Genomic DNA, 144,179 nt, shown 5'->3' with positions numbered 1-144,179 from the left:
AATTTTTCACCGTTTTGCGAATTTAGTGCAAAATTCGCTAATTTTTTGGCGAAGTGAAATGGCGCAAATTCGCCCATCGCTACTGTTGAGGCTTGGAAACCCTAGAGCTACCTCCACTCTCAACATGGTGGTAGTTTCAAGGTCCCTATAGTAGAATCCATCAATAAACGCATCAGAATAGAATTGCACATTAATGTTGTTTTAAATGGAAAATGACGTAATCCCTGCTACCACAACTTTGACAACATTTTACATCCGCATCGGAATAAAATGCAATTGCAGCATTGGGTGGGATTGTACTGCCCACAAATCAGCACAGCCGCAAAAATGTAACCTGCGCGTGTACACCGAGCCTGGTAAGTAAATGATTAAAGGGATATTGTCATCGGAAAACATGTTTTTTTCAAAACGCATCAGTTAATAGTGCTACTCCAGCAGAATTCTGCACTGAAATCCATTTCTCAAAAGAGCAAAAAGATTTTTTTATATTCAATTTTAAATCTGATATGGGGCTAGACATTTTGTCAATTTCCCAGCTGCCTCTGGTCATGTGACTTGTGCCTGCACTTTAGGAGAGAAATGCTTTCTGGCAGGCTGCTGTTTTTCCTTCTCAATGTAACTGAATGTGTCTCAGTGGGACATGGGTTTTTACTATTGAGTGTTGTTCTTAGATCTACCAGGCAGCTGTTATCTTGTGTTAGGGAGCTGCTATCTGGTTACCTTCCCATTGTTCTTTTGTTTGGCTGCTGGGGGGAAAAGGGAGGGGGTGATATCACTCCAACTTGCAGTACAGCAGTAAAGAATGATTGAAGTTTATCAGAGCACAAGTCACATGACTTGGGGCAGCTGGGAAATTAACAATATGTCTAGCCCCATGTCAGATTTCAAAATTGAATATAAAAAAATCTGTTTGCTCTTTTGAGAAATGGATTTCAGTGCAGAATTCTGCTGGAGCAGCACTATTAACTGATTCATTTTGAAAAAAAATTTTTTTCCCATGACAGTATCCCTTTAATAGTGTTTGTTATTCTTAATCATTTATTATTAGCGATGAGTGAATCTGTCCAGTTTTTCCTTTTTTATTTTTTAAGGTGAAATTTCTACAATAGAAAACAAAGTAAATCTGGGAAAGAAAAGAGAGAAAGATGTTATGCTAAGCATTATAACAGCAAAGTGGACCAAAACACACTGCTAACACTGCACACATGTACATCGTTGCATGTAGCCTTGAGCATATGTGTTTACTTTTGAACTTGTGAACAGAAATTGATTCAAGCTGATGACTTTGCAATCAACCGTGATTGATGGAGCGGAGTTGGGAGGAAGACAAGGAAATATCAGTTCTGCTTTTGCTAGCTAAAAAAAATGTTTTTGCACTTAACGGTGCATTTTTCTGAGATCTATTATATGGCAATAAGAAAAATAAAGTCAACTGTATTCTTTAACTTTGTATTAAAGCAGATGTTTCCAAATTGGAGCTTCAAAGAAAAGCAAGTGTTAAAGCAGAGCTGTCGGCTGTTAGAGCGCGAGGGTTCGAAGACTAAGAGCAGATCAAATGTTAAACTATTACAGTGATTAAGGGAATAATAGCTCTGAAATTAGTTCCTAGAAATAAAAAAAATAAAGGGAGCATGGGATAATTAGAAGGGAAACGTGCCTGAATCTTATCATTTCAAAGCATGGATGTTTTTGGAAGTGGATGTTGGCTGGCTGAAAAATCTTTCACCATTTTGCTCCTTTTTTCAACCCTTCCTAGGATATAAGGCAAATTTCCAATTTCCTATCATTTGGAAGGGTTCGTTTGTCCTTTCCTATTGATTGGAACAAATTGAATTAGAGGAAGAAAGCAAGATTCTTTCGATCGAGGTACAGAACCTGCTTTCTTGACCTGCCAGATATCTGGCCAACAGACCTGGCTAATTATATCTTTTACTGAATTTATGCAACAAAGTTCAATATATGCAAAGAGAACAAATCTGGAGATAAGCCTCCAATTCTTCTTCAAATATCTACACTGTGCAAAATAATGAGATCATTAAGCTATTGGTCACTTGCAAGGTGGGCACCCAATCACTATACTGATGACATCAATGACCTCATCCGTCTCCTCCACCTGCAACTGAACATGCCCAATATTGATCCAGGAACTGGTCCCATTGCCATCTTGGAGGTAGATTTATCAAAGAGTGAAGTTAGAGATCTCGGAGTGAAATACCGCCTCTCTCCATTAATTTCTGTGGGATTTTTAAAGGCATATTTATCAAAGGGTGAAAGTGAAAGTGAAAGAAATACTCCTTTAGAAAATCCCATAAAAGTGAATGGAGAGAGGCAATATTTCACTCTGTGGACTGTGGAGATCTCTAACTTCACTCTTTGATTAATCTATCCCTTGAAGTCAGGAAGGACCCCCCCCCCAAGACAAATTAAAAAGGCTCTAGATTGCATCTTTTTAATTTTTTTTTATTATTGTTTTGCCTTCCTCTGGATCAATGTGCAGGTTTTATATGAGTATTGAAAGTTGAGCTTGATGGACATGTGTATTTTTTGTCAGCAAGTTGTATCTCAGACCATTTGAACCAGGACACGTATCAACATGATCTCATATTCTACAGTAGATAGGGCAAGTAATTTCTTGTTTTTACACATAAAAAAATAAAATAGTTGATTATTTATATATCGTTATGATTTTATGATCTGTATTAACTGTTATGAAAAATTATATCTGGAACAGTCTAAATCCTAAGACGGACGAATGGCTAGTGTCAGAGGGTTGATAGTTGTCATCCCCGCCCTCTATGACGCCATAACGCTATAGGGCCCAAGGCAGGATGGACTATAAGGGTTAATGGTCTACTGTGGACAATGGTCACTCATATAGCTTATACTAGGCCATACAAATAAAGATCACCACTCTGTTACTTAAATTCCAGAGTGCCAGCATAGTGTCAGACTGTCTTGTGGGGCCCCTTTTTGCATAAGTGTTGCTCAAACTTACTGGAAATACCACAATGGCCATGTTTAGCTAATAGCTGATTGCGAGGCTGCGGACCATTGGAACTAAGAACAATATGTTGCAATATTGTCTGTAAAACTTGTAAGACTAAGCAAATTATCTAGACATTAATTGTACAAGGAGGAGTCAGACTATGTATGGTATTGGCATACCCCCATTTGTTATCACCCCCATCTATGACATCAAGATGGGTATATAAACTTATGTTATGTGGGAGTATCTTTGGGGAAAGCACTCGGGTACCACCCAGGTGACACACGACTGTTTCCCCAGGCAAAACCTATTGTCTTGTATTTTAGACACAATAAACTACCTCATTGTATTTGAACTTGCACTATTTCGTGGTTTTGCTTTACGTACGAGGTCATAGAGGTACAAATATAACAACATAACATATGTTGTTTTTGGGAGGCCAGGCAAGAAATTGCTGCATTTAATTTGCTTATGATGTAGATATATTGTAGGTTTCAGACCATCATATTTGGCAACACTGCTGAGATATGTTAAGGGTATATATTTCAAACCCGTTTCACTTTTAAAGCCTCAGTGTCATTGAGACTGTTTAGATGGGTTTATTGCAAACAGGCTCATTTTATTGAAGAGGGGGTCCCCCGAGAAACACAGGAAGGTTGACGAACCATGTGATGGGGTGGAATGAATAACATAAATCAGGGATGTACAACCTGGGCCTCTCCAGCTGTTATTAAACTACATCTTCTAACATCCCCCCAACAACCATAATGGGCACCTTGACCCTGATCATATAGAGTGGTTCAAGAGCCTTGCAGTAGGGATGCTACACCAGGGGCAGATTTATCAAGGGTTGAATTTTGGGTAGTTTCTAAAAACTCCCATCAACTACCATAAACTCAAAATCTAAAACAGGTGAATAGGATCGAGCTGCAAACTCGAATTAAATTCAAATCAAATTCGATTCGAGTTTTTTCACAAAACAAAAAATTGTAAAAATATATTCACCAAAACTAATCCAAATTGATTGTAGGAGGTCTGCCATAGGCTAAAACACCAATTTGGGACCTTCCCCATAAGCTTTCTAAGCTTTTTGTGATCGAAGGAAAATCCTTCGATCGATGGATTAAAATCCTTCGAATCGTTAATTAACTCTCGATATTCGACCCTTAGTAAATGTGCCCCTTAGTGTTCACAATCAATTGCAGACCAGATGCAGAAATGCAGAAGACTTTATCCTTGTGCCCTTATTTTAATACTTTGGTATCAGGCAGATAAGGGAACAATAGAAGAAGACATTGCAATCAATGATGCAATTTCATGCTGAAGATTTCCTCACCTCACTTCAAGAATAAATTCGGTTTTGTGAAGGCTTTGCTACCATTGTGCTGGGCACATATCCTATAGGCCGGTGCAGAGGTGGAGAATTTGGTGGAGTTAGGATGCATTTGAATTACATAGTAACATAGTAAGTAAGGTTGAAAAAAGACACACGTCCATCAAGTTCAACCTTTTAACTTTTTTTAACCTGCCTAACTGCCAGTTGATCCAGAGGAAGACAAAAAAAAAAACCTCTCCAATTTGCCTCAGAGGGGAAAAAAACCCTTCCTGACTCCGAGATGGCAATGGGACTAGTCCCTGGATCAACTTGTACTATGAGCTATCTCCCATAACCCTGTATTCCCTCACTTGCTAAACACCATCCAACCCCTTCTTAAAGCTATCTAATGTATCAGCCTGTACCACTGATTCAGGGAGAGAATTCCACATCTTCACAGGTCTCACTGTAACAAACCCTTCCAAATATTTAGGCGGAACCTCTTTTCTTCTAACCAGAATGGGTGACCTTGTGTCAGATGGAAAGACCTACTGGTAAATAAATCATCAGAGAGATTATTATATGATCCCCTTATATATTTATACATAGTTATCATATCACCCCTTAAGCGCCTCTTCTCCAGCGTGAACATCCCCAATTTGGCCAGTCTTTCCTCATAGCTAAGATTTTCCATACCTTTTACCAGCTTAGTTGCCCTTCTCTGTACCCTCTCTAATACAATAATGTCCTGTTTGAGTGATGGAGACCAAAACTGTACGGCATATTCTAGACGGGGCCTTACACGTGCTCTATACAGTAGAAGAATGACCCCCTCCTCCCGTGACTCTCTGCCCCTTTTAATACAGCTCAAGACCTTATTTGCCCTTGATGCTGCTGACTGGCATTGCTTGCTACAGCCAAGTTTATCATCTAAAAGGACTCCAAGGTCCTTTTCCATAATGGATTTGCCTAGTGCAGTCACATTAAGGGTATAAGTGGATATTTTTACATCCCAGGTGCCTGACTTTATATTTATCAACATTGAATCTCATTTGCCACTTAGCTGCCCAGATTGCCAGTTTGTCAAGATCCTGTTGCAAGTGCCACATCCTGGATGGAATTAATTGGGCTGGATAATTTTGTGTCATCTGCAAACACTGATACATTGCACCCCACACAGGCATATTCAATAATTATAATTTAAAGGGCCTGGGGCTTTACACATGAATATAACACAGACATCTATAGGCACTTGCACTGTGACTTGACAAATATGTGTGTATATATATATATGCTCTTAAATGATAAACTCCTCTTTTTATTTCTTGCTGATGCATTTTTCACTCTTTACTGTAAATGTGTGTGTTTTATTTTCACTTTGCATTTGCACAGTGATGTTCACCCTGGCTCACAGTTGCTAACACTGGGAACACTTGCCCTGTGCCGTTATCTGCAACAACCAATCAAAGACTTATTTTCATTTTTATACCCGCACTAAACAGATGAAAGTCGACTGCTGATTGGTTGCTATAGATTACAGCACGGTTAGCAAGTGCTCTCCCGCTGTGTTATATAACTATGTTTAAATCCCCTTATGTATATGCAGTGTCATAGATTCCACATTCTACCAATGAATACACATAACACTGACTAGACGCATGGAATTATTTATTTTCTAAATCAGATACTTAATATAAGTTTTGTGTGTCTCAGAAAAGATAAGACGTACAGTTATAGAGACAAAGCCCTTGAACATCTTATTTCCTCCCCATCTTTCTCTTCCTCTCTTCTTTGTATCTGTTCGTTTCTTTTCCACATAAGGCAGGAGCACCAATTGATTATTTGCTGGGTGCAGTCAGTAGGCTGGTTGAGGTCAGCAGAGCTATTTCTCCGCACAGCATTAGAGCAAAAGTTGCAGAGCCAAATGCTCTTTTTTTCCAGCAGTCTGGCTCCACGGCTGTTCACGGGAGATGCTGCATAAACAAGAAGGCACCTTTGCTTAGAAAAGACACTAATTGCAGATTGTCTTCACATAGCACTTCTTTTTAGCTCAGTTCCCTTTGTAGTGGGAGTCATTTTCATTTTTCATCCAAATGACTACATTTCTTTTAAGTAAATGTGTATTAAAAAGCAAAAGTATATGATGGAATGGAGAATATTTACATCCCTTTTCAATATAAAATAAAAATAAACAAACAGGGTTTGTATGAAAAATATGTTCTGCCTATCAGTTTAATATTTTCCACAAAGCACAGTAGCGCTCATTTACAACCACAGAGGCACAAAAATGGATGCAGTAGTTAGAGCATTGACTAACTAACTGGATCTTGTACTTCCCCTTAATTGCACTCAACCACAGTTGCATTGTAAGGAGGCAAAATGTGAATTGTTAAATAGTTAATTTATAATTAGTTTGGCCACTAGGTGCTTCCTAAGTTGAACTGTGAAAGTTGTTGGTACTGAAAAGTGAATAAAGCAAACAGGAACAGGAAATACAGTGGCCATTCTGGCAGTGATAGAGGAAGGGACAGCAGTCTTTGTTAGGGAGAGGTGAGGCGAAAAGGTTGTGCCGCTGTCTGCCTGTTATGAAGGAGTCACAGCAATAAACTTCAACTGTTTAAGAGAAAGTCTTCTATACCTCGTGTCTTCAGTTTAAATGCCTCTGACCTCCAGCAAGTGCAAGGGAACCCTGGGGCTACCGCCACTCTCAGTCTGGCAGTGATTTCCAGGTTCTGTCTGTAGACTCTTAAATAGTGATGGGTGAATTTGTCCCATTTTGGTTAGCCTTTTCCTGCGAAATTCGCAAAACAGCGAAGAATTTGCGAAACACAAATTTTGACGCCCATGTCAATTTCAAAGTTCTGTCTGCAGGCTCATAAATAGTGATTGGTGAATTTGTCCCGTTTCACACAAAAAACACAAATTTAGTCACCCATGCCAATTTTGACGCCCTCGTCAATTCTGTCAATTTTGACACTGGAGTTAAAGTCAATGGGCATCCGAATAATGTTAATGTGCAACGGTTTTGAAGCGAGTGACTTTTCCGCAGCACGTTCAAGATTTTTTGATGCCGGCGAATTTTCGTGCAGTTGTGCAAATTTATTCGCCAGTGCAAATACGCGCCTGCCGAATTTATTCGCCCATCACTACACATTAATAGGAAATCATTAATAGGCAAAGCAAATTGTCACCCATTGAATAACATAAAAACATCATATTAACACCCAATGCTGAAAATGAAACAATCCGCCCTCGGAATGCAACTACGCTGATTTTTCAAAATTAAAGGCTATAATGATGCTGCAATAGTGGGGAAAATTCAGCACTGTGAGATTATGTTCTGCATTATATATTCCTTTCGCATAGTTCCTTTCAATTTCTAGCTTGGTGAGCAAGGGATGAAATACCAGGAATTACTGCCCATTCATTTATGTGGCCGTCACCTGTACCCGTGTGGGCCCTATCACATACAAAACACCCCCCACACTAAAACAAAAATGCTTATTAATCAATGTGATGTGGATGATTTGGATGTGCCATAACTTATCTAACTACGTATTGCACAGAAGAAAGAAAGTTCTCTAGTAACTCTAGGAGCTTAAAGTTACTCCTTAATTGGCTTTATTCCCTATGGGCAAGTGAAACACTATGAGGATACCAGAGCTGGATAATATATCCCTACAGGTTGCTTTAACATTAGAAGAACAAACTGGCAACCTTCAAATTCCCTGGACCCTTGAACTTATTAGCTCTTTACAGATCAATATTGAGTTATTTTAAAATAAGTTAATAACCCATTAACTAATTGCTCTGAAGGATATATATAGTGAATAAAGTACCCCCTTTTGTAAAATATAGGGATATTATAAGTTACCGAGGAGTTTCATGACCATATAAAAACACGAGGCCGAATGCCGAGTGTTTTTATACAGGTCATGGAACTCCGAGGTAACTTCTAATATCCTCATATTTTACAACTGGGGGTACTTTATTTATTATAATATACAAATTTCAATGAGCCATGTGACAGAAATTACATCAGAACTCACTGTTTATAACTGATGACATCAGAACTCACCGTTTATAAGGATATAATTTACAGGATATTCATGGCTTTTGTGTATTATATAGTGAATAAAGTATCCCCTCTTGTAAAATATAAGGATATTATAAGTTACCGAGGAGTTTCATGACCATATAAAAACACGAGGCCGAAGGCCGAGTGTTTTTATACAGGTCATGGAACTCCGAGGTAACTTCTAATATCCTCATATTTTACAACTGGGGGTACTTTATTTATTATAATACACAAAATTTAGTGAGTCATGTGACAGAAATGACATCACTACTCACCGTTTATAACTGATGACATCACTACTCACCGTTTATAAGGATATAATTTACAGGATATTCATGGCTTTTGTGTATTATATATATATATTGTCAAATACAAGGCATTTTTCAGTAGCAGTATGCACAAAATGTCTCTGTCTTAAATATATTGATAATGGGTTGAATGCAGAGGACTCTTGTATTTGACTATATGTATTTTGTGGTCACAGCCTCATTGCACCCCCGCCTAATGGTTTTAAAAATTAGTGGTGAGCACAACTTTCCCTTGTTTGTTATAGTTATACAGGAGCAGTGACCAGCTCCATGTTGTAGCTCCCACCCTTCCCAGCTATAGTCAGGTGATCCCACTGGTGTCTAATAAAAGGGCAGCCAAGTTTGGGAGTTTTACTTTGAAAGCAGCAAGTAAGTTGCAGGTAAAACTTAGTCGTCCCTTTTATAAAATGTATAATGAAGCAATAGAATTCTTAATAAATCAGATAAAATTGAGTATAGGACTGGCCAGATATGGGATGACTTTGACGTAGTTGTTCAGCTTAAATATATTGCAATATATGGACAAACAATCCCTGTTTTGTTTAAAGGGTAAGGCATTTTTCAGTAGCAGTATGCACAAAATGTCTCTGTCTTAAATATATTGATAATGGGTTGAGTGCAGAGGACTCTTGTATTTGTCTATATGTATTTTGTGGTCACAGCCTCATTGCACCCCCAACTAATGGTTTTAAAAATTAGTGGTGAGCACAACTTTCCCTTGTTTGTTTTATATAGTGTGTGTACTAATGGGCAGGTATTAAAACACAAGGGTGAAAGTATATAATACTATGGCTGAGGAGCGGATGGCACGTTGTTAGTGAGACTGTAGGCAGACATCCTCCTGACAAGCTGCAATTAACATGTCACTGCATGTAATATTAATGAAGAAGCAGTCTATGGGCCTACTCTTTTAGAAGAATCCCACACAGCTCTGGATACAAACCCCCAGCTCAAGGTCTTTTCATTCACAAAATCCATGAATGAATGAATGAACAGAGGAATGATTTAGCAGGGGAGAAAGGAGATTATTTCCATTTACTGTTTGGCAGATTGATTGATAGAGGCGCTTGACTGTCAGCCTCAGTGGGTCCTGTTTCATTGATATCCTGTAGCAGGGCTAATATTCAAATACTAATAGCTCAATTACATTAGCTAAAGGTGGTTATACAGGGGCAGATCTGTGAGGTTGTCAGACAATTGGATTTGAGCTTGATTTGGCCACCCATACTCTGGACCAAATGTGGTTAATAGAATAGTTTGACCTAGATCATCCATTGGAGCCTATAAAGACCTATCGGATGAGGACTGCACGTATGTGAGCTTTGTCAACATTATTTTCAAACCTGCTCAATTGATATATAGATGATTTTCATCCAGATATCAGTCAGGCCCATCAGATAAGCTGCCAACTCAGTGTGAAGGGGCTGTAAAATGTAATGGCGGATGGAAGATGTGTTTTGCCTTTATGGTTTTCAGTGGTTTTGGGCTGTTTGGGCTGGTTTTCATTTGAATACTCAAAAAAAAATTTCAGGCAACAATTCGAAAAAGTTCCATGATTTGAATTATTGCACGATTTTGTCAAGACTTTTTTCCGCATGTACAATTTTCGTTCTGATTTTTTTATAAATTAAGCGGAATTGTCGATGGGAATTAAGTCAAATTTTTATTTTAAAATAATGATAACATTTTGAGCTTTATAGAAATATAATTATTTATAGAAATATAAATATCCCCCTAAAACTTTGGGATCGGTAATTGCTTTTCTTTATTTCAATTGGTTTTCTAGATCAGTCCTACCGGCCCTACTATCCCAGTGTCTGAAAATTCAGCAGCCGTGTTTCTTTTGTGATGAGCGTTATAGATCACTGAACAAGAAAATGAAAGCAAGTCACTTAACAGTTCTGTCCAAGTAACACTTTGTTGGAAAAATAGAAACTCTGAGCTGGTCTCATTGAACAATGAAAAAAGCAACTTTTTTACTCTTTTGAATTTACCAAGTGAGGGGTCTGTAGGGTAAATATTTTGCGATATTCTTTTACAAAATAAAAGCCAATTATTTTTTAATAATAAAGCATCAGAAAAGTGGAACAACTCAAAACAGAAGTATTTTCTGCATTTGTGTCTCCATGGTTTTCCTGATACAACCCCACCTCTCAGTGACAGTGTCGGACTGGCCCACTGGGATACCTGGAAAACTCCCGGTGGGCCCAGGTGTAAGTGAGACTCTTGCTTCTAACCATTTGGCCTATTTCATGGTCATTCCCTATTTATTTATGGGGCTCAATAATAGAAGAATAGAGTATAGTATGTAGAGATAAAAGACTAGGAGAAAAACGTTGAATGAGGAGAGGAGGAATAATAGTTTGTAAAGTGGGACCACGGCCTAAGGGTTTCTGTTGGGCCCCTGGCATCCCAGTCCGACACTGCTCAGTAAGCATTCTTCAAATTAAGACCTAAGTCTCCAGCATTGACCCCCTAACAACAACCCTAACGACAATAACAACAAATCACAAGTGCTACAATACTTGCAGATACTGCTGAACAATGGAAAGATCAAATGCATTGTCAGGACTAGGAACTGGTAGTCCATGGGATGTTTTGTAAGTGTCTCCTTAGAAAACCACATAGTTTGAGGGGCCCATTCACTAAGTTTGAGTGAAGGAATAGAGGAAAAATAGTTCGAATTTCGAATGTTTTTTTTTGGCTACTTCGACTATCGAATTGGCTACTTCGACTTCGAATCGAACGTTTCAAACTAAAAATCGTTTGAATATTCGACCATTGCTAATCGAAGTACTGTCTCTTTAAAAATTTCTTCGACCCCCTAGTTCGCCACCTAAAACCTACCGAGGCCAATCGTTCGATTCGAAGGATTTAATTGTTCGATCGAACGATTATTCCTTCGATCGTTCGAACGAACGAATTGCGCAAAATCCTTCGACTTTGATATTCGAAGTCGAAGGATTTTAATTCGGCAGTCGAATATTGAGGGTTAATTAACCTTCGATATTTGACCCTTGATACATCTGCCCCTAAGGGTCTGAGAAAGATATTGAACCAATTATAATATAGAAAGTTGATCTGGAAGTAACATTAGTATTAAGCTGGCCATAGATGCAAAGATCCGATCGTTGGAATCCTCGGACTTATCAGACTTCCCCATCTCCCGACCTGCCATTAACCATTCAGATCAAATAAAGTAGTAGAACAGATCAGCCAATGTTCTTCTCCTGACAGCGATCATACGAAAGTTATGTCCGACAAAGCTAGTGACAGTCTCCCACTGAAAATCGGCAGATCAGCAATACATGCAGAGATATTATCGGCAGCCAACAGAAATCTATTAACCTGTCCGATCGACCGATCGGTATGACATGACAGATGTCGGGACACTCCACACACGATCCGAAAAACGTACGAAGATCGGATCTTTGCGTCTATGACCAGCTTTAGACAGAGGAGGGTGTTAGAGGAATGGCTAGTGAATTACTTGGAGGGCAATTAAAATAATATTAACCTTACATACACTCATTATTATTCCTACTTATTAATTGTCCTTTAAAGGTTCAACTGTTGGCATATTCATTTTGCTTTTGTCTTTGAAAACAGATGAAAATATGATATTCCTGTTGCAAGGCTACGTTTCCTTATATAAAGGTATCTCTATGCCTGTCTACATCTGATACTACTGATTTCTTTGTCCTATAGTGTCACTAACAGAGAGGGGTTAAAAAATATAAAACTAGTTTAAGTCATTCTCAGATTTTCATAGGGGACATAGGTGGAGAATAAAGTTTTAGGAAGGCCTTGCCTCCCCTAAAAGAGGCCAACTACCAGGTATAATATACTGTTATAAGGACTACATTTGAAGCCATCTATTGGTAGCTTCCAGAAAACACAACTATCATCCTCCTTCCCTGATAGTGGTTGACTATACTTCTCAGAATATTCCTGGTGTCCCTGATGAACCTGCCAACAATGGCAACTCCTTTCTGGTTCTGCATTCCTTTAAAATAGAAATGTTAGTTGATAGGAAGGGAACTTTACCATCTAATTATTTTTCACTGACTGGAGACTGGATCAAAGACTGGATCATATGGGGGTACCATGTTATGCTACATCATCTACAGCTACATTTTTATGATCCTTAGCCAACGGCATTCCTTCTCAGTGAACCCAGATTAGATACAGATCAGGTAGAAGATGCTTCAGCGCACAAATATGGACCAAATAGTCAAAAGACTATTGAGAGAAACTGAGTCATCAGCAAATAGGGGCACTTTTAGTTTATTTGTTACAGCCAAGATAAGAAAAAGCAATATACAAGTATGGGACTTGTTATCCAGAATGCTTGGGACCTGGGGTTTTCCAGATAATGGATTTTTCCATAATTTGGATCTTCATACCTTAAATCTGCTATACTGTAAATCAATTAAACATTAAATAAACCCAATAGGCTGGTTTTGCCTCCAATAAGGATTAATTATATCTTAATTGGGATCAAAGACAAGGTACTGTTTTATTATTACAGAGAAAAAGTAAATAATTTTTAAAAATCTGGATCATTTGGATAAAAATAGAATCTATGGGGCAGATTATTTAAGGAGCGAAGTGAGCACCCGCAGGGACATCGCCAATTTACTAACAGGCGCAGGCGCCAATTCGCTAGTGAAACAGACCGACGCTAGCGGTCATTCACACTCTATCGCCAGGTGACTTTTCGCTCTGGCAAACGGACGTTATTCCTCAAATTCATTAAAATGCGGATTTTACTGAATGTTACCTCTTTCGCCAGAGTTGCCTTCGCCACCTCAGACCAAGTGAAGTGCTATAAAGCAGCTAGATCTTCCTCAACCGCAATACATCATATCCTGTGAGTCGAAAATGTATCAAAGTTCAAAAAACTCTGGCGACTTTTCCTTTTTTTTAAGCAGGACTGGCTGCAAAAGTCCAAACTTACTTTTTTGGGTTTTCTCAACAAATTTTATAAAATATGGAACATTAATTTTACAGTGGGCTCATGTGTAGGGCATTATATTAACTCTCTTGTCTTTATTAAGGTTCCCTGGACTGGTATATAAACCGGTAACTTAAACCATTTGCAACAACTTTTATAATAAAGACGTCCATAGAAATTTAAATTTCCCGCTCTATGCAAATTGACCTAAGCGAAAGATCACTAGCGAAGTTTCGCTAGCCATAAATGAATGCTAGTGCATCTTCGCTATGAAATGCTCGCACAGCCAACGTAACGCTAGCGAAAAGTCGTCAGCGTTCAAGGCCCGGGACGTAACTTTGCATTCCAGTGAATTAGCATATTTGTAACGCATTTGCACCTGGCAAAGTGGTGCGATGGGTGTGAAGCTGACGCTGGCGAAAATTCGCCCGTTATTGAATCTGCCCTTATAGAAGATGGCCTTTCCATTGTTCAGGGCTTTCTGGATAATGAGTTTCCGGGGTTACAATCTTCGTACAGAGGGAAGTTATGGAAAATAGTGAGAATATACTGTATCAATTCTCTAGTTTGTGTTTACAAATTCTACCTCCTTTAATATCTGAATTCCAGAATCGTGAATCATCTGTAGACATCTGGAATATTATACCTGGTAATAAAGCTGCCAGGCCTCTTTCAGTGGAAAAACAGCTTTGTGGTATAGCGATGTCTACGAGTCAAACCCAGTCATTTATCCCCTATTTGGGAAGGCAGTAAAAAGTGATCGATTAATAGACTTTATCAAGTGAAACAAGGTAAAAAAGTCATGAAAGTTTCCCAACTCTGGAGAGCAATTGTTCTCTAAATGATGACACTACGCCACGTCAAGTAGTTCAACAATGACTATTATTTATTTGTTCATCTTAGATGAGAACCACGAGTCATTGGAAATCATATAATTTAATAAATCAACAATTGACACACTAATGTCTTATAAAAGCTCTTCAATCTCAAAATTAAATAGCAGATTGAACTAAAACAACAAGACCGCTGAATATCTGTCAGCTGATATATGTCAGCACTTCTTTTAATAATCCCAGAATGACTGTGTCTATTGAAAAACCAGAGCCCGGCATGAGAGTGCCCTTCATATAGATCATTCAGCACGATCCGTAAACTGAGAGCAATATTAGAGATAAAAATAGAAGCAAATACAACCTCTTTTTTATCCTTATAATCTTACCTCCTCTGGTAGCAATTTAACCATTAGAGCTGTCACTTGTCATTTTCAGCTCATTACGAGGGATTTTATACATTTTATCTACAGTTGGAAGATGTAATAAGCAGCAGGAATTGAGAAGGTCAGATATTAAGAGCGCCATCATCGTCCCTCATCACTTTCAATGAGAAATTCTTCCATAATTGTTCAAATGTTGTGAGATTATTTCAAAAGGGGCTGTAGGAATCTTCCATATTTCGTTAACCCCCTGTGTGCTGACCGCGGCATTTGATGTTGGTTGTCTGAAACGAATGCACACGTGAAGGAGGAGTTGAATTCATTTGCGAGAAGCATATTTCGATTTTTTAAATATATAATTTTAAAATCAAATAATTACTAAAATAAATATGATGCTAATCAAAATGGCAAATTATTATTATTTTTGCGTGTTAGTTTAAATATAAAATCAAACTGTTAGGGCCCTCTTCACTTTCCTCTAATATTATTTGTAATTGGTGATCATTTTCTTTTATAGAACTTACTAGAGAACACACATAGACAATCTGAGGGTTTTTTAATAAAAAGGCAACCAGTCAATAGAGTGCATTTGGTTGCCCTTGTAAAAGTCAAAATTCTATTCATTGCTATGGGTATCTGAAGCTGGGCAAACTTTGTACCTTTTGTTACATTACTCCAAATTTAAGTTAAACTTCACAAACTGATAAGGTTGACTAGGGCCAGTGTCAGACTGGGGTGCCAAGGACCCACCAGAAAACCTTAGACCATGGGCCCACTCTCCAAACTATTTCTCCTCTTCCTTTCCTCATTCAACTTCTATTCACCATGTCTCTTTTCTTTGTCGCCAAATAAGCAGATCTCTCCCCGATATGCCCACATTGAAGTGGGCGATATCGGGCTGATCCGATCGCGGGTCCTAGGGCCCAAAGCTCTGATCATAATGCATCCGATATGGGCGGTCGAATTGCGGGACCGCATACACACACAGATGTGGCTGTGATTCAACGGGATTTTTTAAACTGCCTGATCGGCCAGAAATCAATCGGGAAAGCCCGTCGGATGGCCCCACACACGTGCCAATAAGCTGCCAACTTGGTCTGTCAGCAGTTTATATCAGCCCGTGTATGGGGGCCTTAAAGGGATCCTGTCATCAGAAAACATGTTTTTTTCAAAACGCATCAGTTAATAGTGCTGCTCCAGCAAACTTCTGCACTGAAATCCATTTCTCAAAAGAGCAAACAGATTTTTTTATATTCAATTTTGAAATCTGACATGGGGCTAGACATTTTGTCAATTTCCCAGCTGCCCCTGGTCATGTGACTTGTGCCTGCACTTTAGGAGAGAAATGCTTTCTGGCAGGCTGCTGTTTTTCCTTCTCAATGTAACTGAATGTGTCTCAGTGGGACATGGGTTTTTACTATTGAGTGCTGTTCTTAGATCTACCAGGCAGCTGTTATCTTGTGTTAGGGAGCTGTTATCTGGTTACCTTCCCATTGTTCTTTTGTTTGGCTGCTGGGGGGGGAAGGGAGGGGTTGATATCACTCCAACTTGCAGTACAGCAGTAAAGAGTGACTGAAGTTTATCAGAGCACAAGTCACATGACTTGGGGCAGCTGGGAAATTGACAAAATGTCTGGCCCCATGTCAGATTTCAAAATTGAATATAAAAAAATCTGTTTGCTCTTTTGAGAAATGAATTTCAGTGCAGAATTATGCTGGATCAGCACTATTAACTGATTCATTTTGAAAAAATATTTTTTTCCCATGACAGTATCCCTTTAAGTCTGAGCCTTGTAGGTGGACAATTTCCTTTTTTTACTAAAAGGATGTATCCCTCCAGCTTTTTGATATTAGTTGCTTTGTAGCTATGGGGGTATGGAATACTAGTTTCCTGTGGTTGTGGCACTTTCCGATCCATTCCCTTATCTTCCAGCACTGGCTTCATGTTTGTCCTTATTATCCTTGTAAGAATATGGTTTAAGACTGATGAATATAAGGAATATTCCACCAGATTTCTTGCATTTATTATGTAAATTGAGTATAGTACACCCATCTTTCACCTGCTAACATGTATGTGTGGCAGCTTTGTATGACTTCTAGCTAATAGAGGGCAAGTGGTGGATGTTTGTGTGTTATTGATGCCATTAGTGCAATTTTCTATAAAGAGGGACATCTCCATAACTTTGAGGTAGTTCTCGTGTAAGCAGGAGATACCTTGATGTTGCTGTCATTACAAAAATCACAATGTCAATGCAAAAAGTTTTGTTTTATGGCAGATAGAATAGACAGTTGGAGATTTTCATAGAAAATGGATAGACACCCTTTTTTTAATACTAAAAACCTCATGCTATTATTTAAGCTTAATTTCTGATTGGAGGATTAGGCCAAGTGACAATATGGGGACAAGAGAGATCTTTTCTTACCCTTTCTGAGACAAACTGGTGATTCAGAGACAATTGGTAGACATGTTCAAGGGCACAGGAGGGGATAAAAAAACCAGAATGAAAGACGATATTCACTAACTGCCAAGGAGTTTACTTGAAATGACTTTCATCCTGAAGTTTATGTGCTTCCTTCTAACCCCTGCCACTTTAATACATGGACCAAAAAATCAACAGGTTACGTCCCAATCAAATACTTTCTTTGTTTGGAGAAATTTAATTAAAAGCAGATAAAAATCAAGGAGAATATTTCTTGCATTCTTTTCAAAATGGAACAAAATGTGCTTACGATTGTGGCTGAAAAAGGACTTGTCTTTCTGTTTGCTAAAGGAAAACTGAAGATGTATTGTATAGTATTATCTCTATCTAACCCATCTGTCATATAATACTGTTAGAAACTGGGACGCTATTTCATCTTGAGAATTTTCCAACAAAAAGTCACTATCTTGCACATAATGCTGCCAGCAGGTTATCATAGCGCTTTTTATAGTTTCTGTAATTGAAGAATACATCAATAAACTGCTGCGGGGAAGAACGGCTGATGCGATTTTGTCATGGAAAGCCGGTGATATCATGGTTAAAACATCTTCAGGCAAAACCTGTTCCATTTAAAAAAAAAGAAAAAGAAGAAAAAACATCAACCCTGAGCAAAGTATGAAACATAAACAGGTGAAATAAAATATGAAGAGGAATAAATTGTTCATTACGGGCCTTCTGTAAACACGATACAACAATCCAGCAGAGATGGAATACCTGACACCAAACACATCTGACGTTGGCTGTGGAACCTAAAAAACTAAAATATCATAAATCTTTTCAGACAAGCGAATAAAGGCAAACTAAAATAATGCGCTCTTGGAGATCTTACCTTTCCTGCATCTGAAGTTACTTGTTCTACACTTCCCTTCACAATGACTGGTGGGTATTTGATCCAGAGGAACATTGCTTCCAGCTGTAACACAAGCCTCACTAGCAAGTCATATACTTAACAAAAGATTAGTAAGTGCAAGAAAGGCTGACAGAGCTTTGGCAAGTGATTTATTTGTTCACCTGATGAAAAATATAAAATGTGCTAAAATGTTGCAATATATATTAATTTTTTTTTCGCTCCTAATGACAGATGATACCTCGTCGACTTAAAAATATATGAAAGAGAGGTCTGACAGGTTTGTAACTTGATGCAGATATTCTAGCTCTCATAGTATCACCTTTTAATGTATTTATTTTTAAACTTAACCAGTTTTTGCATAGGGAGGTGGATACTTAGACAACTTCTAAAGTGGCTAAACTGGGTCTTGTCTTTGGTTAGGGAGTGTAGAAGGCAAAACACAAATGAAAACTTCTATAAACAAATAACTACTTAAAGGAGAACTAAACCCTAATAATAAATGAGGCTAAAAATACCATATTTTATATAGTGAACTTATTGCACAAGGCTAAAGTTTGAGCTTGTCAATAGCAGCAATGATCCAGGACTTCAAACTTGTCACAGGGGGGTCACCATCTTGGAAAGTGTCTGTGACACTCACATGCTCAGTGGGCTCTGATTGGCTGTTGAGAAGCTAAGCTTAGGGCTCGTCACTAATTATCCAGCAGAAAATGAGCTTCCCCTGTAATATAAGCTGATGCTACAGGTTTGCTGATTATTAAATTCTGATGCTAATTGCACTGGTTTCTGTGCTGCCATGTAGTAATTATCTGTATTAATTACTAATCAGCCTTATATTGTCAAGCCTGGATTTGTGGAAAGGCCACCTAGGCCCGGGCTTAGGGCAGCAGGATTTTAGGGGGCGGCATGCTGCCCAACCACACCCACATTGGTCCAGATGATGAAAATTTGCACCAAAAAAGGGGAGGGGACAGGGGTGACAAACGGCAGTGGGCCTAGGTGCTCCCACTATGTAAATGCGGCCCTGTATATTGTGACATTTCTATTCTATGTGTACTGTATATTGTGAGTGGGTCCCTAAGCTCAGTAAGTGACAGCAACACAGATCAATTGCAGTGAATCAGCAGAAAAGAAGATGGGGAACTACTGGGGCATCTTTGGAGACACAGATCTTTACTGCTAAAGGGCTTTGGTTCCCTTCAGCTGGTACAGAAGCACAAAACATAATGTACAACCCACTTCTTTAGTTCTCCTTTAAGGCTACTGCACATATTTGGGCCCTACTTTTCTACTTCGACCCTTGTCTGCCTAAAAATTCAGTTAGGTTCCCCATAGACAGTGTCGGACTGGGCCACAGGGATACCAGGAAAAGTCCCGGTGGGCCAAGGTGTCAGTGGGCCCTCCTGCTCCTAGACATTTGGCCTATTTCATGGCCATTCCCTATTTCTATGAGAACAAAGTGGCTAAATAGATGAAATAATAGATTATAGTATGTAAAGAAAAGGAGAATAGATAAGTGAGGAAAGGAGAATAGTACTAAGAGTGGGCCCCTGGTCTAAGATTAATTGGTGGGCACCTAGTCAAAGGTTTTTGGGTGGGCCCCTGGTGTCCCAGTCTGACACTGCCCATAAACCACTTCATGCAACCTTCTGTCCAAACAAAGACAAACAAGAAATTTCCAGTGATCTTGTACTTGACCTTTCTTTTCTCCAACCTGTAGTCAGGGACTTCTAAATCTTTGATCCTGCTGATGTTACTCACACCTCCAGTAGCCTGTAGATTTAGTGGGCCACAAATGATATCCATAAAGATATATAAATCCATAAATTATACTGAAGAAATGATGGTCGGTTTATTACACATCTTCCCTTGCCCAGCATTCATGGGTGGATTTCATTAGGGCCAGGTGTTCCATCAAGCTGATGCTAATCTGTAAACCCCAGAGAATGGAAGGATGCTGCCAGTCATATAATAAAACAGCACTACTATATCAAGGTTCTCTTTAGTATACACATTATATATTATTCCTCATGGGATGTCTCTTAATGATATACAATACTATACACAACAATATATAAAGAAGAGAACCATATATATATAAATACAGTATATGTATACTTCCGCAAGTGTGGAACAGCATTTTATATAAATCTTTCTTCCAACACAATGCTACTCCAGTGTCTGAAAGACATTTCTTTTTTTTCTGTGTGTTAAGATTAATGGGCGATATTATATTATTACTAGAAGTTTTAGCCTGTTGTCATTTTGTTTCATTTTAAAAAAGAGAGGAAATACAATTTTAAATGCAAAATCTGTTGTGAGAACAAAGGTTTGAAGGCAATTAATACCTTTTATCCATATTACTTAAGTTGGCTTCATGAATTGTTTTATAAAGCATGTCATCCTGGTATGGAATATGTGTTCTGTCTATTACACCTTATTACAGAGGTTCCTCTATTGTGGGGATTGGAATCTCCAGTTAGTGCATCAAAAGGTCTGTTATCCTCCAAAGGACACCAATGTCTAAAACCCCTGCTTTATAACAAAATCTGCACATTTAGGATGTGTATGGGCTTATACAAAAAAGCATCATCAGTTTCAGTATTGGCTATTTATCGGACAACTTGGAGCCAAAGAATAAAATGGCTACCTTTGTGTTCATTTCGTTTTGTTCCACATTAGTGCATGACGTTATTCTTTTGTAATGCAATGATGGGATTCGGTTTAACAAGGTATTATTGTTGTTATTACTAGCACATGGAATATGAGGAGTATAATGCAAAAGCAGGAAATAAAGTATCAGATGAAATGAATTCAATGGATTTCATTTCATTTAAGAGAACCAAAGGACTAGTAATGTTAAGCAAATGCCAAGAAAGCATCTTTGAAAAATGATACAAGTCGTAAGTATTATATGAATGGCCAGAATTAAAGGATGTTTTGTCCCAAAGCAAACATGCTAGGGGGAACGGAAATCGGGGTAGGAGCTTATAGAAAAATGGTGGTAGGAATAGAAAATCATGATAATCAGGATAATTTAGGACGCATGTTATGGAATTAAGATACATTGGAAGAAAGACTTGAAGGGGGGGGGGGGGAAGGAGAAGGTGAGATACAGGAAGAAACAGAATGAAATTCCTTAATTCATTGACTTAAAGTGAACTAAGTTCTGAACGTCCGTGATCATACAAAGGTGTCAAGTTTTAGACCAGGGGTCTCCAAACTTTTTTACCCACGAGTCACATTCAAATGTAAAATGAGTTGGGCAGCAACACAAACATAAAAAAAGTTCCTAGTTATGCCAAATAAGGCCAGTGATCGGCTGTTTAGTAGCCTCTACATGGACTGGCAGCCTACAGAAGTTTCTGTTTGGCAGTACACCTGCTTTTGTGCAGCCAAAACTTGCCTGGAATTAAAAAAATAAGCTCCTGTTTTAAGACCGCTGAGCACAAGAGCCTGAAAGTTGGCCAGTAACGTGTTGCTTGTGAGCCAGCAGTTGGGGATCACTGCCTTAGACTGACTACTTCTAAGCAGGACATAGAATTTCTCACTGAATCCTTGTACTGTTGTATTATGCCTTATCATTAATTTGATTTTAAGGGTGTAGTTATTGTTTGAAGAGTCAGAAGGAGACGATGGTGGCCAGTTTTAGTAAACTTTCTCACCCCTTACGTTTGCAGAATCGGAGAGGGTATTGGGGCACATCACTAGTGCACGAGTCTACTAATAACCAGAATTTTGGCTCCTAAAGTTTCCAGGAGTGACTTTTTGCCACCCCTGGTAACTTGCAAGGTGCTGCCACATGAGGCAAGGTTTTTATGGCAAGACATGGATGCCTTTCCTCATTTCAGGATATAAGGGCTCTACATAGGCTTGAACCTATATTATGGGTAACAATAATAACAGGTGTCATGAGAAGTGTGCTGAAAAGGGAGACATGAGAACCTGCTTATGTATAGACAGAAGCAGGATTCAGTATACAGGTCAAGGTCAAGACCAAGAAGCCATCAATACACAGGAACCAAGCAAGTTACTCAGGAACTAGGTGGTGTATCGGAAACATGAGCACAGAAGAATTATCTAATAGAAAAGTTTGATTTTCTTCAGCATTTTCTATATACTGTATAAAACACGAATTCTGGTAAATGGTTGCTTGTAGAGGTAATACGAAATCAATACGGCAGAAATTTAATTTAGCATTTTCATTATAGTCATTTTTATTATTCTTCACATTTATCATTTCTTGCATCAATTTTATTTAGTCTGAAGATGCACAAGAAAAATTTTATGCAGTTGTGCAATGTTCCCCTAAACTCTCAATTTGGGTTGAATTCAAACCTATTTTGATCTGCCCATTGGCTTTAATGAATCTCAGACTAGTGATGGGCAAATCTAACCTATTTCCCTTTGCTGAAATTTCACAAAAGGGCAAAAAAATATTTCACCCATTGGATTCTATAGGCGTCTTTTTCACATCTAAACCTGGTAAAAAAAATCCTACTCAGGACCTCTGAGCTCTACAATTATTTTGTTAAGGTGTTGCAGTGACAAATTCTGATGAATATCTAAAAATATTGATGCAAGAAATACTTTTTTCTTTTAGTAGTGATCAATGAGAAATAGTGATGGGTAAATTTGCGCGAAACGGCGCCTGCGTCTCGTTTTTTATGCCAGCTTCTGTTTTTTTGGACGCCGGCCTCATTTTTTCATGAATTTATTCGCTGGCGGTGAATCTCGCAAATTCGCCCGAATTCGCGCCTGGCGAATACATTCGCCCATCACTAATGAGAAATCTTGACCCCTGATAGATCTTCCCATAAAGTAATGGGCACAAAAGATGGTATAGTTGAGTACAAAATATAGCTGGAACAGAAAATAAAGAAATAAAATAAAGATGTGCATCATTAGAGTAGAGCTGTCATATCAGTGTTTGATTGTTTGTTTATTTGTTTTTCAAAACATACATTCTATTTTAAGTGAAACAACTGATTTAATTGATAAATAAAAACAAACAAAACATATTGTTAGCAATGTTGCAGACCACATCAGTCATAACATTAAGGATAGTGGGCAATACATGAAAATAACAGCTTAACTAATTTATATTCCCAATTGAAGAAAATCAATGGAGTTTGTAATGGGTTCAAGGCTTAATAGCAACAGGGCAGCCACCAGGATTGTCATTAACATTGTTTTGGCCATTATTAAATTATGTTTTTGCCTTTCATTGAAAAATCTATATAAACTGCAGTCATAAGGGAACACCTTTGTATTCTCTTGCCTTTTACAAGTACTTAAATTATTTAGTTTCATTAATGAATTTATATCGTTGTAAGAACAACATAGTCTAGACATTTTAGCAGTAGAACAGCAAACCAAAGCGGAATCAACTTGCTCAATGTTTAGAAGGAACCCTATTGCAATACAAATAAATATATATATATGACTTTAAGGTTTTATATGCAGTAATCATGAAGCTTCTCCAGAAATAGCTGAACTTTAACTCAGATACTGGCAGTTGTCATTGACCAACATACAGAATGTCAGGGACAAGTCACATGACCAGGGGCAGCAGGGAAATTGACAAAATGCCTAGCCCCATGTCAGATTTCAAAATTGAATATAAAAAAATCTGTTTGCTCTTTTGAGAAATGGATTTCAGTGCAAAATTCTGCTGGATTCAGAATCTGAATTTTAGTCCAAAGTGAAACCAACACCATATATTATTCATAATTACCTACAGGATTGGAAGATTTTTTAGTTATGTTTCCTTTAAGACCTTTAAGGCCTATACAGCCCTGTGACAAAAGTGCCAATTCAAGACACTTTAAGGGTTTTACCACACATTTTCACAAATGTGGGAGTTCGAATTCATTGGCCGCCTTAGATGATTTTTCATCTAAGGCCATAAACATCTTGATTTGCTAATATCACTATATCAGGGCATGTGATGTTCTGATTGGGTAGGGGAAACCCTATTTATAAAGGCTATCAAGAACTTTACTATACATTAAAACCTTTATGACTCTATAACAGTGATCCTCAACCAGTGGCTCCTGAGCAACATGTTGTACACCAACCCCGTGGATGTTGCCCCCAGTGGCCTCAAAGTAGGTGATTATTTTTGAATTCCTGGTTTGGAGGCAAGTTTTGGTTGGATAAAACCATGTGTACTTCCAAACAGTCTACTGTAGTCTGCCAGTCCACACAGAGCCTACCAAATAGCCAACCACAGCCCTTTTGGCACCCCCCCCCGGAACTATTATATTATATTTTATATAATAAAAATATAGGTAAAACTGCAGAAGTGAAAAGCTGGGGCCCAATTTTGAGATGACAAGTGTCATTTAATAATCCTTCAGAATAAAAAATCTTGTATATTACACAGGTATTGTACCTGTTATCCAGAAGGTTCAGGACCTGTGAGTTTCCGTGTTAACTGATCTTTCCGTAATTTGGATCTTCATACCTTAAGTCTACTTGAAAATCAATAAACATGAAATAAACCCAATAGGCTGGTTTTGCTTCCAATAAGGATTAATTATATCTTAGTTGGGATCAAGTACAAGCTATTGTTTTATTATTACAGAGAAAATGGAAATTCATTTTAAAAATCTGGATTATTTGATTAAAATGGAGCCTTTCCATAATTCAGAGCTTTCTGGATAACGGGTTTCCATGCCTGTATATTGGTATTTGCCAAGCTATTGATGTTTTTGGTGGTAGAGATGTTTTGGTTTCTATAATTATGGACCACAAAACATAATTATTGTCTAACTAGTGTGATGGCTTTGTCTATGAACGAAAAGGAGGAAAGCTCCAGGGCCATGTCATACATAAGGGCATATGTACATCCACCAGCTCTGATTGTATTTTGCAGTCAGCAAAGTACAGTTTCAAGCACAATCGCCATGTTTTTTTTCCCACAGTGCAGAATATCATAGAATTTTCCCTAGAAGTTTGTTGTCATTGGGTTTGCAAAGGAGCTATGCACTTGATTGTGCCTAATGCAATTGTGCTTGAAAATTAAAGCAACGGGGGGGGCTTGTTTAGAGTTTTTCAGAGTATTTTAATAAATAAAGTCAGACAAAACTAGAATCCACAATTGGACCTTATTTATTATTAAAAATTCATGATTTAGTAGGATCAGGGACAAACACTTAAAAATCTAGCAAAAATCCGGATCGGAGGATTTTTTCTGAGTTTTTTCCAGAATTTTTTCAGGCTTTTCCCCACGAAAAGCACAAATTTTTCAGATTTTTGCCCAAAAATCCGAAATAGTGTGATTTTCTGCCTAATTTCAGCGTAGACCACAGAAAATTTAAAATAGGATAGGGACCTCTTTCAATGACTTATATACATCCTCGGCAGGTCTGAGATGCCAGATTTTCAGATTTGTGCATCTTTGGGGTATAGTAAATCTCAAAAAATTCAAGTTTTTTTCACTAAAAATTCAGATTTTATAGTAAAAAAAGAACTCAAAATTTCACCCCCTGTGTCTCCTTCTTCACTAATCAGTGCAGTTGCTGCAAAAAGTTCTAAAAGTCTGCCAGGCATTATTTCCGGTGCCCACTGGATGGACATGTCCATCCTATTGTTCAGTTTGTGATAGTGATGAGGGAATCCTGTAGCTACTGCCTGGTCAGGAGGAGGCGCTAGCTGCAGGTTCCCCTAAATCAATAGGCACAGCAGTGGTCAATTCGGAAAGGAATTCCCCTTTAGGGAAAGGGTACACGCTAAAATTTGGGAATTTGGCGAAAATTCGCCTCTTCTGTGGGCGACTAATCTCCCCGAAAAGCCGGGGATGGTACTCGAAGAGATTAGTGTTCCGAAGTTGCCTCACGAGGAAACCGACTGACTTCGGAAAATGGAGCACTTTGAGTTCCATCCAGCCAGTGATTTAGATTCTAGCTTTTTGGGGCGATTAGTCACCCAAAGAGGCGTTTTCTCGCAGTACACTAAACACCCCAAATCTTCGCATGTATCTCTGCCCTAATCTAGCCATATATATGCAGATGTATCTCTTGTACGATGAACGATCGTTTATTTTAATGTAACAATCTACAATTAATCATTCAGATTAAATAAGTAGGAAAAACCCCAAATCAGACAATGTTCTGGCCATTAACTGACAGACAGCAATCGTACGAAAATTATGTCCGATAAATAATAGCGATAGTCTATTGTCAGATAAGCAATACATGCAGAGATATTATTGTTAGCTGACAGAAATGTTCTATCCTGTCCCATCCGACTATACAACCAGTCAACATGGTACAAAAATGTTGGGACTATTATTCTGAGCCCACAGAGAGTCCGAAATTGTTTTACATCTTTGCGTCTATGGCCAGCTTGAGTCTTTTGTGTGGTTCATATTTAGGATTGCAACTGCACTTTGAGAAGACCAATTAATCCTTTTATTACCTAATTGTTCATTCAATTCCTAGCATGTGCTGTCACAATAAATAACTTCAATATCCAAGCAATTACCGGAGGCTAATGTTACACTCCCATTAAATATCTGTAACTGTTAATTCACATTATTGCATTTTAAACAGTATATGTCATACACATGTATAGTTGCGTAAAAGGGGCTTGTACTTTCCAAATTGCAATATATTTTGGGGTTAACATTTGATCACTTGCTTGGTCACCATTGGTACCAGATTCTTCCAAAAACATCTTCTTATAACTTGAAAACATAGGAGCAAATTTACTAAAGTGGCTGACGCTAAAACTTCAACAAAAAGACAATCCGCAGGGACATCGCCAATTTACTAACAGGCATAGAGGACAATTTGCTAGCGAAAGAGCTCAGCACTAACGTTTTTGCATCCTTTTGCCAGGAGAATTTTTGCTCAGACGAACTAATGTTAGAACTTTCCATTACGTTACTCCTTTTGCCAGAGTTTCCTTTGCCAGCTTAGACCTGGGGAACTAATAAGATGAAGCTACATCCTCCTCAATCTTATGTCAGTGACATCATATCCTGTATGCCAAAAAAGTCATAAAAAAAAGACAAAACACTGGCGTTGTTTCATGTTTTAAAGTGGGATTGTATTTAAAAGTTTTAACTGTTAAATATATTTTTAATAAAAAATTTTAACCATTTGAGGGGTATTCCACATTTGATTTTGGGTGGGCTCATGTCTAGGACAATAAAGAATCTCTTTTGCCTGACTCCTGCCAGGGTTGTGGTTGGAAATTCATATCCTCATGTTAATGATGGCCGGTTTTCGGGTGACAACCCACTATTCTATGTATCCCCTAGATCGGATCCGGTTCAGGTGGGAGTGTTCTTATATTTAAATTTGAAACTTTCTGGCTGTTTGTGCCATGGCTGGCTTCTTATGCTGCAGGCAGTGCCAGTCATTACTTAAATGTCGCGAGAAATGCGTTGTGACATCACACGTCACTGAATTTCTCTTGTTGTCTCTCTTTCTTTCAGGCGCGCTGGGCGGGCAGTGCCATTTTATTCCAGGTCGGAGTCTCAGGACCAGCATGCGTCCGTGTGCTCGCATCAATCATCAGCAATAGTGATGGGCGAATTTGCGCCATTTCGCTTTGTCGAAAAATCCGCAACACGTCGCCGGCGTCTCGTTTTTGATGCCGTCGTCCGTTTTCGTCGCTGTCATCCATTTTTTCCAGAAATTTTTTTGACGCTGGCAAATTTTCACCAGCAAATTCGCCGCGAATTTGCGCCTGGCCAATAAATTCGCCCATCACTAATCAGCACATCTTGTAGCCAGAAGCCACCAAATGCAGGTCAAATTGCAGGTTGCTGGTTTGGGTCCAGGAAGCAAATGAACGGGTCAGGTGCTAGTAGCGAGAACATGCAGGTCAAATTGTGGGTTTGGGTTGCGGGTACAGGTCGGGTACAGGTTTCAAAAAATTAACCCACGCACGACTCTGCCTGGGGATCCCTCAACCTCTTCTAGGAAAACACTTTACTCCTCACTTAAAACCTCCAACTTTCCGTTCCTTTTCTTCTCAGAATCCTCTTCCAACCTCTTACAGCCCCATGAGACCTGTTGTATCACAGCGGAGTCTAGAGTTCCCCCCAACTGCCCATCTCCCTTTCTTTCCTTTTCAGAAGCCCCCGACTTCTTTCTCTCTGCTTTCCTCTCTCTCTCCAACCTGTTGAGTTCCTCTTCCTCCTGTTCCACCATCTCCCCCCGACCTTTACTGCTGAATAAAGCAAATCTATTGGAGGTCTCAGCAGCTGGGGAAGGAAGAACGTGCTTGTTAAGCATCACATTCTATAGTGTTGAATGGTTCCAGTAAATGCTAAGTGATTTAAAAAGACCTGACAGGCTAGAACAGCAGCCCTGGAGTCATGTAAAATGCAAAAGAAATACCACTTTATAAATGCTTTTTATGGCGTTTGAAATAAAAATAGCAATCGGTTGGAAACCAATAGAACTGATTCCTTTTAGTCTCCGAATTCTAAGTATAAATGACATAGGAAGTGAAAAAATCAATGGACTTTAAACAGTTTTCCTATACCTAATCAGGCAATGAAGGTATTTTAGAGAAGAATGTGATTTATATAATTGTAACCATTATAATATAAAATGCTGTATAGAAATGTGAAAACGGCTGATATAGTTTGTGCTTTTATCTGTAGATAAAGTCATGAAATTTATCCATACAAATATTGGTTAAATAATTTGTAACAGTTGCTTGGTGATGTCACTTGTGTCACATGACATGACCCATTGCTACTTATTTCAAGCTGATATGTTCTGAAAGCTTGCTGTGATTATGTTAAACCAATAAAGATATTCCCTTTATACCACTTTTGTTATTTTTTATTTCAAAAGCGTTGCCCTGTAACATTTTTACTGGCTAAGTAAAACAACAAGTACAGCAACTTTACCTGCAATTACTTATTTCAAGAAACAATGGCTGCTCTATTTAAAGGAAAACTATACCCCCAAAATTAATACTTAAGCAACATACAGTTTGTATCAAATTAAGTGGCATATTAAAGAATCTTACAAAGCTGGTAAATTGTAAATATTGCCGTTTTACATCTCTTGCCTTTCGCCCCTATTTGGTGATGGTCTGTGTGCTGCCTCAGAGATCACCTGACCAGAAATACTGCAGCTCTAACTGTAACAGGAAGAAGTGTCGAAGCAAAAGACAGAACTCTGTCTGTTAATTGGCTCATGTAACCTAACATGTTTGGTTTGTTTGTGTGCACTGCGAATCATAGGATCCCAGGGGTGGCCCTTAATTTCTAAAATGGCAATTTTCTATTTCAGTTTACCCAATGGCACATACTACTAAAAAAGTATATTTTTATGAAAATGGTTTATGTACATGAAGCAGGGTTTTACATATGAGCTGTTTTATTCAATATAATTTGTTGGGGTGTATCATTTTCCTAAAAAGTATAAAGAAATAGCCAATTCTAAGCAACTTTTCAAATGGGGTCATTGACCCTCATCTGAAAACAAATGCTGATCTTTCTGTTCAGGCCTCTCCTATTCATATTCCAGTCTCAAATCAATTCATGATTGCTGGGGTATTTGTTGAATCTACAAACTGGAGAGCTGCTGAATAAAAAGCTAAATAACTCAAAAACCTCAAATAATAAAAAATTAAAACCTATTGAATATTGTCGCAATATATTGTACAGGTACATCACACTAAAAGCTCATTTAAACGTGAATAAGCTCTGTAAGATTTAGTTTTACTTTAGTATAGGTATCTCAGAACTGTTGTTGGTATATATATTGTTCCATTGTTCAAAATAGAGACAAACAATGAGTTCAAAATGAGTTCAGAGTTTGCTGTATAATGGGTTTCTGGATAGTGTGTATATATATATATATATATATATATATATATATATATATATATATATATAGATAGATAATGGTTTTATCAAGATATAAGGGTCTTAGATCAGGACCGAAACATAGATCCATATGTCATTTTTTGAAAATAATTAAGTGACTCCAGTGTGTGTTGCTTACAATGGGGCATTTGAAGGGGTTGAACTTGATGGACTATTGTCTTCTTTCCAACTTGCTTTGTTTTTTTTTTCTAATATAGTGATAATATATTTGCCCATTTTTTGCTGACAGTCTTGATAAATTACCCCATAAATGTCTGACTTTATTGTGCAGCTTGGAAGTAATGCTGGAAGTGAAATAGAATAAAATTCTGTGTATGCAGATTCCCCCATGAAACCCACTGATTGGGATGGATTCTGTTCTCAAGCTAGCCTTGGTCACTAGTATCTTGGTCTTGAGGACAGAGCCACCTGCTTGGCTGGAAGAGCAATCCTTTGTGTTTATAAGTTTATATAAGCTCAGCAAAGTTAATGATGATAGACAGACAGTCTACAGGAGCCGGATTTAATTTATTGCAACTTGACTTCAGCCGAACAATTGACTAAGCCAAGGTGATATAGTATCTGTGACTTATAGAAACTCTTGATGGAGGCAAACAAAGAATAAAGTAAATACAAACAGATACTACATAGAAAATATATTTTATTAATATAAGTGTTTATGGCACATGATTGAGATAGATCAAGACTAAACAACTTATTTTACATTAATGGATAAATTGGGTTTTAACAATATAAAGGGGATGTGAACCCACATGCCATTGTTATAATCCTGCATTGTATCGCTTGAGAGTAGGGATGCACCGAATCAACTATTTGGGATTCCGCCGAATTCCTGAATCCTTGGTGAAAGATTCAGCCAAATACTGAACAGAATCCGAATCCTAATTTGCATAAAAAAATATTAGGGTCAGGAAAGAAATCTTGTTTTGACATGATTTCCCTACCGCCCCTAATTTACATATGCAAATTAAGAGTCAGATTTGGTTCGGCTGAATCCTGCTGAAAAAGGCTGAATCCTGGCCGAATCCTGGATTCCGTGCATCCCTACTTGAGAGTATCCCTTTAAATATACCTTTCTTTGTAGCAAGTGTCAGTGCATGCTAACTACAAAGCTATAGTCTGCCCTAACAGGAATAGGTTAAAAAAGGCAGCGGACCATAGTTAATTCTTCTCCTAACATAAATGTATGACTTGTTGCATTCGACTTTTAAAAAGTGCAATTGTTTGCACAACTCACCAAATCCAGGGTAATTAGACATTTCAATCAAGAAAGTGTTCAATTTCTAATGGCAAATAACAAGTAATTACAGTCCATCCGAGAGCTGGATCCTCACTGGAGACCTGCCATCGCTGATTTAATTGCTTTCCAAGGAAACAAAGGTATTTCTGTTCAGCCATTACCCTTTGATTTTCTAAAATATGAATGACTGCAGCGGATCATACATTACATTTTCCTCAAAATTCAATTCAGCTTCTTAGAATAAAATCTTTATAACACAGAGAAGCAACTTTTATTGAAAAAAAAAAACCAATTTCGAGCTATTTTTTGTGTGCTTCAACTAGGGAATATTCCAAATTTGATTCTAATTTGAAAAAAATTCAAAAGTTAGAATATTGAAATTTATCATATACTCTCTCTTTAAAAATTTGACTTTGACCATTCGCCATCTAAAACCTGCCGAATTGCTGTTTTAGCCTATGGGGAACCTTCTAGAACCTATTTGGAGTCAATTGGTGGACTTTGAAAAATCTAAGTTTTTTTGGGGAAAAACTTCGAATCAAATTTGATTGCATGCGCTATTCCTTCGAATCGTATGATTCTAATTCAGCCAAATACGGACCTAATCGTTTGAAAACGCGACCTACTCGACCAAAAAAAAAAATTTCAGTTGGTCTTTTTGAATTCGAATTTCAAAGTTTTTTCAGTTTGAAATTCGACCCTTGATAAATATGCCCCTACGTGAAATATAGAGAGAAGTATCTACAACCAAACTGATATAATAGTTAGATACAATAAACATATTTCTATTTGTGTCACCGTAACTGCTTGCATTTTTCTCTAATAAAGTGCATTTTTAATTCAAATTATAATTTAAAAAATGTAACATGCAGTAAAAAAGCGGAATGTTCTTTCTCATTTGAACAATCCATTTCAGCACTGAGTTGAATTTTTCTATAATGAAATCTATCTCATATTTGATGCGAAATAGTTTTGATACAGAATTTAATGGGTATGAATATAATGGATAAATATATTTAAAGTGATGCATTTAACCTCTTCTTTTAGATAATCTGACATGAAGATGTTCATGGTTAATGTGTTGGCTGCAATTCATTTGGACATCTTGGTATCTCCCAGGAAATGCATAGCTAATTGCTTGAAACTAATTGGCTGGTTCCAATGACAGTTCAGATAAAAGAACCCCCTCCATATTATGTCAAGGTGCTATAGAAGTCAAAGGGAGCTGCTCTGATCTTATTGGACTACTCTAAATCAATTTAGGCTTTTAGAGGCTTATTTTTTAAAGGTCAGATTTTAGTGGTTTTATAGGTTTTTGAAGCCACATTCTAAAAAGCCAACTCTAAAACCATGACTGTCATTGCATTTATTAAAAGTTCAGATTATAAATCATATGAACGAAAAACAAGAAGTGCTGAACGATGCGCTAAAAAATCAGAATACCTCGAAAACTTCTAAAAATTAAAATTTTTCAGACAGTTCCTAGTGGGAAAAAAAATCAGAAAACTTGTCCAATAGCATCAGCGCTCATCCCATTGACTTGTCAAGCATCTCTACAACAATGACAACGTTTGGCAAGAAAGGCTTTCATGGATTTTTCACTTGATAAATCTCTGATATTAAAAGCTTTTTCTAAAAACTGAGAAAACAACACACTTTCATGGAATAATTCAAAATTCGATGTTAGTAAATGGGCCCTGAAAGGTCAATAGGCATTTTTTTCTTATTTTTGTCAATTTTTTTTTGTATTTTTTTGCAGTTTTTTTCTGCAAATTTTTTTTGCTGCAGTTTCACAAAAAAACAATTTGCAGATGGCGAATTCATGCCTGGCGAATACATTCGCTCATCCCTATAAATAAGCCTCCATGTGTATATAAATATGCAAGCATAATAAACACATGGCAAATTCTTTTTTTCAATGTGATGGTCAGTTGACAAAAGGACATCAAGATAGACTGTACGAAGGGAAGATTGTCTTTACTGTAATGGCAGTTGGACTATGATATTCCTTTCTAAGGAAAAAAGCCAAATATAATTATGTTGAATCATTAGTAATTATTGAATAGAGTAATTCTATCACCACTTTAAGGTCATAAATGATTTTTCCCCTCTGTGAGACTAAATTGACCGCTGTCCTAATGACGATCTCCAGATCAATTTGAAGACTATTTAGTAAGAGATGAACTAAATGCATAAATGCGCATTCCTCTGTTTCTATTTTAATTAAACCAGTTTACTTTGAGGCAGAATATATCAAGCTGGCCATAGATGTTGAGATTTTTAAAAGATCAGATCCTGATCGTGAGACCACGATCTTCTCAGAACGATCATACGAATTTCCCATCAACTAAAAAGACCAATTTGCCAGGAAAACAAAGGAGCTGCCTGCTTGGCCCTGCAAACATAGATACATTGCACTGGGACCGACAAAGATTTTTTGACCTGGCCGATCAATTTCCTGACAGATGTCGCCCGAAAAATCGTAAGATGTACGATCGTTAGAATCCCACTAAACGCACGATAATTTCGAAGGATTGGTCGGACTTCCCTAAAATCGGTCGTTCGGCAAGAAGAATCGTGGCGTCTATGGGGAGCTTTAGAATTTCCTGCAGATATTGTACAATGCATATTATCATAAAGGAATAAGAAACCATTGAATAGATTTATGTGACCATATTTCATATGTACGTACTACAAATGAATAGTAAAGAAAATATTTCTTCACTCTAGAAATTCAACACATTGCACAACTGCTTTAGGCTGCTTTAGGCTAAGGGGCACATTTACCTAGGGTCGAATATCGAGGGTTAATTAACCCTCGATATTCGACTGCCGAATTGAAATCCTTTGACTTTGAATATCGATCGAACAATCAAAGGAATAATCGTTCGATCGAACGATTAAATCCTTAGAATCGAACGATTTGAAGGATTTTAATCCATCGATCGAAGGATATTCCTTCGATCAGAAAATTGTTAGGAAGCCTATGGGGACCTTCCCCTAGGCTAACATTGGCCTCGGTAGGTTTTAGGTGGCGAACTAGGGGGTCGAAGAATTTTTTAAAGAGACAGTACTTCGACTATCGAATGGTCAAATAGTCGAACGATTTTTAGTTCGAATCGTTCGATTCGAAGTCGAAGTAGTAGTCGAAGGTCGAATTAGCCAATTCGATGGTCGAAGTAGCCATATTCGACCATTCAAAATTCAAAGTATTTTTTCTTCTATTCCTTCACTCGAGCTAAGTAAATGGGCCCCTAACTGTTACCTGAGATAAGGAACACTTTGAAATAAGTAATTGGGCAAACATTTGCTACAGAAATTGACAACTTGGGGGCAGATTTATCAAGGGTCGAATTGAAAATTCGAAGTAAAAAAATTTGAATATCGAAATTTATCATTTATTGTCTCTTTAAAATTTCGACTTTGACCATTTGCCATCTAAAACCTGCATATCGGGGACCTCCGAGAACCTATTTGGAGTCAATTGGTGGACTTTTTTAAACACTACCAAAATCGAATACGATCTTACTTCGATTTGAACGATTCGAATACAGTCCATTCACCCGCAGAAAAAGACTTATATTTTTATAATACATTTCAGCTGGTCTTTTTTTTATTCGAATTTCGAAGTTATGGGAGTTAAAAAAAAATCCATTACTTTGAAATTTGTCCCTTGATAAATTATGTTCATGCAGTTGAAGGAATTTAGCAGTGGTGAATTACAAATAAGCAGAAACTCAAATATAAAACTGCTCCAAGTAAAAGCAGTCAAGACATCATAGAGCTCAATGGGAGCTGCGCTGATCCTGTTGGCCCTTTTTTTTTATTAAGTTCAGACTTATAAAGGGGAATGTAATTAAAATTGCAAGTGTTGATTGATGGCATTTTTGCAAATATTTAGCTCGTACTATAGAATAATTTGCTAGGAAATATTACATTGCTTGTAATTCCTAAGCAATGGTTAGGGGCAAATTTACTTATGGTCAATATCGAGGGTTAATTAACCCTCAATATTCGACTGCCGAATTGAAATCCTTTGACTTCGAATATCGAAGTCGAAAGATTTAGCGCTATTCCTACGATCGAACGATTTTTAATCCATCGATCGAAGGATTATCCTTCAATCAGAAAATTGTTAGGAAGCCTATGGGGACCTTCCCCATAGGCTAACATTGGCCTCAATAGGTTTTAGGTGGCGAACTAGGGGGTCGAAGTATTTTTTAAAGAGACAGTACTTCGACTATGGAATGGTCGAATAGTCGAACGATTTTTAGTTCGAATCGTTCGAATCAAAGTCGAAGGTCGAAGTAGCCCATTCGATGGTCAAAGTAGCCAAAAAAAACATTCGAAATTCGAAGTTTTTTTGCTCTATTCCTTCACTCGAGCTAAGTAAATGGGCCCCCTAGTGTTAACACTTGCTCTGGAGTTTCGTTAAATATTTTGTAGCAAAAAACCTTGAGACTTGCGAAATGTTATTATATACACTGTGCATGTTCGCAAAAGCCATTTGTTCGCTAACTTTGCGAGGAAGTTGTTGAGGTCTGAAATCAGTCAAAAAGGATGCAAACATATTGCATCCCCCCATTAGAGATTTTTGGGTCTTTTGAGTTTTTAGAGATATTCATATTTTTTTTCGTTCAGCACTTTTTTTCCGTTCATACTTATTGTATTGTATTGTATTCAGATATTTCGTGGTTTTAGGGAAATAGAGATTAATCATGGTTTCAAAAAGCTCAAATACCACTAAAATTTGACCTTTACTAAATGGGCCTTTATGTGTCACCAATTGGTAGCTCAAACTTGGTGGTCACAATGTCACAAGTAGAAGTTGCCTGCATATAACAAGCATCTATAAGGCTAGTGATACAGTATGTGCTCTCACTCAGTCATTGGAATGATCTCTCTCTAATGATCAAATAAGAGTTGCAATCCCAAAATTCTTATTGGCAAAAACTTTGGTGAGGTAGAAAACACAACAGCTGTCTTTTTATTTATGAATTCTGAAGATTAACTCTGTTCACTGTCTATAGGAAGAGTGCAAAATGACTAACTATTGAATACAATGTTCCGTTACACCAAAAAATAATATAAATAATGTTATATGCGACTAAAATTATTTTCCATCTCATTGTAACGGGTTACTATTACAGATGAGCACATATTTTCCCCTAATATAGATTAATGGTGAAGTTGTCATTTTTGTGAATATGCTAGAATATTTCCATCAATTTTGCTGAAAAAACTGGGTAAAAGCCACCTATCACATGCACGTGGTGTGATAAAACCATGGATATCCACTGACTCCAAAGCCTTTGGCAAAAAATGTAGCAAAAAAGTGCCCACTGTTACATTTGGGGGCAAATTCACATATGTTCGAAGTTTAATTAACCCTCAATATTCGACTGCCAAATTGACTGTCGAACGATTTTTAGTTCGAATCGTTCGATTTGAAGTCGTAGTCTAAGGTCGAAGTAGCCAATTCGATGGTCGAAGTAGCCAAAAAAAACATTTGAAATTCGAAGTTTTTTTCTTCTATTCCTTCACTCGAGCTAAGAAAATGGGCCCCTTGGTGTCACAAACCCAGAACAAACCCCAAGGTCCCGGATTCATCTCACGTTTCTGCCTATTACAACCTCCTTTCGCTTTGGTATGCCCCCAGGCCTTAATTACATTAATTTGCTGTTTTTGGGTGATAATCCAAAAAAACCTTTTTGGACTTAAATCCGAAAAAATGATACAATTCCATATTATTGAGTCTTTTCCGGTACCAGATTGATAAATACGGTAAAAATGTCTACGTGATTTTAAGAAAATAGTGAGAGTTTTTCGGATTTTAGTAAATAACGCTGCACATTCCATAAAAATGTTTTAATCCAAAATTATACCGCATACAATCGCCAATGTGTTTCAACCCTAGAGAGGGGATTTAGTTATGGAAAAATATAGAAGAGGCAAATAACAGTATGAAATGAAAGATACGTGAAAAATATGACATTTATAAGAAGATGGTTTCATGTGACATACCTTATTTAATATTTCTTGTAACAAGAGGAATTTGGTTTCTCTGTCATGTTCACATGCCTAGAACCACAGTTTTTGTTTCTATATGTATTTATGTCTGAGAAGATATTGAGAGAGATATTAATAACGTCAGAGGTTGCCATGATAAGTAACATCATTGATTGTACCATTGATTCTTTTTTTCAATACTTTATTTGAGAAATTTTAATCTGAATTGGCTTGGATTGTTCTTTGACAGATTGTGGTCATTTATGAAAATGTGTTGCACTCTTTCTTACATTCTTCACAATAAACATGGCATGAAAACTGTCATCGATCCAGACTGAAATACTAACTGGGTCATATACAGCGTCTGAAAGAAAAGAAGAGAAAAGTTCACTGTTGTCGAACGTTTGGGAGTATATTCACCCAACTGTGACAGCCATTGGTGGTTGTTCATTGTGCTGAGCAGCTCCTGATTGATCTGGCTGACTGCATCCCTTCATCCCAAATGAAAGTACAGGACGTGCTAAGGTTAAAGAAATCCGGGTAAATGAAGTATGAACGGACAACAAAGGCTTTTAGGTATAATACCATAGCCACGTTTCCTCAGAAGAAATGAATACCCCAAATGAACCAGGCATATGCATGTTGTAAGGGCTAAAATGTTACCTATGATAAAGAAAATATCTATATTTGATGTTTTTGTATCATAAGGCTATATTTTTTAATTGTAATAATTACTAATTAATCAGCTGTAATCATTGGAATAATATAATAATGTTGTTGAATGTAAAATTATCACCTTACTAGTGATGGGCGAATTTCCGTTGTTTCGCTTCGCCGAAAAATTCACAAATTTCGCGCGAAATTTGCGAAACATCGACGCCCGTTTTTGACGCCGGCGCCCGTTTTTGACACCGGCGTCCGTTTTTTCAAAAAAAAAATTTGACGCTGGCGAATTTTTGCCGCGAATTTCTTTGCTGGCGGCGAATCGGCAAATTCGCCGCAAATTCGCGCCTGGCGAATAAATTCGCCCATCACTACACTTTACTCTTCGGTTTCTCTGCTGAACTTATTTAGGCAGTCCTGGTCAATTTCTTAAAGGTGACTGCAGCTTCTCCAAGGGTATCTGCAATACCTCTTTTGTAGGGATGCGCCAAATCCTGGATTCACTTTGGGATTCAGGCAAATCAGAGCCTTATTTTGCATTATTCAATCCAAGTGCTCACACGCACTGATCCCTAACTTTCATGACTTTAGACCAGAAATAGGAGATATTACTAATTAGGGTTAAAACTCTGTTTGGAATCCATCAGAATCCTCTATGGAGGATTCAATATTTGGTTGAATCCTAAAATTATGGGTTGGTTGATTTGGTTTAGACTTCTTAATTACAGCACATCCTAAAACTATGTTATATTAGTATTAGTGTCCTACCATTCTGGATATTACCTCACAAGATATGGCAGCTTCTCAAAATGCTTGTCTTGATAGCTGTGGTTGAAATGTCTGAACTGTCTGGAACAATATCTATGGTAATAAGTCAAATCAACTGGACTTGCAGTATATATATATTTGTTTTCTTTTTTTTTTAAAGACGTTTCACTAGCCATCCTACTGGCTTTCTCATTTCAGAATTCTGAATTGAGAAAGTCTGTCGGATGACTAGCAAAAAATAAAAAAATAACACTAGCCAAAGATAAGAAAATAGATAACAAAATAGGCAGCAATCCTTCTCCAAAAAGTGGTTCAAAAAGCCGAATGCTTTTTTTTTTGACCACAGCAGTCAGACACGTTTTCAATAAACCAATAAAGGATTGTTTTTAATCCAGGAGAAGTAGTGTGGTCTATTTTCTTTTTATACTTTTTTGGCCCTGTTACAGTAACCTGCATCTGCTCCTAAAATTCTACGTAATACTGAATATAATGCTAAAAATAATGTAAATGTGAATTTAAAAAAGGAGATAATTCTTCGAAAAATCATCAGAATGGGGAATTGCCATATAAAGTCAATTCAACATACAACCCGTGGGCAGTGACCAGCAATTACAGATAGTGGGGAGCAAGCAGCGGAAGGCAGTTAAGTATGGCAATATGGCAGCAATGATGAGAATACAAGAGATAAAGCAAAATACATTTGGGGAATGCAAACACCATGTTTGAGACCAAGGTTTGCACTATTTTTGACTGATTAAAAACCGCAACGATAGTGATGGGCGAATTTATTTGCCAGGCACAAATTCACAGCAAATTTCCGTGCTTCGCCGCCGATGAATAAATTCACAAAATTGCTACGAAAATCGTCAAACTATTTTTTGAATTATTAAATGAAACCAATCCCGGATCAAGATATCTTCATAATGTCAACAGGACATCTGCCATTGACTTCTACATGAAACTGGCAGGTCTGAGTTGGAGTATTTTTTTATTCAGACTTTAAACACCATCGGGGTTTAATAAATTTAGAAAAATTCCAGGGTTTTTTTCCTGGTAGTTTTCCCCTTTAAAACTCCGACCAGAAAAAAACTGACTTTAATAAATAACCCTTAAGTATTCAAGCATTTCATAACAGTGGGATATTAACTTATAAAATATGGGATGTAGCCCATTCCTAGTTCAGTTAATAATATTTAGAAAAACAATCCATTAAATTTTGGTGTGTCCTAGTTTTTTCCACATCAGCTATGAATGTCTATATGTTTTCTTTATTTGTTTGCACAGATTAGCTTTCCATTGTTCTAAATCAATGGTCCACAAACCTTAATATCTTGAACTAGACCTATACTAGTACAAGAGCAAACAGATCAGGTTACTTACTTAGAAGTAGACCAATCTGTGTCGTGTGCAGTGGTCTGTTTCTGTATTGTACAGCGAATGTGTTAATTTGACCAATGTGTGTCACTCTGCTGAAGATATTAGCGATTCATAAATATCCATTTAAAAAAGATTACATTCAGGCTAAGCTTGTGTTGGTCAACAAAGAGAATGAAAATATATAGCCGCATTGGTTATTCTTATAATTAAATATATGAAGTGTATTTATAGATCAGCCCAACCTAATGCATTTTTTCATTCACGCAATAACTGGCCTCCAGTTTCTTACTTGTACATCATGTTCCCCACCCCCTATTTTTTAATATTATATCCAGTCAATAACACTAAAGGAAAAGTTGACCCAGATGTCAACGAATGAATTGGAGTGTATGGAGCTGTCTGGGTGCCATGTGTAGAAGACATTAGCAACAAAAAAAAAACCAGTTGTACAGGTATTGAACGTGTAATCCAGAATGCTCAGGACCTGGGTTTTTTTTCGGATAACTGATCTTTCCGTAATTTGGATCTTCATACCTTAAATCTTCTTGAGGATCATGTCAGTATCAATAAACCCAATAGGCTGGTTTTGCTTCCAATAAGGATTAATTATATCTTGGTTTGAATCAAGTACAAGGTACTGTTTTATTATTACAGAGAAAAAGGAAATCATTTTTAAAAATTTGGATTATTTGGATAAAAGGGAGTCTAAGGGAGATGGTCATTCTATAATTTGGAGCTTTCTGGATAATGGGTTCCCATAACTGTAGCATAATGGAAAGGAGCTTCTCTAGCAAGGTATGGTAATGTCTATGCTACTGCCGAGCTAATAACAACTTAAAGGAGAAACAAACCCTTAATTAAAAAAGACCCTTCCCCCCTACCCTACATAGACGCCCCTCCCTCCTCCCCCTCCAGCCTAGCTGCTACCCTGGGCAAATGCGCCTAATTCTTAACTTACCCCTCCGTACAGATTCTGTCCAGCGGAGTTCACGGCAGCCATCTTCTTCTCTTCGGTAATCTTCGGAATGAGACCAGCAGTTGGAGCCAAAAGCACCAGTCTCATTCCGAAGATTACCAAAACGGCTGAAGATGGTGCCCGTGTACTCTGCTGGACAGAATCTGCATGGAGGGGTAGATAAAGAGTAAGGGGCATTTGCCCGGGGTAGCAGCTAGGCTGGGGGGAGGAGGGAGGGTGGTCTATGTAGGGTAGGGGGGTATGTTTTTTTTAATAAAGGGTTTTTTCTCCTTTAACTGCAATGTAACGTCCTTTCCCATTGACTTCAATGCATTTCAGCAAAATTTTATGGAAGTGCAAAGACCAATAATTTCCTTGGTACTAATTAGAAATGAAGAAATCATTGACTAAGATGATTGTCCTAGCACATTTCTTTTTAGAACATTCAAGTTCCTTTATCAAACTAAAATGTTGAAAAAGCTTCCTTTGATCTCCATCTCAGTTAGCCAATAAAGGTATCACCTTTAAATCCAGCGTTTTTATTTCAAAAAGTTTTACCCTGTAGCATGTCACCGGGTTAACACGGTAGCACTCTTTTCCTTTAGATGCGTAGACCGAAAGAAGAGGCACAAGTAAATAACTGAAAGGTATGAGAGCAGTTAGAAATGATAGCCGTAACAAATATGATTAAGGGGCAGTTAAACGGATTCATTACATATTGTCACTTAAAGACGTGCTGTTATCCCGTTTGCAACAAGAATCTCTTCTAAACTATTCATTGATTTGCCAAAGTAGCCATGAAAAGATTTTTATCACAAACTGCTGAAACAAAGAAATCCATAAACCACAAGTCTCTGTGCTACAAAGTGATATGTATTACTCTTTGGGGTTTCACACTATCAAGTCAATAATCTTCCATTAGTAATGGACAAACTGTCAGGATGACCTGCTGCCCTCTTTTCCCTTCTGTAGCCTGCCCTGCCTAGTCCATATTAATATGAATTCTAGCTCTGTTGTCTGGCGCTATAATTCTCTGTCCATTAGGCTCACATTTCTTTTTTATCAGCTTGTACTATTGATCTTAAAGAATATGTACAGTCAATTTGCACACATACAGTTACAAAGGTCATCTGAGGACACAATTTTTCTCTTTGATATGTCCACAGGGTACCATCTATTAACAAGGCATTTTTGAGCTCTTACACGGAAGAGCAAAAAATCTATTGGATTCAGGAGTATGTTTGTGAAGATTTTGTTGGAAATAGGGAAACAGTTAAATGTATATGTGCTTTGCAACCTATTATTGAAAAACATTTTCATGTGTTTCCTTGGGTATCTTCTTGGGTAGGCGCAATATCCATGGCTATAGGTAGATTTGTTTATTTTTATTTTTATGAAGAGGGTTATTTATCAAAATCCGTTTTTTTCTGATTATTTGATTTAAAAAAAGTCCAACCAAACTAGAATCCACAATTTGATCTTATTTATTATTAAAAAAAACTCCATTTAATCGGATCAGGGAAAAACTCGATTTCTTTGGTCTTTTTCCCAAAAAGTCTGAATTTTTCAGATTTTTGCTAATTCCAGCACAGACCACAGAAAATTATAAACAGGATAGGGACCTCTCACATTGACTTATATACGACCTAGGCAGGTCTGAGATGGATTTGGACTTTTTGCAGCCTCAGGGTATAATCAATTTAAAAAAAGAAACATTTTCCAATAAAGATTTGGATGTTATAGAAAAAAAACTAATTTTTTTTTTAATTTTTAGCATTCGGATTTTAATAAATTATCCCCTAAGTGACTGTATGCTTCATAAAATAATATAAAATAAAAAAATATTTTATTTAACAAACATCAATTAATTACCAAACAAATGTTATACAACACAAGTAGATTAGAAGGTTTTTGGAGATTACAATCTAGACACTTGGGCAACAGTTGACAAAATGGTTGTTGGAGAGCAGTGGTAATTATCCTTTATGGTATGGTGACTGATAATACGGGAAGGCCATCTCCCATAGACTCAATTTTAGGGATGGGCGAATTTGACCCGTTTCATTTCGACGCGCAGTGAAATTCTTTTTTGTTGACGCACAACACCATACTGTACAAGTCTATGAGCGTAATTTCCGCGGTGAAACAAGGCAAAAAATTTGCCCATCCCTACTCAATTTGAATCAAATAATTCAACATTTTAAAACATTTTAAAACATATTTCTTTTTTCTTTGTAATTACAAAACTAAGATATAATTCATCCTTTTTTGGAGGCAAATCAATCCAATCTTATGCGTAATAGATCTTGCCAGACTATTTATTTATGTTTATTAATGACCTGGAGGTGTTCATTGAAAGTACTGTTTCTATTTTTGCAGATGATACTAAATTGTGCAGAACTATAGGTTCCATGCAGGATGCTGACACTTTGCACAGTGATTTGTCTAAACTGGAAAACTGGGCAGCAAACTGGAAAATGAGGTTCAATGTTGATAAATGCAGGTTATGCACTTTGGCAAAAATAATATAAATGCAAGTTATACACTAAATGGCAATGTGTTGGGAGTTTCCTTAAATGAGAAGGATCTAGGGGTCTTTGTAGATAACACGTTGTCTAATTCTGGGCAGTGTCATTCTGTGGCTACTAAAGCAAATAAAGTTCTGTCTTGTATAAAAAAGGGCATTAACTCAAGGGGTGAAAACATAATTCTGCCTCTTTATAGGTCCCTGGTGAGGCCTCATCTGGAGTATGGGGGCAGTTTTGGACTCCAGTCCTTAAGAGGGATATAAATGAGCTGGAGAGAGTGCAGAGACTAAGTGCAACTAAACTGGTTAGAGGGAGGGAAGACTTAAATTATGAGGGGAGACTGACAAGGTTGGGGTTGTTTTCTCTGGAAAAAAGGCGCTTGTGAGGGGACATGATTAGACTTTACAAGTACATTAGAGGACATTATAGACAAATAGCAGGGGACCTTTTTACCCATAAAGTGGATCACGTACCAGAGAGTTTGTGATACTAAACTCTATAGTTAGTATAGATATGGGTATATAGAATTTATGTGAAAGAAGGGAGGGGTTTTCATTTAGAGAGGTTGAACTTGATGGACTTTGTCTTTTTTCAAACCGATTTAACTATGTAACTATGTAACTAGTAGGTTTATTTAAAATTTACATAATTTTTTAGTAGACTAAAAGCATGAAGATCTAATTCACAGAAAGAAACCCTTATCCAGAAAGCCCCAGGTCCATTCTTGATAACAGATTTCATACCTGAAGAAGCAATTGCATAGGCATCCTTAGAAAGGTGGGTGTTCCGATAGATTGGAAGGTTTGAAGGAGAGTCTGGTAGCAGGACATGGCAGAAAATCTCCGTGAAATCTTGAAGTAAAGAATGGGCAAAGTAATGAGATAAACTGTGTGCATTTATATGTACTGTATTTATATTTTTATGTTATTAATAAATCAATCAGGGAAAATACTGTGTTCAACATGGGGAAATATTTGTTAATTAAAAGGCCCAATTCATAGCCCATTTGTTAAATAACTTCAGAGTAACTGATTGTGAATACCATGATAACACACTGCTAATAGATCAACATATCCCACATTAATGAGCAATCCTTTATGGCCCATCTGTATTCAATTCTAAACTTTCCCTGTATCCAACCTTCAGTCATCAAAGCTATTTTCTGTTTTAAAAATGTCACTAGAAAGCCCATGGAATTATAGAAATGACATCAACACCTATAAAAGTTGAATTTTAAATTCTTTTTTTTTTTTAAATTAAAGGAAAAGTTATGTCATTTAGACATATTAGCTGTGACAAGCTGCAAAGGAACATTTCAACCTAACATTAAGTAAAATGACCTCTGCAGCGCTCATGCCTTTCTATAACTCTATGGTTCATGTGTTGCCCTAATCTTTGTGACATATTTATATATATATATATATATATTCACAGCAGAGCACTCTCCTTTGACCACTAACATTTCTTTTAAATCTATTGATCAATATGTCATTTGAAGCCCCTCTGGGAGATTTGAAATGCCCATAGCTACTCTCAGATTGCAGGACACAACGAATAGGTTGTTGTTTGTGTTGTAATGGGCAGTGTTACTGATCTCTTGTTACAAGATGATTATTCCAACATCTAAGGCTGAACTAGAGAAGTGTCAGTCTGCTTTATGCTGATGCAGAACAGAACCCATTGTCTTTTGTTCCATAATCACCTTCATCCCTATAACTGCATTCTTTAATGGGCATCATTTTATATCCTATTAAAGTATTATTGTTTATCTACATGATATGCCAGTACACTCAAATGCAATTCTATGATCTTTCCTCTTTGACTTTCTTGTTAAACTGTTACCGTAAACCTATTTGCTCTTTATACTCTTACATGTCCACCCAATGAATCACTTTACCAAAGCTAAAATGCATTTGAGCTTATTGATACTTTATCTTAGCCTTTGTATGCCATACATTCCATAGAATCCATAGCTTTGACCTGGAAGAGCCAATGTGTTAATGCACCAGTTTACTGAATTTACTGAGTACGGAGTTTCTTTGCATTATTACATGATGTCCAGCAACACATGATCCTGCACACATGAAACAGTTCAATACTTAAAGAGTTAAAATGAAATTTCCCATGTTTATCTGATTTTTATTGTTCATTTTTGATTAAGCACCAACAAACTTTGTGTACTATACATTAAGGGGCAAATTCACTAAGATGCGAAGTTGCGCCAGGTGCAACTTCGCCGCACTTCGCCGCACTTCGCCGCACTTCGCCAGGCGTAGTTTCGCCAGGGCTCCGCAAATTCACTAAAATCCGAAGTTGCGCACAGGGGTAGCGTAAGGTTGCGAAGTTGCGCTAGCGTTGATTCGCTATATAAAGCGAAGTTACGCTAGCGAAGGCTAATTTGCATACGGCGCGAAATTCAAATTTCAATGGAGGAACACGTATCTGCACTACAAATGCCTAGAAAACCTTCAAATCTGCAAATAAAAATTTTATTTTGCCCTACACATGTGCCCACTGTCTAGGTAAGTTGCCATGAGTCAGGAAATGTAGGGGGGAGCAAGGGGAGCCCCAAAAATTTTTCGATCTTTTTCAGCCTATCAGCCATCATGTAGAAAACATGCCAGCGTTTTTTTGGGACTTTTTGACTTTTTGAAACAATCCCTATCTACTCTATTGCGCTTCGCCAGGTCTGAGGTGGCGAAGGAAGTCTAGCGTAAAAGGTAGCGTTCAGTACACTGCGCAAGTTAGTGAATTTGCGTAGATTTGTCGCTAGCGAAACTTCGCCTGGCGTAAGGTTGCGAAGTAACACTAGCGAAACTACGCCAGCGTTCGTTAGTGAATTTGCGCAGTAGCGAAAATGCCAAACGCTAGCGAATTAACGCTAGCGTTCGGCGCTTCGCATCTTAGTGAATTTGCCCCTAAAACGGGGGAAGAGCAAACAATTCCACAAACAACAATTTTTTCAGAAAATATTGAGATAAATTCGGACTTTGATCAATAACCCCCTTAATGTATGAAGAGCCATATTCCAGAAAGATCCCTTATTGGAAAACCCTAGGTCCCAGGATAATAGATCCCGCACTTTTGAGTTAAACAGTACAACTGGACTGAGAAATTCACCTACCGAATGAAGCTGAATAAAAAGAGACTCATTCACTGTTGTTCAGAAAATCTGTATTCTTGTCTAGAAAAGCAAAATAAAACTTAAGCTGTTTAATGTGCCGCAGAAAGGTAGAAAACTCTTTATAGTCTCCCAAATGCCAATCAGTCATTTTCTGGATTAACATTGTACCATGTGCATTAATGCTGCTTTTTCTCACTTGCCTAAAAGGCTTGCAACTTTGACACATCCATTGCACCTTTAAAGGAGAAGGAAAGGTCTTATGTACTTACCTGACACTCCGGGCCGGTGCTCTGCTCCTACCATATGAAAACTGCACTGGCCTGGGATTTTTCCAGCAACAACGGAGTGATTGGCATCCGTGGAATGAAATAGCCGACTTTTTCATTAAATTTATACTTTTTGTGCTACTGCGCATGCGCACCCGCAAGAAAATTAAGATACAAGAATCCGATCGCTTCATGGTGCTTGCTGGAAGAATCCTAGGCCGGTGCAGTTTTCTTTTTATAGGAGCATTGGACCAGGGTTTCAGGTAAGTACATGCAATCACTTGGGGGTGCCTAACTCTTGGCAACCCCTAGTTAAAAGACCTTTCCTTCTCCTTGAATAATGTAACAATTTTTAATTTAAAAATTGAAAACATATTTTTCTTATGTCAAGAAATGTTCTTTGAAGACATCTTTTCAGCAAGTGTCATCCATATTTATTGAATGGTCCCCATATATATTTAACATTTACTTGAGAATTTAATTAGGGGCCAAAAGGTAAGACACATGATTTCCCTCTTTGAGCTCAACACAAACACTGAACCTGGACAAAGGACTGAGACAAAGGTCTCATTTATTTAGAAGTCGGGTCTTGTGAAAAAGTTATTTTAGGGGCAGGTCAGAGGTCAAAGAGGCTGCAGACAGTATCCAGCCCAAGCTATAATCAGAACGGGTGGCAAACATGAGCAAATATATAAAAAGAAAGTAAACTAGAGACGTCCATCTAGATAAGGTTCTTATAGAGGAGGCAAGGCATGTAAAATCATATCTATAAGCTGAAATATAAATGAATTTACCATCATTGTGTGAGATGTAAACTTTTATGTGTTGTAATTAAACAACCTGGTCTGGACACAGTAGAGTACATAAAGATGGTGCAAAAGGTACCCATTCATATGTAATGGTAAATTCTCAATAAAATGACACATGTAGCGAAGAGCGAGTTTTTCCGCGAGGCATAGGTTTGCAGTGAAATTACATATTTCCTTATATGAGCAGTTTTTTTCGCAAAACTGCTGCAAAAATTCCCCACAACAAAAAAGTCACAAGACAAAAAATGTAGACAGAAGACGTTTAAAGGTACCTGCCAAGAGCCCCCTTTATGGTAGCGCCCTAGGCAGGTGTCTCTTCTGCCTACCCCTAAATGTCAGTTTACATCACCTTGTGTATGGGGACTTTAAGTTTTGTTAGAAAAGGCATATTGTTTATGGCTAGAGTTATAATTTTAATTATTTAAGAATGTTTTCATGTATTTATTTTTAAAAGACATTGTTATTTGTTGAGCAATTAAAATGACCTCATAATTTCATATATCTTTACCTATTTACTTATGCTTTTTAAAATTATTTTTAGATTTTTTTTTTTACATTTAGATTGTCAGACTAATGGAGATCATGACATGGACACACAATAAAATAAAAACATTTACATTATCTTCATTACATAGTATTATCATTTCTAAACCTCTTATAGAACCAGTTAAACCCCCATTCATTATTGTGTCTTTCTTCATCTGAATAACAAAAACTCTCAGTTCATCTTACTGGGATTAGAAACTGAAACCCCAAGTAAGCACTTTGATCACATTACTCTTCAACTGTGTTATGGTCTAGTATTTCTGCAGAAAATTCTCATACAAAGATTACTGGAGCATGCAGCTTTAAGAACTGTAAATTGTCTACAGTATCTGTTCTTTTCATGTATTTCTTAGAATTTTGAACGTTTTATGGCCTACGCCAGTTAGAATAGGGTAGGTGTGGCCAGTTTTTCTATTTTTATACAAACATAAAACATTTTTAAACAAAAATGTAGCAAAAAAAATTTGTTGAATAACTATGTTGATTATTTGTGATAACTATTTGGAATTTATTTTAAGAATTGTGCTTTCATTTGAATTTTTGGCAGTCATTAAAGAAATACGGGTGAATGGAGGTTAAAATGAGCAAAATGATTTTATTTTCATTTTATGTTGCTTAAGACAATATAATTTATTAACCTGAAAAATATAATAGTAAGGCTTCTTTCAAAATATAAAATAACTAAAACCTTATTTATGAGTAATCAACAGTTCCACACACACGGGCTACGAGTTTTATTAATTAGATTATATGTAATATTCATCACCTTTAGACAGTAAAATAAGTGATAGGAACATGATGTGATGCCTATCAGTAGTAAAATTATTATATATTTTAAGAACAAACGAATGAAAACTATTTAAAGTTTTTGTCTTATAGTTGAGGCATTTAACCAAAATGTTGCAGAAGACCTTGACTCTGAAAGAGTATGGTAAACACGAGGCACAAGAATCTACTCCAAGGGTGTTATTTATTAAAGTCCAAATGGCAAAAACAGGAAAAAAAATTTAGTGGAAATAAAAACTCGAATTTTAGTGGAATTAAAAACTCGAATTTTTAAGGATCTATTAAATCCTGAGGATGGAAAAAGTCCAAATCCGAAAATCCGCCATCTCAGACCTACTGAGGTTGTATATAAGTCAATGGGAGAGGTCCCTATCCTATTTGGAAGTTTCTGTGGTCTGCGCTGGAATTAGCCCAAAAATCCAACTATTTCGGGCTTTTCAGGCAAAAATCTGAAAAATTCTGACTTTTTGGGAAGGAGGCCAATAAACACGAGTGATTCGGACAAAACATCCTACGATTAAAATTTTAGGGCCCTAGTGTTTCTCTTTAACTTCTGAGGGGGGCTTATTATTTTTAATAACATTAACGTTATTTTTAACATTATTTTTTAACTTATGGGGGACCCTGACCACAAATGATTTTTAAAAAGGTTTTATGGCGGGCCCTGGCGCCAATGTTATTTTTTAACAGCCTTCCAGCATCTCAAAGGCTGAAAACTATTTGTGTTACAGTCCAAGTAGACCCCTGAATGTTAGAGAGTCACGGTCTGCTAATTATTGAAAACTGGGTCCATCAGAATCTGAAATATATCAACATTTTGAGCTAGAAGACTATAATGATGCTATGCAGTAACTACTTTATACTTGTGTTGAACTGATTAATGAACTTAAATGAAATATTTAGATCACAGTTGTACATTTTAGCATTTTCTTACATATACCCCAGTCTGTTTCATAGGTGCACATTGGTACGTTCTATAGGTATAATTCATTATCTCACAATACAAGAGGTGTAGCATGTCCAGTTAATCTATCTTTTCAAAGAGCTTTGGAGGAAATAATATCATCATGATATATAGCACATTACTATTTGGAGTTCTGAATACAATGTCTGTGACTAAAGTATGGATTATGTATGAGAGAATTTCATAAAAATGTAATACAAGCCACCAGAACAATGTGTTGGATTTAGAGATAAAGTAACGATTGTCTTCAAAATGGAATTTCTAGTTGTTTCACTATGAGCTCTTCTTTACTTAACAAGCCAGTGGAAATCCAGAATTGAGCATATTGTGCTACTCTTTACTTTTGTTATCTATGTAATTCTTTATGATTCGTCTCACCAAAAAATTTGTGTCTGTAACTACAATAAATGAGTTTGGCTATTATTTCTGCAGATATTTGCTCGACTATTGAACCTTTTTTTATCATATTTCAGGTATAGTGTGATAAAAGTTAAACATTTTACAACAGTTGAAGTTACTGATCAATCATTAGGTTGCATTTACTCTTCAAACACAAGATCACCCAGAAAACACAGAACAACGATAATCACCTCCAGTCAAACAGCTTATCAGTTGGGTAATCATGCAAAGTTTCCTTCAAAATTGCCCCTTGTGCCATGAACCTTAGCTTATCTGGGAGTCTCTGGAGTAGAGATGTCGCGAACTGTTCGCCGGCGAACTTGTTCGCGCGAACATCGGGTGTTCGCGCTCGCCGGAAGTTCGCGAACGTCGCGCGACGTTCGCCATTTTGGGTTCACCATTGTTGGCGCTTTTTTTTGCCCTCTCACCCCAGACCAGCAGGTACATGGCAGCCAATCAGGAAGCTCTCCCCTGGACCACTCCCCTTCCCTATAAAAACCGAAGCCCTGCAGCGTTTTTTCACTCTGCCTGTGTGTGCTGAAGAGATAGTGTAGGGAGAGAGCTGCTGCCTGTTAGTGATTTCAGGGACAGTTGAAAGTTTGCTGGCTAGTAATCGTTTTGATACTGCTCTGTTATTGGAGGGACAGAAGTCTGCAGGGGTTTGAGGGACATTTAAGCTTAGGTAGCTTTGCTGGCTAGTAATCTACCTTCTACTGCAGTGCTCTGTATGTAGCTGCAGTGGGCAGCTGTCCTGCTTCTGATCTCATCTGCTGACTGCTGCAATAACAGTAGTCCTTGTAAGGACTGCTTTTATTTATTTTTTTGTTGTTTTACTACTACTACTACTACTACTATAAGAGCCCAGTGCTATTAGTCTAGCAGTGTTGGGGAGTGGGACTGGTGTGCTAATCTGCTGCTCCTAGTAGTTCAGCAGCACCAACTTTAATTTTTTTTTTTAATATTCATTTTTTTTTTATTTTACTTTTTTTTATTTTACTACCGCTGTAGTAGTGTATAAGTTGACCTTTTAGGCATTATTTGCCCTGTAGGCATTATTTGCACACTGTTTTCTTCAACCCGCCATCTAGCTGTGTGACCTTGTTCACATTCTGTCTAAATATCCATAATATTACCGTCTCCAGAAAAAACACCGGAGTGACTTTTTTCAAGCAGCCATAATATATTTTACGTAATCCGTATCCACCGCTGTAGTAGTGTATACGTTGACCTTGTAGGCATTATTTGCACACTGTTTTCTTCAACCCGCCATCTAGCTGTGTGACCTTGTTCACATTCTGTCTAAATATCCATAATATTACCGTCTCCAGAAAAAACACCGGAGTGACTTTTTTCAAGCAGCCATAATATATTTTACGTAATCCGTATCCACCGCTGTAGTAGTGTATACGTTGACCTTGTAGGCATTATTTGCACAGTGTTTTCTTCAACCCGCCATCTAGCTGTGTGACCTTGTTCACATTCTGTCTAAATATCCATAATATTACCGTCTCCAGAAAAAACACCGGAGTGACTTTTTTCAAGCAGCCATAATATATTTTACGTAATCCGTATCCACCGCTGTAGTAGTGTATACGTTGACCTTGTAGGCATTATTTGCACACTGTTTTCTTCAACCCGCCATCTAGCTGTGTGACCTTGTTCACATTCTGTCTAAATATCCATAATATTACCGTCTCCAGAAAAAACACCGGAGTGACTTTTTTCAAGCAGCCATAATATATTTTACGTAATCCGTATCCACCGCTGTAGTAGTGTATACGTTGACCTTGTAGGCATTATTTGCACAGTGTTTTCTTCAACCCGCCATCTAGCTGTGTGACCTTGTTCACATTCTGTCTAAATATCCATAATATTACCGTCTCCAGAAAAAACACCGGAGTGACTTTTTTCAAGCAGCCATAATATATTTTACGTAATCCGTATCCACCGCTGTAGTAGTGTATACGTTGACCTTGTAGGCATTATTTGCACAGTGTTTTCTTCAACCCGCCATCTAGCTGTGTGACCTTGTTCACATTCTGTCTAAATATCCATAATATTACCGTCTCCAGAAAAAACACCGGAGTGACTTTTTTCAAGCAGCCATAATATATTTTACGTAATCCGTATCCACCGCTGTAGTAGTGTATACGTTGACCTTGTAGGCATTATTTGCACACTGTTTTCTTCAACCCGCCATCTAGCTGTGTGACCTTGTTCACATTCTGTCTAAATATCCATAATATTACCGTCTCCAGAAAAAACACCGGAGTGACTTTTTTCAAGCAGCCATAATATATTTTACGTAATCCGTATCCACCGCTGTAGTAGTGTATACGTTGACCTTGTAGGCATTATTTGCACAGTGTTTTCTTCAACCCGCCATCTAGCTGTGTGACCTTGTTCACATTCTGTCTAAATATCCATAATATTACCGTCTCCAGAAAAAACACCGGAGTGACTTTTTTCAAGCAGCCATAATATATTTTACGTAATCCGTATCCACCGCTGTAGTAGTGTATACGTTGACCTTGTAGGCATTATTTGCACACTGTTTTCTTCAACCCGCCATCTAGCTGTGTGACCTTGTTCACATTCTGTCTAAATATCCATAATATTACCGTCTCCAGAAAAAACACCGGAGTGACTTTTTTCAAGCAGCCATAATATATTTTACGTAATCCGTATCCACCGCTGTAGTAGTGTATACGTTGACCTTGTAGGCATTATTTGCACACTGTTTTCTTCAACCCGCCATCTAGCTGTGTGACCTTGTTCACATTCTGTCTAAATATCCATAATATTACCGTCTCCAGAAAAAACACCGGAGTGACTTTTTTCAAGCAGCCATAATATATTTTACGTAATCCGTATCCACCGCTGTAGTAGTGTATACGTTGACCTTGTAGGCATTATTTGCACACTGTTTTCTTCAACCCGCCATCTAGCTGTGTGACCTTGTTCACAATCTGTCTAAATATCCATAATATTACCGTCTCCAGAAAAAACACCGGAGTGACTTTTTTCAAGCAGCCATAATATATTTTACGTAATCCGTATCCACCGCTGTAGTAGTGTATACGTTGACCTTGTAGGCATTATTTGCACACTGTTTTCTTCAACCCGCCATCTAGCTGTGTGACCTTGTTCACATTCTGTCTAAATATCCATAATATTACCGTCTCCAGAAAAAACACCGGAGTGACTTTTTTCAAGCAGCCATAATATATTTTACGTAATCCGTATCCACCGCTGTAGTAGTGTATACGTTGACCTTGTAGGCATTATTTGCACACTGTTTTCTTCAACCTGCCATCTAGCTGTGTGACCTTGTTCACATTCTGTCTAAATATCCATAATATTACCGTCTCCAGAAAAAACACCGGAGTGACTTTTTTCAAGCAGCCATAATATATTTTACGTAATCCGTATCCACCGCTGTAGTAGTGTATACGTTGACCTTGTAGGCATTATTTGCACACTGTTTTCTTCAACCCGCCATCTAGCTGTGTGTATTATCGTTTCCAGAAAAACCAACTGAGTTTTTGTTGTTGTTGTTGTTTTTTAAAAAATAATGCCAGGCAAAGGCAGGCCGCCACGCAGAGGCCGTGCTAGGGGCCGTGCTGCTATGCAATCCTGTGGCCCTAGCAAATTGCCCAGTTTTAAAAAGCCAATGACCCTGAACTCCCAAAATGCTGAAGAGGTAGTTGACTGGCTTACACAGCACACCCCATCCTCTACCGTTTCTTACTTTACCACAACATCCTCCTCATCCTCCACTGCTATGGCCACCCCACGTAACACTTCCTCCACCACCGGTGCCCCTTCTTCACTGGGGTCAGAGGAGTTATTTTCCCATGAGTTTCTTGAACTGAGTAATGCGCAACCATTATTGCCAGAAGAAGATGAAGGAGATGAGGACCTTACACCAGATTTAATTCTGGCAGAGAACACGACAGAGATGGACATAATGAGTGATGAGGAGGAGGTCCCCGCTGCTGCTTCCTTCTGTGATGTGTCAGAAGAAATTGATGCATCTGAGGAGAATGATGATGAGGAGATTGATGTTTTGTGGGTGCCTAGTAGAAGAGAGCAAGAGGAGGGTAGTTCAGATGGAGAGACGGAGAGTCAGAGAGGCAGTAGGAGAATAAGACTTAGAAGAAGCAGGGAGGACAGCCCGCAGGGATCAGTAGGGCAACAACATGTATCGGCACCTGTGTTCAGCCGGCCAACGCACCCGCCATTGCCGCCAATGCCGCCAACTTCTACTGTTACCGCCAGATCGCACACTTCCAAAAAGTCAGCAGTGTGGGATTTTTTTAATGTGTGTGCCTCTGACAAAAGCATTGTAATTTGCAATGAGTGCAGTCAGAAACTGAGCCTTGGTAAGCCCAACAGCCACATAGGTACAACTTCTATGCGAAGGCACATGAGCGGCAAGCACAAAGCACTTTGGGAGCAACACCTCAAAGGCAACAGGCAAACTAAAAGCCACACTCCTTCTGGTCCAGCATCTTACTGCTCTACCTCTGCTCTCCTTGACCCGTCTGAACCACCCTCCACTCCGCCTTCCACCTTGACCACCTGTTCCCATTCCCAGTCATCTGCCACCAGCCAAGTTTCTGTGAAGGCCATGTTTGAGCGTAAGAAGCCAATGTCTGACTGTCACCCCCTTGCCCGGCGTCTGACAGCTGGCTTGTCTGCACTCTTAGCCCGCCAGCTTTTACCATACCAGCTGGTGGACTCTGAGGCCTTCCGCAAATTTGTAGCAATTGGGACACCGCAGTGGAAGGTACCCAGCCGCAATTTTTTTTCTAAAAAGGGAATACCACACCTGTACCAACATGTGCAGAGCCAAGTTACCGCATCTCTGTCACTTAGTGTTGGGCCAAAGGTCCATATGACTACTGACGCATGGTCCTCCAAGCATGGTCAGGGCAGGTATGTCACCTACACTGCCCACTGGGTGAACTTGGTAATGGCTGGGAAGCAGGGAATGGGTAGCTCAACAACAACAGTGGAGTTGGTGTCACCGCCACGGATTGCACGCGGTTCTGCCACCACCTCTACTCCTCCATCGCTCTCTACCTCGTCTTCTTCTTCTTCTTACTCTGCTGCTGGGTCCTCCTTCTCCTCCTCCACACCTGTGCACCCCCAGCTCCCCCTAGGCTATTCGACGTGCCAGGTACGCCGTTGTCACGCTGTCTTGGGGATGACGTGCCTGGAAAGCAAAAACCATACCGGATCTGTACTCCTGTCATCTCTGCAGTCACAGGCCGATCGGTGGCTGACCCCACACCAACTGCAGATCGGAAAAGTGGTGTGTGACAATGGAAGCAATCTGTTGGCAGCGTTGAGACTAGGCAATTTAACACATGTGCCCTGCATGGCACATGTGTTAAATTTAATAGTCCAACGTTTTGTCTCCAAGTACCCAGGATTCCAGGACGTTCTCACCCAGTCCAGAAAGGTGTCGGCCCATTTCAGACGTTCCTACACAGCCATGGCACGCCTTGCTGACATTCAGCAGCGCTACAACATGCCAGTCAGGCGTTTGATTTCTGACAGCCAGACTCGCTGGAATTCAACGCTCCTTATGTTGGAACGTCTGCTGCAACAACAAAGGGCCGTCAACGAGTACCTTTTTGAACTGGGTGGTAGGACTGGATCTGCAGAGCTGGGGATTTTTTCCCCCGTTACTGGGTGCTTATGCGCGATGCCTGCAGGCTCATGCGACCTTTTGAAGAGGTGACAAATATGGTCAGTCGCACCGAAGGCACCATCAGCGACCTAATACCCTTCGCTTTATTCCTGGAGCGTGCCGTGCGACGAGTGACAGATGAGGCTGTAGACCAGCGTGACGAGGAGCTGGAAGCGCACGATTTCTGGTCGGAATCACCAGAACGAACCCAGGCACCTGCTGCAACGCAGGGAGAGGTGCCAGAAGTGGAGTCAGAGGAGGAAGGTGGCTTTGTGGAGGAGGAGGAGGAGGACCAACAGGAGCAGGCTTCCCAGGGGGCTAGTGGTGACCTTTTGGGGACCCCTGGTCTTGTACGTGGCTGGGGGGAGGAGACCGTGGATGATGCAGTCCTTGATAATGAGGAAGCGGAGATGGATAGCTCTGCATCCAACCTTGTGAGAATGGGGTCTTTCATGCTGTCATGCCTGTTGAAGGACCCCCGTATCAAGAGGCTTAAGGAGAAGGACCTGTACTGGGTCGCAACGCTACTAGACCCTCGGTACAAGCATAAAGTGTCAGAAATGTTACCAACATACCACAAGTCCGAAAAGATGCGGCATTTACAAACCAGCCTGCAAAACATGTTGTACAATGCTTTTAAGGGTGATGTCACTTCAGGAACTCATCAACATTCCAGGGGCAGAGGTGCCAGTAATCCTGCCACGAGCACACCTGCAAGGACAAAGCCCTTTGGCCAGTCTGTAACGTCAGACATGCAAATGTTTTTCTGTCCAAGGCAGCGCCACAACCCTTCTGGATCCACCCTCAAAGAACGCCTCGACCGGCAGGTAGCGGACTACCTGGCATTAACTGCAGATATCGACACTCTGAGGAGCGATGAACCCCTGGACTACTGGGTGCGCAGGCTTGATCTGTGGCCAGAGCTGTCACAATTTGCCATGAACCTCTTGTCTTGCCCAGCCTCAAGTGTGCTCTCAGAAAGGACCTTCAGTGCAGCAGGAGGGATTGTAACTGAGAAGAGAACTCGCCTAGGTCACAAAAGTGTCGATTACCTGACCTTTATTAAAATGAATGAGGGGTGGATCTCGGAGGGTTACTGCACGCCGGAAGACTTGTTCTGACTTCTATGCAGCTGTCCTTCTCTTCAAGCCTCATGACTCCACACACAGCTGTCCTTTAGCGTCCTCCTCCTCCCTCCGCCACCGTTACAAACTAGGGTGCAAACCCTACTGGTTTAATTTTTTCTGGCCTCTGTGCTTCAGTGGCTGCAACCAAAAAAACTGGGCAAACAATGTCTACAAGGTCAACGTATGGCAAAAAATGACTATTTTCAGCATTTATATGGCATATTTTTTCTGGCAACTGTGCTTCAGTGGCTGCGTCCAAAAAAATGCATATTTTCTGCATTTATATGGCATAATTTTTCTGGCCTCTGTGCTTCAGTGGCTGCAACCAAAAAAATGCATATTTTCAGCATTTATATGGCATAATTTTTCTGGCCTCTGTGCTTCAGTGGCTGCAACCAAAAAAATTTATATTTTCAGCATTTATATGGCATAATTTTTCTGGCCTCTGTGCTTCAGTGGCTGCAACCAAAAAAATGCATATTTTCAGCATTTATATGGCATAATTTTTTCTGGCAACTGTGCTTCAGTGGCTGCGACCAAAAAAATGACTATTTTCAGCATTTATATGGCATATTTTTTCTGGCCTCTGTGCTTCAGTGGCTGCGGCCAAAAAAACTGGGCAAACAATGCCTACAAGGTCAACGTCGTTGACCTTGTAGGCATTGTTTGCCCAGTTTTTTTGGCCGCAGCCACTGAAGCACAGAGGCCAGAAAAAATATGCCATATAAATGCTGAAAATAGTCATTTTTTGCCATATACGTTGAGTCAACGTATGGCAAAAAATGACTATTTTCAGCATTTATATGGCATATTTTTTCTGGCCTCTGTGCTTCAGTGGCTGCGGCCAAAAAAACTGGGCAAACAATGCCTACAAGGTCAACGACGTTGACCTTGTAGGCATTGTTTGCCCAGTTTTTTTGGCCGCAGCCACTGAAGCACAGAGGCCAGAAAAAATATGCCATATAAATGCTGAAAATAGTCATTTTTTGCCATACGTTGACTCAACGTATATGGCAAAAAATGACTATTTTCAGCATTTATATGGCATATTTTTTCTGGCAACTGTGCTTCAGTGGCTGCGACCAAAAAAACTGGGCAAACAATGCCTACAAGGTCAACGTATGGCAAAAAATGACTATTTTCAGCATTTATATGGCATATTTTTTCTGGCAACTGTGCTTCAGTGGCTGCAACCAAAAAAACTGGGCAAACAATGTCTACAAGGTCAACGTATGGCGAAAAATGACTATTTTCAGCATTTATATGGCATATTTTTTCTGGCAACTGTGCTTCAGTGGCTGCGTCCAAAAAAACTGGGCAAACAATGCCTACAAGGTCAACGTATGGCAGTTGTTTAACGAGAACAGTAGATTACTAGCCAGCAAAGCTACCTAAGCTAAAATGTCCCTCAAATCCCTGCAGACTTCTGTCCCTCCAATACAGAGCAGTATCAAGCAGATTACTAGCCAGCAAACTTACTATCATCTGTCCCTGAAATCACTAACAGCTCTCCCCCTACACTATCTCTTCCAAGCACACACAGGCAGATTTTTCAGATACATTTTTGCCCTTGATCCCCCTCTCGCATGCCACTGTCCAGGTCGTTGCACCCTTTAAACAACTTTAAAATCATTTTTCTGGCCAGAAATTTTTTTTTTAGATGTTAAAGTTCGCCTTCCCATTGAAGTCTATGGGGTTCGCGAACCGTTCGCGAACCGCTCGCGTTTTTGCGCAAGTTCGCGAATATGTTCGCGAACTTTTTTTCCGACGTTCGCTACATCCCTACTCTGGAGTTTGAATTGTTTTACCCTATTAGTTCTTTTGCCAACCATTAAAGGGCATTAAAGTCTAAAATAGAATAAGGCTAGAAATGCTGTATTTTGTATACTAAATATAAACATGAACTTACTGCACCACAAGCCTAATCAAACAAATAATTTATGCTTTCAAAGTTGGCTACAGGGGGTCACCATCTTGTAACTTTGTTAAACATCTTTGCAAGACCAAGACTGCGCACATGCTCAGTGTGGTCTGGGCTGCTTAGGGATCGTCATAAACAAAGCTGCTTGAGTTCTGCATGGCTGGGAAGTAAGGCGGGGGCTCCCCCTGCTGTTCATAAGTATGATTGTTTCCCTGCTCAGCAGTTAGGGACCGTCTGACAATTCCTATCCACAGCAGTAAATGAAGGGAGAATTTCACTGCAAACAGTCAGGTTTCTTATAAATACGGTACACATATTTTAACTAAAGTATATTGGATTTTTTCATTAAAGAAAGTTAAAATGGGATTTTATTTTTTTGCCTTTACATGACCTTTAAGGGTTCTTTTACTTCTTCCATAAGGTTTCCGTATATAAGGCAAAACAGATCTTGAGGGCCCTGGTAATTCAGAAATGATAACATTGGGAATTTTATACATCACTGCTAAAATGACTGTTCCTATCAACCATTTCATAGTTGCTCTAAAGAATTTAGTCTATAGATTTGCTCATTCAGACAACCCCACACCAAATATAATCTATAAATTAATAATTTAGTGGATCAAGAATAATATGGCAGCTGATGCCATTCAACAAACTTTTTAAAATAAACCATCCTATGGTGGAAACACATGGAGTTTAGTAACCACAGACCACAGGAGAATGACTACAATAGTAGTAAAAATCCTCTTAACACAGAAGTTAACTCTCAGCAAAGATGAATGCATTGGATGTTTGTGTTCTTGTATTATAAAGATGTGCTTATTTGGTGACATTACAAATGAGAATATCTTAACATGTATGGCCATCTTTAAAGTATTTAAATGCTGTTGTTGCCTATTAACTTGTCATCACTAATGGTGTGTCTTATGTGGGTGTGCAAGGGCGAGCTATGCACATTAGGGTCACTGGTTGACTAGGGGGCCGATGCATCAAGGGTTGAATATCGAGGGTTAATTAACCCTCGATATTCGACTGGGAATGAAAATCCTTCGACTTCGAATATTGAAGTCGAAGGATTTTGTGCAAAAAAGTTTGATCGAACGATCAAAGGAATAATCGTTCGATCGAACGATTAAATCCTTCGAATCGAAGGATTTTAATCCAACGATCGAAGGATTATCCTTCGACCAAAAAAATTTAGCCAAGCCTATGGGGACCTTCCCCATAGGCTAACATTGGGTTCGGTAGCTTTTAGGTGGCGAACTACGGGGTCGAAGTTTTTTCTTAAAGAGACAGTACTTTGACTATCGAATGGTCGAATAGTCGAACGATTTTTAGTTGGAATCCTTTGATTCGAAGTCGTAGTCATAGTCAAAGTAGCCCATTCGATGGTCGAAGTAGCCCAAAAAACACTTCGAAATTCGAAGTTCTTTTTACTTCGAATCCTTCACTCGAAGTTAATGAATTGGCCCCTAGGTGTAGGGTAGGGCATTTGTGCACCAGAAAGAACTCTGTGATTTTCAAAAGAGGGTGCACAGAAAATCCAGACTTTAAAACTTTCTTCATAAGAGATATTAGCTTTGCAGACAATTTCTTTTATTTAAATATAGTTAATCAGATATAAAAAAATGACAAAATAGAAAAATTACACACCATAAGAACTTGTAAGTCAACTTTAAAGATTCTAGCATACACACCAAGGAAATGACTGCTAAAAAGTTGAAATCTGATGTTGCTTTGAACAAAACCTATCCTAGATCATGTATTGTATTACATTTCTATTTATTTCTACAGAAACTGCTAATTGGGAAACACAACACCAAAAGCTTTTTGATTTTGGAGGCTTCATACCCTGGGGAAGATTCCAGTCAAGCTTTCAAACACAAACAAAAGTTTGTAAAATTCTGCAAGTATTGAGGGTTATTGTATCAGTTGCACCAGTATTGTCTCTGAACCCCCTTGAGGTAAAGGAGGCTACTCAAAAGAACTGAAACCAAAGGGAATAGATTTGCTTTCTTAAAACGAATGGGATTCAGATGATGAAAGTCAATTTGTAGAGCGATGGGACCTTTGGACTAACATCTGCTTTTTGATGCTCAGGTCACACCTGCCTAATATAGGTATTCTGTTAACATCAAAAGACATGTATTGAACCTTTTTAGACAAAAGACATTTTTTTCCTGCTCATGCACCCTGTCAAGCTTATAAATGATAAATGATTAGGCATACATTCAGATCACATAGTTAACTAAGACCTCACCTCCAACTCAACAGAAAAGTCAGTCATATAAAATAGCCCTTTGTTCTTTAGGGCTTCCCAACAAAAACATATGATTTTCTAATTTTAAGTTTCATGTAAGAGTAATCTGTCTACATTCAACATTGCTTATGCACATAAAGCAATGTACATCCACCTGCTATAATGAGAAAATACCAGCGCCAATTTGCTCGCGGCGCTTCGATTTTACGAAGTCCCCCGAAGTTTCCTTGTGAGGCAACTTTTGCATTGGCGCTGGCATTTTCTCATTATAGCAGGCAGAAGGCAGGGGGAAGGCAGTTCGGGGAGATTGTCGCCCCGCAGAAGAGGCGATTAATCGCCAGGCGACTAAATGTCCTTGAATCTGCCCGTGTGCCCCTGCCCTTAAGTAGACTTTATACAACAGTATCAAGGTGTTACAAAACCATTTGTCAAATCCAGTAAATGTTCAGTAGCACTAAATACTACTGCAGGTATAGGACCTGTTATCAAGAACCAAATAGGCTGGTTTTGCTTCTAATAAGGATTAATTATATCTTAGTTGGGATCAAGTACAAGCTAAAGTTTTATTATTACACAGAAAAAGGAAATCATTTTTAAAAATTTGTATTGTTTGATTATAATGGAATCTATGGGAGACAAGTTTTTCTGTAATTTGGAGCTTTCTGGATAATGGGTTTCTGGATAATGGATCCCATACCTGTACTAACAGTTTACAGGAAAACCATACCACTGAACAATGTAGGTCACTATAAAAAGATATTGCATAAAACTGCTGATATGTAAAATCCTGCTTCATATAAATAAACCATTTTCATACTAATATATTATTTTAGTAGTATGTGAAATTGGGTAATGCTAAATGGAAAATTGCCATTTTTAAGTACTAAGGCCTGCCCCATGGGATTCTATGACGGTCACGGTGCACACAAACAACCAGAAAGTTTTGTCTTTTGCTTCCACACTTATTCCTGTTACAGTTAGAGCTGCAGTATTTCTGGTCAGGTGATCTCTTCCTGTTACAGTTAGAGCTGCAGTATTTCTGGTCAGGTGATCTCTGAGGCAGCACACAGACCATCACAAAATGTGGTTCAATGTAAAAGGATAATATTTACAGATATTGGGAAAGGCTGTGGAATCAGCTGAAATGTTAGTTGCTCCTTTGTGGGCGTTAATAGTGATGAGTGAATTTATTCGGCAAGTGTGAATTCACTGTGAATTTCCGTGTTTCGGCTAAAATTCAACGGCTGCAAATGTTTTTTTTGACTCCAGTAACAATTCTGACGCTGGCGACAATTAAACGGACACCCATTGACTTCAATGCACGTCAACTTCTTGCCTGTGTCAATTTTGACAGCCGCGAATTGACGCCGGTGTCAAAATTTGCGTTTCATTAATTTTTCACAGTTTTGGGTGAAATGGGACAAATTCACCCATCACTAGGCGTTAATATTTTTATTTTTTTTTGCCACTAAGCCCTGTGAGTGCGATGTCATACTACGACTAATACTACTTATTATGTGGTTGACACCCAGGCAGAACAAACAGAAGTATTGTGAGTGCTTGTGTGCTTTCTTCTACTATATATATATATATTCCAGGTTGGTAAGTTTCATTAATATGCCACTTATTATGATATAATAAACAAAAGCCATGAATATCTTGTAAATTATATCCTTATAAACGGTGAGTAGTGATGTCATCAGTTATAAACGGTGAGTTCTGATGTCATTTCTGTCACATGACTCACTGAAATGTGTGTATTATAATAAATAAAGTACCCTCAGTTGCAAAATATGAGGATATTAGAAGTTATCTCGGAGTTCCATGACCTGTATAAAACACTCGGCCTTCGGCCTCATGCTTTTATATGGTCATGAAACTCCTCGGTAACTTATAATATCCTTATTTTACAAGAGGGGGTACTTTATTCACTATATACACAATCAGTGGATTAAGTATTCATTCCAGGGGGTATAGTTTTCCTTTAAGCTGAGGATGTTCACTTCATGAGTGACTAATTGTCTTTATATCTGTTACTATAACTCTATAACTAATTAGGTAGATTGCCTGCAGTCATTGCCAGATGCCGCCTTTGTTTGTGCTCAGAGAAAGGTCGTCTGTATTTTGACACTTCTTGGACTCAAATGTTTATTTGTGTACAACAGTTGTTACAACATTTGTCAGCTACAAAATGCATTTAAAAATCCATTTACATGTTTGGAGAATGCAAAAAAGAAAAAATCAATTCAGACACCTGGGAGACTGCCGGCAGCGCTGCTAAAAGACAGGTCCATATTGCAGTTTATAAAAATGTTCGTTTCATGCCATTTTACATGTTTCTGCAATTTTAAAAAATGATTGCAAATTACATTAATCAAAAACAAAATTTTCCAAAACGTATGTTTCCCTGAAGTTTATATGAACAAAATCCATTTGGCTATAAAGAAACTCCTTTTTTTTCCTGGAAAAATGCGAGAAAGATGCCCATTGACTCCAGTACATTTTATACAAAAAAAATGCTGATAAAGCCCAATTATTGACTCCAACTAGTGATGCTGAATGCAATATGGAGAGCTCAATCTTCTTTGGTATTCATCTGTGAAGGTGTCCGTGCTAATACTGGAAGACCCTCATCTGCTGTGGGTCAACTGAGAAAAGAAAAGGCTTGATAAAGGACCCAGGGGGACCCGAAACGTTACCCTTTTTTTTTAGTATGTACATAGGGTAAATAAAATACTAAAAACTTTTTCACACATCACAGTGTTTTATCCAAGAAATCTTGGATAAAATGTAAAAATTGTGGAAAAGTTTGGAAAATGTCAAGAATTAATATAGTGCTTTGAAGTAAAATGGAAGAATGTAATATTGGTCGGTAATGCAAAAATCGTTCACAATTCAATCGCAATGCAAATAAATGTTCACACACTGAAAAAAGTGTTGCCTTTGCCAACAATTTCTCCCTAATGTGACAGTAGGATATCGATTAGTAATAGACTTATAAATTCACCAAGTGTGAATTTGTGGCAAATTTCCTTGTTTTGCCACCAACAAATAAATTCGCAAAACTGCCACAAAAATTCGGCCGGCGTGTCGGTAAAGTCGATTGCGTCAAAATTGATGTGAGCGTCAGAATAGACGCGGGTGTCAAAATTGAAGTGGGTGCCAAAATTCATTTTTCGAATTTCACAGGAAATGTGCAAATTTTTCGGCAAAGCGAAACGGGACAAATGCGCCCATCACTAATATTGATTGCCAATTTTATCATTTGCAATAGTGTGCAGTGTATGTAATAAAACGTATTAATTTAAGTTGTTCCGTTTGCTGCAAAAGTTTCCACCACCTTTTCAAGCAGGTGTTAAAAAAACGCAATTAAGATTCACAATGCAATGAAAACTTATAAAGAATATTACACTGCGACATGCAAATTTGTTTTCTCTGTGAATTGTATTTACATTTCCTCCAAAGGGTGTTTTATGTGCCTTTTTTTCGTGTTAATGCACTGAAGTGAGTGGGAATTTTTTGGCAGTTTTTTGTATTGGTCTTTTTTTTCACTGCCAAATTTTGCCTTTGTTTCAAGAAAAAAACATGGCGATGGTGAGAATCCAAGCATGCAGGACCTCTAAGGGTCAGGCCACACTGGGCGTTTTGGGGAGATTTGGTTGCTTGCCTCACGAGTTTACTTTGGGCGACTTCGGAAAACGAATCGCCCCGTGTGAATAGTGCCAGCGTTTTTTCATTTTAGCAGCTGCAGAGTAAGGGAAGGCGTTTGGGGAGATTGGTCGCCGCAAAAACGAGGTGATTAGTCGTCAGGCGACCAAATCTCCCCAAAACGCCCCGTGTGGCCTGACCCTAAAGCATTTGTCAAAATTTTACGCATTTTTTTGTGATTTACCAAATTGTTTATACTCCCCATACTTGTATACTCCCCATAATGCCCAGATTAAATTGCAAACCTTAGAGATACAGAATATAATAATCCTAATCCCATACAAATGTAATATAAATACAAGCCGGAATTAGAATATCAGTGTCATCACTCTAAACATTTGTCTTGCTTTGAATCTCTTTCCTGCAGTTGTGTTTGGAAATGTATTACGTGCTAAAAAGCTCAATTTATATATTTTTTTGTACCTCCTGTTTTGAGCACTGAAGCCAGCTGTATGGGTAATTAAGTTTTAGAAATGCAAAATAATAATATGTCATCCCGATGAACTGCCAGCGTGTCAGAAAGTACCCCTTTCACCCCTTATGGGTGCTACTGATTAATACTGTCACACACAATTCATTTCAGTAAAGTAAGTGCTGGATTCTATTATGCAATAAAATATTTATGCACTTAACACCCCAGGCTCGGAGGCACATATTTCTTTTAAGTGCAGTAGCGACTTTGGATACATCTGCTATATGTTGACATTTGTGCTTTCTCTTTCTCATCAAAGGTAAGAAGGATACTGAATCGAACACAGTGCAAAATATTTGCATCGACACGAGGAAAGGTAATGTTATTAAGTGCACCTGCCCCAGGCCGCTGACGTGGAGTCATATAAATATGTCAGTCCTTGGCTTCGTATTTGCTGTTTGCCGACTTTCTAAACGCGTTTCACCCAAAGCTGTGACCTTCTGCTCTGAAAGGAGGCCCTTTCCCATGAGATTCCCTCCGTAGATTGAGTTGTTCTTTCAAAAATGTACAAATGTGAGTTATCACCCTGGGGAGAAGCAGAAACAGCTTAGTGTCCTGATCTTATTTATTAAACAAAGAGGGGGCACCTAATGACAGATATAAAGCTATTAGACTAGTGAGAGTGGGTGACGTGGAAAACATTAGTGGCAGATTAGGGGCGATAATGGTTTCTCTTTCCTCAGGTTTGCAAATGCTAAAGGGAAAAATGAAACTTTAGGCTGATGATAAAGAGATAGTGATAAGATCATTATAATATTTCAGTTGTTATATACATGTTTAAAGGTAAAATAACAATGTACAATGTGATGAATCACTGCTTTATTAAAACAGGTGAACCTTTTGCCCAAGAGATTACAATTGGGGATGGGCGAATTTTTTCGCCTTGTTTTGCCGCGGAAATGACGCCCATAAACTTGTATGGCGTTCGTGCATCATATAAATTTTGCTGCCCATAGAATTTAATGGGCGTCTGCGACAATTTGCCGGCGGAGAATCTTTGCCGAAGCGAAGCGGGTCAAATTCGGCCCATCCCTAATCACAATTAAATTTTGATTGTAAGTTACTTTCACCTATCACTAAAATATATGTATATATATTTATATATAGACAAATACAAGATTCCTCTGCACTCAACCCAATATCAATATATTTAAGACAGAGAGATTTTGTGCATACTGCTACTGAAAAATGCCTTACCCTTTAAACAACACAGGGATTGTTTGTCCATATATTGCAATATATTTAAGCTGGCCAACTACATCAAAGTCATCCCATATCTGGCCAGTCCTACGCTTCATTTTCATCTGATTCATTAAGAATTCTATGGTTTAATTATACATTTTATAAAAGGGACAATACGTTTTACCTGCAACTTACTAGCTGCTTTCAAAGTAAAACTCCCAAACTTGGCTGCCCTTTTATTAGACACCAGTGGGATCACCATTTTTAAAAACTAGTGGTGAGCACAACTTTCCCTTGTTTGTTATAGTTCTACAAGAGCAGTGACCAGCTCCATGTTGTAGCTCCCACCCCCTCCAGCTATAGTCAGGTGATTCCACTGGTGTCTAATAAAAGGGCAGCCAAGTTTGGGAGTTTTACTTTGAAAGCAGCAAGTAAGTTGCAGGTAAAACGTATTCGTCCCTTTTATAAAATGTATAATGAAACCATAGAATTCTTAATGAATCAGATGAAAATTAAGCGTAGGACTGGCCAGATATGGGATGACTTTGACGTAGTTGTTCAGCTTAAATATATTGCAATATATGGACAAACAATCCCTGTGTTGTTTAAAGGGTAAGGCATTTTTCAGTAGCAGTATGCACAAAATGTCTCTGTCTTAAATATATTGATAATGGGTTGAGTGCAGAGGAATCTTGTATTTGTCTATATGTATTTTGTGGTCACACCCTCATTGCACCCCCGCCTAATGATTTTTAAAAACTAGTGGTGAGCACAACTTTCCCTTGTTTGTTATATATATTTATATATGTAACAGCCCAACATATATGAGCGGGTCTCCATGGTAACCATGTACGTCACTTCCATCTTCTTTCCCAGCAGGTTTGCTGAACGCGGACATCATCTGCTAAACACGGAGGATTATGAACAAGCTTGAGAAAGGATGCGAGATGCCCCCGAAACGTCGCAACGATTCATAACTCTGTATAGATACGTTCCAAGATGAACTTTATTATTCACTGCAATTGCGGAACTGCACAGAACTTTATACAGAATTTATACAGACATGCTTTGAAAATATGCATATATGCACTGAATGTGCCACTGTTTGTATGTATATATATATATATATATATATATATATATATATATATATATATATATATAAAGGTCTCAGGAACAGATCGACCTATTGACCTATTTTAAGATGTATTTAATAAAATTAACCTTTTAAACTAAACAAAAGTTCCCAGTGTGCACCTCACTTTTTGGATTTTTTATATATATATACTGTATATATATATATATATATATATATATATATATATATATATATATATATATATATATATATATATATATATATATACAACCTCCATATTGCCAGCACTCTAGACAAAAAGGTTTACATGCCTGGCTGCAGTGTCCCATGTATTTATCCAAACCAAAATGCAATAAGGTCCGCACTCTCAGGACTTCTTAAAGGGCATGTAAAGGCAAAAAAAATAAAATCCCATTTTTACTTTCTTTAATGAAAAAGGACCCTATCTCCAATATACTTTAATTAAAAAATGTGTACTGTTTTTATAAGAAACCTGACTGTATGCAGTGAAATTCTCCCTTCATTTACTGCTGTGGATAGGAATTGTCAGACGGTCCCTAACTGCTGAGCAGGGAAACAATCATACTTATGAACAGCAGGGGGAGCCCCCGCCTTACTTCCCAGCCATGCAGAACTCAAGTAGCTTTGTTTATGACGATCCCTAAGCAGCCCAGACCACACTGAGCATGTGCACAGTCTTAGTCTTGCAAAGATGTATAACAAAGTTACAAGATGGTGACCCCCTGTAGCCAACTTTGAAAGCATAAATTATTTGTTTGATTAGGCTTGTGGTGCAGTAAGTTCATGTTTATATTTAGTATACAAAATACAGCATTTCTAGCCTTATTCTATTTTAGACTTTACATGCCCTTTAAAAGGAAAAAATTATTTATTGTAGAAGTTACAGACTGACGTTTCGGCCTGGTCTCAGGCCTTTCTCAAAGTAACAATTCAATATTGAAAATGCATTTTATACACATGATAGGGTGGGAAAACAACAGTCTGATTGACGTGATGTAATCGTCAGCATTTAGCGACTGCCAATCAAACCTACTTTCATGGCTGCACATCAGTGTTGCTTAAATGGTTCATTTATCTAAACCCATTATAGGGAACCAAAAGGCTACTTTTAAATAACAGTTTAAAACAAAGATAAAAACAAACCACAGTGTTGCAATGCCACTTGTTGAAATTATTATAGTAAAATAGTTTTTTATCATTAACTTGACAAGTAACTAATTAACAACACCTTGTCCTTAGATTCTTGTCTTGACACTTCTACAATTACCGCACATGAGAGAGTAGAAGGGCATTAAGCTCTCTAAAGTGACAGTTAAATGTACAGATTGCTGTTTTACCCACAAGGCATTGGCTGAGTCCAGCGTTCTCAAAGGACATGGCATAACTGACAGTAATTTAAGACATCTACAATAACTTCTAGCTGTCATAGGTGGACATTTGTGTAAACTGTACCCTCCGCATATCTGGGATTTATCTTTGTACAAACAAAGGAAACTTTGATGTTTCCATATAAAAGAGACCAGGCCGTGGCTTATGGAAACCTTTTGGCAAGAAATACATTTCCGATGTCTACAAAGGTCACAAAGTATCATTTTACAAAAATAGTCCACATGATACTAGACTAATTCTTGCAAATCACAGGTGCCCAAGATGTCAAATAATCATGAGCATGTAAAATGTCTTAATTTTTGTTGATTAGTAGTGATGGGCGAATTTATTTTCCAGGCATGGATTTGTGATGAAATATTTAGATAAAAATATGCATGAAAAAAATTGTCGCATTTTGAAATCATTTTGATGTCCATTGACTTTAAAGCATTTGGAAAAAAGAGTCACGCTTGCAAAAGTTGTTGCACGCTTAAAAATTGTTGCTCATTAAAATTATTTTGACGCCCATTTACTTCAACGCATTTCGCAAATTTTTCGCTGTTTCGTGAATTCTTTGGTGAAGTGAAACAGGACTGATTTGCCAATCACTATTGATTAGAGCACCATTTAAAATTAACTAGCTTTTACATTTTTAAATTTAGTTAAAATTAAAATTTAATAAATTTTTGTTTTTAATTTAACTTTAATCAGACCCAACTGCACAGAGTTACCTGGTCTTAATGACGCTCCATCGTTGTTCCCAGGAGTGCTTTGCCTATTGGTCACACTTAGGGCAGAGACACACAGTCAGATTCGGGGAGATTAGTCGCCAGCCGACAAATCTTCTCTTCTTCAGGGCGACTAATCTCCCCGAACTGCCTTCCCACCAGCTAGAATGAAAATCACCGGTGGGATGGAAATCAGTGTGCCTCGCTTTCAGAAGTCGCCAGAAGTTGCCTCACAAGGAAACTTTGGGCAACTTTGGAAAACTAAGCGCTCCAAGTGCCATCCTGCCGGCGGGAAGGCAATTTGGGGAGATTAGTCGCCCCAAAGAAGAAGAGATTTGTCGCTGGGCGACTAATCTCCCCTAACCTGACCATGTGTCTCTGCCCTAAAGAGGCAGAAGAGCAAATGTAAAGAACCCTCAAGCCTCTTGGAAGATTTATTTCTTGCAATGTTTATTTCCAAAATCTGTACTGTTAATGTATGGAACTACAGGATTGACTAAGCTGCTGTTGTCTAAGGCTGGTTTTCTTTATTCTTTTATTGATCCATAATCATTTACATGAAGCTGGGACCTATTTTGGATCAGGAGAAGTAGATGTGATGTGATTTAGCCAACAGAAATCACTAGGTTTTCCACTTTTACAGATGCTCAAAATCTATCTCTCAAATCACCATACTTCAAGTCTACCGATATACTGTAGGTATTTCCCTACTATAATCACAATTAAGTAGAAATATATGGGATGCTGTGGCCATTACCTTGGCTTTGCATTTGGATTAGTGTTTGATGGTTCTGTTAGTGTGAATGTAACTGAACTGAGATAATACAACAGACAACAAAATGAATCAGAATTCTGCTGACAAAGATGGTATGTCCTTGGATAATGGAAATGGCCATTATTTATTAGATCTGCCAAAAGCATAAATAATTTATCCGCAGTGGAAAAAAAGATTACTAGTCTCATTCTAAACAAGAACAAAATGCTCAGTAAACAATGCAGAACCTGGAGTAGATGCAATCCTTCAACATTTCCAGTGGAAAAATAGATTGTTGGCTTTGTCCTAATTGAGAGTAAAATACTCTGTAAACAATGTAGAATGTGGAAGAGATTGCATCCTTAAATATTTCCAGAATAGATGTTGTAATAAGTCGGCTAAATGGTTGCAATCTCTCAGGAAAGTGGATGGCCCTTATTTATCATATGGACAAGTAAATAGGACAACAGTAAAAGGTTATATTTAGCTGCATTCCTGTCTGTACTCCAGGTGTGTTTCCCTTTAATGCACATGAATCCTAATCTCAGAGGGTTCCTTTTTACCATGGTCGTGATTATTTTGAAATTATTTGTATGTAACGTGAACAACTTTTTAGCAGCTTCTATTTAAGGAGTAGTGTAGTTTACCATTATTTTTTGGACATGTTACTTATCTGTCATGGTCCTGTAAATAAAACCTGTCATTTTGGAGCTTCGACGAATTACCACCTCGGAAATAAGTGTGTCTACCAAAATGTTCCCTTTTTACTTTTCTTTAGCCGGACATATATATATATATATTTGGACAACAGTAAAAGGTTTTATTTAGCTGCATTCCTGTCTGTACTCCAGGTGTGTTTCCCTTTAATGCGTATGAATCCTAATCTCAGAGGGTTGATTTGTACCATGGCCGTGATTATTTTGACATGTCATTATTTGTATATAACATGAACAACTTTTTAGCCCTGTAAATAAAACATATCATTTTGGAGCTTCTAAAAATTACCACCTTGGAAATAAGTGTGTCTACCAAAATGTTCTCTTTTTACTTTTCTTTTGCCGGACATACATATATATTTGGATTCACCTTAAGTATCTTTCAGGGATTTTTTTTGTATACAAGTAGGGATGAACACATTTTTTTCCCAGTCTAGTTTTATTGTGAAATTCACAGTTTTTTGTCAGTAGTGAAAATGTCCACCAATTTGGTTCGCAATGTATATTATTTTCGCCAGGGGAAACAAATGGAGTCAATTGCTCCCCCCCCCCCAAAAACACAGACATTTGTATTATTTGTCTCTTGCTTTCCACATTAACCAATGGGATAAAAGCCCTTCCCCTGTCTATCCAAGGAGTTGCCTGGGTGCAGTGTTTAGAAGAATTTGGCAAAATGAAGCCTTTTTTCCTATGAAGAACAGTTGTAGCATAGTAGAGAGGAGCTTCTTTAACAAGGCAGAGCAATGAGCTACAAGATTCTTTAACTTCAGTGTAATTATATCTTCTCATGGGCTCTTATGCTTTTAAGTGAAACTTTGCAGTTTGACTAGTGATGGGCGAATAAATTCACCTGGCAGGAATTTGCAGCGAATTTCCGCATTTCGCCGACAGCGAATAAATTCTCGAATCTCCCTTGAAAATTCACCGGCACCAATTTCCGATTTTCATGATTTTTTCCTGAAAAGGTCAGATTTTCGTGATTGTTTTGTGAAAACATTCAAATTTCACGATTTTTGAGTTAAATCCTTCAAATTTCAAGATTTCTAGTGAAAACCTTCAAATTCCATGCTTTTTGAGTGAAATCCTTCAAATTTCAAGATTTTTGAGTGAAATCATTCAAATTTCACAATTTTTTTGTGAAATCCTTAAAATGTCACGATTTTTGAATGAAACATCTGATTTTCACAATTTTTTTGTGAAAACCTTAAAATTTCAAAATTTTTGAGCGAAATCCTTCAAATTTCACTATTTTTGAGTGGAATCCTTCTAATTTCACGATTTTTGCGTGAAAACGTCCGATTTGCACGTTTTTTTTCATGAAAACGTCCGAATTTCCAGATTTTTTGGGAACTTTCTGATTTCACGATTTTTCGCAAATTTTTCGCCGTTACACAAATTTTGCGAGAAATTTAGCGAATCACTAAGTTTGACAAATTTTTCAGCAAAGTGAAATGCACCAGTTTTGCTTATTACTATATCCAATATTTTAAATATTTGTACACATTGTAAATATTTTGTAACTAAAACACAAATACAGTCAAGCCAAAATGCAAAAGCAACAGTCCACTATATCTTTGCATCTTCTAGTTGCAATGTCCTCTCATGTGTTCTGTTTGTTGGGTTAAGGAGTTTTTAGATAGAGGACATTAGAGTAGTTCATATCTGTAGTCAATTCCATGGCAAGATAGGGAGAGAGATATACAGATATAGTTTGCGATGGATTCTCAAGAGTGCAAAGCAATGATGGGCCCCGAGGTGGTGCAGGCCCTGGTGCGGTCGCACCCCCAGCAGTTCCGCCACTGCTGAGCTTGGGAAAATGATAATGGAGAAAACAACAATGGACTTCTTGGCAGCTCATGATCAGAAGCACTGATGGAGATGGCAGTTCACACACAGACAGGCGGCTTGAAAATTCTGCCCCGTGGGCACACTAACAAGAGAATGGTATTCTTCTTAGTGCTGTTCATGAGAAAGTAAAGAACAGATTTGCACATTCTCTGCTATGGCCTTAAGCAAAAATGAAAAACAGAAACCCTCCATTACAAATTACACTTAAAGGTTCTTAGAACTTTAAATAGTGAACCAAAACTTGCCAAATACATACCTTGAACAAAGAGGAAGATAGGAATGAAGGAAAACAACAGAAAGAATCAAAGCAAATGATGTTTGAATTAGGCACAATCCTGAATTCTCTACCAATAATTTTACTGCATATTTAACTGAATTGGAACCTTAACTTGCATGTTAAAATCTGAAAAAGAGAATTTTACGTGACCTAATCCATGAACAAAAAATGGATAGGTCCAATTGTCCATAGCTTTATTGGGGCTCCTGCTGGGCATGGCCTGGAGCACATTCCTGTCTAAAAGTGACAGCCTTTCTCTGGGAAAGAGATAAGTGTTCCCACCAACCCTCTCACAACACAGGAAGAAATACTTGCCAGGGGGGTGAGGCTATATTACCTGTGCTAAAAGCACAAGGGTGCTGGTGTTATAGAGTGGTCTCATTGAGCACAGGTTCCCAGGAGTCAGGTGCTATTTATGGTTACCACCCTGCAGAAAGTAGCTGCTTTGGCTATTGGTTGTCAAGCATTCCAAGAAAGGAAAAAGGCTGATCCATTAGCGTGTCAACTGAAGCTACCCGCTCATCCAGTAATCCAGGGCTCCCCAACCTTTTTTAACTGTGAGTCACATTCAAAAATAAAAAGAGTTGGGGAGCAACATAGGCATGCAAAAAGCATGCAAAAAGTCCAATGGTGGCCCCTATGTGGACTGGCAGACTACATGAGGCTCTATACAGCACACCTGGTTTTTATGCAACCAAACCTTGCCTCCAAGGCAGGAATTCTAAAGTAGGCACCTGCTTTAAGGCCACTGGGAGCAATATACAAGGGGTTGGAGAGTAACATGTTGCTTGCGAGCTACTGTTTTGGGATCACTGCACTAATTAGAATAGCATCATACTTAAAGAGCATGTAAAGGCAAAAAAATAAAATCCCATTTTTACTTTCTTTAATGAAAAAGAAACCTATCTCCAATATAATTTAATTAAAAAACATGTATCATTTTTATAAGAAACCTGACTGTATGCAGTGAAATTCTCCCTTCATTTACTGCTGTGGATAGGAATTGTCAGATGGTCCCTAACTGCTGAGCAGGGAAACAATCATACTTATGAACAGCAGGGGGAGCCCCCGCCTTACTTCCCAGCCATGCAGAACTCAAGCAGCTTTGTTTATGACGATCCCTAAGCAGCCCAGACCACACTGAGCATGTGCACAGTCTTAGTCTTGCAAAGATGTATAACAAAGTTACAAGATGGTGACCCCCTGTAGCCAACTTTGAAAGCATAAATTATTTGTTTGATTAGGCTTTTGGTGCAGTAAATTCATGTTTATATTTAGTATACAAAATACAGCATTTCTAGCCTTATTCTATTTTAGACTTTACATGCCCTTTAAGCCCATTCCTTAGTCTGTATTTGACTAATAAAAAAGCCAGTCACTGATACCACAATTTATGCTGTCCAATTGCCTTTGAGGCTGGTGGAGAAAAGATCATCACTGGTAAAGGTGTCCATACATGATAGGGCCAAACGATCGAATTACAACAAAGAGAGGGGATAAGGACCACATCTACTAGCTGATGCGGTCCTCCAGAAAAATCAAACCTCCCCGATTGATATTGGCCAGATATCGATCAGGAAGACCCGTCAGAAGCCCACATACACTGGCAGATAAACTGCCAAATCAATCTAGAGGACTGATATCAGCAATTTTAATCTGCCCGTATATGGCAACCTTAATAATTGTTTCTGGGTAGATCCATAACGAACAAAATGATCCTTTTCTTAATCTTAGTCTTTTTTTTATTGTGTCACCACCTAAAAACCCATTTGATTTGTACCAGGCTTTGGCCAAGAACAATTTGTTCTCTAATACAAAAGGAAAATATTTAAAATATCTCGGGGAATAAATGTGCACAGGGCTGTGTATAATTATTGCTCAATTTCCGAGGAATGTCTGCCTACTGAGCAGATGTGTAAATGGTTATGGAAAATGTTCCTTGTGGGAGAAAACTGAAATCTTCACACTGATATTTGTGATGTTCAGGAAGCGACCCCCTCTGGCACATCAGGTGCGACGGCTCACTAGAAGCCATATCATTTCTCTTTCTCAGCACTTACTATTTCCTTTTCTTACCCAGCACATTTAGCTTCTGTCAAGACATTTCCCAGGCCTTTTTTGTTTGACAAATTGCACTTCACATTGTTGTTGAGCTGGTTAAAAAAAAAGTGCTCACAAAAATGAATTCTTCTTATTAGTACATATCATATAACAGTCCTAAAAATCTCTTGTGCCTTACAGTTTCTAATAATCAATTATTCTGCAGTCGACTGGAGCTTTTCTTCCTGAAGCCTAGAAGGGATTGTGGGTTAATGGAGGAACTGCACAGATCTGCTGGTGTAAGTATTGTGTTAAATGAGTTAAAATAACATTGAATGGGCTGTTATTATCATCTATTCATATAGAGCCAACATATGCTACTGCTCTTTTACAGAGATCACATCAGCCCCAATATTCTTTTATCTACTTAAAAAAAGTTGACCCTCTTTTTAATAGGTATGCTTCCAATGGAGTAAACCAACTTGTCACACATTCATAAGTGGTTAGACAAGGGCTGTCCAACATGGGCTGGATGTGGTTCTCTAATGTATTTTATTGGTTGCATAGACTGCTGTGTATAATGTCATCATTTATATCATCTCATATTATAGCCTAGTACAGGTGTTGTACCTTGACCTGGGGTTTCTGCATAAGGCATACTTTCTCAGGAATCGCGTAGCCATATCATTGGGCACATTAGTGAAATGATCTGCCACTTGGCCTATACTGCTGCCTGTGTGCTGAAGGTGTTGGCAATAGACACGTACTGGCACGGAGTGACGCACCGCTCTCTTATAATTTTTTAAGACTAAAGGTGCAATAGACATACTGACGTGCCAGTACAAGAAGTATGTGAAGCGGCACATCACTATATGCCAGTACGTGTCTATTACTAACACCTTCAGCACAAAGGCAGCAGTATAGGCCAAGTGGCAGATCATTCCACTAATGTGCCCAAATATTATGGCTACGCGATTCCTGATTGTCCTGTGCTGGGGGGGCCACAGTATTATTAATTTCATGATGGAGGCTGGGCACCGGTGTAGCACACAGGCAGCAGTATAGACCAAGTAACAGATCATTTTACTAATGATAAATGTGCCCAAATATTACTGCTAAGGCTATGCGATTCCTTGTTTAAATGAGGAGCGGAGAATAAGTCCAAACAGACTCCACTTCTCCACGCCGTGTACGTGTCCATCTCCAGGAGTGAATGACCCTAATCGCAAGCTAGCTACCTCAGAATGGATGTCAGGCTGAATGGTCGGCCCCCACACATTCTCACTTCACCAAATCTGGCCCTCGTTGCAAAAAGTTTGGACACCCTGACATAAGGGATATTTCTGCAATTTAAGTCTCCATAACTTAAATCTGTTAAAAAAAATAATTTAAACATGAGGGTGGTTGTTTATTAGGGATGCACCAAATCCACTATTTTGGATTCGGCCGAACCCCCGAATCGTTTGTAAAAGATTAGTCCGAATACCGAACCAAGTCCGAATCCTATTTTGCATATGCAAATTAGGGGTGGGAATGGGAAAACATTTTTTACTTCCTTGTTTTGTGACAAAAAGTCATGCGATTCCCCTCCCCACTCCTAATTTGCATATGCAAATTAGGATTCAGATTCAGTTCAGCCATGCAGAAGGATTCAGCCGAATCTGAATCCTGCTGAAAAAGGCCGAATCCTGGCCGAATACCGAACCAAATCCTGGATTCAGTGCATCCCTATTATTTATTAAAGTCTGAATGCCAAAAACTAGAAAAAATCGAGTTACTATAAAATCCGAATTTTTAGTGGAAAAAGAAAACTCACATTTTTCAAAATTTATTAAACCCAGAGGGTGTTAAAATTCTGAATAAAAAAGTACTCCGACTCTGCTGAGTTCATGTAGAAGTCAATGGGAGAAGTGCCGAAGATATAATAATCCAAAAATTTCGTGATTTTTGGGCAATAATCCGAAAAATTCTGAGTTCTCATGCATCAAATCCCAAAAATTTGTTTTTTATCGCACAGGAAATTTTTGGAAAAGCGTATAGATTATTTTTCAAAAATTATCAGAAATTTTCAGAGTTTGATAAATAACCGACAAGGGGAATTGGCTTTGTAGTGACAACATTTCTAGGGATGCACCGAATCCACTATTTTGGATTCGGTCGAACCCCAGAATCCTTTGCGAAAGATTTGACTGAACCGAATACGAATCCTAATTTGCATATGCAAATTAGGGATGGGAAAACATTTTTTACTTCCTCACGCGATTTCCCCCCCACGCCTAATTTGCATATGCAAATTAGGTTTCGGCTGAATCCGAATCCTGCTGATAAATGCAGAATCCTGGATTCGGTGCATCCCTAATAATGCCTGCCATCAAGATCATTGGCAAGGGTTATTCACAAACCAAAACATCATGTGGTTGAATATAGTCCTTCCTTAAATGGCGAGATTTGCATAAACATGTCACAGCTAAAGGTTTCCATAACAGGGTAGACGTTAGCTACTAATTTGGCTTTGCTTTAATAAAGTGGTAGATAAATATCTTCTCACAGTTGATCAGATATCAGGCTATCAGCAAATATAGTCATCCAAGGACAGCATTAGCCAGGGAAGTTGCCTGACTTGACACAGTGCCTTGTGTGATGTGATCTGATCATTGACCTAAGGACATTTTTTAAAATTAAACAGAAGGTAAGTCACCAAGCCAATCACATCTTTACATATCTTCCAATTAAAAGCCCATATTGTGCAATTATCCAAAAATGTGATCTGGCTAGTTTGTCTCCATATTGCTTAGCCCCGAATTGACAAACAAGTACAACGTTGTCTATGGAGATTCTAATCCATCTGGGTCATGATATACAGTATCTAGTAAAGTTAAGTCTCAAGTAACTGGACTTTCTGAGTTTTCTTGAAAACATTTCAGCACTCATCCAAGTGGCTTCTTCAGTTCAATTGAATGGTATGGAAATTCCCCAGCATTTTTAACCTATAGAGTAGTAGGTAGGTAAATGAAGAAGCCACTTGGATGAGCGGATGAGGAGCTAATTCTAGGTCACCATTGTCTCATGTAGAAAAAAATACTTTGGACAAAAGTGATATATACATAGGAAGGGGAATATGGAATCAGTCTGGAATTTTGTGTCTGGAATCATTGAGTCCAAGGAGAGTACAGCAGCGGTTACATCCATTGAAATCAATACTCAGACCTCTCAAGAACAGTAGTAATAGAAATGTAGTAATATGATTAATTGAAAAGTCACATGACATATACACCACTTCTTGAACCCTATTAACAATCCACATGGGCAGTTGTGTGAAAAAAGTCTTACTTTAAAGGTACTTGCAGCAAAAGCCACCACTTTCACTTCCATATAGGTGCGCTTCTCCAACCTCCTATTCCGAATTGAGCACAGTGTTTATTGATGCAAGGGAACCCTGTATCTGCCACCATCTCCAAAGGTTCCAAGCCAATTTGGAGAAACCGCACACCTCACAATACCTAAGCAGAGCTTCCTGGTGCTCAGTGGTAGGGGAATCGGCAACCACCCCGTCAAAGGGGCGTGCCCCGAAACGTTGCACTGCATTATCAAAATTGCAAGGGCTTGCCCTGCTGAACAAACTCCTGTGTGCCGGTGATCTTTCCACGTACCATCTCCAAAGGTAGCAGTAACTCCATGATTCCTAGAGTGTCCTGTGTCAATTAATGCAGCAAACTTGTGCCAAAGGAATACAATGTAGACTAGATTTCAGCTCAATTCTATCTTATTTGTGTTGAAATGCACATATAAGTGTGTACTTATTATAAAGCATCATCCACAATTGCATCAGGCAGATTATCCTGTTGTGACTGCTGTAACGCTGGAATTATGGCAAAAGCATGGTGATGAGCCCCATGGAGTCACTGAGTCAATTTAAGGGGTTCAGTGTGTAACCGATGTTCTCTCCATGTTATGGGGTGTGTACATTGGCAGATTAATAAGATATGAGGCCCCTAGGCTAAAGTTTACACAGGCCCCCTTTTAGGCTACTCCTACTCCCAAAGTTGAAAAATATACAACAATTCATTAGTGCACCTGAAGACACAAGGGCCCATGATCTGGCTTCTCCAATTATTATTTGTATTTTTTTTCCCAGGCGCATGGATTGGGGGGAACCTATAGTCTTCTCCAAGCCTAATGCCAGCAGTTCTGTATTCATAGGGTCGCACTGGTGCTTGAGCTCCATTCTGGAGTGCGGTAATGGGTACAAATCTGTAGGTTTGTACCTGTTTCTTGTATTTTGCACTCTGCCCTGGACATTGTAAATGATTCGCTGATAATCGTATGTCTGCCTAATGTAATTGCATGTGTGCTTCAAATAGGAGAATTTCCTAACCAACCCTTATTTTAAGAATAAGGGTTGGTTAGAAAATTCTCCTATTTGAAGCACTCCTAATTTTCATTGTGAAAAATAATTATACAATTTTCAAAAAATATCCTGTGGAATTAACAAAATTCAATATATGTTCGTAACTGCATTTAGTGAAACGTATTTAATTTCTGGTTCTTTTTTATTCTTGCTCTCTCCACCTAGAATGGCTATGCGTATCTCGGATACAAGTAATACAAGCCTCTCTTAACTCAGTCAACTCTTGTAAAGTCCTAATTGCCAAGCGAGCAGTAATGGAAATCATGCAACATACTCAATTAAGATGTTTTAAGTAAAAAAAAAAATGTTGAAAATGTAATATTCCTGCTAAAGAGCTGGAAGCAGCGCGGAGAGAGAGAGGTGCCTGGAGACAGCTGATGGGAAATCTGACGCGTGGGCCTAATAGTGTCCGGTGTCTATAATAGCTACAAATGAAGCCAATCAATAACCTGGACAAAATACCACAGTAATGCTCTTCAGTGTTAGATATCGCTAAATGAGTACAGATGGTCCGTTTTTCATCTACAGTTCTTTGATCAAATGGAATATTACATGCATTTTTGTCCTGAACAGAGCTTTGACGCTAAACAAGACACGAGAGAAGGCTACAGGCCAGAAGGTCACCTTAACCTTGTGGTTTCATTGGGAGACAGTGAAAGGTCCAATATTCCAAAGTTTTGTACATGGGTAGAGTCAGAAAGTCTGGCTGGGTATCTGTGATCCTAGCATTAGCCGGCAAAGGAAGAAGCGTTAATGGGGCTTAAGGAAAAGATTGGTAACCTAATATTAGAGAGCCGATGCATCTGTCACTTCTTTGTTCATTTGGTTGATTAAACTGTCAAAACTTTAGGAGACGGGGAAGTGGAAATAAATGTTTCTCTTAATATTTAACAGCAAATCTAAATCATTTTGCAGCAGGCAGATATATTGCCCTTTTCCCCTGGTAATGAAGTAATAGTCTCGCATTCCGTGATTTCTTCATGGGCATCTGTTCTGCCAATGCTGATTCCACAAATTCATATATGGCTGCATCTTTCCATTTGAACTCTTTAGTTGCATGTTTTATAAAGTGCTGTCTTGCATTGATGAGATTTTCCTTATATCCAGACCTGGGGTTTTCCGGGTAAAGGGTCTTTCCATAATTTGCATCTCCATATAATAAGTCTGCTTAAAAAAATAATTTAAACATTAATTAAACCCAGTAGGATTGTTTTGCTTCCAATAAGAGAGTTAGGGAACCATCCAAAAGCAGGGTAAGGGCATTGCCTCTAAAGCACCATATCCAGTTATTTCTTTATCGCTAGGTGCCAACTATACATTAGAAATCATCCAGTACACTGGCTGGCATATATGCACTGAAGTGAGCTACAAAACAGCATTACAGTGTGAGAGCAATATAAATAATAACATAATAATATATTGCATGGTGTTTCCTGGGATTCGATGGATCTGCACTTGCAGTTGGGTCCTGTACATTTATGTGGGGTTCGGGGGGGAAGGAGCTGAAAGAGGCAACAGGGCAGCATACTAAATACTAAATATAAACATGTTACTAAAAAAAGCAAAACAAAAATTGTTTTTTAAAACATTTTTTTTTAGAAAATGAATTACTCGTGGACTAGAGCGCATTGATCAGTGCCTTTTTCTGCTGTTTGCATCAATTTTAGCCAGACCATTAGCACTTCCATTATATTTTAACTATAATTAGCCCCTGAGTACTCCCACGGCCCCACTGTATTTAAACATTGGACTATACAATCGACCACCTTCCATTTAGAGATATATACAGTATATAGGTATGGGACCTGTTATCCAGAATGCTTGGGACCTGGGGTTTTCTGAATAAAGGATCTTTCCGTAATGCGGATCACCATTCCATAATTCTAGTGAAACTCATATAAATATTAATTACACCCAATAGGATTGTTTTGCCTCCAATAAGGATTAATTATATCTTAGTTGGGATCAAGTACAAGCTACTGTTTTAGTAGCTTGTTTTAATTATTTGATAGTAATGGAGTCTATAAAAGATGGCCTTCCTGTAACTCTGAACTTTCTGGATAGTGGATTTCTGGATAACCGATCCTTTACCTGCATTGGCAAACTAGTTATTCTGTTCATTATCATATCATTTCTCTCCATTTCCAGATAAAATGACAGTCTTTCTTTCTTTCTTTTTTTCTTTCTTTCTTTCTTTCTTTCTTTCTTTCTTTCTTTCTTTCTTTCTTTCTTTCTTTCTTTCTTTCTTTCTTTCTTTCTTTCTTTCTTTCTTTCTTTCTTGTTCTTTCTTTCTTTCTCTCTCTCCCTCCCTCCCTCCCTCTTTCTTTCTTTCTTTCTTTCTTTCTTTCTTTCTTTCTTTCTTTCTTTCTTTCTTTCTTTCTTTCTTTCTTTCTCTTTCTTTCTTTCTTTCTTTCTTTCTTCTTTCTTTCTTTCTTTCTTTCTTGTTCTTTCTTTCTTTCTCTCTCTCCCTCCCTCCCTCCCTCTTTCTTTCTTTCTTTCTTTCTTTCTTTCTTTCTTTCTTTCTTTCTTTCTTTCTTTCTTTCTTTCTTTCTTTTTTTCTTTCTTTCTTTCTTCTTTCTTTCTTTTTCTTCTTTCTTTCTTTCTTTCTTTCTTTCTTTCTTTCTTTCTTTCTTTCTTTCTTTCTTTCTTTCTCTCTCTCCCTCCCTCTTTCTTTCTTTCTTTCTTTCTTTCTTTCTTTCTCTCTCTCCCCCTCCCTCTTTCTTTCTTTCTTTCTTTCTTTCTTTCTTTCTTTCTTTCTTTCTTTCTTTCTTTCTTTCTTTCTTTCTTTCTTTCTTTCTCTCTCTCTCTCTCTCTCTCTCTCTCTCTCTCTCTCTCTCCCTCCCTCTTTCTTTCTTTCTTTCTTTCTTTTTTTTTTCTTTCTTTCTTTCTTTCTTTCTTTTTCTTTCTTTCTTTCTTTCTTTCTTTCTTTCTTTCTTTCTTTCTTTCTTTCTTTCTTTCTCTCTCTCCCTCCCTCTTTCTTTCTTTCTTTCTTTCTTTCTTCTCTCTCTCTCTCTCCCTCCCTCTTTCTTTCTTTCTTTCTTTCTTTCTTTCTTTCTTTCTTTCTCTCTCTCTCTCTCTCTCTCTCTCTCTCTCTCTCTCTCTCTCTCCCTCCCTCTTTCTTTCTTTCTTTCTTTCTTTCTCTCTCTCTCTCTCTCTCTCTCTCCCTCCCTCCCTCCCTCCCTCCCTCTTTCTTTCTTTCTTTCTTTCTTTCTTTCTTTCTTTCTTTCTTTCTTTCTTTCTTTCTTTCTTTCTTTCTTTCTTTCTTTATGAAACTCAAGTCTCAAGTGCAGAAATCATTGTTATCCTTATAACATGTATGATTTAGGCCACTGCTACAATAGGCATTTAGATCCAGAAAAAATGAGAAATGGACCAGGTCTTCAGCAGATCTGTCCACCCCAATAGCACAAAGCTCCTTAAGGACTGCAAAGGCTGTTATCACATCTGCCCTTAGTTTCCTTCCCCTCAGGCTGAATATGTTCAATGAGGATAATCTTTTCCTGTTTTTACCTGTTAATCCCCATTTAATTTACTGTTGTCCCGTGATAAGTACACTTTAATTTTCCCATGAAAGAAACACAGTGAGGATCTCCAGATAGCATTAAGCATCCAGATAGAATTAAGCACAAGTCCCCTAATTTGTGATTGTTTTCAGCTGGATTTTTTAACCTTGGCTTTAAATTTACACGTTCCGTTAGAAATCAAAGCAAGAATCGGACATAAAGTTATTAAACAGCTATGTGAACTTGTTACTAGTGAGGGGCGAATCTGATCTGTTTCATTTCGCCGAAAATTTTGTGAAACAGCAAAAAAAAAAACCATCAAATGCAGTGGCCATATTTTTCACCCGGTGGAGTCTACAGGGGAGTCTTTTTTGCGGCGAAACCTCACTCATCATTGCTCGTTACACATTTCACAACATTCGGAAAAACAAGCCAGAGAAAAGAAGTTGGAGACAAGAATTTGTTCATTGAAATAATAAATTAGCAGAGCCATGGTTTTAATTTAGGTCCAAAGCAGTGCCTTAAATTGTAAAGGTGGTGATGCTGTTTGATTTAAGGGGGGGTCATTTACTTTTCCCCACATGAACATTAGCGTTCATCTAAGAAACATTTGCATGCAGGAAATGATGAGCACTGGTCCTCTTGTTGGACCTTCAAGGAGAAGACTACAGCATCAGGAGGTGCAGGCCAGCCCTCTTCTTACCACCTGACATATTCAAATGACACGCAATTTAGGGGACCCTATGTGCCACCATCCCACCCCTCTTGATTAGAGCTCTGTCCGCATTCTGTTCAAGGGCCTATATATTTGTCTCTGCACTTCAAAACAGAAGGTAGACAACTTGCACACTTCCCAAGACTTTGTAAATAATCAGTACAGCATGCGACTGGGGCCGGGGCCTACTCACGGCACTACAACCCCCCCCCCCCTTCCACTGCATTTACCTGTTCCCTGTACCTGTTGGGCAGGTAATGGGAGCAGGTCTTGGTTTTCCCAGTGTCCCAATGGCCCAGTCCAACCCTACTTAGGGGCAAATTCACTAAGCGCCGAAGCGCCGAACGCTAGCGTTACTTCGCTAGCGTTTGTCATTTTAGTTTCTGGCGTAGATTCGCTAGTGTTACTTCGCACCCTTACGCCTGGCAAAGTTTCGCTAGCGACGTAACTACGCAAATTCACTAACGCGCGCAGTGTACTGAACGCTACCTTTTACGCTAGACTTCCTTCGCCACCTCAGACCTGGCGAAGCGCAATAGAGTAGATAGGGATTGTTTCAAAAAAAGTCAAAATTTTTTCTAAGTCCCAAAAAACGCTGACGTGTTTTCTACATTATGGGTGATAGGCTGAAAAAGATCATGGCAACTTACCTAGACTGTGGGCACATGTGTAGGGCAAAATTAAAATTTTATTTGATGAATTGAAGGTTTCCCAGGCATTTGTAGTGCTGATACGTATTCCTCCATTGAAATTTGAATTTGGCGCCCTATGCAAATTAGCCTTCGCTAGAGTAACTTCGCTTTACTTAGCGAATCAACGCTAGCGCAACTTCGCAACCTTACGCTACCCCTGTGCGCAACTTCGGATTTTAGTGAATTTGCGAAGCGCTTGTGAAACTACGCCTGGCGAAGTGTGGCGAAGTGCGGCGAAGTTGCGCCTGGCGAAACTACGATTGTTAGTGAATTTGCCCCTAAGTTTTTGGACAATTCTCAGACTGTCTGATCTAAGTCTGTTAAAAAAAATTATCAAAAAATGAATTCCAATTCAATTTTCATTCCCACATTTGCTCTGATTTATAAGTTCCTTAGAAAATGTTTTCCTATAAACTGTGTCTTAAAAAAGTCAGTTAATAAGAATGAGGATTTTGCCACAGTACTTAAGACGCTTATCCACTGCTATAAATATAAGCTTAGGCTCCCTTGTTATCATTCTTTAACGATCAACAAGTACATGTACAACGGGCAGATTAGCGCATATTTCAATGAACATCATTATTTTATGAGTTGTCATTCCTTGCTCAGAACGGCTTGATGCTGTGCAGCAACAATTGACTGCAATTAGTGCAAACACTCTTAGCATCAATAAACCTGGGAGCCCTGTGGGTATACACTGGACACTTTTGTGCTTCCTCGAAAGTTTCTTTAGACAAGAGCATCAATCCCTAAATCCCATCCCATGGAATTACTCTTACATTGATTTCTTTAATGCATGTGATGTTGATGCTTCCTATTCGGATCATCTGCTGACCTCCTCGGAGCTAATACTGAAGGCTGCAGCTCCCCCGTTGGAAACAGCTACGGTTTGCATAACCATTTTGTCTCATTTTTAGACAATGTCCTCCCATTAGTAATGATGAACTAATTGTTAAGTGAGCTCTCTAGTGAGCAAAAGCCAATATTTTATCATGACGCCTTATTACGCCCTAACAAATTGATTGGATAAAAAAAAGAATGCGTGGAATAATATAGAAGCTGAAGATCACTTTCTCCCTCTTGAGATATATTTATATTTTAAAATCTACAAATGGAATGACATATTTTATAAATCGGATCAATTTCTATTATGGCACCTGCACTATTGTGTCTTGCAAGTTGTATGAAGTGCATTGTATTAAGCAATGTTAATTTGTAATCCAAATAAAAGCGCTCTGTTTGGGTTCAGGCTCATACCGACCAATATACAATTTCATAGGTTTCTATAAATTCTTTTTCTGCTGCAGTGGTAATAAAAGATGTCTGTCTTTCTTTTAGTTCTATATTGATTAACAGGCTCATTCAGCCCTACCGTATATTTATGTCTGAGCTGAAAATACACCCCTCTAAACTGTGTAGGGTAATAGTAATACCATACAAAGCTTCCGTTTTCATTTTTCTCTGTTCGGACTCACCTGGGTGGTCAGCAATATGCACCTGAGTATAAAGAGAGTAAGTGACTGATGGAATGTTGCTTCTCTTATATCGCATGTCCTTATACATTTCTATATAATGCTCTCTTTCTTTGACCACATGTGTAGCATTTGTTTTATCTGCTGTAATAATGTTGTGGGCTGATTGCTACAAGATATACATGCCATCAAAAGAGAATACTAATGTTATTTACAGGATATACATACCTATTTACAACGAGGGGCTACGGAGTGTGAAAAGTCCTTCTTTAAGAGAGGCTAAAGGTGGGGAGCAAACAGGTCTGAATTGGGATTCAGATAGGCTCTGGCATTTCAATTACACAAAGGCCCAAACAGCCCCCTAGCAGCCCATTAAAGGGGACCCGTCACCCAAAAAAATTATTCAAAATCCTATTTTATCAGATTAGTCAAGCAAAATGAACTTTAATTACATTATATAAATTATTTGAATCTTGTTTCCTTCAGTCTGGGATTTCATAATTATATCAAGCAGGCAGCAGCCATTTTGTGGACACTGTTATTAAGACAAGCCTTGTATCATCTCAGAATCTTGTTTGTGCACCAGAATGGGGGACCCAATGTCCATCCCCATGCACTGGCTACACAGTTATATGGTAAAGAGAACGGGGGAATGTGTGGGGAGCAGTGACATCTAAGAAGTGCTGAATTGAAAGTGAAAGTAATTATCTGCCCCGCCTCTATGCCACGGGCATAGAGGAGGGGCAGACAATATTTGATTGACAGCTGAGATTTTTAAATGAGCTTACAACAGATATGAATGCTTAAATAAAAAATAGAAATTGGATTTCATGTTAAATTTGAAAAGGACTTTTATTATACAGATTTTTGTGTCTGGATGACAGGTCCACTTTAAATGGTGACTGACTATGGCAGTGACCCCTAACCAGTGGATCGCTAGCAACTTGCTCATCAACTCCTTGGATGTTACTCTCAGTGGCCTCAAAGCAGGTGCTTATTTTACTTGCCTCCAGTCTTGGAGGCAAGTATTAATTGCATAAAAACTAGGTGCAGGGGCGCTCCACCAATGAGGCGAGTTGAGACACTCGCCTCAGGCGGCAGCACCCCCCTGGTTGCCAGGGGCGGCAAAAATGCCGCTCCTGGTAACTAAGAGACGAATTTCCGGCTTTCAAACCGGAAATTCGGCTCTTCTAGTGCAGAGAGTGCTATTGCGCTCTCTGCACTATGCATCGCGGACCGCCCCTGCCCTCTCCGGCGCTGTAAAGGTTAGTGCTGTGGGGAGGGGTGGGGCAGTGAAAGAAGGCCGCCTCAGACGGCATAATAGCAAGAATCGCCCCTGACTAGGTGTACTGCTAAGTACAGCCTCATGTAGGCTGCCAGTCCACATAGGGTCTTCCCAGACCCCCAGAAAGTTTATTCATGTATGTGTTGCTCCCCAACTTTTTTTTACATTTCAATGTGGCTCACGGGTTAAAAAAAGGTTGGGGACCCCTGGTCACTAGCAATTTACAGAAGCCCCTCTGGCATTTGTCAGAATCCACAGATTGCCAGTCCAGATCTGGTAGCAAGTAGACAATACCTGTCAGGCCCCTGGCATGCAAGTCATTAGAATTTACTATTCATGAATACTGGAGGATGTAAGGTGCAACAGCTAGCCCTTTACTCTTTATTGTAGGGATCCATATCACGTGTTAATCTGGCTCAAATCACAGATTGCACTGGGCAAGGGCTAGGCACCGGTTGGATGTTTATGGGGCACTAAGGGACATGATTCTGCTGCCCTTATTCCTTCTGCCCTTGCACTTAGCCCATAATCATTGAAGGCCTTTAACATCTTGGTGGACAATACTTGATTCATCCTCTACTCCTTGTCCTATGTTAAATAATGAAATGATGTCACTTGCCACTTTATCAAAGCTCCTTAAGCTCCTTAAAGGAAAACTATACCCCCAAAATGAATACTTAAGCAACAGATAGTTTATTTCAAATTGAATGTCATATTAAAGAATCTTACCAAACTGGAATATATATTTACATAAATATTGCCCTTTTACATCTCTTGCCTTGAACCACCATTTCGTGACTCTATCTGTGCTGCCTCAGAGATCACCTGACCAGAAATACTGCAGCTCTAACTGTAACAGGAAGAAGTGAGGAAGCAAAAGGCAGAACTCTGTCTGTTAATTGGCTCATGTGACCTTACATGTGGTTTGTATATGTACACAGTGAATCTTACGATCTCAGGGGGCGGCCCTTATTTTTTAAAATGGCAATTTTCTATTTATGATTACCCAATGGCACATACTACTAAAAAAGTATATTATTATGATAATGGTTTATTTACATGAAGCAGGGTTTTACACATGAGCTGTTTTACTCAGTATCTTTTAATAGAGACCTACATTGTTTGGGGGGTATAGTTTTCCTTTAAACTCCTTAAATACCTGCATCCGATTGGCTTTTGAAAGGTTATTTTTTGTACCAGTACAAGAACTGCAAAAATGCAACTAGACAGTAGAGCTAAGGAAGGCTACATCTCATTGGTCCAAGGAACATCCTCTACTCATGCTTTATGCACTAACAGCATTCCATGCATGACCATGTAGACCATGTTCTTCCATGGGTAACAGTTTAATACAATGATGTTAGAACTAGCACAGTCCAAGAGAGTAACCTGACATATTAATGTACTGTAAATGTGCCATCTGGGAAACAACCCAAACGGTAATTGCCATTTAAATAATCTGCATGTTCTCTGCCAATTCGGCACACAGGTTGCATGAACATCAAAACGATTTATCACAACTAATTAATACATGTAATAATGTAGACTTTAATGTATTATTATAATATTTTGAAGCAACAGCTATTAATCACTAAGCAAGTGACTATAAATGGGTACACATTTTGTGCAAAGTAAAAATAAGAGATCTGATATTCTAACAATTCTGAATTCTAATTTTTTTCTTCTATTTATTGATCTAAATTAAAATTTTCCTTAGAGCAATGGCAAAGTTAGTAGGACTCCTGTACCATGGTTACACATGCGTTGCAGCTTGCTCTTATAGAATGATGCATTAATAAGGGTTGTGCAAGGGGAAGCCTATATCCCACCTATGTGGCAGCTTTTATGTTAAATGAGCTGCTTCAAATAATGATCTCATTCACTAAAACAATGACTTTGTTTTCCTTCAAAAAAGCAAGAACATTTTTATTCGAATGCTGCCATTTCAAATTCCTCTTTTGTTGTACATGTAGGGGCCCATTTGCTTAGTTCGAGTGAAGGAATAGAGGAAAAAAAGTTCAAATTTAAATGGTCGAATATGGCTACTTCGACCACCGAATGGGCTACTTCGACCTTTGACTACGACCTTCGACTTCGAATTGAACGATTCAAACTAAAAATCGTTTGACTATTCGACCATTCGATAGTCGAAGTACTGTCTCTTTAAAAAATTCTTCAACCCCCTAGTTCGCCACCTAAAACCTACCGAGGCCAATGTTAGCCTATGCGGAAGGTCCTCATAGGCTTCCTAACAATTTCCTGATCGAAGGAGTATCCTTCGATCGATGGATTAAAATCCTTCGAATCGTTCGATTCGAAGGATTTAATCGTTCGTTCGATTTAATCTTTCGATATTCGAAGTCGAAGGATTTTACTTCGACGGTCGAATATCGAGGGTTAATTAACCCTCGATATTCGACCCTAGGTAAATGTGCTCCGAAATATCAATTCTATAACAACATTTTTTTTTCAGTGAAGATCTTAAGACTCTTGCAGGTTCTATAAACCACCCAGCATGAAATTCAAGCAGTGAAAAAAGAAGCGAAAACAGCAGGAGACGAGAATAATACAATTAATTATGTGTATTCAGTAGGCACTTGACATGTGTAAAAGCGTATTTAACTAGCAAGCTTTAAACTGGAAAATTGCATAATTATAGCCATCAAAGTTCAACCAAATAATTCACTTAATCAGCCAAAGGTGCTAATATGACAAACTGGGAATAACTGGGAAACTGAATTTAATGAACTGGCTGCAATTAAGTTTGAATGCAAATTCAGCAGCAAACGTCCCTTTAGCTCTGATTGGAAGGAGCTCCCATTTGGCCCTGTGATGTATGTTAAGAATATAGTCTGAGTTGCCCCTAGGCCACTGTAAACCTCTAAATCAGTTCCACCCACAGCGTGTTAAACGACCAGTAACATCAATCAAAAAAAAAATTGTTAGTATACATCGAAAAAAAAACCACCAAGACAAATTAAACTTTAAAATCGAAAAATCTTTATTAAAAAATAACTTACTGAAACTCGGCTTGCTTCAGAAAGTGATTGGGCGATCCATCGTGCAGCGCTCCATTTCTCATCCCTTCCTTATAGGAGATAGCAAAGGAGGAGAAATTGAGCGCTGCACGATGGATCGTCGCCCTTTCGCCTGTTCTGAAGAGGAGCAGAAGCAGAGTTTCGGTAAGTTGCTTCTTAATAAAGGCTTTGCAATTTTAAAGTTTACTTTGTCTTGGTGTTTATTTTTCGATGTATACTAACGAATTTTTTTTTTTTTTTTTTTTAAATTAATGTTACTGGTCCTTTAAGATGCAGTACTTTTCAAAAATTAAAGGGGACCTGTCACGGAAAAAAAAAATAATTCCAAATCTTATTTTATCATGTTAGTCAATTAAAACTAACTTTAATTACACTGTAAAAATTATAAGAATCTTGTTTCCTTCAGTCTGGGAATTCATAATTATAACAAGCAGGCAGCAGCCATTTTGTGGACACTGTTATTAAGGCAAGTCTTGCATCATCTCAAAATTTGTTTGTGCACCAGAACGGGGGACCTGATGTCCATCCCCATGTCCTGGCTACACAATTAAAAGGTAATGAGAGAGGGGAAATGTGGGGAGTGCAGTGACATCTAGGAAGTGCTGAATGGAAAGTGAAAGATTGCTTGCCCCGCCTGTAAGCCATAGGCATAGAGGAGGGGCAGGCAATATTTGATTGACAGCTGAGATTTTTAAATGAGTTTACAACAGCTATGAATGTTTAAATAAAAAAAATAATTTGAGTTTCATATTTAATTTGAAAAGAACATTTTTTATACAGCTTTGAATGTCTGGGTGACAGGTCCACTTTAAGGTTTTATTTTTGATTCTTCAGCTCATTTCTCTTTTTTCTTTTTAGAGAAAAAAACAGAGGTACAGTTAAACATGATATATGATATTCCCCTGTATGTAGAAGTGCAAGGCCTTTCAATTAGTTCAACTTCAGTCATCATGCATAGGGATGTCGCGGACTGTTCGGCGGCGAACTTGTTCGCGCGAACATCGCGCGACGTTCGCCAATAGGCGTTCGCGTCAAAATCGTTCGACCATTCGACCATTCGATCGCTAAAATCGAACGATTTTCGTTCGATTCGAACGAAAATTGTTCGATCGAACGATTAAAATCCTTCGATCGTTCGAATCAAACGATTTTCGGATGTTCGAAGTTCGCGAACTGTTCGGGAACTGTTCGCATTTTTTGCCGGTGTTCGCGAACGGCGTTCGCGAACACATTATCGGCGGTTCGCTACATCCCTAATCATGCATCGAAAGAACAACATGCTTTCAAGTGGAAGATCTCCTCTCCTTGCAAAAACACATTTCAGAAATACAATAAATATATTCTATATGGATTTTTTTTTCTCAACTTGCAGGCGAAAACAATTACTATGAAAGAATGACAAGTTTGTTTTTCACAAGTATTTTGAAAAAAACATATTCCATTCATTTTGAATTTTTTTTGCAATTTGTTTAAAAAAACTCAAAATATAACATATCTTAAATATTAGAAATACACCTCCCATTGACTTCTGTATAAGCTTACCAAGTTAAGGTTACCGAATAATTTCATTTACATTTTCTAGATTTATTTATTTTTTTAAGTTCAGAAACTCAGATTTATTGAATCCAAGATGGCAACCTGCTTGATCTCTGGATCAACCATTAAGAATTCCCTTACCCATATTGCCTTATCCTAACTATTTATTCCTTTTTTTTGCTGGAAATACGTAAAATATTTGAACCCCAAAAATAAATGACCACATTACCACCTTATGATGCTAAAACCACCATTCTGTTTATGGAATTTTTTTAAAAAAATGTAAGATTTTGTCAGATAAAGACATTTCTCATGGACTCCAGTGAATGTGCAGAATGTGTAGATCTGTGTCTCAGTTCCCTCTTTCTCTTTCTCAATCAGCAATTCTGTACATTTTTGTTTCACACAAAATCCTGTTTATTTCTACTATAATTATATTTAATAAGGTAAGAAGACTAAAACTAGTGGTGGATGAATAATTTCACCAGACACAAATTTGCAGTGAATTTTCGTGTTTCGCCACATTCATTTGTAAAACTTTGGTGAGAATTTGTGTGTCGCACGTCAAAATTATTTGGACGCCCTTTGACTTTAATGCATTTTGACCAAATAGTCGCGTGTATAAAAATTGACGCGCATCTAAATTATTTTGACGCCCATTGACTTAAATGCATTTCGTGAATTTTTCACCATTTCACAAATTTCACAGTAAATTTGCAAAATTTTCAGGGAAGAAAAACTGCACAGATTCGCCCATCACTGCTACAAACTAGGGATGGGTGATTTTTTTCGCCTTGTTTCGCCAGTGGAAATGACGCCCATAGACTTGTATGATGGCGTGAGTCAAATAAAAAGATATGCGTCAAAAAAAATTTTCACTGCACCGCCAAATTTTTTTGACGCCCATAGAATTTAATGGCCGTCGGCAACAATTCGCCTGGGGCGAATTTTTGGCGAAATGAAATGGGTAAAATTCGCCCATCCCTACTACAAACATTACTTCTGTATTTGTCTTACAACACATAAACAAAGTCCACATGTACAGTCCACTCACTGTGACATATCCTGTGATTGTGTAATCCAAGTTTGGAAAATCTGTCTCTCTTTTTTTTTTTTTGTACTCTTTTGGTATGCTGCCCTTTGCTTTGACTAAATCAATTAACAAAATACAAAATGGACAAAATTGTGATTCCCTAAACAGCTGGAAAGGGATTTGGAAAACTACCAAACTATTTACTCTTTTTGATCCTTCTGCTGACTTCCAGATACACAGAAAAGCAGAATATGGCAAAGTGTTTCCAGAGAGCTAATTTGAAACAGTTCTGAAATGGAAAAGATATTTTTGTGTAACCTTAATTGTGTAATACAGTAAAAATGTTTCAAATCCTTTTTTAAAGCCAGGAGAAATTGCAAGCGTGTTATGGGAAGCATTATATTAAGGACAATGTTGTTATAGCTTAGATACAGGAGATGGATAGATTCATATATATATCGATGGATATGCTCAGTGAAGAAAACTTTCCAACGTATGTACAGAATAATATAAGTGAAATAGCATCTCTAAAAAGAAAATAAAAATTATTAGGACATATTACAGAAAAATCCCAACATGTTTTAACCCAAAGAGGCAGATTTATCAAGGGTGGAATTGAAAATTTTAATTTTTAAATTCGAATTTCAAGTTTATTAGGGAATAGTCCAAATTTGATTTGAGTTTATAAAAAATAGAATTTCGAAATTTGTCATGTACTGTCCCTTCAGAATTCGAATTCAACTATTCGCCGTCTAAAACCTGCCAATTTTGTGTTTAAGACTATGGGGGACCTCCTACAATCAATTTGGAGTTGTTCAATGGACTTTGAAAAAAAAAATTTTTTTTGCATGGGTGAAAAAACTTCAATCAAATTTCATCTAATTCAATTCGAGTTTGCAGGTCAATCCTATTAACCCGAATTAAAAATTTTAAAAATAAATTTAATAATTTACGATTGGTCATTTTTTTTTTGAATCTGGACTTTTTTAGAAACTCCCATAAACTCGAAATTCGACCCTTTGATAAATCTGCCCCTAAATATTGGGGTCTTCTTCATGGACACAAACACCTATTTTTGCATGTGTCCCAGACAAAGTCCAGTTGGCTTCCAACTGGTTCTTATCCATTTATGAAAAAGGTTGAAGTTGTCACTGCCAGAGAAGAGTGTTGCGCTCTCATTGACATGTATATCATGTATACTCTAATGACAGCAATAGTTGATCATATAATCAGTTAATCAAATGGAAAAGTATTGTCAACGAGTGAGCACTAAGTAAAACAACAGCATCAAACAACAGCAAAAAAGCATTATATTTAGTGATGGGTGAATTTGTCCCGTTTCTCTGCAAATTTTGCGAATTTTCTGTGAAATTCACAAAACCGGCGAAAAATTTGTAAAACTCTGATTTTGAGGCGTTAAAATGGGCACCGGCGTCAAAGTGGATGCCCGCGCCCATTAAAGTGGGCAGTCCTGGTACTGACAGATCCACAGAAATAATATCTTATTTATATTACTCATTAGATGATTGCCAACGATTTTTGGCTGGAATTTCATTTTGCATTAACGAATCACGTTAATCCAAGTTGGAATATTGTCAATCTTTCAATCCTTTTCTTTCTGTTCCTTAATAGTACCAATAACGTTAGTAATATCTATTCCCTGTATCACACAAAAGTTCATTATATTGTTTCCCTTGTTAAATGCCAGAAACCCATTAGGTTTACACAATAGAAGTACAGGTATGAGATCCCTTTTCCGGAAACCCATTATCCAGAAAATTATGGAAAGGCCGTCTCCCATAGACTCTATTATAATCAAATAATCCAAATTTTTAAAAATGTTTTTCCTTTTTCTCTGTAATAATAAAACAGTAGCTTGTACTTGATCCCAACTAACATATAATTAATACTTATTGTAAGCAAATCCAGCCTATTGGGCTTATTTAGGGGCAGATTTATTAAGCTCGAGTGAATAATTAGAATGGAAAAATATTCGAATTTCGAAGTATTTTTTTGGGTACTTCGATCATCGAATTGGTCAAATTCGATCGAATGATTTGAATGATTCGAACGATTCGAACGATTTGAAGTAAAAATCGTTCTACTATTTGACCATTCGATAATCAAAGTACTGTCTCTTTAAAAAATACTTCGACTTCATACTTCCCCAGCACTTTTTTTTTGTCGAATAAAAATCCTTCGATCGATCGCTTAAAATCGTTCGAATCGTTCGGTCGATCAAAGCTTTTGCGTTAAAATCCTTCGAATTCGATATCCAAATTCGAAGGATTTTACTTCGAGGGTCGAATTTGAGGGTTTTTTAACCCTCGAAATTTGACCCTTGATAAATCTGCCCCCTAATATTTATATGATTTTCTAGTAGACTATGAAGATCCAATTATGTAAAGATCTGTTATCCGGAAAACCCCAGGTCCCAAGCATTCTGTATAACAGGTCCCATACCTGTACTTAAAATTACAAATGAAAGATATACCAATGCAAGCAGTGATGCTATTGAAGTTACTCCAACAAAATTAATTTTTCCAGACAATATGGGGATTATTTACTAAACTCCGAATGCCAAAAATGAGTGTTATATTTAATGTAAAATTTTATTTTTTTTTGGAATTTATTATACCCCGAGGATGGAAAAAAACCCATGCAGATTTGGATTTTTTTTCAGAAGATATTGAGAAAAATTCAGACATTGATAAATAGCCCCCTTTCAAAAATTCTTAACCTAAAGGTTGAGATCCCAAAACAGGCTCCCATTCTGTTTAGAGATTATTACCATTAATAGTTCAATGTTTATTCCTACAGTAGAAAATACTATTTTAAATTAAGTGCATGATCGGTTCTAAACCAAATTTTTGAGTCATAAAAAGTTTAATTGACTTGATTTTGGTCCCCTGAGAAAACTATAAAAACATTGTCCTGTTTGTACACCTAGGGGCAGATTTATGAAGGGTCGAATTTGAATAAAAAAAAGACCAACCAAAATCTTTTAAAAAAAATCTAAGTTTTTTTTGGGTGAATAGGCCATTTTCGTTTGAATTTGAATCATACGAATCGAAGTAACATCGTATTCGATCAAATTTGATTCAAGGGCTTTTTTAAAAAAACTTTGATTGACTCTAGGAGGTCCCCCCATAGGCTAAAAAAGCAATTCGGCAGGTTATAGATGGCCAATTGTCGAAGCTGAATTTTTAAAGAGACAGTACATGATAAATTTCGATATTAGAATTTGCAAATTCTTTTCAAATTTGAATAGAATTTGGACTATTCCCTCATTGAAGTACACAAAAAATAGCTCGAAATTCGATTTTTTTTTTTTTTCATTCGAATTTTCACTTTGACCCGTGATAAATCTGCCCCAGAGTGTTTAGGCACAGGATGACCACTGATTGTGTTGAGATATTGTTGTGCTATTCTAAACAATGGACACTATATACAATATATTAACTATGTGATCATTTAGTGAACAACGGTTTTTTTTAATCTGATCTTGGTCCTTGAAGAATAGTTTGTTACTTCCCTTGGTGCCTTGTGTCGTAACCTTCCCGTTCGATACATCCGTCAGAATCTACTTTTTTAATGTTTGAAACTTCAGTGACTCAAAGAACGAATCACCCCGTTCTTAACCCTTTGTCTGACTTCCACATTTGCAAACAAAATCTGGCAAAACGTTTCCAGATCACAAATCTGAACCAGCTCTGAAATTGTGATGTAAAAATTTATTTTTTTTTGCAAAATTCTTCAATAAAGGCTTGTGAATAATCTAGTTGAAAGGCTTCTTATTGTTAAATTCAAGCCATAAAAGCAATTTTAGCACTAATGTATGCTTGTGCAAGGAAACACTCCTATCTTCTACACAAGGAACTGCTGCATTTGACAGCTAATCCCTGGAGACAAAGTAATATGTTCTCCTGTGTCAAAACCAATGGCCAGTGGATGTGCGGGAGATACTGCAGAACTCAACAGACTCTCCTGAGATCTTTCTAATCACAAAGATGTACAAAGAACAGGAGGTTAATACTTAGGAAATAAGTGTTTTCACCTTCAGCTACAGAAATGGTTCTTCCCACTACAGCAATAAAGTCCCAGTATCCTTTGCCGTATGAATTTGTAATTGCCGATTCATTTCATCTCTAAGAAAATGAAGTTGGACTGTCCATGGAAGCATCTACTGTACAGTACATTTGTATTGTATTTTCTTTGCATTGAAAAACTATTCCTGTGAAGCAGAAATTGCATTATGAATTCAGAATACCAAGTGCTCAGATACACACCCAAATAAACCAAGTCCACAGCGATTTGGATTTTTTATTTTTGTGGCTAAGTTTCTAAGCTAAACGTTTCTAGCTAAAAATGAGGTGCATGATAAAAGTAAGCATTTAATGATAAATAATTTACCATCTATGTCATGTATTTTCTCCTCTCATTTTCTAAGAGGTACTGCGTTCCCATTGTAGCAGCCTTTAGAGGTCATTAATGAGCACAAATCTCATATTTTTTATCCATAATTAGGGATAAGCATATATGTTTTGCTTGATTCTGATTCACAGCGAAATCTGTGAGTGTAATCTGCAATTGAATTTCACTTTCTGTTTGTTTCATGTTGGGTTTTTTTTTCACGTAAAAAATTGACATGCATTTGACGTGAGAAAAAAAATGTGGAAAAAAATGCCCATAGACTCCAATGCATTTGGCGCAAGAAAAACGCTGTTTGACTTCAAAACATTTTGCTCCAGAAGAAAATGGTGAAAAACTACAACTGTGCTCTAAACAATCCAATTTGGTGAAATTTTGTCCAATTTGGTGAAATTTCCCTATAATTCCAGGGTAATTGTAGCTGTGCTCTGAGTTGCGTCTATTGCAACTGATACATCCAGGGTCGACTGGCCCGGTGGGGCAACGGTAAAAAACCTGGTGGGCCCCGGCCCTAATGTGCCAGACCCCCTCTCCCGATTTCCTGGTCCTCCAAAAAAGACCAAGGTGCGGCGCCGCGCAGCACCATTCGCGCATGCGCGCCACGCTGTAGTGGGGCCAGAGGGTCCAGAGGGGGGTCTGAAGGGGGGCCCTGGACAGAAGTCCCGATGGGCCCCGGCCCCCCAGTCCGACCCTGGATGCATCGGAATAGATGCAAATGTGCTTGTGTTTTGATGCGAATCGGGTGCATGTTTCGTCTAGCAATGCGGATAACAGATGCCATACCCATATGACAAATTCTGTACACTTATTCTGTTCAAATACAAATGTGGAAATAATCCAAATAAGAATTTGAAAACCTTAAAATCCTAATTTTTGTACGCATTTTCTTGCAATTACAAACTACCCCTGCCTGAAAACCTCTAAAAGCTCAAAGCAAAGAAATAATTTACAATTTGCAAAGGACCGGTCCCATTGACTTCTACATGACCTTATCAGCTTTTACATGAAAATTCATTGGCGTCAAAAAATTTTTGCATGGGCGTCCGAAAAGTCGGTCATGTCAAAATCAACACTATTCGGACACTGATAGACTTTAACAGGGGTAAATTTTCAAGTTTCACAAATTTTTTTGCTGTTTAAAATTTTTTGGTGCAGCGAAACGGGAGAAATTCACCCATCACTAATGAAGATGTTTTGTATTATAGTTTTTGTGGTTTTTACAAGAAATAACCATCAACTTTTTTCATGATTTAGAGTAATACAGTTAAGTTAAAAACTCGTTTTTTAGCACTAAAATGTTTGATTCGGTGAAATTAAAAAAATACAATTTGTAAATCCACCCCTTTTTTTCAAATTCAAATAAACTTGAGATTTTACCAAACTCGAATGTTTACTTAAAATATTAAAGTTAGGGATGCACCGAATACAGAACCAAATCCGAATCCTAATTTGCATATGAAATTAGGGGTGGGAAGGGGAAAAAATTTTTGCTTCCTTGTTTTCTGACAAAAAGTCATGCGATTTCCCGCCCCTAATTTGCATATGCAAATTAGAATTTGGATTCGGTTTGGCCAGCCAGAAGGATTTGGCCAAATCCGAATCCTGTTGAAAAAGGCCGAATACCGAACCGAATCCTGGATTCGGTGAATCCCTAATTAAAATCTCAAAAACTTGATCAAATTAAACCATGAATTTGCATTCTGCTCATTATTTCCAATGGATTCACAATCTCTCAAAAAGATTTGATAAATCTGAATTGAAAAAAATCCCTTATATTTTGCCTACATTGACTCCTACAGAAGGCATGTCCAAAGTGCAGCCCGGGGGCCAATTGCGGCCCGTTTTCAAATTTACACCGTCCCTCAACCTCCATCATGAAATTAATAATAATGACACAGTGCGATCAGGAATCCCATAGCAGTAATATTAAGGCACATTAGTGAAATGATCTGGCACAGAGAGAAGCTGTTTTCGCATATTCTTTAGGGCTGAAGGTGTCAATAGATGTACTGACGTGCCAGTCAGTAAACTAAAGAAGTATGGCGTCACTGCGTTCCAGTACATGTCTATTGCTAACACCTTCAGTATAGACCAAGTGGCAGATCATTTCACTAATGTGCCCAAATATTACTGCTACGATTACTCGATTCCTGTAATTTACTGTTAATGGTTCAAAGAATGTCAGGCTGAATGGTCGGCCCCCACACATTTTCACCTCACCAAATCTGGCCCTCGTTGCAAAAAGTTTGGGCACCCCTGTCCTACATGAACAACTTGAAAGCTTTTAGATACTAAAGTTTTACATGTGACCACCTTGGGCCTTACTGTAGCTTTAGGGTTCCAAAACATCCCCAAAAATGTTAAAAAAAAAAACCACAAGCTCTATTGTGTCCAATTTGATGCACTGGCCCACAACGGAGGTTGACACAACTCTGAGCACGGACACAAGGACTCTGGGCACTTTTTCTAAAGAAAATACTGCAAAATTCAATAATAATAATAATCACAATGAGTTCTACACTTTTAAATAATTGAATCATACTTCAACAATGTTGTTTTTTACCAAATTTTTTTCTCACAGCCTGCCTCTGCAAATACCATCAAGATCATTTGTCAGAAATACGGTACATAAGCAGTTCGGTGTTGGCTCAAGAACCTTCTGCTCCAATTAACATAAGGCTTAAATTGCCGTAAGTAATGGCACCTTCAACCCAGTGGAATGACAATAATCAGACATCTTCCAAGAAGAATGCCAAAGAAAGTTCAGCTAAATGACCTGACAAGTTTCAAAATTTTATATATTTCAGAGTTAGATATATGAGAACCATTTAAGGAGTGTAATTATTGTTTCAGTTCAACATTTAGAAAAGTTGGAGACAAGAGGAGGTACAGATGGAGCCACTGAGATTTGTGCATCTTGCAAACACAGCTACACTGTTCTCCTTTGATTTGCATGGTGTGACACATCTGTGACACAACTCATGTCCATCAGGTAAGTCCCACTTCCAGGTAAACTAAAGGAACTGGTGTTTAATTTGGATATTTTTAATAGAATTGAAATATTCTCATAAAGATGTCTGAACTCTTGGGGGGGTCCCATTTTGGTGTAGCCAATTGGTTGCTCCGAGAGGACAGAAGAAACACAGAGGAAAAATATGGAAACACAAGAGAAGACAGACATTTTTCTCTCAATGGACAGTTGAAACCAGGCTACCTGTCTAAGGATATTTATTTGACAAAGAAGCTAAAATATAGAAATATAAGAAAATAAAGAAAATTTTAATTTATAGGAGATGCTTACTATAATTTTGTCCTAGCATCTTGGCTAACTATGGGGCCCCTTAGGTGTTCAACTTATGCCTCCAGTTTGCACAATTCAAGAAAGAAAGGTGTATTTGTCTTTATCTTTATTTATAATATGGTAGAGATACTAATGCCCTTGGTTTGGTAACTGAAAACATAGAGAGAAAATGAGTGTTCCTGAGACTTACCAGCTAATTTCTTTTAACTTCTTCTAAAATGCTGCTACAAATGGGCCTGCATATTTCATAGCTTTTTGATTGACATGTGAATCTAAAAGGATCATATGACCATCATATATGGATGTAAAATGCTTTTAACAATGGGGATCAAAACTTTAAAGTTTATCTGTTACAGAGCAATTGTGTATTTTTTTACCACATCAGCAAATTAATATATTATCAAATGCATTCTAAGGGTCAGGACACACGGGCAGATTCGGGGAGATTAGTCGCCCTGTAACAAATCTTATCTTCTTCGGGGGGACTAATCTCCCCAAACTGCCTCTTCTGCCTTCCCGCCGGCTAAAATGTAAATCGTCGGCGGCATAGCACTCGGAGAGATTAGTTTTCCGAAGACTTTGAGTGCCATGCCGCCGGCGATTTACATTTTAATTTTTGGATGATTTCATGGACAAACATAATATCCAAGGCTATTGTGATACTATAATGTGCAATTAGTATAGATATTGGTAAACATAGTTTATATATGTGACAATAAAGATTGATCGGTATGAGTGTGTGGGTGTATATATATATATATTTGCAATAGGTTTTATTTGAAGGGTTTGAACTTGATGGACTTTGGTCTTTTTTCAACCAGTCTTAACTATGGAACTATGTAACTATGTAATCTTATAGACTCCCTCTTGGGACATCTGAACTGGGAACTGGCACTTACAGTATATGGCACTTTAACCTGCAGCACTTAATATCCTACTATTTGTGACTCCAAGTTATCCTCCCTTTTAGGGTTAGTTCACACAAGGAGATTTGGGGAGATTTTGTCGCCTGGCGATTAAACGCCTCTTCTTCTGGGCGACAATCTCCACGAACTGCCTCCGCGTGTCTTCGCATACACTATAATGAAAAGTCACCTGCGCTAAAGCACACGTGGTGCATCATTATCCGAAGTCGCCCGAAGTTTCCTCGTGAGGCAACTCCGGGCGACTACGGGAAACGCAGTGCTGTGTGTGCTTTAGCGCAGGAGACTTTTCATAATAGTGTATGGGAAGACACGCGGAGGCAGTTCGGGGAGATTGTTGCCCAGAAGAAGAGACGTTTAATCGCCAGGTGACAAAATCTCCCCAAAATCTCCTCATGTGAACTAACCCTTAGATTGTAAGATCTACAGGGGACAGGGACCTCCATCCTCTTGTCACTTTGACACTAAGCTCTTACGAACCCACCTCTTGCGTAAAGTGACCTGTATACTTCTTTGTTCTCCCTTTCCATGATCTATATGACATTTTTCTATAGTTTATTCTCACATTCTCGAGCTGTTAACGTCATGTGGCCTTACTGTGAATAATATTCCATTAATAAATAGCTCACTTTTCCAAAAAATATATAATCATAACAGATTTCCCTGAAATGCATTCACAACTCAACAAATTGACAAATGCAAGTTGACATCAATTTCCTCCATATTTATATTTAATGATCAATGAATCAAGATCCTACCTCCCATTTCATACGGATATATACTGTATATATATATATATATATATATATATATATATATATATATATATATATATATATATATATATATATAGTGAATAAAGTACCCCCAGTTGTAAAATATAAGGATATTATAAGTTACTGAGGAGTTTCATGACCCTATAAAAACACGAGGCCGAAGGCCGAGTGTTTTTATACAGGTCATGGAACTCCGAGGTAACTTATAATATCCTCATATTTTACAACTGGGGGTACTTTATTATAATACACAAGTTTTAGTGAGTCATGTGACAGAAATTACATCACTACTCACCGTTTATAACTGATGACATCACTACTCACCGTTTATAAGGATATAATTTACAAGATATTCATGGCTTTTGTGTATTATATATATATATATATATATATATATATATATATATATGCAAATCCTGCAAGAAGTGTTGTTATACTATACAGCTGATTTATTTCCTTCTGTTAGCCAAGGGCATTCATTCATTTTGAGTTTGTTTTTTTCAGGAAAAAAATTACGACATGGTTCCACAGCAAAACGTGAGTCTTCTACACGTCTCTGTTGTAGTGACTGGACTGTCATGCTAACAATGACCTTTGTTGTGTAACACGATACTTGCTTTCAGAGTTCGTTTGAATAAACCCTGCCCTAAGCAGAATTACATGAAAACTCATTTGTTAAGCGGAATTTCTCTCAGGGTAGGATCTCACAAAATCACTGAAGCAACCTGGAAATTGTACTCGCTTCACACCGGTGTGGGAATCCAAACTCAGCTTCGGGAGTTCCATTTGTTTGACCATTTTCGGCCTTTTTCGACCCGGTCTCTTGGAATTAAATTTTATTTATACAAATAATAATTGTGGATTAAATGAATATGGAATTGTGACATACTATAACAATAGTCAATTAATGAATAAAACTGTCAATGTGGGAAAGCATTTCCATTCTATACATGATTTCTTCCTCAACCTTTAGGCTATCATGATATAGTGCAGTTCGACTGCCATTGCCACGAAGTGGAGAAAACCGCCAGTTAAAATGTTCCTGTCATCTTTTCCCATAGTAATGGGTAACATGGTTCCTTCCCTTACACCTACACAGAGTGTTTTTCTGTCTGTCACTCAGAATTGGACTGGTTGGTGCAGGGTAGTGATGGCCGAATTGGTCCCGATTCGTTTCGCTGAAGTATTTCCTGCGAATTTTGTAGATTTCAACGCCCGCGACAATTTTTATACGCGCCTTTTGTCCAAATGCATTAAAGTCAATGGACGTCCAAATTATTTTGGCGTGCGACAATTTTTATGTGGTGGATTTTTTGCCAGCGAATTTTCTCCGCAGTTTCTTGAATTTATTCAATGCCGGTGAAATGGAGAAATTCACAGAGAATTTGCACCTGCCAAATTTATTCACCCAGGGGCCCACACACTCCCACACCCTACAGGGCCACTGGCATCTGCCCTCAGGCCTATCCCCCAGGGCGAGATCAATGGCCTGCTGGAGCGGCCCAGTCCGACACTGCTGTCACTGCTACATGTACTGCATGGGAAAGGTCCTCCATAGCTAGAGCATTGCTGAGAGCAGAGATTTCCAAACTGGGGTTTTCTTTCTAAAGGTCACAAAGCATAGAATGGAAGGGTTAGAGAGGAGATGTGGGGATGAATTCTTATTTGCTCACTTACTGTAGATATTCCTGTAAGTTCAATGGGACAATGGGTTTGAGATTTGGGGTGATAGAGTATCTAAGTTTCTAGATATTCTTGAGAGAATGGCATATTGAACAGCGACTTTATATATCTTTAGGGGGAAAGGGGGCTTGGCCTGTGGAGCTTCACATGTGGCTTAAAACCAAAGGGTCATTTAAAGTAGAACCAGCGACGTAACTAGAGGGGGGTGGGCCCTGGTGCAGGACGCGCTGCCGGGACCACCGGGGAATCATGGCGCGTGAGCTGCCGGGGGGCCCTGAGGGGGTGCGGGCCCTGGCCCAATCGCACCCCCTGCTCCCCCGGTAGTTACGCCACTGAGTAGAACCAAAACTTAACTAAATAAGTAGGCTAGAAATGTTCAACATTATGTTTTGGGCTTCTGCACCAGCCCAATGCAACCACAGCCCTTTAGCAGTAAAGATCTGTGTCACCAAAGATGCCCCAGTAGCTCCCTGCTGTCACTTACTGAGCTTAGGGACCCACTCACAATATACAGTACACATAGAATAGAAATGTCACACTATAGGGCTGATCAGTAATTAATACAGATATCAGAAATTGGGGCCCCGTACAACTAAATGGTTGGGGTGACCAATGTAGAGCAGTCTTCCATAATTCAAATTCTGAAAGACACTAGGGTTTATTTAGTTTGCTCCAGTGCAAGAGCATTAAGTAGATCGATAACATGCCCCTTGACGCTCAGTTAAAAAACATCACTTATGCCTGGGTTTTGCCTGCTTTCTGTATACAGGTGTTCAATGCAATGCCAGCAGGCACAATGCAACCTTGCCCTTAATGCTTCCCACAAGGAAGGCAGAAGGTAAATACCGGCTCTGTTGTAGCTGCACCCGTCTGTGCTCCATAACTTATTTATCTAAATCAAGTGCAAGTTAGGTGATAGGTAGGGGACAGAAGTGGGAATAGGACACGCCACCCCATCTAGCCCTCAAAAATACAGCACTTATAACACAGGCAGTGCTTTATTCTTGGGGACAATACAGATTTGTGGTGTAGAGACCTGTAGCAATTTTTAAAAGTGCAAGGCAGGGTGCAAAGTGCAGAAAACATGGCAGGTTGTGCCCATTTTTGCACTTTGCAGCCAGTACTGTTCTAAGTACATAAACCCCACTATATCTGAAACTATATAACATATAAATATGGCTGGGTTATACTCTTTATTTAACACATTGGGCCACAAGATTTTCAGTCTATTGACCCATGCTATGTAAAGTCTCAGGAAATACCGATTGTAGAAAAATCCTGGAGAGGAAGGAATACATTTATGGGACTACAAAGGTTTTCTCTAAATCATGGGCACCTAGAGGAGTAAACTATGATGCTTTTAATTAGTTAATTGTTCAATGATTAAAGTACGGTTTTGAATTAATGTTCAGGCCTTGGTAAGGCTTACTAAGGGAACAGTGTATGTCTGAAACGTTGCTTTAAGAGGAACTTTGCTTAGATAACAATAAACAAAGTCATGTACCTTGATATTTATTGCATAACTGGAACTGGAAAGTAGCCCTTGAAGGGATTTTGTGGCTCCCAATAGCCTAAGAGCTCCAACGTTGTCTTTGTAAGACATCACATTTATATTTATTGTGGTCCTCAAACACATTTGGGCAGAACTATTTCAATGTAATAATAAGCTCTAGGATGGAAACCGTGGCCTCGGCTAGGCAAACTAGGCCAAGGGTATGAATGAGCCACATTAAAATGTTATGTTTTATGCATTCAGATCAATTCCTAAGGCATATTCTGTGGACAGGAACGGTACAATTTCAACCAAAAAGGAATTTGTAGAAGTAAAGTTGTAACCAGAAACTTCTATGCCCTCAGGCTGAATATGAATCTTAGCCATTTCACTTCTTTCAGCCTTTCTCATGTACTCAGTGTCCATATTACTGACACTTTCTATTAGATTTCACAGGTGTCATTGCCTTTAGCATGATTCTTTTAATCTTTCCTGAATATTGTGATGGAATAAGCAGATATACAATGTATGTATGTATAATGATATTCCAGCTGCAGTATACACTGAAGGGCCCGCAGAGAGCACTAAATCCTGACCTTGTGTATAGACCTTCACCTACTTATGGCCAGGGAGTAAATATTTAAATTGGTTGAGAATAATCCTGTTTTGCATGCAATGTGGGTCTGTAGAGTTCCTCATGGGAATTGAGGTCTAGCGTGGTTGTCTGGAAATTGTATACAGCAGTGAGAATATCCCCAGTGCCCTTATATTACTCTTAGCTTCCTTCTCCTTCCAGTCAGATATAACACTGGTGGACACTCTCTGAAGTTTGCTCAAGCACAATATATCTTAGTTAGGATCAAGTACAAGATACTGTTTTATTATTACCGAGAAAAGGGGAATCATTTTCAAGCATTTGGAATATTTGAATAACATGGAGTTTATGGTATTTGGCCATAAACTCCATGGGGCAAATTCACTAAGCGCCGAAGCGCCTAAAGCTAGCGTCAATTCGCTAGCGTTGGGCATTTTCGTTACTTCGCAAATTCACTAACGAACGATGGCGTAAATTCGCTAGTATTACTTCGCACCCTTACGCCTGGCGAATTTTCGCTAGCGACGTAACTACGCAAATTCACTAACGCCCGCAGTGTACTGAACGCTACCTTTTACGCTAGACTTCCTTCGCCACCTCAGACCAGGTGAAGCGCAATAGAGTAGATAGGGATTGCTTCAAAAAAAGTTCAAATTTTTTCTAAGTCCCAAAAAACGCTGGCGTTTTTTCTATATTATGGGTGATAGGCTGAAAAAGATCGAAAAAATTTTTGGGGCTCCCCTCCTTCCCCCCTACATTTCCTGACTCATGGCAACTTACCTATACAGTGGGCACATGTGTAGGGCAAAATAAAATTTTTATTTGATGTTTTGAAGGTTTCCCAGGCATTTGTAGTGATTCTACGTATTCCTCCATTGAAATTTGAATTTGGCGCCTTATGCAAATTAACCATCACTAGCGTAACTTCGCTTTGCTTAGCAAATCAACGCTAGCGCAACTTCGCAACCTTACGCTACCCCTATGCGCAACTTCGGATTTTAGTGAATTTGCGGAGCACTGGCGAATCTACACCTGGCGAAGTGTGGCGAAGTGCGGCGAAGTTATGCCTGGCGCAACTACGAATCTTAGTGAATTTGCCCCCATGATTCCATAGTTTAGAGCTTTCTAGATAACTAATCCCATACCTATATACTGTATATAAATATACATTTCTTTCTCTTTGTTGGGTGCTGAGTAATAAGCAATTAGGGATATGGATCCATTATCTTGGAACCTATCCAGAAAGCATTTGTTATCATTCACCCATATTGAAATAATATAGGAAAGGTCTGTCTACCTGGAGGCCCATGGGACAAATGTCCAGACTCCAGAGATTTTTATGGCCCCACTTCAGACTTCTCAAGAGCTCCAATAAGCACTTGGATGACATGTTAATTTTATTTGATCTAGTCCCCCAATCATGCAGTATAGTAAATAACTGTTCCACTATTCAGAAAGATAATATAAGCTCCCTTTTAACTTGTTTTACCATTTATATACTCATCATCATTTATTTATATAGCGACAGCACGTTTTACCACTAATCTATTCTTCCATCATAATGGGAATTATCCCATTATTTTCTATAGAAAGTGTATTAAGGCTCTATCTTTTGTGCTTGTATTGTGTTAATAAAATGATAGGATTTTTGGGATTGGTGGCCATTGTATGCAAATATATGCCCAAACATGGCAAAAGAAAGCACTTGATAGGTTGCACTACCCAAAAACAATGACTTCAAAATTACCCACATAAGTAAGGGTCCTTCGTTTGCAAGGGAAGAAAATAAATGGTGATCTCTGGTCCCCCTTGTAAAGAACATCTTAGCCTTGACCACACCTATCTCTACTATGAGACCATTTGATTAATTACTATATCTTTATTGCTTTTTGGCATTTTAAAGCATTTAAAGGGATACTGTCATGGGAAATTGACAAAATGTCTAGCCCCATGTCAGATTTCAAAATTGAATATAAAAAGATCTGTTTGCTCTTTTGAGAAATGGATTTCAGTGCAGAAGTCTGCTGGAGTAGCACTATTAACTGATGCGTTTTGAAAAAAAACATGTTTTCCAATGACAGTATCCCTTTAACATTCAAGCATTCAGCATTCAAGATGCATATTTGTATTAAGGGGGCAGTTGGTTGGTGAGAACAGAGAAAAATCAGAGATTCTGAACTGTTATTTTTTTTGTCTGTCTATACAACTGTTGAACTTACTAATGATGTTTTTTTTCTTAATACTCCCAATAGTAATACAACTACTGAACCATGGTTCACACAAGAGGTATTTCAAAAGAGACTAGAACATGTAAACATAAACAAAGGTCTGGGACCAGATGGCATTCATCCAAGGGTACTAAGCAAGCTTATCTCTGTGATCTCCAAACCTCTTTACTTAATTTTTCTGGATGCATTGAGGTCTGGCATGGTGCCAAGAGAGTGGTGAGTTGCTAATGGTGTGCCGCTATTCAAAAAGGGATCCCTTTCTCAGCATCAAAACTATAGGCTGGTTAGTCTGACATCAGTGGAAGAAAGCTTTTCGAAGGGGTATTAAGGGATAAGATACTGTACTTCATTGCAAATCATAATATTATGAGTTTGTGCCAGCATGGTTTAATGCTTAATAGATCTTGCCAGACTAATTAAATTTCCTTTTATGAGAAGGTGAGCAGGGACCTCGATTCTGGGATGGCAGTGGATGTGATTTACTTAGACTTTGCTAAGCATTTGATACAGTGCCACACAGAAGGTTACTGGTTAAATGAAGGAATGTTGGCCTGGAACATAGTATTTGTACCTGGATAGAGAACTGGCTAAAAGATAGACTACAAAGAGTGGTGGTAAATAGAGATGTCGCGAACTGTTCGCCGGCGAACTTGTTCGCGCGAACATCGGGTGTTCGCGCTCGCCGGAAGTTCGCGAACGTCGCGCGACGTTCGCCATTTTGGGTTCGCCATTGTTGGCGCTTTTTTTTGCCCTCTCACCCCAAACCAGCAGGTACATGGCAGCCAATCAGGAAGCTCTCCCTTGGACCACTCCCCTTCCCTATAAAAACCGAAGCCCTGCAGCGTTTTTTCACTCTGCCTGTGTGTGCTGAAGAGATAGTGTAGGGAGAGAGCTGCTGCCTGTTAGTGATTTCAGGGACAGTTGAAAGTTTGCTGGCTAGTAATCGTTTTGATACTGCTCTGTTATTGGAGGGACAGAAGTCTGCAGGGGTTTGAGGGACATTTTAGCTTAGGTAGCTTTGCTGGCTAGTAATCTACCTTCTACTGCAGTGCTCTGTATGTAGCTGCAGTGGGCAGCTGTCCTGCTTCTAGAGATGTCGCGAACTGTTCGCCGGCGAACTTGTTCGCGCGAACATCGGGTGTTCGCGCTCGCCGGAAGTTCGCGAACGTCGCGCGACGTTCGCCATTTTGGGTTCGCCATTGTTGTCGCTTTTTTTTGCCCTCTCACCCCAGACCAGCAGGTACATGGCAGCCAATCAGGAAGCTCTCCCCTGGACCACTCCCCTTCCCTATAAAAACCGAAGCCCTGCAGCGTTTTTTCACTCTGCCTGTGTGTGCTGAAGAGATAGTGTAGGGAGAGAGCTGCTGCCTGTTAGTGATTTCAGGGACAGTTGAAAGTTTGCTGGCTAGTAATCGTTTTGATACTGCTCTGTTATTGGAGGGACAGAAGTCTGCAGGGGTTTGAGGGACATTTAAGCTTAGGTAGCTTTGCTGGCTAGTAATCTACCTTCTACTGCAGTGCTCTGTATGTAGCTGCAGTGGGCAGCTGTCCTGCTTCTGATCTCATCTGCTGACTGCTGCAATAACAGTAGTCCTTGTAAGGACTGCTTTTATTTATTTTTTTGTTGTTTTACTACTACTACTACTACTACTACTATAAGAGCCCAGTGCTATTAGTCTAGCAGTGTTGGGGAGTGGGACTGGTGTGCTAATCTGCTGCTCCTAGTAGTTCAGCAGCACCAACTTTAATTTTTTTTTTTAATATTCATTTTTTTTTATTTTACTTTTTTTTATTTTACTACCGCTGTAGTAGTGTATAAGTTGACCTTTAGGCATTATTTGCCCTGTAGGCATTATTTGCACACTGTTTTCTTCAACCCGCCATCGAGCTGTGTGACCTTGTTCACATTCTGTCTAAATATCCATAATATTACCGTCTCCAGAAAAAACACCGGAGTCACTTTTTTCAAGCAGCCATAATATATTTTACGTAATCCGTATCCACCGCTGTAGTAGTGTATACGTTGGCCTTGTAGGCATTATTTGCACACTGTTTTCTTCAACCCGCCATCGAGCTGTGTGACCTTGTTCCCATTCTGTCTAAATATCCATAATATTACCGTCTCCAGAAAAAACACCGGAGTCACTTTTTTCAAGCAGCATTCATATATTTTACGTAATCCGTATCCACCGCTGTAGTAGTGTATACGTTGGCCTTGTAGGCATTATTTGCACACTGTTTTCTTCAACCCGCCATCGAGCTGTGTGACCTTGTTCCCATTCTGTCTAAATATCCATAATATTACCGTCTCCAGAAAAAACACCGGAGTCACTTTTTTTGGCAAAAAATGACTATTTTCAGCATTTATGTGGCATATTTTTTCTGGCAACTGTGCTTCAGTGGCTGCAACCAAAAAAACTGGGCAAACAATGTCTACAAGGTCAACGTATGGCGAAAAATTACTATTTTCAGCATTTATATGGCATATTTTTTCTGGCAACTGTGCTTCAGTGGCTGCGTCCAAAAAAACTGGGCAAACAATGTCTACAAGGTCAACGTATGGCGAAAAATGACTATTTTCAGCATTTATATGGCATATTTTTTCTGGCAACTGTGCTTCAGAGGCTGCGTCCAAAAAAACTGGGCAAACAATGCCTACAAGGTCAACGTATGGCAGTTGTTTAAAGAGAACAGTAGATTACTAGCCAGCAAAGCTACCTAAGCTAAAATGTCCCTCAAATCCCTGCAGACTTCTGTCCCTCCAATACAGAGCAGTATCAAGCAGATTACTAGCCAGCAAACTTACTATCATCTGTCCCTGAAATCACTAACAGCTCTCCCCCTACACTATCTCTTCCAAGCACACACAGGCAGATTTTTCAGATACATTTTTGCCCTTGATCCCCCTCTGGCATGCCACTGTCCAGGTCGTTGCACCCTTTAAACAACTTTAAAATCATTTTTCTGGCCAGAAATGTCTTTTCTAGATGTTAAAGTTCGCCTTCCCATTGAAGTCTATGGGGTTCGCGAACCGTTCGCGAACCGCTCGCGTTTTTGCGCAAGTTCGCGAATATGTTCGCGAACTTTTTTTCCGACGTTCGCTACATCCCTACCTGCTTCTGATCTCATCTGCTGACTGCTGCAATAACAGTAGTCCTTGTAAGGACTGCTTTTATTTATTTTTTTGTTGTTTTACTACTACTACTACTACTACTATAAGAGCCCAGTGCTATTAGTCTAGCAGTGTTGGGGAGTGGGACTGGTGTGCTAATCTGCTGCTCCTAGTAGTTCAGCAGCACCAACTTTAATTTTTTTTTTTTTAATATTCATTTTTTTTTTATTTTACTTTTTTTTATTTACTACCGCTGTAGTAGTGTATAAGTTGACCTTTTAGGCATTATTTGCCCTGTAGGCATTATTTGCACAGTGTTTTCTTCAACCCGCCATCTAGCTGTGTGACCTTGTTCACATTCTGTCTAAATATCCATAATATTACCGTCTCCAGAAAAAACACCGGAGTGACTTTTTTCAAGCAGCATTCATATATTTTACGTAATCCGTATCCACCGCTGTAGTAGTGTATACGTTGACCTTGTAGGCATTATTTGCACAGTGTTTTCTTCAACCCGCCATCTAGCTGTGTGACCTTGTTCACATTCTGTCTAAATATCCATAATATTACCGTCTCCAGAAAAAACACCGGAGTGACTTTTTTCAAGCAGCCATAATATATTTTACGTAATCCGTATCCACCGCTGTAGTAGTGTATACGTTGACCTTGTAGGCATTATTTGCACAGTGTTTTCTTCAACCCGCCATCTAGCTGTGTGACCTTGTTCACATTCTGTCTAAATATCCATAATATTACCGTCTCCAGAAAAAACACCGGAGTGACTTTTTTCAAGCAGCCATAATATATTTTACGTAATCCGTATCCACCGCTGTAGTAGTGTATACGTTGACCTTGTAGGCATTATTTGCACAGTGTTTTCTTCAACCCGCCATCTAGCTGTGTGACCTTGTTCACATTCTGTCTAAATATCCATAATATTACCGTCTCCAGAAAAAACACCGGAGTGACTTTTTTCAAGCAGCCATAATATATTTTACGTAATCCGTATCCACCGCTGTAGTAGTGTATACGTTGACCTTGTAGGCATTATTTGCACACTGTTTTCTTCAACCCGCCATCTAGCTGTGTGACCTTGTTCACATTCTGTCTAAATATCCATAATATTACCGTCTCCAGAAAAAACACCGGAGTGACTTTTTTCAAGCAGCCATAATATATTTTACGTAATCCGTATCCACCGCTGTAGTAGTGTATACGTTGACCTTGTAGGCATTATTTGCACACTGTTTTCTTCAACCCGCCATCTAGCTGTGTGACCTTGTTCACATTCTGTCTAAATATCCATAATATTACCGTCTCCAGAAAAAACACCGGAGTGACTTTTTTCAAGCAGCCATAATATATTTTACGTAATCCGTATCCACCGCTGTAGTAGTGTATACGTTGACCTTGTAGGCATTATTTGCACAGTGTTTTCTTCAACCCGCCATCTAGCTGTGTGACCTTGTTCACATTCTGTCTAAATATCCATAATATTACCGTCTCCAGAAAAAACACCGGAGTGACTTTTTTCAAGCAGCCATAATATATTTTACGTAATCCGTATCCACCGCTGTAGTAGTGTATACGTTGACCTTGTAGGCATTATTTGCACAGTGTTTTCTTCAACCCGCCATCTAGCTGTGTGACCTTGTTCACATTCTGTCTAAATATCCATAATATTACCGTCTCCAGAAAAAACACCGGAGTGACTTTTTTCAAGCAGCCATAATATATTTTACGTAATCCGTATCCACCGCTGTAGTAGTGTATACGTTGACCTTGTAGGCATTATTTGCACACTGTTTTCTTCAACCCGCCATCTAGCTGTGTGACCTTGTTCACATTCTGTCTAAATATCCATAATATTACCGTCTCCAGAAAAAACACCGGAGTGACTTTTTTCAAGCAGCCATAATATATTTTACGTAATCCGTATCCACCGCTGTAGTAGTGTATACGTTGACCTTGTAGGCATTATTTGCACACTGTTTTCTTCAACCCGCCATCTAGCTGTGTGACCTTGTTCACATTCTGTCTAAATATCCATAATATTACCGTCTCCAGAAAAAACACCGGAGTGACTTTTTTCAAGCAGCCATAATATATTTTACGTAATCCGTATCCACCGCTGTAGTAGTGTATACGTTGACCTTGTAGGCATTATTTGCACACTGTTTTCTTCAACCCGCCATCTAGCTGTGTGACCTTGTTCACATTCTGTCTAAATATCCATAATATTACCGTCTCCAGAAAAAACACCGGAGTGACTTTTTTCAAGCAGCCATAATATATTTTACGTAATCCGTATCCACCGCTGTAGTAGTGTATACGTTGACCTTGTAGGCATTATTTGCACAGTGTTTTCTTCAACCCGCCATCTAGCTGTGTGACCTTGTTCACATTCTGTCTAAATATCCATAATATTACCGTCTCCAGAAAAAACACCGGAGTGACTTTTTTCAAGCAGCCATAATATATTTTACGTAATCCGTATCCACCGCTGTAGTAGTGTATACGTTGACCTTGTAGGCATTATTTGCACACTGTTTTCTTCAACCCGCCATCTAGCTGTGTGACCTTGTTCACATTCTGTCTAAATATCCATAATATTACCGTCTCCAGAAAAAACACCGGAGTGACTTTTTTCAAGCAGCCATAATATATTTTACGTAATCCGTATCCACCGCTGTAGTAGTGTATACGTTGACCTTGTAGGCATTATTTGCACACTGTTTTCTTCAACCCGCCATCTAGCTGTGTGACCTTGTTCACATTCTGTCTAAATATCCATAATATTACCGTCTCCAGAAAAAACACCGGAGTGACTTTTTTCAAGCAGCCATAATATATTTTACGTAATCCGTATCCACCGCTGTAGTAGTGTATACGTTGACCTTGTAGGCATTATTTGCACACTGTTTTCTTCAACCCGCCATCTAGCTGTGTGTATTATCGTTTCCAGAAAAACCAACTGAGTTTTTGTTGTTGTTGTTGTTTTTTAAAAAATAATGCCAGGCAAAGGCAGGCCGCCACGCAGAGGCCGTGCTAGGGGCCGTGCTGCTATGCAATCCTGTGGCCCTAGCAAATTGCCCAGTTTTAAAAAGCCAATGACCCTGAACTCCCAAAATGCTGAAGAGGTAGTTGACTGGCTTACACAGCACACCCCATCCTCTACCGTTTCTAACTTTACCACAACATCCTCCTCATCCTCCACTGCTATGGCCACCCCACGTAACACTTCCTCCACCACCGGTGCCCCTTCTTCACTGGGGTCAGAGGAGTTATTTTCCCATGAGTTTCTTGAACTGAGTAATGCGCAACCATTATTGCCAGAAGAAGATGAAGGAGATGAGGACCTTACACCAGATTTAATTCTGGCAGAGAACACGACAGAGATGGACATAATGAGTGATGAGGAGGAGGTCCCCGCTGCTGCTTCCTTCTGTGATGTGTCAGAAGAAATTGATGCATCTGAGGAGAATGATGATGAGGAGATTGATGTTTTGTGGGTGCCTAGTAGAAGAGAGCAAGAGGAGGGTAGTTCAGATGGAGAGACGGAGAGTCAGAGAGGCAGTAGGAGAATAAGACTTAGAAGAAGCAGGGAGGACAGCCCGCAGGGATCAGTAGGGCAACATCATGTATCGGCACCTGTGTTCAGCCGGCCAACGCACCCGCCATTGCCGCCAATGCCGCCAACTTCTACTGTTACCGCCAGATCGCACACTTCCAAAAAGTCAGCAGTGTGGGATTTTTTTAATGTGTGTGCCTCTGACAAAAGCATTGTAATTTGCAATGAGTGCAGTCAGAAACTGAGCCTTGGTAAGCCCAACAGCCACATAGGTACAACTTCTATGCGAAGGCACATGAGCGGCAAGCACAAAGCACTTTGGGAGCAACACCTCAAAGGCAACAGGCAAACTAAAAGCCACACTCCTTCTGGTCCAGCATCTTACTGCTCTACCTCTGCTCTCCTTGACCCGTCTGAACCACCCTCCACTCCGCCTTCCACCTTGACCACCTGTTCCCATTCCCAGTCATCTGCCACCAGCCAAGTTTCTGTGAAGGCCATGTTTGAGCGTAAGAAGCCAATGTCTGACTGTCACCCCCTTGCCCGGCGTCTGACAGCTGGCTTGTCTGCACTCTTAGCCCGCCAGCTTTTACCATACCAGCTGGTGGACTCTGAGGCCTTCCGCAAATTTGTAGCAATTGGGACACCGCAGTGGAAGGTACCCAGCCGCAATTTTTTTTCTAAAAAGGGAATACCACACCTGTACCAACATGTGCAGAGCCAAGTTACCGCATCTCTGTCACTTAGTGTTGGGCCAAAGGTCCATATGACTACTGACGCATGGTCCTCCAAGCATGGTCAGGGCAGGTATGTCACCTACACTGCCCACTGGGTGAACTTGGTAATGGCTGGGAAGCAGGGAATGGGTAGCTCAACAACAACAGTGGAGTTGGTGTCACCGCCACGGATTGCACGCGGTTCTGCCACCACCTCTACTCCTCCATCGCTCTCTACCTCGTCTTCTTCTTCTTCTTACTCTGCTGCTGGGTCCTCCTTCTCCTCCTCCACACCTGTGCACCCCCAGCTCCCCCTAGGCTATTCGACGTGCCAGGTACGCCGTTGTCACGCTGTCTTGGGGATGACGTGCCTGGAAAGCAAAAACCATACCGGATCTGTACTCCTGTCATCTCTGCAGTCACAGGCCGATCGGTGGCTGACCCCACACCAACTGCAGATCGGAAAAGTGGTGTGTGACAATGGAAGCAATCTGTTGGCAGCGTTGAGACTAGGCAATTTAACACATGTGCCCTGCATGGCACATGTGTTAAATTTAATAGTCCAACGTTTTGTCTCCAAGTACCCAGGATTCCAGGACGTTCTCACCCAGTCCAGAAAGGTGTCGGCCCATTTCAGACGTTCCTACACAGCCATGGCACGCCTTGCTGACATTCAGCAGCGCTACAACATGCCAGTCAGGCGTTTGATTTCTGACAGCCAGACTCGCTGGAATTCAACGCTCCTTATGTTGGAACGTCTGCTGCAACAACAAAGGGCCGTCAACGAGTACCTTTTTGAACTGGGTGGTAGGACTGGATCTGCACAGCTGGGGATTTTTTTCCCCCGTTACTGGGTGCTTATGCGCGATGCCTGCAGGCTCATGCGACCTTTTGAAGAGGTGACAAATATGGTCAGTCGCACCGAAGGCACCATCAGCGACCTAATACCCTTCGCTTTATTCCTGGAGCGTGCCGTGCGACGAGTGACAGATGAGGCTGTAGACCAGCGTGACGAGGAGCTGGAAGCGCACGATTTCTGGTCGGAATCACCAGAACGAACCCAGGCACCTGCTGCAACGCAGGGAGAGGTGCCAGAAGTGGAGTCAGAGGAGGAAGGTGGCTTTGTGGAGGAGGAGGAGGAGGACCAACAGGAGCAGGCTTCCCAGGGGGCTAGTGGTGACCTTTTGGGGACCCCTGGTCTTGTACGTGGCTGGGGGGAGGAGACCGTGGATGATGCAGTCCTTGATAATGAGGAAGCGGAGATGGATAGCTCTGCATCCAACCTTGTGAGAATGGGGTCTTTCATGCTGTCATGCCTGTTGAAGGACCCCCGTATCAAGAGGCTTAAGGAGAAGGACCTGTACTGGGTCGCAACGCTACTAGACCCTCGGTACAAGCATAAAGTGTCAGAAATGTTACCAACATACCACAAGTCCGAAAAGATGCGGCATTTACAAACCAGCCTGCAAAACATGTTGTACAATGCTTTTAAGGGTGATGTCACTTCAGGAACTCATCAACATTCCAGGGGCAGAGGTGCCAGTAATCCTGCCACGAGCACACCTGCAAGGACAAAGCCCTTTGGCCAGTCTGTAACGTCAGACATGCAAATGTTTTTCTGTCCAAGGCAGCGCCACAACCCTTCTGGATCCACCCTCAAAGAACGCCTCGACCGGCAGGTAGCGGACTACCTGGCATTAACTGCAGATATCGACACTCTGAGGAGCGAGCGATGAACCCCTGGACTACTGGGTGCGCAGGCTTGATCTGTGGCCAGAGCTGTCACAATTTGCCATGAACCTCTTGTCTTGCCCAGCCTCAAGTGTGCTCTCAGAAAGGACCTTCAGTGCAGCAGGAGGGATTGTAACTGAGAAGAGAACTCGCCTAGGTCACAAAAGTGTCGATTACCTGACCTTTATTAAAATGAATGAGGGGTGGATCTCGGAGGGTTACTGCACGCCGGAAGACTTGTTCTGACTTCTATGCAGCTGTCCTTCTCTTCAAGCCTCATGACTCCACACACAGCTGTCCTTTAGCGTCCTCCTCCTCCCTCCGCCACCGTTACAAACTAGGGTGCAAACCCTACTGGTTTAATTTTTTCTGGCCTCTGTGCTTCAGTGGCTGCAACCAAAAAAACTGGGCAAACAATGTCTACAAGGTCAACGTATGGCAAAAAATGACTATTTTCAGCATTTATATGGCATATTTTTTCTGGCAACTGTGCTTCAGTGGCTGCGTCCAAAAAAATGCATATTTTCTGCATTTATATGGCATAATTTTTCTGGCCTCTGTGCTTCAGTGGCTGCAACCAAAAAAATGCATATTTTCAGCATTTATATGGCATAATTTTTCTGGCCTCTGTGCTTCAGTGGCTGCAACCAAAAAAATTTATATTTTCAGCATTTATATGGCATAATTTTTCTGGCCTCTGTGCTTCAGTGGCTGCAACCAAAAAAATGCATATTTTCAGCATTTATATGGCATAATTTTTCTGGCCTCTGTGCTTCAGTGGCTGCAACCAAAAAAATGCATATTTTCAGCATTTATATGGCATAATTTTTCTGGCAACTGTGCTTCAGTGGCTGCGACCAAAAAAATGACTATTTTCAGCATTTATATGGCATATTTTTTCTGGCCTCTGTGCTTCAGTGGCTGCGGCCAAAAAAACTGGGCAAACAATGCCTACAAGGTCAACGACGTTGACCTTGTAGGCATTGTTTGCCCAGTTTTTTTGGCCGCAGCCACTGAAGCACAGAGGCCAGAAAAAATATGCCATATAAATGCTGAAAATAGTCATTTTTTGCCATACGTTGACTCAACGTATATGGCAAAAAATGACTATTTTCAGCATTTATATGGCATATTTTTTCTGGCAACTGTGCTTCAGTGGCTGCAACCAAAAAAACTGGGCAAACAATGTCTACAAGGTCAACGTATGGCGAAAAATGACTATTTTCAGCATTTATATGGCATATTTTTTCTGGCAACTGTGCTTCAGTGGCTGCAACCAAAAAAACTGGGCAAACAATGTCTACAAGGTCAACGTATGGCGAAAAATGAATATTTTCAGCATTTATATGGCATATTTTTTCTGGCAACTGTGCTTCAGTGGCTGCGTCCAAAAAAACTGGGCAAACAATGCCTACAAGGTCAACGTATGGCAGTTGTTTAAAGAGAACAGTAGATTACTAGCCAGCAAAGCTACCTAAGCTAAAATGTCCCTCAAATCCCTGCAGACTTCTGTCCCTCCAATACAGAGCAGTATCAAGCAGATTACTAGCCAGCAAACTTACTATCATCTGTCCCTGAAATCACTAACAGCTCTCCCCCTACACTATCTCTTCCAAGCACACACAGGCAGATTTTTCAGATACATTTTTGCCCTTGATCCCCCTCTGGCATGCCACTGTCCAGGTCGTTGCACCCTTTAAACAACTTTAAAATCATTTTTCTGGCCAGAAATTTTTTTTTTAGATGTTAAAGTTCACCTTCCCATTGAAGTCTATGGGGTTCGCGAACCGTTCGCGAACCGCTCGCGTTTTTGCGCAAGTTCGCGAATATGTTCGCGAACTTTTTTTCCGACGTTCGCTACATCCCTAGTGGTAAATGGAACATTTTCTAATTGGACCAGTGTTGTTAGTGGAGTACCGCAGGGCTCTGTACTTGGTCCTTTGTTTTTCAACTTGTTTATTAATGATCTGGAGGTGGGCATTGCAAGTAATGTTTCTATTTTAGCTTATGATACGAAATTGTGCAGAACTATAAGTTCTATATGATGCTGATACTTTGCAGTGTGATCTGACTAAATTGGAAAACTGGTACGCAAACTAGAAAATTAAGTTCAATGTTGATAAATGCAAGGTTATGCACTTTGGTAGTGATAATATATCCGTTATAGAGTATATAGAAACAATCACTAAATTGGAACTTGCTATACATTTTCTTTTCCTACTTTTGTCTTTTTTCTATATTGAGTCTACCATGCAGGGCCAGACTGGCAATCTATAGATTCAGGCAAGTGCCAGAAATACTGCTGTAAGATGCCATAGTCACGATTTAGTGGGCTGTTTATGCCCCATGTAGGCCCGGATTTGCGGCAAGGCTGCATAGGCCCGGGCCTAGGGCGGCAAAAAATAGGGGCGGCATGCCGCCCAGCCGCATTATGGGGACATTCGCGTCCCCGTTCCACTACACCAGCTGCGCCGGCGTTTTTTCGCCGGCGCGCTGGGAAGGCGGGCGCTAGGACCGCGCGGCCGCCTGGTCGGACCGCGCGGCCTAGGGGCGGCCGGAGAAGAAATCTGGCGCTGGCCCCATGTACTTGAAATGCCAGGGCCTCATTTTGAATCCTAGTCCAGACCTGCTATTAAGAGTTCTATCCTGCCCATGAAACATTAATCTCAAAGGTTTGTGGTGCAAATCCACTCATCCTAATAGCTCACTCCCAGCATAACTGCAACCGGTCTCAAAGACTGCACCAGGTAATGTATAGCTTCCATTTGGGTGCAATTTGAGTTACCCCATATTTGGACCATTAGTATTTGTACTAAAAGACACAACATGCTTCAGGTGTCCTGGTACACTGGTACACAATGCGATGATCACTCACCTTGTAGGGTTGTAATTTAATAATCAATTTGAAAGTTTAAAAAAAATGTCAAGAATATTTGAGCTTAATGTTTCGATAATAAATTTCATTCTAACCTATAATAAGAAAAACAGGCTATTATTTAGACAGAGCCAATTAAAGATATGCTAATTTTATTTTACAGTTATAAAAAGTTACATTTTGGGTTAGCTTTAGGAATAAACCTAATTTAATGTTCCTTCATTATTTCAATGGCTTTTGTGGCTCTTGGGCAGCTTCCATGTTGCATCCATTGGTTCATTGCAGATTTGTTCACTGCTTGGAAAAAGTCCCATTCATCTGAAATGCGAAGCCCTAAACCGAGAGCATGTCCTTAGGCTTCGAGAGAAAACACGGCCTGAAATAACTACATAGGAAGATTTTTTTATGCTGAGAACGAAAGGAAGAATGACCAATTATAAGCTGTGTTGTCTTTAGTTGAAAGGACTTTTTGTAGTAGCTCTCAATCCCTTGTTTGGGCTGTCAACAGCAATTTAACTAAGAATGTCCCACTGCCTGGCTTGTTTTTTCAACATAGTAACCTATATTGTCTGGAATTTAAGCTTAGGAGAAGAAGCTTAGTTTAAGAAAAAATTTAAATTGTTTTGTTACATTTAATATAATTTTTAAAAACTGAGATTATTTTCTAGGCACTTAAACCACCCCCTACTTCAAGCACACACTTCAGGAGCCAGAGCTCATGATAAATATTTTTTCTATTTGGTGAATAGTCAATTGTTACAAAATTCTAATTGGTTCTGGGTCAATCCCTTGGAAAACATTGCCGTGCTCTAGTAATTTTGTCAATTAATTCCTTACAATTAACAACTGCCAAACTTTGGATCTTTTCAAAAAATGTTCTGATTTTTACATTAAACTCTTCACCCCCAAGAGCCACACTCAGAGATCAACTTCCACATGATATGTCATATGAAATCTTTTGATGTTACAGCTTCAAAATGGTACATTTGTAGTGGAAACAAGAAACTAAATAGTGGTATGGGATTTTTTTTTAAAAAAAAACCTATTAAATTTTGCAAGGATACCTAAGCTATCCCACAATAATTTTTCCAAAATGTAAGTATTATATGATGAAAAAAATCAATACTGAGTGAACAATAAATTGAGATTCACAAGCAATTTAAAATGAAAATTAAATTTGAAAACCATTTCTAATTGCATTAAGTCCGAAATCTGATGCAAATACAATGAAAGTTGATAGAAATCAGAAAATGGAACAAGCATTTAATGAAAATGGGTAGTTTTCAAAACTTTTCTATTACATACAAAACATGTGGGTTTCTTTTGGGCAGAATAGATTGCTGTATATTATTATACATGGGCTCAACCATCAAGACTGAGGGGATTATTTATTCTGGTTTTTTTCTGGTCGAACTTTTAAGGGGGAAAATCACCCTTTTTCATAGACAAAAAAAAAAGTTTATTAAACTCTGATGGTGTTAAAAGTCCGAATAAAAAAGTACTCCAACTCAGCCCTGCCAAGTTCATGTATAAGTCAATGGCAGATGTCCCATTTATATCCTGACCTGTGCTGGGTTTTGTTCAACAATCCGAAGATTTTGTGGTTTCAGATGTCAAATCCGAAACCACAAATTTATACAATTCAGATTTTTTTCACGATTCTGCAGAGTTTTTTCCCGCACAAGAAATTTTCTCAAAAATGTATTGATAAATAGGGGGCGAAAGTCTGTTTGGATTTGGTAGAAGTAATTTTTAGAGAATAGTGATAAATAACCCCCTATGGGACAGGTTTTGTGTTTTGATTTAATGAAACTAAAGCTAGACCACTTTGGCCTACCTGTTCCCAAAAGGCAGAGTTGCTCTGCAGGTTGGAATGATGCCATTTTTATTTCCCAATGGTTTTACAGGTGAATAGAAATAAGAGCAGACAGAGTAACCCTTTCAACACTTTCCTTTGTCTCCGCCTGTTGTATCCACTTCCCCTTTGTCTTGTGTTTCTTCTTCTATTCTGACCCAGAAAGACCATCAGTTGTCACTAGTAGCTCACTGGCACAGACAAAGGAGTGCCAAATAAACCCAAATATACCCAGACACCATGGGACAGATTTACATAGGGTTGAATATCGAGGGTTAATTAACCCTCGATATTCGACTGCCGAATGTAAATCCTTCAACTACGGATATCGAAGTTGAAGGATTTACTGCAAATAGTTCGATCGAACGAAAAATCCTTCGAATCATTCGATTCAAAGGATTTTAATCCGTCGATCGAACGACTTTTCTTCGACCTAAAAATTGTTACAAAGCCTATGGGGACCTTCCCCATAGGCTAACATGGCACCTCGGTAAATTTTAGGTGGCGACTAGGGGGTCGAAGTTTTTTTTAAAGAGACATTACTTCGACTATCGAATGGTCGGATGGTCGAATAGTCAAACGATTTTTAGTTCGAATCGTTCGATTCAAAGTCGTAGTCGAAGGTTGAAGTAGCCCATTGAATGGTCGAAGTAGCCAAAACAAACATTCGAAATTTGAAGTTTTTTTCATTCTATTCCTTCACTCGATCTAAGTAAATGGGCCCCCATATGATGAGACCCCATGTTTTTGGAAGCCATGTTTTAAAATGTTTTTTAGGAACATTTAGCAAAAAGGCAGTTAAATATTTGTCTCTTCACATCAAGTAAATACAATTTATGTGATAAAATAAAAAAAGATGGAAAGGGAGACTGTAGCAGAACCAACTGCAAAGTGTGTTTATTGACACAACGGTCATTTATCAACACTGGGCAAATTTTATGGTACAGTAGATTCCACCAAATATGAACAGTTTTTGGTAATCTGATGCAAATAAGAACTATTCATGGGATATGCATCAGGGATCATGTATAAGGATTCTGATATGTGATAAAGCTGATGCTGCTGCTGATTGGCACAGAGCACTATCACTCCATAGGTCTAACTGAATGTCACTACATATTGACTTTGATTTCCACTGTTGCAAAAAAAATCCCTATTTCCTGAATACCATCAAAATATTCCATTTCCAGTTCCTGCTTTGGCCAGAGATTTATGAGGAATTTGTTCTCAATTATAAAACATAAATTGCCTTCCAAAAACTCTATCGACCAAGGGGACACATTTAATTGCACACTTATTATCGCAATTATTCTGCATTAAGCTAATAAATGTTTGAAACATTAAAGCCTTTCCGTGGAATATCTGCATTTAACGGGTCAGCATCTGTGAGTAATATGCTTAAAATATGCACAGGCTCAAATACAGGGAATGAAAACCATGTGCGCCTGAGGCTGTGAAAAAGAAATAATGTAAAAAGAAAATGTCAGAAAGAAAATTTTGGTAATGGCTAAAAGAAGCCGCTGAAAATTTATTTAGATACATTTATTTGTAATAGTGTTATTTCATAGAAACAAATTCCTTCCCTGTGCCATATATGAGGTCCTTATATATAACTGTGGCTTTGTATTTCTCTGTGTAAGTCTATCAGTAATTGATTTCACTATGTAAGGGGACACTAGTAAAACCCCTAACAACGCAGTCTAGAAATAGGTTACATTCTATGTCAGTATCAAAGGGGCTACATTTGCATGAAAATCAATCTACAAAAAAAAAATTGATTTTCGAAAGTCCACCAAATGACTCCAAATTGATTGTAGGAGGTCCCCCATAGGGAGAAAGACACCAATTTGGCAGGTTTTAGATGGTGAATAGTTGAATTTGAATTCTTAAAGGGAGGCAAATTTATCAAGGGTTGAATTTCTGGTTTATGGGGGTTTCTAAAAACTCCCATAAATGTAAAATTCGGGGAAAAAACGACAAATTGAAATTTATTCAAAGAATCTAATCGAATTCGATTCGACTTTTTTAAAAAAAAAAATAATTAGATTTTCAAAAGTCCACCAAATGACTCCAAAATGATTGTAGTAGGTCCCCCATGGGCTAAAATACCAATTCTGCAGGTTTTAGATGGAGAATTTGAATTCCTAAAGGGCCAGGAACATAAAAAAAAGAAATTTGTTTCTTTTTAACGAAAATAAAACTCCAAGACAGTTTTAACTTTTAAATCGCAAAGCTTTGATTAAGAAATTACTTCTCCTCCCTGGCTATCTCCTATAGAAGGCAGGGAGGAGAAATTGAGCGCCACACAATGGATCGTCGCCCTGTCGCCGTTTCAGAAGAGGAGCGCATGCAGAGAAATGGTAAGTAATTTCTTAATAAAAGCTTTGCGATTTAAAAGTTAAAACTGTCTTGGTGTTTTATTTTCGTTAAAAAGAAACAAAATATTTTTTATGTTACTGGTCCTTTAAAGGGACAGTACATGATAAAATTAGAATTTCGATTTTTTTTTTTTTAACTCAAAACTAATTTGGACTATTCCTAGACGAATAAACATGAAATTCGAATTTGAAAATTCGAATTTTCAATTCGACCCTTGATAAATCTGCCCCATAGGTATGTCACTTATTTGCCAAAAAATTAGCTTTGCGTATTGGTGGAGATAGCAGAATTCTAAGACAACTTGACAATTAGTTGGTTTACATTTCTGTGTGATTTTTTTTGACCCATAACATTGTTTGTTCTGCAGCTCTCTATTATGTTGTGGGTGAGCAACCAGAGACCTGTCTTTAAATCAAAATGGAAAATCATTAGGAATGGGCCTGATTGAAACATAAGAAATCCAAAATAAGAGTAAAAAAGAAAAATGGCTGATTTGCAGTTTGGTTGCTGAGGTCATTTATTAAGGTTTATTCTTCTGTTTGATAAGAATCTGAAATAAAAACATAATAATCAGGTCACTCTGTTTCAACAAAGATATTAAGATCAGTTTTAGGGAAACAAGTAGGTCTGGATATGCAAATTAGGGGTGGGAAAGGGAAGCTGTCTTTTCTGGAGCTTCGTAGGGAGCACTCTTTCATAATTTTGGATTATTCAGCATATTGGTTGGAGAACAGAAAAGAAACAGCTAGAGGACTGAACTTCGGGAATTCCTTGAAAAAACTTTTTTGTGGTCCAACCAATATGTTGCCATGCAACAAAAATAAACCTGGTAATCTTGGAATTTAGAGCTGTAGTAAGTAGGGATGCACCGAATCCACTATTTTGGATTCGGCCGAACCCCTGAATCCTTCGCCAAAGATTCGGCCGAATACCGAACCGAATCCTAATTTGCATATGCAAATTAGGGGTGGGAAGGGGAAAACAGTTTTTGCTTCCTTATTTTGTGACAAAAAGTCAGGCAATTTCCTGCAAATTAGGATTCGGTTCGGCCTGGCAGAAGGATTCGGCCAAATCCGATTCCTGCTGAAAAAGGCCGAATCCTGGCCGAATCCCGAACCAAATCCTGGATTCGGTGCATCCCTAGTAGTAAGTTTATATAAGTATTTATAGCGGGATAGTGCAATACTGTTAAATGCAAGGGCAGTGTTTGGTAAAAAACCATATATACACATATATATATATATATATATATATATATATATATATATATATATATATATATATATTTATTTATAAACACTCAGGGCTATCATGGAGTCAAACTACTGTTTGCCGTGATGCACCTCTTTCAATAAATGTACATATACGTGGCCCAAACCTTCCTTTGTTGAAAGCATTGTCTATTTATAAATATGCAGTAATACCCTTAATAATGGACCAAATCCTTGATAGCAAGAGGCCTAGCAATACTGGTGCATAATAAGCTGTAGCAAGTAAAGCCAACGTGCAGACCTCAAGGCCAGCAAAAATAGTCACAAGTTTATTCAATGTGGAATCCAGCAGGTGTCATTTATGGTCCCTGTGCATGTAATGGTTGCTGATTTTTTAACAAACTGATCAAATTGTCCTATTAATTCAAAATCAATCATTTCTATTGTCCTACTCTTTCATGATCAACTGGTCCTGTAGCAGGCAATGAGCAACGTTACATTTTATTTTGTTAATTTGTTTTCAGTGGATCGTTAAGCTAGAATTGATGATACTGATCAAATTCCCTTTACCCGGCACCTTCATGAAAGGTGGATCCACAGATGGAAATAGATCATTGATCCATTACTGTCTATGGTTGTAATATATTGATGATTTTTTTATGTTGCAGAAGCAGTTTATTACTGTACGACTGGAGAATGGATGACATTTAGTCAAACAACAGAGAAAAAAATAGAATATGGGATTACTAAAGTTTTTTTAAAACATGTTATACTTGTGGCCCTGCCATCATATTTGAATTTGTCCCATTAAAGGGGTTTTTCGCCTTCAGGCACTTTTTTCAGTTGTTTTGAGGTTGTTGACCAGAAATAAAGACTTTTCCCAATTACTTTCTATTTTCTATTTGTGACGTTTTTTTTAATATTGAAGTGTAAAGTTTCATTTTTCACCTTCTAAAGCAGCTCGATGGGGCCTCCAACTCTTTAAAGGGGAACTATCGCGAAAATGAAAATTTTATATAAGCTTCGTTATACTGAAACTCTCTAATTACAGTCAATTAAATATTCTGCATTGTTTCTGTGATAATCAAGTGAATGTTCACTGTCCCTCTCTCAGCATCTGTTTCTCTTCATTCTGTCTTCATGCAGCAGTTGGGTGTCAGATATTCATTGACAGTTAGATCCAATATATCTTATAGGGGGGCTCCTTTCCTAACAGATGTATTAGAGCTCACTCAAATAACTGATTTTACTACAAACAAAATGTAACAAAATAACTGCCTTTTGCACAAATCCTGCATGTAGAGAGACATGATGTCTGGTAATTTTAATAGAGTGAGCTCTAATATATCTTCTAGGCAAAGGGAAGCCCCCCTATAAGATATATTGGATCTAACTGTCAATGAGTATCTGTTATATGTTATATTATATATGGTATATGTTATACGTTATTTGTTATTTGTTATATACTATAGGCAGCTGTTAGAATTGATGCAATAGTTTCTAATATTCCACAGATTCTGCTGAGAAATGTATCAAGTAATTGTATCAACTAAATGTAGCAAATTGTAACAGTTCAGATGTTCCTGGATCACTGAGCTGCCAGACTGAAACACTAGAGACACGATTCAAGAACATTCAACTTTACACTTAAATTTTGGGAAAATGGTAAAAAATAGGGATACACCGAATCCAGGATTTGGTTCGGAATTCGGCCAGGATTCGGCCTTTCTCAGCAGGATTCGGCCGAATCCTTCTGCCCGGCCGAACCGAATCCGAATTTGCATATGCAAATTAGGGGTGGGGAGGGAAATTGTGTGACTTTTTGTCACAAAACAAGGAAGTCAAATTGTATTCCCCTTCCCACCCGGTTCGGTATTCGGCCGAATCTTTCACAAAGGATTCGTGGGTTCGGCCAAATCCAAACTAGTGGATTCGGTGCATCACTAGTAAAAAATAAAAAGATGGAAAGCAATTGAAAAAAGTCTTTGTTTATGGTGAACAATCTGAAAACAACTAAACTAAAAAAAAAGCTTTTGGAAGGTTAACATCCCCTTTAATGAGCAGCATATACTAATAGCACAACGGCTGTGGATATCCTGCTCATAACGTATATATATATATATAGTGCAACTCCCTGACTCCAGGGCTGAGCCAGCCTTCCTCTGATCTCTTTCAGCAATGCCTCTTGACCTAGGAACCTCCATGGGATTACATAGCCTGAGGAACAGAGGATTGTTTTCCAAAGTCTGTCTATGGATACAAATAAGAATGGAGACAACTACCTCTAATGATGCACTAATTTATTTTGCATAAAAGAGAATGGATTAGGCTGCCTAGAGCCATACAGTATGGGTGCCCCATAGCAATGCTGGAACATGGATAAGAAAGTCCCCAAATTAAAATAACATCATGACAAAAAAAATATGTTCTTCAACTATGTGCATTGATCTAGGAAATGTTTAAGGACATGTTGCACTTTTATGATAATTATTTTTATATATATTTATGCACCAATATAAGAGCACCCAGCGTGGATAAAGGAATATCTCAGGCCAGGCTTAAGGTGGCCATACATGGGCCGATAAAAGCTGCCGACAGACTGAGTCGGCAGCTTATTGGCTTGTGTATGGGGCCCTGACGGGCTTCCCCGATCGATATCTGCCCGAAAATCTCTGTCTATAATAGAAATTGAGATTAGTAAGTATGGATGCTCAAATAGGCGTATATTTATGTGTTTTGTGTACAAATTGTAGACAATAGCAGCTGACTGAAAAAAGCTAATCACTGATTGGTTGCTATGGGTTACTGCTCAGGTGCAAATGTGCCCAGTGTTTATAAATGTTGTACCACACCCCTGAATCAATCCCACTCACAGGCACTTCCAGGAACCCAGAAAAGATCATTCCTTAAATCTTAAAGCATCTGTAAGCTTTCAGCTTGTGCCCCTGCTTCTTCTTAGTGCCAACTGGGAATCCACAGAAGCTGCAGGGTAATGTGCAGGGTTTTTATTATTCTATTATTTCTAGGGATGCACCGAAGCCACTATTTTGGATTCGGCCGAACCCCCGAATACTTTGCAAAGGATTCGGCCGAATACCGAACCAAACCCTTATTTGCATATGCAAATTAGGGGTGGGAAGCAGAAAGCATTTTTACTTCCTTGGTTTCTGACAAAAAGTCAAGCAACTTCCCTCCCCATCCCTAATTTGTGTATGCAAATTAGGATTCGGATTCGGTTCAGCCGGGCCAGAAGGATTCAGCCGAACCCGAATCCTGCTGAAAAAGGCCAAATCCTGGATTCGGTGCATCCATAATTATTTCTTATTATTTCTACATGACATACGTCACTCAAATATTTGCATTATTCATAAGGAAAACACTGTATGACATCAAACCAATATCATATTTGCCTTCTGGTTTTGGAGAAAATAATAAATTAAGTCACATTTAACAATACAATACAATGTAATACAATATGTAATCTAATTACCCTGTTCATTTCCTATTAATATTGACATTTACATTGCACTTATAAATACTGTACCCAGCCAGAAAGTTATACTGTATCACAGTCTCAGAAATAGAAATATGGTACCCAGACCATTATACTATATCAGTCTTAGAAATATTAATAATTTACCCAGATAATGTATCACAGTCTTAGAAATATAAATACTGCACCCAGACCATTATACTTTATCACAGTCTGATACAGTTCAGTATAAAACACTTCACGTGTTAATCTAATATGAATTGCTGGGAGCATAGAAAAGTTATTAGATCAAAAGCACAAGTTTAAAGCAAAGTTTCTACATTTGATTCTCTCTGGGGAAAACAATCTGCGGCAATTAACAGAGGTGGAAATGATCAAGACGAAATTAAATCAGCATGAAGAAAGCACGGCAAATGGGTGACAAAAATCTTTTTATACAGTCATTATAGCCGGACATGAGTCATGTGGAAGAGGAATTAGACATTTTAGCAGATAGTTTTCTCATTTATATATATATATATATTTATAGGGGCTCCAGTGCATAAGAAATGTCACACTGTGATATGTGACTGTACTCTAAATGTGTCGTATCGTTATTAAAGTGTTTATTACATTATTACAGGGCACGTTGTATTGTTCCACCCTTGGGGCTTATGCAAATATTTCTGCTCTATTATATTTAGCAATTATCCCATTGCAGCACCTTATTCTACATTAAAAAAAAAAATGTTAAAGGGATCCTGTCATGGGAAAAAAAAATTTTTTCAAAATGAATCAGTTAATAGTGCTGCTAAAGCAGAATTCTGCACTGAAATCCATTTCTCAAAAGAGCAAACAGATTTTTTTATATTCAATTTTGAAATCTGACATGGGGCTAGACATATTGTCAATTTCCCAGCATTTCTCTCCTAAAGTGCAGGCACAAGTCACATGACTGGGGGCAGCTGGGAAATTGACAAAATGTCTAGCCCCATGTCAGATTTCAAAATAGAATATAAAAAAATCTGTTTGCTCTTTTGAGAAATGAATTTCAGTGCAGAAGTCTGCTGGAGTAGCACTATTAACTGATGAGATTTGAAAAAAACATGTTTTCCGATGACAGGATCCCTTTAATGTTCTGGGCTGGGATATTATTATTTATTGCTGCCTGCTGGCTGCTTTAGGGAATCCTTGTACAGTATATTCGTTCAGTGCTTCAAATCACATTGAAGAACGCTGAGTATTTTATCAGAGGTACCTAAACGTCGTTCTTTTTGTTTTAATTAAAGGAGAGGGAGACTGATAACTCAGCAGGATCCCATTTATACTGACATTTTACATAGATGAGCGCCGAATACTTTAAATACAGACCTTTAGTAGGTAGTGAGTTATTATAGGAATAATCCCATATCCACACGGGCAGTAGGAAAACTTTCACTGCATATCAAAACTAAACCTTGACCATTGATAGGGGCATCTGCATTCTGGATTTATTACATTTCAAATAATATAGTGAGCTGAATCAGATCATTTTAATTATTTCGGTCCCACAGCAGTCTCAAAAGATACAGTAGCTTTGCAAAATATGTTCCATATTAGAAGAATACAATACAGTCTTTTCTCTATTTTCGGTTTCCCATCTCACACTGGAGCTAGAATACATCATAAAATTCAATTTCTCCATAAATTAAGCGACTGTATCTATATTATACCAAGCCAGACTGAGTGACAATGTATAGCTCCCCATAGACGCAAAGATTTTTCTTGCCGAACGACCGATTTTAGCGAAGTCCGACCAATCCTTCGAAATTATTGTGAAGTTAGTGGGATTCGAACGATCGCAAATATTACGATTTTTCGGCCGACATCTGTCAGAAAATTGATCGGCCAGGTTAAAAAATCTTTGTCGGTCCCAGTACAATCTATTTATGTTTGTAGGGCCAAGCAGGCAGCTCCCCTTTGTTTTCCTGCCAAATTGGTCTTTTTAGTTGATGGTCAATTCGTACGATCGTTTCGAGATAATCGTGGTCTCACGATGACGATCGGATCTTTTAAAAATCTTTACAACTATCGCTTCACAAACTTCAGCCTGACAAATTGTATCTCTACGCACAGACCAGTACAGATCACTGGCAGAGAATATTAATATTAACATATTAAAATGCAAATCACATTTATTCGCTTTGGTTCCAAACAAACCCATGAAAGCGCTGATAATTCGTTTTCTTTGTTTTTATTGGCAAGTTTTGACTTTCAGAACGAATCATTTTACATTAAAAAAGACAATGGAGCATTTTTGAAACATCTTTGGCTTTTAGAAATAATAAGCTGCTAATTATAACAATACAATTGTGGTTATTGAAATAAATTAATCAATGCAAGTATCAAAAAACCCACCTTTCAGCTTATTTACATTCTAATAAAAATGCCCCCTATGGTTTATATACAAAATAAACTTCACTTGTTAAAAAAAACAAATATATATTTTTTTAAACTCCTTCTAACTTTTTTTTAGCTTTGTAGTCCCAGTTTAAAGACTTTGGGAGCTTTGAGATGTATTCCTCTATGCAAGATGAGTTTGCTCTTTTTTGTTATTTTTATGAAGCACAGTGGTTTTTATACAAAGTTAAAAGTGCAAATAACACAGAAATAGTGATGGGAGAATTTGCGCCGTTTCGCTTTGCCGGAAAATTCGCAAATTTCCCGTGAAATTCGCGAAATGGCGAAAAATTCGTGAAAAGGCGCCGGCGTCTATTTTTTGACGCCGGCGCCCATTTCTTTGGCGCCGGCAGCCATTTTTGACACCAGCGTCCGGTTTTTTTTCGACGCCGGCGAAAATTTTTTTGAATTTATTCGCTGGCGGCGAATCGCGCAAATTCGCCGTCAATTCGCCCTTGCGAATAAATTCGCCCATCACTACACAGAAACATTATCCCTTTTAAAATACAGTTTTGAAAAAATTAAAAGCTTAAACCTTGATGATTTGTACAAAAGATACAAAAATATTTGTACATGATACTGTAGGGCCCTCTTTGTGGTGGTAGCACACCATTACAGTATTTATATATAGTAGGGTTGTTTCCCTTCATCTCACTCAACTTCAGCCCCAGTGCCTCCAACCAATATTTGTAGTTTGGGCAACACTTGCATTATCCCACTGTTACTATAGGCACCATCTCTCCCTACTATACCTGCTATCCCACAGTCACACTCCCTTCCCAGAGACTATTATCCCACTGTTACTATAGACACCATCTCTGCCTACTATACCTGCTATCCCACAGTCACACTCCCTTCCCAGAGACTATTATCCCACTGTTACTATAGGCACCATCTCTCCCTACTATACCTGCTATCCCACAGTCACACTCCCTTCCCAGAGACTATTATCCCACTGTTACTATAGACACCATCTCTGCCTACTATACCTGCTATCCCACAGTCACACTCCCTTCCCAGAGACTATTATCCCACTGTTACTATAGGCACCATCTCTCCCTACTATACCTGCTATCCCACAGTCACACTCCCTTCCCAGAGACTATTATCCACTGTTACTATAGGCACCACCTCTCCCTACTATATCTGCTATCCCACAGTCACACTCCCTTCCCAGAGACTATTATCCACTGTTACTATAGGCACCATCTCTCCCTACTATACCTGCTATCCCACAGTCACACTCCCTTCCCAGAGACTATTATTCCACTGTTACTATAGGCACCATCTCTCCCTACTATACCTGCTATCCCACAGTCACACTCCCTTCCCAGAGACTATTATCCACTGTTACTATAGACACCATCTCTCCCTACTATACCTGCTATCCCACAGTCACACTCCCTTCCCAGAGACTATTATCCCACTGTTACTATAGACACCATCTCTCCCTACTATACCTGCTATCCCACAGTCACACTCCCTTCCCAGAGACTATTATCCACTGTTACTATAGGCACCATCTCTCCCTACTATACCTGCTATATCACAGTCACACTCCCTTCCCTGAGACTATTATCCACTGTTACTATAGGCACCATCTCTCCCTACTATACCTGCTATCCCACAGTCACACTCCCTTCCCAGAGACTATTATCCCAATGTTACTATAGGCACCATCTCTCTCTACTATACCTGCTATCCCACAGTCACACTCCCTTCCCAGAGACTATTATCCACTGTTACTATAGGCACCATCTCTCTCTACTATACCTGCTATCCCACAGTCACACTCCCTTCCCAGAGACCATTATCCACTGTTACTATAGGCACCATCTCTCCCTACTATACCTGCTATCCCACAGTCACACTCCCTTCCCAGAGACTATTATCCACTGTTACTATAGGCACCATCTCTCCCTACTATACCTGCTATCCCACAGTCACACTCCCTTCCCAGAGACTATTATCCACTGTTACTATAGACACCATCTCTCCCTACTATACCTGCTATCCCACAGTCACACTCCCTTCCCAGAGACTATTATCCCACTGTTACTATAGACACCATCTCTCTCTCTACTATACCTGCTATCCCTTTCCTAAAATGATTATCCCTGCTGTTTCCTGGGGGGCTGTAAGATTTGCCTGATTCCCTAAAGTTAACTCTGTTTTACTACATACGTGGAACAGGTAAGATAGGCAGAAAAGCATATTGCAGCAAACATCCCAAGAAAACAAGGGATTGAGGTGACTGTTAAAGACAGGGCCTTATTTCCCCACCTACTTTATCCATCTCCTTGTGTGAGGCTGTAGTATTTGCTTGGGGTTGGAAAACACAAGTATGGAAATGTGCTTCCAGGGTACATCATTGGAAAAGTCATTGGCAATACACATCTGGTCAAGAAAGAGTTGTCCTTATAAATGACTGGCAGAGCCACCCCATGGTTGAACTCTTCAGTCTGTTCCACTGGTAGAGAGCCATCCAGTTCCGCAGACATCTGCCTCTTAAGTTTATTCCGTCGATTCTGGAACCAGATTTTCACCTGAGTTTCAGTTAATTGCAATGAATTGGCCAGGCAGGCCCTTTCAGCACTGCTGAGATAACGTTTCATGTCAAAGGTGGACTCCAGCTGAAAGATCTGACTCTTAGAGAAGATTGTGCGAGTCTTCTTCTTAGCTAGAAGCTTGTTCTTCTTGTTGGGTTTCTCTAGAGTGGGAGAGGGTTCATCACCCAAACTGTCAGGGCTTTCAGCTCTGCAGGGCAAGTCTCTGAGCTTTGGCAGTTGATCCATGCAGTGGGCAAGACCTTGTGTAGAGCTCACAAGACAATGTCTGTTCCCTGTTAGAAGTATATTATACTGGTCAGCAAAACAGGAACAGAGGACAAGAGATGGGATGTTCACCTTTACATTAACTTTTACCCTTATATGAAATAAAAGGCCTGCAGTTTGTACAGTAATCCACAGCAACCAATAATATGTTTTCTTATAAACAGGTGACCAATAAATACTACTTGCTGCCTGGTTGTTCTTGGTGATTATACCTGTAGCAAACTTTGCACCTTTCATTAAATAACCCCCTTAAGTATGTTATAGATACATCTATTTAAAGCACCTTCAAACTCTTTATTATTGATAGAGGTGGTAAGAGTCCATGTGTTTGTGGATAATATGTACAAATAGACATATGGATAGATTATAAAGATATACAGTGAATAAAGTACCCCCTATTGTAAAATATATATCATAAGTCACCGAGGAGTTCCATGACCATATAAAGCACGAGGCCGAAGGCCTTCAGGTCATGGAACTCTGAGGTTACTTCTAATATCCTCATATTTTACAACAAGGGGTACTTTATTTATTATAATACACAAGTTTTAGTGAGTCATGTGACAAAAATGACATCACTACTCACCGTTTATAACTGATGACATCAGTACTCACCGTTTATAAGGATATAATACACAAAAGCCATGAATATCTTGTAAATTATATCCTTATAAACGGTGAGTTCTGATGTCATCAGTTATAAACGGTGAGTTCTGATGTCATTTCCTTCATGACTCAATGAAACTTGTGTATTATAATAAATAAAGTAGCCCCAGTTGCAAAATATGAGCATATTAGAAGTTACCTTGGAGTTCCATGACCTGTATAAAAACACTCGGCCTTCGGTCTCGGTCATGAAAATCCTCGGTAACTTATAATATCCTTATATTTTACAAGAGGGGGTACTTTATTCACTATATAATTTACAAGATATTCATGGCTTGTGTGTATTATATCTATCTATCTATCTATCTATCTATCTATCTATCTATCTATCTATCTATCTATCTATTTATCTATCTCTCTATCTATCTCTCTATCTATCTATCTATCTATCTATCTATCTATCTATCTATCTATCTATCTATCTATCTATCATCTATCTATCTATCTATCTATCTATCTATCTATCTATCTATCTATCTAAAACAGATCAGTAGACAAATATCTCTATGAGTCCCTAGTATTTAGTGGAAGCAGTGACAGACATGACCAGTATCTACTTAGTCCCATTCTTCCCTCTCCAGTCAGGGCCCCATTAGATAACAGCGCGGCGCTTACCGAGTCCTGGGAACCGCACTCCGCTCTCCTCCCGCGCATTATCCGCATGTTCCTCTCCGCGCTGCCGTATAAGGGGCTGTCCCGCTGGGTTCCGCTGGGAGAAGGTTTCCCGAGGGGGCAGCCTGTGTGTCCTGCTGCTGGAGTTCAGCTTGAGAATGTTGTCTATAGTGAAGTTTATAGAGAGCGGCTTGCAACCATTCAGCCTTTTACTCATGGTCCCAGCTCAGATAGAGGGTCTCGGGAAAGGGAGTGGACATCGGCCAATCCGCTCTCAGTGGCACTCGCTGCGCAACAGACTCACTGACAATACGAGAGAGACGTGAATGGGAGCAGCGCCCACAGCTTGTCCTTCTAGTGCTGGAGGGGGCGGGGCAGTGTCAGGCACAGGCTGAGCAGCAGCAAACGGACCAACAGTGCCGACAGCTTCAGTCTGGGACCTCTCCTTCTTTCCTTCTTTCCTTCTATCCTACTACTGCAACTGGACTTCAAACTGCGATCAGTCTCTGTACCCCCAGCAGCTTATTACTAATATAAAGGAACAGGGCAGAAGTTTATAAGGCGCCAGATCTGTGTCATGTAGACTTGCAGTTGACTCAACAAATGGACACATTAGTGTTTGTTCCACTGGGGTTTTAGTATTTTAGGTACTTGCTGTGACTGTGGGATAGCAGGTATAGTAGAGAGAGAAGGTGCCTATAGTAACAGTGGATAATAGTCTCTGGGAAGGGAGTGTGACTGTGGGATAGCAGGTATAGTAGGAAGAGATGGTGCCTATAGTAACAGTGGGATAATAGTCTCTGGGAAGGGAGTGTGACTGTGGGATAGCAGGTATAGTAGGGAGAGATGGTGCCTATAGTAACAGTGGGATAATAGTCTCTGGGAAGGGAGTGTGACTGTGGGATAGCAGGTATAGTAGGGAGAGATGGTGCCTATAGTAACAGTGGATAATAGTCTCTGGGAAGGGAGTGTGACTGTGGGATAGCAGGTATAGTAGAGAGAGATTGTGCCTATAGTAACAGTGGATAATAGTCTCTGGGAAGGGAGTGTGACTGTGGGATAGCAGGTATAGTAGGAAGAGATGGTGCCTATAGTAACAGTGGGATAATAGTCTCTGGGAAGGGAGTGTGACTGTGGGATAGCAGGTATAGTAGGGAGAGATGGTGCCTATAGTAACAGTGGGATAATAGTCTCTGGGAAGGGAGTGTGACTGTGGGATAGCAGGTATAGTAGGGAGAGATGGTGCCTATAGTAACAGTGGATAATAGTCTCTGGGAAGGGAGTGTGACTGTGGGATAGCAGGTATAGTAGAGAGAGATTGTGCCTATAGTAACAGTGGATAATAGTCTCTGGGAAGGGAGTGTGACTGTGGGATAGCAGGTATAGTAGGGAGAGATGGTGTCTATAGTAACAGTGGGATAATAGTCTCTGGGAAGGGAGTGTGACTGTGGGATAGCAGGTATAGTAGGGAGAGATGGTGTCTATAGTAACAGTGGGATAATAGTCTCTGGGAAGGGAGTGTGACTGTGGGATAGCAGGTATAGTAGGGAGAGATGGTGTCTATAGTAACAGTGGATAATAGTCTCTGGGAAGGGAGTGTGACTGTGGGATAGCAGGTATAGAAGGGAGAGATGGTGTCTATAGTAACAGTGGATAATAGTCTCTGGGAAGGGAGTGTGACTGTGGGATAGCAGGTATAGTAGGGAGAGATGGTGCCTATAGTAACAGTGGATAATAGTCTCTGGGAAGGGAGTGTTACTGTGAGATAGCAGGTATAGTAGGGAGAGATGGTGTCTATAGTAACAGTGGGATAATAGTCTCTGGGAAGGGAGTGTGACTGGGATAGCAGGTATAGTAGGGAGACATGGTGCCTATAGTAACAGTGGGATAATAGTCTCTGGGAAGGGAGTGTGACTGTGGGATAGCAGGTATAGTAGGGAGAGATGGTGCCTATAGTAACAGTGGATAATAGTCTCTGGGAAGGGACTGTGGGATAGCAGGTATAGTAGGGAGAGATGATGTCTATAGTAACAGTGGGATAATAGTCTCTGGGAAGGGAGTGTGACTGTGGGATAGCAGGTATAGTAGGGAGAGATGGTGTCTATAGTAACAGTGGGATAATAGTCTCTGGGAAGGGAGTGTGACTGTGGGATAGCAGGTATAGTAGGGAGAGATGGTGCCTATAGTAACAGTGGATAATAGTCTCTGGGAAGGGAGTGTGACTGTGGGATAGCAGGTATAGTAGGGAGAGATGGTGCCTATAGTAACAGTGCATAATAGTCTTTGGGAAGGGACTTGCTGTGGGATAGCGGGTATAGTAGGGAGAGACAGTGCCTATAGTAACAGTGGGATAATAGTCTCTGGGAAGGGAGTGTGACTGTGGGATAGCAGGTATAGTAGGGAGAGATGGTGTCTATAGTAACAGTGGATAATAGTCTCTGGGAAGGGAGTGTGACTGTGGGATAGCAGGTATAGTAGGGAGAGATGGTGTCTATAGTAACAGTGGATAATAGTCTCTGGGAAGGGAGTGTGACTGTGGGATAGCAGGTATAGTAGGGAGAGATGGTGCCTATAGTAACAGTGGATAATAGTCTCTGGGAAGGGAGTGTTACTGTGAGATAGCAGGTATAGTAGGGAGAGATGGTGTCTATAGTAACAGTGGGATAATAGTCTCTGGGAAGGGACTGTGGGATAGCAGGTATAGTAGGGAGAGATGGTGTCTATAGTAACAGTGGATAATAGTCTCTGGGAAGGGAGTGTGACTGTGGGATAGCAGGTATAGTATGGCGATATGATGGTGCCTATAGTAGTAGTAGGGTGGGGATAATAGTCTCTGAGAAGAAAGAGGCACAACAGTAGATAGATCAATAACAATAAAAAACAAACCAACATTGCCACTAGTAGTAGCCTAGAACTTACTAGAGATTTGTGGTGAGTGTATCTCTACTACCTTGCCAATGATATCATTAGATTTATAGCTGTAGAACTGATAGAAGCTAGTGTTGATATATACTGTATGTTATGTACATGGAGGGGGAGTTTCAGCACAGTTCTATAATATTTATAATATAATGTTTTATAAACATAATAACAAGGTAAATAAAGCAACTTTGGGCCATTTCTGCTGGTTTCTGGATGCATCCTTTGAGCTATACTGTACATATTTTGAGTTTTTTGAGAAGTTAAAGAACTTTAATCTCTTGCTGTATCTTCCCATATGTTTGCTGTTTTTTTTTTTCAACCAGAGGAAATATTTTCCAAAGGTTTTCCATTGCTGTATCCTGACCAATGCCTCTCTGCATACCCTGCTAGTTTTGTACTCTTTCAATCTTCCCGCACATGTTCCAGAGGAGCGTTTAAAGTGAGCCAGGACAGGAATTAGAGCAAACATATATTGTTATTAATGAGCTGCCTCCCAGAGAAAAATTTGGATCTGCCAGAGGCCACAAAACAGACATACACATCAAAGTCCTTGAATACATAGCTCCCAGCTTGCAGCTACAACCTATGAATTGTAGGAGCCCTCTCCAGTACTGTTATTAGGATATTAATGATGAAAATTCAGTGTAAACATTGCAGATCATTGAAGTGTACAAGGTAATGAGTGTAAAGAACCTCTGTCCGGTGAAGAGTAAACCTGGGAATTTATGGCATAGCCACAGCCAATCAGGCCTGGACTAGAAATCTGTGGTTTCTGGCAAATGTCAGAGGGGCTGCTATTAGGGTTGCCATCTTTTCTGGAAAAAATACCGGCCTTCCTATATATTTATCTTTTTACCTATTAATAACATTGGGCTCATAGTCATAATCCATTGTCGTACATAACTGGGGTGCTGTATGGTTCCTTTCCCCTGTGTATAACTATATAACAGCTATAAAGTTTTATACCCTGTACAAGTCTGTGTTCATGAGTGTGACATTCAGGTGATGGTGTGTTTCATTGTGTGTGTGTGTTTTTAATATAGAATTATGTGTGTGTGAGTGTATATTTATAAGCGTGTGTGTGTACATGTGTGTACTTACATAAACAATTTTTCTTATTTAAACATCCATTTCTATTAGAGCCATTAGCCCAAGAGCACTGAGTGGCGTGTGCACATTCATACAATAATGGCTTTATAATTGAGACCCAGGGAGCCTGATTATTGATTAACATATATATAGAGGAGGAGGGAATAATTACTCCCCACTCTGTGCTACAGCTTGTGCATTTGCCTTTTAATAGTCCCTGGAAATATATATATATTTACTTTCTCTGTGTCATAAATTGCACATTCCATTGCCTTTTTCTGTGGCATGTAATAACAAAAGATTTTAATAACAACAAAAGCATCACTGTTTGTGTGTGTGTGTGTGTGTCAAAAATAGGAGAAAGTGTGTGTGGGAGAGAGACAGACAGACAGACAGACAGACAGACAGAAAAAGAGAAAGAGAGGGACAGAGAGATTGAGAGAGAGAGAGAGAGAGAGAGAGAGAGAGAGAGAGAGAGAGAGAGAGGTCATTTGGGCTGAGAGAAAAAGAAAGGAAGAGAGACAAAAAGTGTGACAGAGAGAGGGGAGGAGAGACACAAAAAGAAAAACGTGAGATAGAGAAATTAGTTGTGTTGGTGAGAGAGACAGGCAGAGAGACAGGCAGAGAGACAGGCAGAGGGGTGTTTATCTGTGGTGTAAGAAAGAGAGTGTGAGCGTCAGAGAGAAAGTGTTTGCACTGTGCATTTGTGAGAGTGTGTGTGTGAGAGAGAGAGAGAGAGAGAGAGAGAGGGTTTTGTAAGAAACTAAGAATAAGAGACAGAGAGTGTAAGAGAGATATAGTGTATGAAGGAAAGAGAGAGATGTCTCTGAGTTGTGAGAGAAAGTAATATGTGACTGTTTCAGCAGCCCGTGTATTGTCCCCTCCCCCACCTTCTTATTTGCGCATTGCACTGACTGAATGTTCTGTTTCTGCGCCAATTTCCCTTTCCACACATTTCCTTTAACCCGATGTTTATGTATTTTATTTGAGTCACAGTCCCTTTATAAACCCCCATTTGTCCTCCCCAGTCCCCAGTCCTCTCCCACCTTTCCTATATGCCCTGTATGTTATTAAAGTGGCAAACACGTTCCCTTCCCAGCAGTATCACGTGCCCTTCTGAGCAGCTTTTATATTATACATATTATACACACTTCTGCGCCCCCATTGAGCTTGTCGGCCGATCTTTCTACACACACAAGCTGCGGACTGACAGATCTCGTCTGGTTTGCTGAGAAAGATTTCTTTGCTTGATTCAACACTAACTGCTTGGCAACCCCCATGCAAGTAATTGTTCTGTGTTTTGTAAAATGTATATTAATTATTTAACTTTATAATAAACTCTTTTGAAGCTCAGATAAACTAAACCAAAGTGGACGAAAAACCCCGTAAATAAAATGTCGCTTCCCAATATTATTATTATTATTATTATTATTATTATTATTATTATTATTATTATAATTATTGAAATTATTATTACTATTTTTATTATCATAATTGTTATTATTAATAGAATGAATCAAATTATTATTATTATTATTATTATTATTATTATGACTATTATTATTATTATTATTATTATTATTAGGTATTTACATATACATATTCCCAATATACATTCATTGAGCACTGTCATTTTCAGTGGTTTATAGACTTACTTATAAATATAACTGGGATTGAAAATGTAGCAGAAGACATTTGGTTAGACCTGTAGAGAAGAGTGCAAGGTTGCTTTCTGCTACATTATTTCACGAGGCAGAACCGGCAGTGCAGAAAGGGACGGTCAGATGCTGTTTTTAACAACATTTTCACTTCAAAACCACCACTTCAAAATGTTTCGTGGGTTAAAACGAGAATTTTCTATCAACGGGCAGATATTATTTTTGGGTTTACTAAAATTAAAGTATATGTGCGATATGTATAGGTATTCATTTATTCATTTGTTCTTTAAGTTTCCTCTTTGCCATTGTGGGGGACTTCTATTTCACCAAATAAATCCTAAATAAAAAGTCCATAAAATAAGACAATAATTATGGACCTGACACAATCTTAGATAAAAGGCTATTGTTGTTGTTGTTACTTTAAACACCACGTTTATGTATCTAAATAAATTGGACTACCTCGAAATTCTTTTCTTTTTTTTTTTTTAGCCCTTTTTAACCTCTAGTAAAAAGGTCAGTGAAAATGAAGATCTTACTGAGGCCTCTGACAGCTACAGGAATTACAGGCCTTGCCCTTATCTCCATCTCTGACCAACAGAGAATTTGCAATAAAAAAAATAGGGGAAAAATATACCTTTTTAAAAACCTTTCGTTTTGTAGAAAAAAATGGACTATAAATGAATCTGTAAATACGAAATAATCATTTATAAAGAGAAATAAGAAGTTGGGGGGAGGATATTTAATTTGTAGCTGGTGATTATTTAATATTATCGATCTATTTAAATGTTACACACATTACTTTTATAAAAGTGCCACCTTACATCTAATTTTCCCCTTTTTATATAATCTCACAGAATCTTTCATACACATTGAGAGTGTGAGCTCCTCGGGGCAGAGCTGGTTAATAGACTTCTGTAAAGAGCTAATGCATTAAACTAATCCCCTATGTTTCAAGTGTAATATTGTAAGTGCTACACAACAGAAACTATAGAAAAACTATAGAAAGAAGCAGCACCCAAGTCTTAGGAACTATTACAGAAGAGAAGCCCATTCTTTCGTATGAATCGTTCGAATTAAAATGTTGACTTTCTAAAGCTGGCTTTAGATAGATAAAAAAAAAACTACCGCCTTAAATTAGTTTTCCATGCAAAAAAAGAAATGTAAATTCTGCAAAGCCAAAAAAAAAAAAAAAAAATATATATATATATATATCTATATATATATATATATATATATATATCTATATATATATATATATATATATTTTTTTTTTTTTTTATTTATTTTTTTTTTGGCTTTGCAGAATTTACATATCTTTTTTTGCATGGAAAACTAATTTAAGGCGGTAGTTTTTTTTTATCTATCTAAAGCCAGCTTTAGAAAGTATATATATATATATATATTTTTTTTTTATTTTATTTTTTATATATATATATATAGGGTTTTTTTTACCTTTTATAACTCAGTTTTAGGGAATGAGATGTGATCCCTTTAGCTTCACAATTAGTAGCATGAAAAATATAAAAAAGGACCAACTACCAGACACCCTTCCTTAGAAAAATAGTAACACTGTATTCCTAACGATTTTAGGGAAACTTATTTATATATTTATATACGAATTTGCCTAAATAGTTGAATGAGATCCTTTATGAAAATTAAATGATTTAAAGGGGTTGTTCACATTCCAGATAACTTTAAGTATGATGTAGAGTGGGATATTCTGACAGAATTTGCAATTGGTTTTCATTTTTTATTATTTAGGGGTTTTGAGTTATTTAGCTTTTTATTCAGCAGCTCTTCAATTTGCATTATAAACAATCTGCTAGCTAGGGTCCACATTACCCTAGCAACCATACATTTATTTGAATAAGAGACTGGACTATTAATAGGAGAGGACCTTACTATAAGGTCAAGAAATACAAATTAGCAATAACAATAAATGTGTAGCCTTACAGAACATTTGCTTTTTAGATGACCCCCTTTTGAAAGGTGGAAAGAGTCAGATGAAAAAAAGCAAATAATTCTAAAACTATAAAAAATAATTAATGAAAACCAATGGAAATGTTTTAGTATTGGCCATTCTGTTACATACTTAAAGTTTACTTAAAGGTGAACCACCCCTAGTAACATATTTATGAGAAAATCAGTCTTTCTGACTTCGCCCTATTTTATAGAAGGGTTTGTCCCTGAGGAAGAGACTGTTTATGCTCGAAACGTT

General features: G+C 38.7%; 1 protein-coding gene across 1 annotated transcript; it reads right to left on the bottom strand.

Annotated features, from left to right (window-relative positions):
- Positions 1 to 37,166: 37,166 nt before the first annotated feature.
- LOC108706527 (homeobox protein Nkx-3.2-like) lies at positions 37,167 to 136,932 on the bottom strand. Its single transcript, XM_018243023.2, has 3 exons — positions 136,296 to 136,932; positions 134,464 to 135,022; positions 37,167 to 37,665 (listed from the first exon to the last, which is right to left on the bottom strand). Exons 1-2 carry the CDS (start codon positions 136,507 to 136,509, stop codon positions 134,469 to 134,471), a joined length of 768 nt encoding a protein of 255 aa, XP_018098512.1. The 5' UTR covers positions 136,510 to 136,932; the 3' UTR covers positions 37,167 to 37,665; positions 134,464 to 134,468.
- Between the last annotated feature and the right edge of the window lie 7,247 nt (positions 136,933 to 144,179).

This window comes from Xenopus laevis, chromosome 1S (assembly GCF_017654675.1).
Source record: "Xenopus laevis strain J_2021 chromosome 1S, Xenopus_laevis_v10.1, whole genome shotgun sequence".
Lineage (NCBI taxonomy): Eukaryota > Metazoa > Chordata > Amphibia > Anura > Pipidae > Xenopus > Xenopus laevis.
This window is presented reverse-complemented; position numbering and strand designations above follow the sequence as displayed.

Bases quoted from the DNA above. Each gene is read 5' to 3' on its own strand.
- LOC108706527 (XM_018243023.2), bottom strand. From the start codon at position 136,509: ATGAGTAAAAGGCTGAATGGTTGCAAGCCGCTCTCTATAAACTTCACT. The intron at 135,023-136,295 runs GTAAGCGCCGCG...TACTTCTAACAG, and splicing joins AGTGCGGTTCCCAGGACTCG to GGAACAGACATTGTCTTGTG.